This window comes from Leopardus geoffroyi, chromosome B4, assembly GCF_018350155.1.
Source record: "Leopardus geoffroyi isolate Oge1 chromosome B4, O.geoffroyi_Oge1_pat1.0, whole genome shotgun sequence".
In the NCBI taxonomy this organism is placed as follows: Eukaryota; Metazoa; Chordata; class Mammalia; order Carnivora; family Felidae; genus Leopardus; species Leopardus geoffroyi.
Window position 1 is genome coordinate 16,299,491 of NC_059341.1, and position 129,598 is coordinate 16,429,088.

Consider the following 129,598-nt stretch of genomic DNA (forward strand, 5'->3'; position numbering starts at 1 on the left):
GTATAGTTATATTTCTGAAATGTCTATTCAGTTCCATAGATTTGTCTATCCTTACACAAGTACCATATTATCTTGCCTAGCATAGCTTTTTAAAATTATCATAGCTTTATAACAAATCTTAAAGTCAGATAGAGTTAGTGACAGTGTTAGTGATGTTAGTAATCTGTCATGCATGTCTTTAGCATTTAGTGATAAAATCTGACCAGGCTTGGCGTGGTTATTTCAATAGGATAAGGGCAATGATATCATTAATGGGAAGTGATATCCTTAATTCAAGAGAAAAAACAATTTCAAATTTTAACCAGTTTTTCTATTTGTAGGTATCACAATAGGAATAGCTACAAGAGGGAAGAAGTCAGTTGGATTCAAGAGTAGACTATTTGTAAAGCACTACCTAAGTGAGTAATGAATGGAAGGATAGTTAAAAGCAAATACAAAGAAAGAGAATGAGAACTGAAATGTAAAGAATGAGAAATCTCTTCAACACAGAGGTATTAATGTAGAAAATGATAAATTGAGCAATGTAGTTTGGATGGAATATTGGAGTTCATTTGATTTTTTTGATGTGAAAACTGAGGCATCAGTGTTGTTTTTACCTAGAGCTTACCTAGAATCTCCTCAAAAGTAGAATCAATTGTACAAACTTGGTTCTAGGCCATCAGCTGAAAGTCAAATCTTAAGTAAAATCCTTCTGTTCAATAGGTTTACTATTTTACATGAGAACTTCATTCCTGAAGAATTATTTCATACCTGACAAAACTGATCATGAAAATGAAACTAAACACATATGCTATTACAAATATTAATTATGTCAGACTAAACATAATATAAAAATAGTATTTTGATTGTTCCTTTGGGGAACATGTTCTACATATACACAGATATAGTACAGGGAACTTAGGACGAAGATGCCTTTTTTTCTTCCTATCAATATCCCTAGACATTCTAGTTCCCAGAAATGAACTACCTTCAAAATTGGAGTCACTTGTTTTAAAAGTCTGTGCCTGATTTAAAAAAAAAAAAAAAATCTGTGTCTTACTTTAATAGGCATGAAAGCCTCTGAAAATTCTTTGAATGGTAAATGCTGGAGAGGAGCAGATTCCTTAGTGAGATCTTTTCAAAGATCCTTCAGTATACACCAGCTGCAAACAGAGTCAGCAGAATCACCATAAACCCAGACCAGCTGGTGAGTGTTACTAATCTAGTTACCCAGTCTTTGGCAGTTATTTGGTTAAAGAAAATATATGATCTTTGTAATAGGAAATGGGGCAAAAGTGGAAATGACAAGCTGAGGTATAATAAATCAAGGGAGTTTATATTTACTATAAAACTAGGGTTTGTTGTGAAAATGTTATTTATAGACCATGGCATTAGACAGATTGGTCCAATTTGCTCAAAAAGATGTTAAACGAAAAGGCAGCTGTTCCAGAATTATCTATAAGGAGAGACTGGGGCAATCTGGTTGTTGGAGAATGGGTTGAGGCCTTGGTTTTCAAACATTTTTACCTTCACTCATATTTTAAATGATAGTCTGAAACTTTTCATCAAAACTATAAATTGTCATGAAGGATAAATTTCTGGTAATTAAAAAAATATTTTTTAATGTTTATTTGTTTTTTTGAGAGAGACTGAGAGAGAGCACAAGCAGGGGAAGGGCATAGAGGGAGACCCAGAATCTGAAATAGGCTCCAGGCTCTGAGCTGTCAGCACACACTCCGACGCAGGGCTTGAACTCACGAACCACAATATCATGACCTGAGCTGATTAGACACTTAACTCACTGAGGCACCCAGGGGCCCCATTTCTGGTAATCTTCATTGCTTTATTGAGGTCTAATTAACATACAATATCTGTACATATTTAAAATGTGCAATTCAATAAGTATTGACATATATGTGCATCAATGAAACTATTACTACTCTCAAAATAATGAAAATAGCTTATTAACCTCCAACTCCCAATTTCCTCATACTCCTTTGTAATCCACAGTGAATTCATGTAGGCCTGAAATTAATTTTGTTGAAGGTTTTTAACAAGCAATTACCTTTCTTTACTAGAAAAAGATCTATTCAAGTTAACTATTTCTTTTTGAGCTTTAGTAATCTGTGCCTTTGAAGGAATTTGTCATTTCCTCTAAGTTACTCAATTTATAGGTATAAATTCCATTATTATCCTAATATCTGTAGTGTGGTCATTTCCCTCACTCCTGAAATTGGTAATTTGTATCTTTTCATTTTCCTCATCAGTCTGACTATAGTTTTATCAGTTTTATCTCCAAAAAAACCCTAGTTTTTAGTTTTATTTTTCCTATTGTTTTCCTCTTTGATGTTTATTATTTCCTTTCTCTGCTTACTTTAGGTTTCATTTGCTATTTTTACTAGATTCTTAAAATGAAAGTTGAGATAATTGATGAGACCTTTCTTCTTTTCTAGTAAAAATGCTATATTATAAATATCCCTCTAAGTATTGCTTTAAGTGCTTTCCACAAATTTGGATAGGTTTTCATTTTCATGACATTCAAAATACTTTCTAATTTCCAGTTTTATTTCTCCTTTGACCAATGGTTATTTAGAAGGGTGTTATTTTGTTTCCAAATATTTGGTGACTTTTAAGTATTCTAGTATTATTTATTTTTAATTCAATTCCATTGTAGTCAGAGAATATACTTGTTTGACTTGAATGCTTTCAGATTTATTGAGATTTGTTTTTTGTATGTCATGGGCACTTGAAAAGAATATTCAGCTCTCGCTGGATGTGGCGTTTGATCAATTTCAATTAGGTTAAGTTGGTTGATAGTATTGTTCAAGTCTTTACAGCCTTACCCATTTTCTGTCTACTTGTCCTATCACTGTTGGAACAGGAGAGTTGTAATTTCCAACTATAATTGTGGAATTGTCTGTTTTTCCTTGAAGTTCCATCAGTTTTTGTTTTACGTTCTTTGAAATTCTTTTATTATATGCAAAACCATAGAGGGGATGTTCTATTATTAACCCCTTTTTCATTATAAAATGACATTCTGTATCTCTGGTAATATTCTCTGATCTGAAACCTACTTTGTCTGATATTAATATAGATACCTCAGCTCTCTTTTGATTAGTGTTAGCATGGTATATCTTTATATGCCATGATATACTCTTATATTTAAAGGAGTTTTCTTATGGACAGCTAGCTAATTTTGTATTGAATGTTAGACATGGTGTATTTTATCTGGTCCAGTGATGGAATCTTCTGTGTTCCAGCCATGTCTCCAGTACTCTTCCTTGCAAACTTTTTTAGCCTTGGCCCCTCTCAGCTGTTTCCTCATCTCAAGACTAATGCTGTATGTGATGGCCTGAAAAATCAGTCTAGTAAGCTAGGGCAATCATAAGGCTTTCCTCATTTGTGTCCCATCTCCCACTGATCATTGCCCTTTGTTGTTTGATGTCCAGTGTCATAAGAACTGTTGTTCATACATTTTGTCCAGTTGTTCGGTTGTTTCAGGCAGGAAGATAAATCTAGCCTGTGTTACTCCATCTAGACCAAAGGTGAAGTCTGAGATCTATATTCTTTTTATTTTTTTCTTGACTTTAGTACTAATGCCACCATAATATTTACTCTAGTATGAAATGGATATTCTTGTATTGTTTATCATAGAAACACCATTTTCCTTCACCATTGGGTAAGATGTTAGCTCTAAGTTTTTCAAAGATGCCCCTTTGTCAGGTTGAGAAAGGTTTCTTCTATTCTTTGCTGAGTTTTTATCACAAAGGCTTTTGAATTTCCTCAGATATTTTCCTGCGCCTATTATCTCATATGGTTTTTCTCTTACATTCTGTTAAAATGGTGAACCGTGTTGATTTTCAAAAGCTGAAGTCACTTTGTATTCCTTGGATACACTCTGGTAATGATACATTTTTGTTTCTATATATTGCTGTAAATCTCTATTTTTAAAGAATTATTATATTATGTTAATGAAGGATATTGAAGTTTTCTTATAATATGTCGTTTGATTTTGGTATCAGGATAATGTTGGTCTCATAAAATAAGTATGAAACTGTCCTTCATGTGTATTTTCTAAAGATTTTGTATAGATTTGAGATTATTTCTTCCTAACAAGTTTGATGAATTAGGATTAACTACTGAATTCATGGGCCTGAAGATTTTTGTGGAGAGTTTTTAAGAATTTAATTTCTATTATTGATATATATCTTTTCAGGTTTGCTGTTTCTTTTTGACCCAGTTGTGGCCATTTGTATCTCTCAAGGGTTTTTGTTTTGTTTTGTTTTTTTCCATTCAAACTATGTTCTCAAAAGTTTTGGCATAGAGTTTAAGAATATTCCTTTATGGGTGTTTTAATTTAATATCACTTAATTCCTGTGATGTTTTAATTACAGGATATGTAGTCGTGTTGCTTCTTTCAATCCGTATACTGGTAATTTGCATGTTCCCTCTTTATCCTTTGATCTAGGTAGAGTTTTATCCATTTTATTAACCTTTTTAGAGGCTTAAGTTTTGGTTTTATTGATGTTCCCTTTGTGTTTTATTTCATTGGTTCCTGGTTTTATCTTTATTATTTCCTTTTTTCTAATTAGTTTGAATTCTTCTTTACCTTAAGGGATTAATGTTGGATTTTCTATTATATAATGCTTAAAGTATTCCTCTAAACAACATAACTGCATCGCACAATTTTGACATGTTGTGTTTTCAATTTCATCCAGTTCAAAATATTTTCTGATTTTTCTGATTTTCTGATTTTTCTTTATAACTGCATGGGTCAATTTTTACATAAGTTGCAATTTTCCAGGTAACTTTGTCTTATAATCCTAAGTTAATTCTGTTTTAGTCAAGGAACAAAATCTATATGATTTTATCTTTTAAATTATATGGAGTCATTTTAAGGCCCAGCATATTGTTAATGTTCAGTGTCCACTTGACAAAAATGCTTGACTTGCAGGGCCATTATAAAAGTCACTTAGGGGGGCGCCTGGGTGGCGCAGTCGGTTAAGCGTCCGACTTCAGCCAGGTCACGATCTCGCGGTCCGTGAGTTCGAGCCCCGCGTCAGGCTCTGGGCTGATGGCTCAGAGCCTGGAGCCTGTTTCCGATTCTGTGTCTCCCTCTCTCTCTGCCCCTCCCCCGTTCATGCTCTGTCTCTCTCTGTCCCAAAAATAAATAAACGTTGAAAAACAAAATTAAAAAAAAAGAAAAAAAGAAAAAAGAAAAAAGTCACTTAGGTCAAGTTAATTGATAAAGTTGAGTAATTAATGAGTAAGTAATTTCTAATTTTCTATTTGTTCTATCTTTATCTGAGAGGAGTGTTGAAATAGCCAACAGATACTATGGATGTATCTATTTTTCCTTTCAGTTTTGTAAGTTTTGTTTCCTTTTTTTCCCCAAATTCTGTCATTATGTTGATACATATTTAATGCAATTATGTCTTCTTGGTTAACCGATCCCTTCATCCCTATGAAATGTCATTCATTATCCCTGGGAGGTTTCTGGTTTTCAGTTTATTTGGTCAGATACTAATACAACCAGAGATTTCTTTAGTATTTTCAAAATACATCATTTTCCATTCATTTACTTTTAACCTACCTTTGTCTTTATTTTTAAAGCAAGTTTCTTATACATCATATAGTTGGATCTTGCTTTTTTTAAAATCCACTCTGACAATTTCTATATTTTAATTGGAACATTTTGATCTTTTATATTTAGTGTAGTTATTTATATGGTTGGATTTAAACTCTTTGTTTTCTATTTGTCCCATTTGGGTTTTTTCCCTTCCTTTACTGCCTTTTAAAAAATTATTTGAATTAAAAATTTTTCATTTATTTCTATCATTGTCTATCTATATTCTTTTGCTTTATTTTCTCTGGGGGGGGCTATGGCTCTAGGACTTAAGGTATGTTTTAATGTTTTTTATTTATTTTTGAGAGAGAGAAAGAGAGAAGAGTGTGAGCAGGGGAAGGTCAGAGAGAGAGGGAGACACAGAATCTGGGCTGTCTGCACAGACCCCAACGCAGGGTTTGAACTCATGAACTGCAAGATCATGACCTGAGCGAAGTTGGACGCTTAACTGAATGAGCTAGCCAGGTGCTTCCCCCCGCCCCCCAAGGTATGTGTTTTTAACTTTTCACAATCTCTTTTCAAATAATATTTATACTACTTTATATGTAACATAAGGACTCTTTCAACACTACATTTCTATTTTCCTCCTGCCATCCTTTGCGCTATTTTCATTTATTTTATTTCTACCTGTGTTATCGACTTCAAAATATACAGTTGATATTTTTGTTGTCAAAGAAATTTTTAAAAGGTAGAAATATCCTTTATATTTATTCACACATGACCATTCTGATGTTCTATGAAGATTTAGATCATAGATACCATACTCCTTTTGCCTAAAATTATTTTCATTTGTATGTTTTAACACTTTTCATTGTGTAGGTCTGCTGGTGATGAGGGTTTTTTAATGTAAGTATTTATTTCACCTTCATTTTTGAAAAATATTTTTGCTGACAGAATTCTAGGTTGACAATTTTAAATTTCAGGACTTTAAATTTTTTTTTTTTCAACGTTTATTTATTTTTGGGACAGAGAGATACAGAGCATGAACGGGGGAGGGGCAGAGAGAGAGGGAGACACAGAATCGGAAACAGGCTCCAGGCTCTGAGCCATCAGCCCAGAGCCTGACGCGGGGCTCGAACTCACGGACCGCGAGATCGTGACCTGGCTGAAGTCGGACGCTTAACCGACTGCGCCACCCAGGCGCCCCAATTTCAGGACTTTAAAGGTACTGTTCCACTGTATTTTTTTTTTTTATCTTGCATGGTTTGATTAGAGGTCTACTATAATTTTTTTTATTCCTTTTTATGTCTTTTTGTTTTCCACACACTTTTAAGATTTTCTCTTTATCACTGATTTTCACTAATTTGATCATGTTGTACCTTGGTGTCATTTTTTATTATTGTTAGTTATGATTGGGATTCACTCATATTCTCAGATCTGTGGAGATATAATTTTAATTAATTTAGAGGAAAATTGGACATTTGAAAAAATTTCCCCCTTTTTCTTACTTGCTATGAGACTATACACATTGTACTTTCATATAGTACTTTCATATTTTCATATACTTTCATATTGAGGTTCTGTTAATATTTTTTTGTCTTTTTCTTCTATGTACTTCAATTTGTATCTTTTCTGTTGATCTGTCTATAAATTTCTGTATCTTTTCTTCTGCAGTGTCTAATCTGTTAATCCTGAGTTTCATCTTGGTATTATATTTTTGTAGAATTTCCATTTGCTTCTTTTTGATATCTGATAACTTTTATTTTCTCTCATTATGTTCATCTGTTTTTAAATCATTAAGTTTATTGACCATAGTTATAATAGTTCTTTAAACATTTCCTTCTGTTAGTTCAATTGTCTATTTAATTTCTGGATCTGTTTCTGTGGACTGATTGCCCCTACTGGTTATTAGTCACATTGGACTGGGCCTTCATGTGTCCAGTAGGTTTTCTTGGAGTCTAGCCATTTTATATATTTGAATGTTGTATTTTAGAAGGGGGGGGGAGCATTCCTTTTAATTTCATACTTTGTTTTATCCTTCATTTAGGTCATGTCTTGATCTTTTCAAGAAGTACTATTTAAGCTTTTTTGGAGCAGATAAAGAGTAGCCTTTTCTTTCAGGCTACTACCCATTACTAAGACATTACTTTTCTGTGGTTATTTATTAAATACTCAATATATTCAATTGGGTTTCTTCAGACTTTGAGAACCCAAATGCTTCCCATACTTGTACAAACTCTTGGGATTTTTCAGATTTTGGTTTCCTGGAAATAGCTTTTTCCTTGAAAGTTCCAGCATACAGCTAGACTTGTAGAGCTCTACCTGACCCATGACTAGATTAGCATTCAATCATAATCTCAAGGGGACTCCTGTGCAGATTTCTAGAGCTCTTTTTCTACATAGTACCCTCCTAGTATTCTGTCCTCCAAACTCTAGCCCCTTAGCCTACCTAAACTCGGATTTTTCTCTCTTTAATACAATAAGACTATTTGGTTCCTTTTGGGTTCCCCTTCCTATAGCATAGTCCAGAAACTGACTCTAGGCAGAAAGCTGTAGCAATTGCAGGGCTCATGCATGTTCCCTTTCTCCTTGGGATTATAGTCTGTTGTCTCATGTTTGAAATCAATTGTTTCATATATTTTATTCAGTGTTCTGTTTGGTTATGGTAAAAAGATAAGTCCACGTCCTGTTACTCCCTCATGGCTGATGAGTATACCATTGGAAATATGCTACTTTAATCAGGACAAATTTTATTTCTTTAGCATATTTAACATGTATTTATGAGACACCTACCATGGAAATGTGGAGATAAGTAAGTCACAGACGAAAGCTATACAACCAAGTAAAATGTTGCACTATTGTGGTAGCTTTCAAATATAGTCCCTGAATTCTTAAATAGACCTTCCATCAAGAATTGGGTTTCGAGCACCTGGGTGGCTCAGTCGGTTAAGCATCTGACTTCGGCTCAGGTCACGATCTCACTCATGGCTCATGAGTTTGAGCCCTGTGTCAGGCTCTGTGCTGACAGCTCAGAGTCTGGAGCCTGCCCTAGATTCTGCATCTCCCTCTCTCTCTGCCCCTCTCCTGATCATGCTCTGTCTCTCTTTGTCTCCCTCTCAAAAGTAAATAGATATCTTTGAAAAAATGTTAAAAAAAAATTGGGTTTTATTTCCTGTGCCTTTTACTATAGACATTGTGACTGTTTGTCCAATAGAATATGACTGATATGATGCTGTGCCCCTTACCTACCTCAGGTCTTCGTATCTCTTGGAATGCTTGGTCCAATATGTTGGGAGAAAAAGGAGACACATAGGAGGTCCAATGTAGTTCTAGCTGACAGCCCCAGTGACCTAGCCAACTGCCAGCGTCAATTGCCAGACACGTAAGTGCAAAAGCTTTCCAGTGATTGCAACCCCAAGGTGTAGGATCATTCCAGACTTTGAGGCACCCCTGCTGACACTGTGTGGAAGAGAAGGAATCTGTGCCTGCAGAACACTGACTAAATTTCTGATTTGTAATCAAAGAAAGGATTATTGTTGCCTTAACATGACTTTGGAGTGGTTTTTATATAAAGACACCTGGAATAAATATAATACCACTAAGTGCTGTGACAGAGGTCGCCAATAACCAACTAATTAACACGTATTTATCATGTGCCTATTATTGGTCAGGTACTGAGTACAGAAAGCCCAGCAAGGGAAGTGAAATCTGAGAAGAGGTTTAGAGAAGTTATAGAATCAGAGCGGAAAAGGCAGAAAAACTTGCTTGTTTGAAGATAGGGAAACCATGGAACATCAGAAATGTTAGAGGAGAGGCTGTGAAAAAAGACTGAAGAGATGAGATACTCAGGGGCCACTTCAGTAAGGATATGCTTACTAAAGAATCAGAATTTAATCCTGAAGGTAGGAGACTACTCTGCATACCTATAATCATGGAATTATTTAATGACTATTCTCCAAACAGGAGATACTCCAAATAGCAGATACTCCAAAAGAGGTTATCTCATATACAGCATTTATCCTTATGTTATTTCCAGCATACAGAATGGTACCTTGCACACATAAAGTGTTAATAAATATGTACTGAACGACTGAAGAACGGATATGAGAATTCCATAGGAATGACACAATCAGGTTTGTGTGTTAGAAAAAATCATTCCAGCAGGGGTTTGGAGAATGGTTTGGAGATAGGTAGGTGTATCAGTCAACTCTGGTGCTGTAAGAAATGATCATAGATTGGGAAGCTTAAACAACAAATTTGTTTTTGGAGGCTGGAAATCTGAGATCAGGAGGCCAGCATGCTCAGGTTCTGGTGAGAACTCTGCTTCCGGCTTCCCTTCCGTGTCCTCACAAGACAGAGGAAGCTCCCTCTTGCCTATTCTTAAAAAGGGCACTAATCCCTTGGGGCACCTGGGGGCCTTCAGTCGGTTAAGTGTCCAACTTCCGCTCGGGTCATGAGCTCACGGTTCTTGAGTTCAAGCTCCGCGTCCAGCTCTGTGCTGACAGCTCAGAGCCTGGAGCCTGCTTCGGATTCTGTGTCTCCCCCTCTCTCTGCCCCTCCCCCTGCTCGCACTATCTCTCTCCCTCAAAATAAACGAACGTTAAAAAAAATTTTTTTTAAAAAGGGCACTAATCCCATCATGAGGGCCCCACCCTCAGGACCTCATCTAAACCTAATTACTGAATTATCTACCAAAGGCTTCGTCTCCAAATACCATCACATTTCGGGGTAGGGCTTTAACATGAATTTGGGTGGGATGCAAATCAGTCTGTAACAGTAAGAAAGTAGAAAAACATAGGAGGTGGATGTAATAATTCATCTAAGAGATGATGAGGGTGTGAACTAGTGTGAATAATCTTCCTAGGATATTTCTTTTCCTAAACTTTAAAATTATAGATATCCCCTGGAACAACTCCATTTGCACATTGCTATCATTTTTTACTGTAGAAGAATTTTCAATGTCACACCAAAAAGAAAAGGAAGTAATATTTTAAAATTAACCACAGAATTTATTAAACCCATGTATTATAGAAATTATATGTAGTCTCTAGATTTTAAAAATTTTGGTAATCTTAAAAGTGCCAACTCCTGCAGTTTCAATGTTTTAAGGGATAACAACAGAAAGCTAATCTCAAAATACAAACCCATTTAACTTTTGTATTTGACTTTTATGTTAAGCATGACAATATTAAAATTTCTACATTTAAAAATGTCTAGGGGCGCCTGGGTGGCGCAGTCGGTTAAGCGTCCGACTTCAGCCAGGTCACGATCTCGCGGTCCGTGAGTTCGAGCCCCGCGTCGGGCTCTGGGCTGATGGCTCAGAGCCTGGAGCCTGTTTCCGATTCTGTGTCTCCCTGTCTCTCTGCCCCTCCTCCGTTCATGTTCTGTCTCTCTCTGTCCCCCCCAAAAAAATAAATAAAAGTTGAAAAAAATAAAATAAAAATGTCTATTATTTATAGCATATAAATTATAAAGGTCCCAAATAGCTGAAGGAATTCTTTTAGGTCGGAAGACAACGATAATGGCATCAAGACTAACTAATCCCTTCACTATTCCCAGTGCTTTCACACACTGATGATCAAGGCTCGCACAATTTGATCACTAGCTTATTGCCAGCAACACGGCAACTCAGTGTCCTTATTGGAGCACAAAGCACGTCCAAACGCATTTTTATAAATATTTGGCTTTGATGCAGGGCGATTATGATAATGTGCCCCAGACACTGCTCAGGACCTTAAGATGGACAAGCTGTCACTTGATTCTATCAGATTAGTCACCAAGAACCGGTTTTAGAGAGAATGTTCTGCTTTTCCTATCAGTAGTGATGTTTTAGAATAATTTTATACTTGCCATCATGAAACACAAACAAGCTTTCGGTACTGGCTCCTCAAGATGTTAAGAAGTGGTATTACTAATATGCTACATTTTTTACACTGTTTTTTAACTCTTTTTCTGCTTCTGAAAGAAATAGAAGCTCATGGTGAAAATATTTGGAAAATGTAACATGCACAAAGAACAAAATATCATCTCAAATCTTACCACTCAGAGACAGCCCTGTCATAATAGTCTCATGTATTTCAGGCTTTAAAAATTGGGCGTATTCTGTAATTTTACGCGTTTTTGTAACCCGCTTTTAAGAACTTATGTATCTGGATGTCTTTCTACGTAAATACACATCTACATCATCACCTCGCCAGCTGCGGAGTTTCTACATCGTGTGTACTATGATTTGCTTGACCAATATTAATTATAATGATTACTTACATTTATTTAGTGCTTACTACATGCTAGGCACCTAAGGGTTTGGTTTGTATTCATCCATTCCATCCTCACAACCCTATGATTGTTTCTGCTTCTCACAGATGAGAAAATAAAATTGAGGCACCAGGAGGTGATGTAATTTATATTGGGCATTTTAGTGGTGAACGACGCTTTGATATTAGAAGCCACGTTGCCACGAACACCGTTGTTCGTGTTCTTCAAGACTGTCTTTAGGATAAATTCCAAAAAGTAGAATTGCTGGGTCCAAAGGTGTTCCTACTTTTGTAACATCCTTTCAAATAGTTCCTTTAGGAAGACTATATTAATTTAGCCTTCAGTCCCTGTCTGAATGGGCGCAAGGTATCCGGACACTACTTGAATTTGCGTTTTTCACTTTCAGAAGTGAGATTTCGTTCGCCATGGAGTTTTGTAAGCCCGCCTTGAATAGTGATCCCGTCGCCGACAAGTTGGAAATATTTGTTTACACGCTACGTGTGTTAAGTGCTCTAACCGGAGATACGATTCACATAATTCCAATTTATGCGCAAGCTGCTCTGAAGTTGGTTCCAAGTGGGACACAAAACCCCCGGAAGCTGCTTAAAATTTCTACGTGACATAAACGCAATTTGTTAAAGACTTAAAAATAAAGTTACCAAGTCAACATTCTGAGGTGCTAGGACTCCCTCATCAATTTCTAGCTCCATTTCTCAGTTGGTTTTGCTTTGGATTTTTTTTTTTTTTTTGGCTGGGTCTGGGAAGCGGGGCGGGGACGGCTCTCGCAGACATTCCTGGGGCGTGAAACTGATTTTCCAATCGCCACAACTGCTCAGTGACTGCACAGTTCGTCAGGCGCGCCAACGCCCAGCTAGAAGTGCTTTCCACAGAGACTCAGAAGCCAAGCGTCCGGGGACTCTCGGGAAGGTGCCAGCGTTACCTCAGCCTCTCCGAGGGAGCCGCGCGCCCTGACACTCCCCTCTTTGAGGATTCGGGCCAATCGGTTCAGCTCACATGACTTCATCCAAGCAAGTTTCTTGTCACCTCGGGCAGCGAACTGAACTCACGGCTTTTTGACTTAGCTGACCCCCAAAGAAGGAGTTTCCGTCCCCCCTCAAGAGGGACTATAAAATCATGACAACTGACCGAGCCAGGGCCGAGTACGGGGTCTGGCTCAATCCTCACGCGACCCTTTTTCTTTCTCGGTCTCTGATTCACGCCTGGGCTCGGTAGTCGTCTTCGGTGCGCCTGGAGGACCCCGTCCTCCGGAGACTCCTGGCCAAAGCAAAAGCAGCAAACACAGGCATTATTCCTACTCTCGCGCACGACCGATCGAAAGTGGGGGTCCGGGAGAGGGGACTCTTTGGTGGGGCCTGATTTGGCGGGGCAGGTTCCGGGCAGGTCCTGAGTAGGCAGCGCCGAGGTCGCCTAGGTTCCCGACAGGCTCCGCGCGGCGGGGGCCTTACCTGCTCCCCCGCTGTTGCCGCCGCCGCCGCCGCCGCCGCTGCCGCGGTTGCTGGGGGTCGGTGAGAGGTGGAGCTGTCGCCAAGCCCGTGGAGTCCGTCTGTGTTGCTGTTTTTGCCTGAGGAGTCTTCCTTCCGAGGTCGCTCCCCGACTCCCGTGGTGTCGAGGGGGAGTCCCTGCGGACGCCTGGGCACGCAGCGGAGATGCCTCTCTTTGCCACCAATCCCTTCGATCAGGATGTTGGTAAGTGCTTTTGCCGCTCCCTGTCCGCCCCGCGCCGGAGTGCAAGCCCACCCTGCCTGCTGTGTGCGGGTGCCCCTGACCCGCTGGCCGGGGCTGAGTGCTTCTCCTTTCCCGAAGCTCCTTCTTAAGAGTTTGGAGGAGGTTGGGGGCTTGGCTCACCCTCTTTGAAAGAAATGGGACTCTGAGAGCCTGCGAAATGGGCCTCGGACTAGCACTGTGGGTTTCAAAAGAACTGCTTCTGATGTCGAGGGCCTCGGAGGAACAGCTGGTGTAGCATCTGGTGCTGGGACAGTGCTTCTGGAAGAAGAGAGTTTGAGAGCCGAGCAATATGTCACCTAGGGTAGGATGATAAGCCCTCCAATAAAGTGTTTTCCCTGGACAAATGTTAAACGTTTGGAATAGAATGTTTTGGGTTAGTTTCCTTAGGGGATTAAAAAATTTTTGTTGACTGTAGCGAGAGGAGAGAGAGCTTCTGGTGCAGGGTTGATTCTCAAAAATGTTAGGAGAGATGCAAATGGAATGCTTGGAAACGACTGAAACCGAATTTAGGACCGGAACCACTGTGTTGCATTTTTTTAGCCTGGCTCTCAGTACTTTAAGAGGCGTGGAAGAGAACCTTAAATCTGAGAATGTTAATTCGTTTTGATTTTGAAATGCCTTTTTTGTTTTGTTTTTCTGTTTTCTGAATCGTTGGTCTTAGGTCCTCATCGTACCGACTCAACAGGTTAGTTTTTTGTTTGTTTCTGGTCTGAGGGTAATAATTACAGGACTTTGAGTTTCCTGGAGAAGAATTTTGGGGTGATCTGAATGCACTTAGGAACCAGTTTGGCATATAAGTGTGGAATGAAAGCAAGCCGTATACCATGACTAACTACCGTAGTAAAGAAATATAAGGACACCCTTTTAGACTTGCTTTTTATTTTTTAGTATAATTTAGTTACAAAAGGTAGGTGTTGAATTTTGCTTTTTAACTCTTCCTTAGAGTATGTCACTGAGTCTTGGAGGTTTGGGTTAAGACTAGAAAGGAGTTCACTTGGCCACTGCCTAGCTTGTAGTGAAATCATAGGCAAGTCACTTAAGCTCTCTGAGTCCCAGGGTGCTCATCTTTAAAGAGTGGAAAAACACATTATTTTTGTGATCAATGAAATAACATGTGTAGAGGGTCTACTACGGTGCCTTTCTATAGTAGTCACCTACCAAATGATAGCCCTTTTTGGTTCCAGTTTCAATGAATGTCCTAAATCAGCAGTGGGTGGAACTTTAGAGATAGCCAATAATACTTAATAAATAATTGGAAAATCACGTTTAATTCAGTAGGCACTTAGCACACAGTCAGATCCCTGACTCACAGTAGTTCAACTTAACGATTTTCAAATTTAGCATGGTGTGATAGCGATATGCATTCAGTAGAAACTGTACTTTGAATTTTGAATTTGGATCTTTTCCCGGGAGAGCCAGATGCAGTCGGTATGATCCCCTCTCGTGATGCAAGGCAGTGGCTCCCATCTGCAGCTCCCAGTTAGCCGTGCAACCATGAGGGTAAACTCCCCATATACTTAGAACCATTCTGCATCCGTACAACCGTTGTTTTTCACTTTCAGTACAGTATGCAATAAATTACGTGAGATAATCAACATTTTACTATAAAATAGGCTTTGTATTACATGATTTTGCCCAACTGTAGGCTAATGTAAGTTTTCTGAGCACATTTAAGGTAGGCTAAGCTAAGCTGTGATGTTTGGTAGGTTAGGTATATTAAATGCATTTTTGACTTAGGATATTTTCAGCTTACTGTGGGTTGAGAGCTAACCCCTCATAAGTCTAGGAAGATCTGTATTTACAGGACACTGCCTCGGTGACATAAGAGAGTGATGAATAAGACATGGTTGCTGCTCTCAAGCAGTTTTATAACATTACAGTAATTTCTAGGGCAAATGTTCAAAATAATTTTTTTTTAAGTTTATTTATTTTGACAGAGAGAGAGAGATGGGGGAAGGGTAGGGAGGGAGAGAGAGAGAATCCCAAGCAGGTTCCGTGCTGTCAAAGCGGAGCCTGATGGAGGGCTTGAACTCACAAACCTTGAGATCATGACCTGAGCTGAAATCAAGAGTCAGATGCTTAACTCCTGAAACAATTTCTTAATATCTGCTTCTTTGGTTTCCAGAACTTTTATCTAGTTTTCATGGCTGTATATAATCTAGTTTTCAACTACATTCACTTTTATATCCTACTGACTTTTTGAACACACGTTTATATTGGGGTTAAACAAATTTCTTAAAGTCAGACTCTATCCCAGTACCTTTACCACCCAATTCAAACACAGGCTCTGTCAGCCTTTATACTTTCACTTGTATTATTATGGCTTCCAAATTGCTGCACGTGCTCATGATTAAAGGCCAGCTCTGGGTCCAACTCGTTTTTGAATCATTTCCTGATTACTCTAGCCTAAAGTTTCTTAGTGACACTTGACATTTTGGACCAGATAAATGTCTTTCTTTTGCAAGCCTATCCTGTGCAATGTAGGGAAGCCTATCCTGTGCAATGGAGGATGTTTAGCAGCATGCCTGACTTCTACCCAGTAGAGACCAGTGCGCCTACCCACCGTCCCCCCCCCCCCCCCCCATGATTTTAAAAGTTTTCTGACATTACTAAATGTCCCCTGGGGGCACAAAATAGCTCCCAGCTGAGAACCACTCTTTTAGCCTACTGGAATCTTTGCCCTTTTCCAAACTCCTGCAATGCTTTCTGTCTTCACCAAATTATTTAGTATTAAAGATAGTTATATTCTGTACTATGTTTCTTAATTATTTTATTAGTTGCAACATATTAGGCGCCTAATGTTCAATTGAGAATGTCTCACTTGAGCTTACTAGATAGTAAGCTTCTTGAGTGTAGGAACATTCCTTTGCTCCAGGAAAGCTTACTTTTTTTTTTAATTATATTTTACAGAGAGAGAGAGAATGTGTGCGGGGGAGAGGGGTGGGTTGGGGGGGGGGGGGGAGAGAGAGAGAGAGAGAGAGAGAGAGAATCGTAAGCAGTTTCCAGTGTCCTCACGGAGCTCCACTGTGGGACTCCATCGCATAATCATGGGATCGTGAACTGAGCCGAAATCAAGAGTTGGCTGCCCAACCGACCAAACCACCCAGGTACCCCTGGGGAAGCTTACTTTTTAAAGTTAGTCCGGTTCTGTATTTGGATTAATTTGCTCCACATGATCCATATATCAAAATATCATGAAAGGTTACCTAAGGAGACCTGTCAGAGACTCCCAGTAAGTAATTCTTGGAAAGAGTCCTTTAGACTCCCATGTTAACTTTTTTACTAGTATGATATGTAGAATACTGTGTGTAGAATAAATTTAACAACATTCCTTCTTCTTTGTCCATCAATGGTATGTGACATTAAAGTAGTCCTACTAACTCACTTGATTTAATTGTAACTTAATGTTGTATTTGTACTTCTTCAAAATTAACTGTCTTTAGCTTTATTTATAAACTGAAATGGTGAATCAGAAATTCATTATCTGATTTATGTAATGTAACATTTTATACAAAGAGGCAAAATACTGGTCATAGCTTTTTCCTGGAAGAAATGCTGAAATGTGTTGTTAGAATGTGAGCTCTAAGAGGACAGAGATTTTTGGTTTGCTCAGTACTGTATCCCAAGCATGTAGGCCACTGTCTGCACTAATAAAACATTCAGCAAACATTTATTGAATAAATTAATCTTATTTTGGATGTTGTGTTTCTTGCTCAGTTCAACTGTTGAATTACAACGATAACTTATTCTATTGAGCTTTTATTTCAAAGTCCCTAGTGACTTCCATCTTGCCAAATCTAATGGTCAATTCCTAGTCTCTTTGTTGATCTCTTAGTTTTCGTCTTTGATATACTTTATTCAGTTGGTTTCCAGGAAACCAAACTTTTTCTAATTTGCTGCTTAGCTCCATTTTAGTCTTTTTGGCTTTTCCTTTTGTGACCTTCAAATGTTGAACCAAACTTTAGGCTCAGTTCTAGAAATTCTTTTGACATTTTTCTTCTTGCAGTCTTACTAGACAATTTAACTTAGCATTAAGAATTCAGACCTTGGGGGCGCCTGGGTGGCTCAGTCGGTTAAGCATCCGACTTTGGCTCAGGTCATGATCTTGCAGTCCGTGAGTTTGAGCCTTACATCGGGCTGTGTGCTGACAGCTCAGAGCCTGGAGCCTGTTTCAGATTCTGTGTCTCCCTCTCTCTCTGCCCCTCCCCCGTTCATGCTCTGTCTCTCTCTGTCTCAAAAATAAATAAACGTTAAAAAAAAAAAATTTAAGAATTCAGACCTTGGAACTATACTGCTTGAATTCAATTCCTAACTTTGCTGCTTACCAGCAGTGACCTTGGGCTAGTTGCTTAGATGTTCTGTGCATCAGTTTCTTTATCTTTAATATGGGCTATTGAGGTAAATGGTTCTTGGTTTTCTTACCTAAACCTTCTCTTTTCTTCATTCTTGCCTGTTTCAGTAGACGGCACCATCGATATTCCTGTCACTCATCTCTAATGTCTAGCTAGGAGTCATCATTGATTCTTCTTCTTTTTTCACATTCCACATCCATTCTGTCAGTAAGATCTTTGGCTCTACTTTAATCACTTCTCCTTTCCTTACCATTATTATCTTACTAATCCAGTCATTGATATCTCTTTCATAGACTATGGCATGAGCCTTCTAGTTGGGCTGCACAATTGCCCCCTACAGTCAATTCTTATACAGTGATCTTTTAAAAATCTTAGATAATGTCATTTACTTGCTCAGAACCCTCCAGTAGCTTCCCATCAACTTACAGGGAAATGCAAATTCCTTATTGTGGCCTACATTTAGGCTCCTTCCTGTGTCTCTGATATGATTTTGATCTCCAGACTCTATCATTCTAAGCCTCTTGGGTCAGAACACTCTGAGCTCTTCCCTGCCTCTGTCTCTGTATTGTGCTGTCTTTTTTGCTTGCAATGCCTTCCCCCCCAATATTTGAAGATCTTGATGTCCATTACATCCTTTAAGACTGTGTTCAAATGAGTTTCGAAGAGAAGCTTTCCCTAATTACTTTCTATAAAAAAATCCATTTCTACCCTCTCATTCTGTTTCCTTTTTCCATTTTATTTTTCTTTATGGTATTCAACTACTTGACATTAATTGATTGTTCCCTGTATAAAATACAAACTCCACAGAATGAGAAAATTTCATTTCTAATTTTTTTTTAACGTTTATTTATTTTTGAGACAGAGAGAGACAGAGCATGAACGGGGGAGGGGCAGAGAGAGAGGGAGACACAGAATCTGAAACAGGCTCCAGGCTCTGAGCTGTCAGCACACAGCCCGATGTAAGGCTCAAACTCACGGACTGCGAGATCATGACCTGAGCCAAAGTCGGATGCTTAACTGACTGAGCCACCCAGATGCCCTGAGAAAATTTCATTTCTATCCCTAGTATCTTAGGGACAGTATCTGATACATAGTAGGCAGTCAATAAGTATTTATCAAATAATGAATTACTGATTTTTTTTTTTCATCTCCAGTCTTATATTTCTATTGGGTATTTTGTTATCACCTAGAAATCAATCTATCAGAAAACTGAACTTATTTTCCAGTCTGGTTCTACCTTCATTATATGGTAAATATTTTACACTGTATTAGTTGTCTTGATTTGAAACCCTAGAGGCATCTCTGAATTATTACCCTGCCTCTTCTAAACCATATCTTTGTTTTTGTGATAGTACTTTTGCATTCCTAATCAGAGTACTTTGGACCAGTTCATATCCTATAGACTTGGACATGGTTTTAGTCTGTTTTGTTAGTCCATTCAGGATCATAAATCACAGCCAGTTTAATTTTCATAAATGTTAATGCTACATTATTCTCCTGCAGTATGGTGTGATGGAAAGACCTTGGGCTCTGGGTTTAAATGGCAGCTGCAGCATTTGCTGTTAATTAATGGGCACGGTATGGACATGAACAAGTACAGAAGCCCTCTGCGTTCACTTTCCACCTTTGTAAATAGGGATAAAAATATCTACCTCATGGAGTTGTTATTAGGAATATTTATAAAAATACATGATGTTCTGATTCTTTTTTAAAAATTTTTTTTAACATTTATTCATTTTTGAGAATGAGAGAGACAGAGCATAAGCGGGGGAGGGGCCGAAAGAGAGGGAGACATAGAATCTGAAGCAGGCTCCAGGCTCCGAGCTGTCAGCACAGGGCCTGACGTGGGGCTTGAACTCATGGACTGCGAGATCATGACCTGAGCTGAGAGCCGAAGTCGGACGCTTAACCGACTGAGCCACCCAGGTGCCCATGATATTCTGATTCTTTACTGGAAATGAATATGCTTCAAATCTGGCTTGTTCAAAATCATATTTAAACTTTCCTTAAGTATTCTTTTCTTCTGTGCTGATGACTGGTACTTCAGTTTAGTCATGTATGTCTAGATTCTTGGGAGTCATTCTTGACTTCTGTAGTTGTAATTTTCTACGTTCCAGACAACAGACACATATGGTCTACTCTGTGCCAGCACACGGATCATGCCCTTAAGGATTCTGGTGTTGCTGTAATCTCTGAGCTTTATCTTCCTAACAGGTCTTGAATCCACATTCATTTTCCCTCCATTCATTCTTCCCCTCCTTTCTATTCTCATTGCCACTGCTAGGGCAGGTTTGGGTCCCTGAGCTCTTAGATGAGTACATTAGCCTCCAACTGTTATCCCTGCCTCCAGTCTGTCCCCAGGAATTTTCTAGGTGGTTGATCATGATATTTCGAAAATATAATATAATCATATGGCTCCAGTGATTACGGCATTTCAGTAAATCTACAGCTTTCACAGGAATTTGACTTTTCAGCCTAGAATGTAAAACTTGTTAGCATTTAGCTCCTTTCTTACCTCTTCATCCTCACGTTCCACTTTTGTTTCTCAAGGCATGTTTCTTTGTTGGTTTTATACCACTGCTTTTTCAGGTGTGGATCCTCTGGCCTGGCATAGCCTTCTCTTCGTTAGTTTTCATTAGGGTTGTTTTAAGGATATGATACATGTAAAGCACTTAACACAGTACTTGCTATAGTAAGTAATGGACAAATTTTAGCTTCTCTTATGATAAAGTTAGAAATAGCTGTGGAGCCTCTAGAGACTACTCAGATTCTAAGGGATGGGATTAGTTACTGTGAAAACATGCTTGGGGAGAAATGTGAAAATTTAGAATACAGGTCTATTAAAGGTCTGATAACCACTGGGTTAAGAAATTATACTCATTGTTTCTTCTGTTTTAATTTTATTTATCCTGTAAGGTTTTCTTTGTATAGCTTTTTAGGTTTTCATTTCTATTTTGTGCTTTTCTCTGAGATGCTTCCATGCTGTTCTTTTGACGCCTACTGATTCCTTTCTGGTTAGTAGAGCTTCAGATTGCTTTTCTTTGTAAACACAGTTTCTAGTGGTCAGCAGGACTAGGGACATAAGATGAAACATTTTTGAAAAATTGATAACCATAATCTCAAAAAGACAATAATTTCTTTAAGTCTTGCTTTCTCCATTAGCTCTTTTTGATGAACTATTACATCTCCAAACTGATTGACCTTTTTTCCCCCTATAGCCGGAACATGATGGGCAATCATCCTGTCAGCATTTCTTACCTTCCCAAATCTTTTATTAAATTGTAAAAAATGTTTATTTTAGAGAGAGAGAGAGAGAGCAAGCACACACAAGTGGGGAGAGGAAGAGAGAGAGAGAATCTTAAGCAGGCTCCATGCTCAGTGTGGAGCCTGACGTGGGGCTCCATCCCATGGCTCTGGGATCAAGACCTAAGCTGAAATCGGGAGTTGGACGTTCAACTGACTGAGCCACCCAGGCGCCCCGATTTAGCATAGTTCTTAAGGGCCCTAGGATTTCCATAATGATGAACGAGCTTTGGCTTCAATTTAGACACCAGCTGCATTAGCCTCTAACAGGAGGGTCAGCCTGTCTTTCAAAGCTTTGAAGCTAAGCATTGACTTCACTCTAGCTATGAAAGTCAGAATTGGCATCTTCTGCCATAAGGCTGTTTTGTCTACATTGAAAATCTGTTTAGTGTAGCCACCTCCGTTATCTTAGTTACATCTTCTGGATAACTTGCTGCAGCTTATACTTCAGCACTTGCTGTTTCACCTTGCACCTTTGTCTTATGGACATGGCTTCTTTCCTTAAACCTCATGAAAACTCTGCTATCTTCTAACTTCTGCAGCTTCCTTACCTTTATCAGCCTTAATAGAATTTGAAGAGAGGACATTCCTCGGGGTGAGGCTTTGACTTAAGGGAGCTTTGTGGCTGATTTGATACTCTCTCCAGCCACTAAAACTTTCTCCATATCAGCAATAAAGCTGCTTCACTTTCTTATCATTTGTGTGCTGGAGTACTAGAGTAGCATTTTCAATTTCTGTCAAGAACTTTTCCTTTGCATTCACAACTTGGTTAATTGTTTGGTTCAAGACACCTAGCTTTTGACCTTTCTCAGCTTTTGACATACCTTCCTTACTAAGTTGAATCATATCTAGTTTTTTATTTAAAGTAAGAGATGTGGCTCTTCCTGTCACTTGAATACTTAGAGGTGATTGTTGAGTTATTAATTGGCCTAATTTCAATATTTTGTGTCTCAGGGAATAGGGAGGCCCCAGAAGAGAGAGAGAGCGACGGGGGGGGGGGGGGGGGGGGAAGGAGGGAGAGAGATGGGGGAATGGCCATTCAGTGGACAGTCAGAACATACACATTTATGTATTAAATTCATTGTCTTACTATGGACGTGATTTGTGATGATCCAAAACAGTTAACAGTTGCAACATCAAAGATCACTAATCTTTGTATTCAGGCATACCTTGAAGGTATTGTGGGCTGGGTTACAGACCACTGTAATAGAGTGAACATATCAATAAAGTGAGTCAAATGAATTTTTTTTGTTTCCTGGTGCATGTACAAGTTATGTTTATACCATACCGTAGTCTATTAAATGTGCAATAGCATCACTCCTAGAAAGTAGTGCATACATCTTTTTTTTTACAAATTTTTTTTTAATGTTTATTTTTGAGAGAGAGAGAGAGAGAGAGAGAGAGAGAGCAAGCAGGGGAGGGGCAGAGAGAGAGGGAGACACAGAGTCTGAAGCAGGCTCCAGGCTCTGAGCTGTCAGCACAGAGCCTGATGTGGGGCTCGAACTCATGAACTGCGAGATCATGACCCGAGCTGAAGTCGGACACTCAACCGACTGAGTAACCCAGGCACCCCAGTGCACACATTTTAATTAAAAAGTGCTTTATTACTAAAAAATGCTCACCATCATTTAAGCTTTTAGCAAATCATAATCACTAATCACAGATCACTGTAACAAATATAATAATGAAAGAGTTTGAAATATTGCAAGAATTATCAAAATGTGACACATGGAAAAATGGTGCTGATAGACTTGCTCGAAGCTTGGTTGTCACAAACCTTCAATTTGTAGAAAAAGCATTATCTGCAAAGTGCAATAAAGTGAAGTGCAATTAAACAAGCTTTGTATTAGGGTAAGGATAATCTGGGGATAAAGTGAGATCATTATGAAGCTTTGAATTCTTTAGAAGCAAGTCTCTGTTTTTGCTTGTCACTTTTACCTTGCCTACGAACCCTGTTTTTGTCTTAGAAAATAGTTTTGATTTTGCTGTTCACAAAACCATGTTGAATTGTTACTGATAGTTTTTGTTCATCCGATTTAAAAATATTTGCGGTTTTTGTCACTGACAAAGAACTGTGCTATTGCTCTTGTTGATTGTGAGGCAGCATCGATAAAGAATTTGAATAGTTCTAGAGTTCTGAAATGGGTTGCATTTCTGATCTGTAGAAGTTTGAGTCAGATCCTGATCCTGTTTATACGTTGGAAAGTAAGAAGGTAGGTAATTCACGAGTTTTCAGCAAATCTGCTGACGTACTCCTGGGTACAACTTAATTCAGAACTGTAAGATCATACTCTGTTAATGGTTATAAGCAGTTTATATTTGATCAGACATAAAAATATCATTTCTAGTTAACTATTGAAGTTTTAGTAAGTTTTTTTTTTAAGTTTATTTATTTTGAAAGAGAGAAAGAGCACGCTTGCATATGAGAAGGGAAGGGGCAGAGAGAGAGAGAGAGAGAGAGAGAGAAGGAGAGAGAGAGAATCCCAAGTAGGCTCCACACTGATGCAGAGCTTGAACTCACGAACTGTGAGATCATCACCTGAGCCGAAATCAAGAGTCAGATGCTTAACTGAGCCACTCAGGCATCCATAAGTTTTAATAAGCTTAGCTATTATATTTTTAAATAAGATGGTAGAATTTAAGTGTTTTCTTGTTTTTGCACCATGTTTTTAAATGCATAAATGCACTATGCTTTTTAAAAGGCTTGCTTGGCTACCAGTCAGTAAGGATGATGAATAAATTATTTAAATACACTGTCAGATCAAAGTAATGACTTGATTTCCTTTTCTAAGATGAAGTAAATGTTAGAGTGGAGGATATTGATCAGGATGAGTCACTCAGTTTTCTTTGTTTCATAGGGGTTGGGGATCCATAGGGTCTCCTCAATTAGAGGAGGGTCTAATAGAGGTTGGGTCTCGCTGGGTCTCCTCAATTAGAGCAGTTCTACTTGGATTTGGTTTACAACTGAGTTTCTTTGAAGGTAAGATTTTCTTATAAAAGAATATTGAATGAGAGTGTGTGATCTTTGTCTATGTTAATGAGATGACTCAGCATGGAAGCTGGTCACTCTAGCTTAACCTTGTGATTAGATGGTTGAGACTTTGAATCATAGGATATTAGCCAGATCCCCAGGGAGGAGTAGGAGGCCTGGAGATTGAGTTCCAGGAGGTGGCTTCATAACTTCGTAACGAAATGCCAATAAATGCTCTAGACACCAAATCTTGGTTGAGCCTCCTTGTTGGTGTTGCACATTTATGTTCCAGGAGGATGATGTGTCCTGAGGATACAGAGGCGTTGGGTTTGGGATTGTTCCAGACCTTACCCTGTGCAAGAATCTCTTCACTGGCTGGTACAGATTTGTATCTGTTGTAATAAAACTGTAATCATAAGTACTTTTCTGAGTTCTGAGTTGTTGCAGTGAATTAATGAACCTGAGGGGGATAATGGGAACCCTTGAATTTGTAGCCAGTTGATCAGAAGTGCATTTGACCTGGGAACCCCTGCGCTTGTTGCTTTTGTGTGAAGTGCGGGGAAACTTGTGGAGTTCTGTGCCCACAGCTCTGAACAGAACAGAAGGTAGCATCACAGTTACATTGTGGAGGGTTTCCTGTACTGAAAAGTAAAATTTGAAAATTATTGAAGTAGATGCTATTAAAGGTCTCTGTGTTTCTGTGACTTTTATGGATTCATATTGTGATTGCATAAGTTTAGTATTTATTAATTACTTAGGCTGAGAACATGAATATTGAAAAAACTGCCCAAAATAGAAATGGTTGTTGTTTTCAAGGGATTTACAGTATATTATGTAAGCTTGAACAGTGACAGGTAAATTTGACTCAGTTATCCTTTTGGCATACCCGCAGCCCAAATGAAATTAAATAGCATTTCAACATTTGCTTTCTAAATAACCTGTTTAGTTTCCAAAGTACTGTTCATTTCTCATTCTGTTTTCTTCTTTTCCCCTTTCAAACTATTTTCACATATGGGTAGTGTTCATTTTTGTCTGAAAGTCCAGCTCTGGTTAGGTTATTTATTTGCTGGAAACTTTATTGGCTGTTTCTTGAATTAAGACAAACACAACATCTTGTATTTTAGGTTTTTGAGTGATTCCAACCTTTCACAACATAGTCTCTATTGTATCTAGCCTAGATTCTTTGTTATGCTTCTCTTCTGTTTTTATAACTTCACTCTTTACTGTATTTACTGTATATTTACTATACTTAAATAGAAACAAAAGAGTTTGCTATTAATCCTGTTCTCTTCTTAGTTTCTAAGTATATCAAGAAGCCTTTCCGGTTTCTCTTTCTCTCTCCCCCCCAGGTCTTTACCTTTTTTTAAGCTTGCTTGGGCTTTCCATTTTTTTCTGTGACACTTTTTCTGTCATCTATTTAGGTCTCTATCGGCTGGTTTCATTTCTTTTTTTAGAGTCGAAGCTACTTCAGATGGAGCCTGGCATAGATTAGAAACTTATTCCATTTTGTTGAATGTCTGTCCAAATTTTGTAATTTCCTGCAAATAAGTTACCTAACCAAGATCTCAGATGTATTGGACATTTGTATTCTTATACAAGGAATTCATTTGTGTGAATAACCTGCTTTTGTTATTTTCCCTATTCGAAGATGGTAGGATGATTAGGTATAGGTACCCACTACTCGTTGGTGACAACTCACTGCCAGCGTCTGGTGGCAGTGACTGACTAGTAGGTGTTGCTCTATCCCTTGGGGCTGTGCTGTGGATCAGAAGTTGTCAGCCTGCAAAGAATTTGGACAGAGTTGGCTGCTTGCTCTTTTCTGCTTTAAACCAACTCTGATCTCCGGCTCTCAGTAGTAGATCAAAATGGAGGAAATGAGTATCATTGTTGAACCAGGCTGCAGGGCATTGAGGGGATGTGGGGAGCAGGAATTTCACTGTCATCACCAAGACCAACCCTTACAGGTAAGAATCTTGGTGTGGATCAGGCCTCTCACTCCTAACCCATCTTAAGTTAAAAAAAAATGAAAATGTTAGTTGGGATCATGATGATGCTGTCTTTTAAACTATCTGTTCTTAAATTACAGTGCTCCCGTCAAGACAGATTATGTCTACTTCTGTACAGATTTTGTTTCAGATTTCTTTTGAAATTTTTTCCCTCCTACATAGGCTCTTGTTTATTCTAACTTGCCTTATTCTGTTTTTTTCTCTTTTTCTTTTTTCTTTTTTTTTTTTTTTTTTGTTTTCTGTATTTGTTTTGTCTTTTCTTGTATCTTCTATGTTAGAAGATTCTCTCAGATACGTGATAATACTTGGTTGTTTGCCCGTGGTTAATACCAGAGAAATAGAAAACACTTCAGAAGCCGTAATCATGTGGTTAGGCCTTCTAAATTGAACTTCATTATAGGTTGCTGTGGTATGCCATTTACTGTGGAACTTCCCTCTACCCCTTCATATCATGATCTTGAGTGTGTTTAGGTGTTTCCTGTTGGGCTGACCTGGAATCCCCAGAGAGCAGTCCTGTAAGGTGAAGGTACAAATGAAGGTGAGGGGGTAGAATAGAATAATTTCTCAGAGGGCAGATATTTGATGCAGGACGGGGGTAGGATTCAAGACCACCCACTCCCAGCCCCCCAGTTCTAGAATTCACCAGGACTCATAGGACTCAACATAGAACAGCTACGATTTATTACAGTGAAAGGACCCAAAGTTCAGTCAGCAGAGGGAAAGGGCACATGAATGAAGTCCGGGAAAACCAGACACAAGCTTCCTTGGGTCCTCTGCATAGGATATAGTTAATTGCCCCAGCAGTGAGTTGTGACAACATGTATGAAATATTGCATCCAGGGACGTTCATTAGAGACTCAGTGCTTGGGCTTTTATTGGGAGCTGATCTTGTAGGCATACTCTGCTTGGCACGTAACCCAAACTCCCACAAGGAAAGCAGGTATTCAGCAAAAACCATAGTGTTGTACGTTTGTACAACCAGTTTAGACATAAGGAGTCAGTCTTCTCAGTTCTGTGAATGGTGGGAACTTTCCCTAAACCCAAGTTCCTGTACACAGACAATGCTTGTAAGCAGGCCCTTTAAAGGATACCAGTCAGGAAGGCCTCTGTGTTAAACTCTTTTTTTCACAGCAAGTATCAGCATTCATGCAGTTGCTTAATTCATCTATTTATTAATTTTTTAAAAATGGACTTTAGTTTTTAGAGTGGTTTTATTTTTTTTTTTATTTTTTATTTTTTTAACATTTATTTATTTTGAGACAGAGAGAGACAGAGCATGAATGGGGGAGGGTCAGAGAGAGGGAGACACAGAATCCGAAACAGGCTCCAGGCTCTGAGCCGTCAGCACAGAGCCCGACGCGGGGCTCGAACTCACGGACCGCGAGATCGTGACCTGAGCCGAAGTCGGCCGCTTAACCGACTGAGCCACCCAGGCGCCCCTAGAGTGGTTTTAGATTCACAGAAAAATTCAGCAGAAGGTAAAGAAATTTCCTATATCCCTCCTGCCCCCACATACGCACAGCTTCCCCAACTATCAGCATCTTGCAGCAAAGTGGTATATTTGTTGTAGTTTCTTAACCCACATATGCCCGTCATCATCACCCCAATTCCACAGCTTACATTAGCATTCACTTTTGGTGTTGTATCTGCCAAGGGTTTTGACAAATACATAATAACATGTGTCTACCGTTGTATGCAGAGTAGTTCACTGCCCCACACAACCTGTGTGCCCCCCCGTTTCTCTTCCCCTCCCTCCAGCTCCTGGCAACCACTGATTTTTTTTTTTTTCACTGTCTCCATAATTTTGCCTTCTTTCGAACGTCATATAGTTAAAAACATGCAGTATCTGGTTTTTTCACACTGGCTCCTTTCACTTAGTAGTACGCCTTTAAAGTTTGTTGTGTCTTTTAATGGCTCGTTAGTTCATTTTTATTTTTTTAGCACTGAATAATATTTCATTGTTCTAATGTACCTTATTTTATCCATTCATCTACTGAAGGATGTCATGGTTGTTTCCAAGTTTTGGGAATTATGAATAAATCTGCTGTAAATATTCCTGAACATGGAATATCTTTCCATTTATTTAATTCTTTGATTTCTTTCATCATAGTTTTGTAGTTTTTCTCATATAGATCTTACACATATTCTGTAGATTTATACTCATTTTATTATTTTTTTAATGTTTATTTATTTGTGAGAGAGTGAGATAGAGTGTGAAAAGGGGAGGGGCAGAGAGAGAGGGAGACAGGCTCTGAGCTATCAGAAGCAGGCTCCAGGCTCTGAGCTATCAGCCCAGAGCCTGACGCGGGGCTCAAACTCCTGGAATGAGAGATCATAACCTGAGCCGAAGTTAGACACTTAACCAATGACTGAGCCACCTAGGCACCCCAAGTATTTTATTTTTTTGAGTGCTAATATAAATGGTATTGTGTTTTTAATTTAAACTGACACTCGTTTGTTGCTCTTATATAGGAAAGCTATTGACTTTTCTATAATTAACCTTGTATCCTACAGTTTTACCAAAATCATTTATTATTTCTAGGAATTTTTGTTGTTGATGATGTTTTTGGATTTTCTACATAGATGAACATGTCATCTGTGAAGAAAGACAAATTTATTTGTTCCTTCTTAATCTGAGTACTTTATATATATGTGTGTGTGTGTGTGTGTGTGTGTGTGTGTGTGTGTGTATGTATGTGATGTATCTGGTTTTTTTTTTTTTTTTTTTTTTTTTTTGCATCAGCTAGGACTTCCAGTATGGTGGCAAAAAGATATGGTGAGAGAAGACATCCTTGCCTTATTTCTCATCTTAGTGGTAAAGCTACTAGTGTCTCACCATGAAATATATTAACTATAGATGTTTTTGTAGATGTTCTTTATCAAGTTGAGGAAGTACCCTTTATTCCTAGATGGCTGAGAATTTTTATCCTGGGTTGTTAGACTTTGTCAGATGCTTTTTCTGAGTTTATTGATAAGATCATGTGATTTTTTTCTTCTTTAGTTGTCAGTGAGATGGATTACATTTATTGATTTTTGAATACTGACCCAGCTTTGCATACCTCGGATAAATTCCATTTGATTGTGAAGTGTAATTCTTTTTTATATATTGTTGGATTTGATTTGCTAATATCTTGTTAAGAATTTTGCGTCTATGTTCATAAGAGATTCTAGTCTATAGTTCTTTTTCCTAGTAATGTTTTTGTCTGGTTTGGTAGTAGGGTAGTATTGTTTTCATAGAATGATTTCCTGTTTCTGTCTTCCAGATGAGATTGGAGATAATTGGTATAATTTTTTCTTTAAATGTCTGGTAGAATTTAACATTAACTTCTCTGTGCCTGATGCTCTCTGTTTTGTAAGGTTATTAATTATTGGTTCAATTTTTTTTTTTTTTTTTTTTTTTTGGTGAGAGAGAGCGTGCAAGCGGGAGAAGGAGACACAGAATCCAGGCTCCAGGCTCTGAGCTGAGAGCTCTGAGCCTGATGCAGGACTCGAACTCACAAACCATGAGCTCATAACCTGAGCTGAAGTTGGACACTTAACTGACTGAGCCACTCAGGCACCCCTATTGGTTCAGTTTTTTAAATGTGGTATTCAGATTGTCTTTTTTTTTTATGTGTATACTGTGACAGATGTGTCTTTCAAGGAATTGATCCACTTTATCTGAGTTATTAAATTTGTGGGCCTAGAGTTATTCATAATTCTCATTTGTGGTTTTCCAACACTGCTGAGCAGCTCTCTGCTTCTCAGTGGATAACTGACCAGTGTCCCACTAATTTAACTCAATTCTGACACTATCTATCTGCCTGGAAATAATGTCAGATCCTACAGGTTAAGGGCTCGGTCCCACAAGACTGTCCTTACTCTCCACTTCAGATGCCAATCAAAGTCTAGGATATGACCTGTGTTTCTTACTGATTGGCTATAAATTGGAGGTTCCCCTGATCCTCTCAATATTATTGAGCCATAGTAATGTTCGTATTACTTTAATGTTTGCGAGATCTGTAGTAACATCTCCTTCATTTCTGATATTAGTTATTTGTATCTTCTCTTTATTTTTTTCTTTTTCAACTATCAATTTTATCGATCTTTTCAAAGAACCAACTTTTGGTTGTATTGATTTTTCTCTATTTTCTTTTTTCAGTTTCATTGATTTCTGCTCTAATTCTTTTCTTCTGCTTATTTTGGATTTAATTTGCTCTTCTGGTTTTCTAAAGTGGAAGCTTATGTTAGTGATTTTAGATTTTTTTTCTAATGTATGCATTCAAAGCTGTAAACTTTTCCAGTATGCATAGATTTCAACTGTATCATATGAATTTGGTATGTTGTAGTTTCATTTTCATTTAGTTGAAAATATTTTAAAATTCTCTTGAGATTTCTTCCTTGACTGTGTATTACTTCGAAGCATGTTAATCTCCATATATTTTGTGATTTTCTAGCTATTTTTTTGTTAATAATTTTTCATTTAATTCCATTGTGGTCCTTGAGCAGACATTGTAAGATATCTAATCTTTTAACATTTATTAGCGTGTGTTTTATGGCCATGCAGTGTATTTTGGTGAATATTTCATGTAAGCTTAAGAATGTGTATTCTGCTGTTGTTGGATAGTCTGTAGATGCCAATTATGTTCACTTGTCTGATGGTATTGTTGAATTCAACTTTGTCCTTACTGATTTTCTGCCTGTTGGATTTGTCCATTTTTTTTGATAGAGGGCTGTTGAACTCTCCAATTATACTAGTGGCTTCATTTATTTATCTTTGCAGTTCTGTTACTTTTTGACATTGTTATTTTAACATTCTGTAATTAGGCATGTACATAGTAAGGATGTTAGGTCTTTTTTGGAGAATTAATCCCTTTACCTTATGTAATGCCTCTATCCCTGGTAAGTTTACTTGCTCCCAAATCTGCTCTGTCTAAAATTAATGTAGCTACTCCCACTTTCTTTTAATTGATGTTAGCATAGTATCTCTTTCTCCATCTCTTTATTTTTAATGTTTATGTGTCTTTGTATTTAAAGTGGGCTTCCAGTAGACAAAATATGTTGCATCTTGGTTTTTTTTTATCACTTTGATAATATTTGTATTTAGACCATTAACATTTAGACCATTAATGTGGTATTGTTGGATTAATATCTACCATATCTGTTACAGTTTTCTAGTTGTAGCCCTTGTTATTTTTTCCTATTTTTTCTTCCACTTTTTTTTTTTTTTTTTTTTGCCTTTTGTGACTTTAAGGCAACATTTCATATGATTCAGTCTTCTCACTTTTGTAGCATATTAATTAACTTCTATTTTTGCTATTTTTAGTGGTTGCTCTTTCAAATAACATACCACTTCACTGGTAGTGCAGGCAAGTGAAACGAATAATGAAATATTCATAGTTCCTCTCTCCTTTTCCTGATATCCTTGCTGTCATTTATTTCACTTTTATGGAAACACACATACACCCTATCCTATATCATTTTCTTCTCTCTGAAGAGCTCTTTTTTTAAACATTTTTTTTGCAAGGTGAGTTTATTGGCAACAAATTTCTTTAATGATTCTTTGAGAAAGTCTTTATTTCTGCTTTCCTCTTGAAGAATAATTTCACAGGGTACATAATAGGTTGATGGTTATTTTCTCTCATTGCTAACTATTTCACTCCATTTCCTCCTTGTTTGCAGGGTTTCTGAGATGTCAGATGTAATTCTTATGTTTACTCCTGTTTAGACAAGGTATTTTTTTCTGCTGATTTCTTTTTAAAAATTTTTTTTTTCAACGTTTATTTATTTTTGGGACAGAGAGAGACAGAGCATGAACGGGGGAGGGGCAGAGAGACAGGGAGACGCAGAATCGGAAACAGGCTCCAGGCTCCGAACCATCAGCCCAGAGTCTGACGCAGGGCTCGAACTCACGGACCGCGAGATCGTGACCTGGCTGAAGTTGGACGCTCAACCGACTGCGCCACCCAGGCGCCCCTCTGCTGATTTCTTTTTATATTTTTTTCTTTATCATTGATTTTTTGCAGCTTGAAAATGATATAACTAGGTGTAGTTTTTTGATATTTATTGTGCTTGGTGTTCTTGGAGCTTCCTGGACCTGTGGTTTGATGTCTGACATCGGTTTGGGGAAATGTTGAGTTGTTTTTGCTTCAAGTATTCTGTTTCTTTCCTCTCTGCTATTTCTTTATTTCTAGTGTTTATTTTGGGGTGGGGGCTGACATGGGGCTCAAACTCACAAACCTTGAGATCATGACCTGAGCCCAAGTTGGACGTCTAATCAACTGAGCCACCAGGCACCCCTCCTCTCTGCTGTTTCAATTATGTCTACGTTTGACTTTTTGTAGTTTCCTACAGTTCTTGGATGATCTGTTGCAGGTTTTTTTTTTTTTTTTTTTCTTCCAGTCATCTTTTTTTTTTTCTCTTGCTTTTCAGTTTTGGAAGTTCTTCTTGACATATGTGCAAGTCCAGAGATTCATTCTTCAGCCATGTCCAAGTCTGCTAATGAGTCCCATCACAGGCATTCATTTCTATTAGACTGTTTTTGGTCTCTAGCATTTCTTTTTGATTCTTTCTTAGAATTTCCTTTTTTTTTTTTTTTTTTTTTGCTTTTTTTCCATTTCTTTGCTTACAGTATGTTCTTGCATATTGTCTCCTTTTTCCTTTAGAGCTCTTAGCATATTAATCAGAGCTTTTAAAATTCCTTTTCTGATAATTCCAACATTTCCTGTCATGTGTGAATCTGGTTCTAATATTTACTCTTCAAACTGTGATTTTTGTTTTATACTGTGGCTTGCTGAAAGCTAGACAAGTTGTAATGGTAAGATGTTAGGTAAGAAGAAGTGTTCTGTAGTCTGGTGGGTAGGTAGTCTTTTAAAATGAGCCTTTGCCCCTGAGGTGTGAATTTCTCCCATGCTCAGCTTTTTCCTCCCTCTTAGGTGGGAAAGGATTGCCAGATGGGCTGCAATTGGGTAATCCCCTTACAAACATGAAGGCTGGAGCAGACTGGAGTTGGGAATTTCCTTTACCCTAGGTGGGTTAATCTCTGGTAAAACACTAGTTGGTTAGGTGCTAGTTAAAATAATTAACAGGTAGGCCTTGTTAAGAAGAGAATGCTCTGGTGTATCTCACAGTGGTTATCGTCTCCCTTCCTCTGCTGAAAAATAGAAAATTTTCTCTGGTGTTCACCTTGAGATCCTGGGAGAACTTATGGAAGTAAAATTTGCAAAAATGCAGTAACTCTCTTGTGTCCGGGCCCCTTTGGATTTTAACTCAGAATTGTGCACATTTAGCTTCCAGCAATTTGGCTGTTAAAATTTAGATCTATGGTACTGGTTTCTGGTGACGTTTCTGCTCACGGGTTTCTGCTCTGTTGTTTTTCTATGTATCCATCTATCTATGTGTCTCTGATTTTTGGGACAGCATTTGTCCTGTGATCCCACTTCTGAGGGATCTAAGAAGAGTTGTTTTCACTTTATTTAATAGCTTTTTACTTGGTTGGTTGGAGTGGTAACTTCCAAGTTCCTTAAATGCTGTACTGGAAACTAGAAGTAATTCGTTATTTTTGGTGCTTATGTGTCAACTGTGCCTGATGTCTCTTTATCAAGGAAACCTTTCTTTATCTTCAGAAAGCAAATCATTCATTTACTCAGGTGGGTGGGAGAGAAGTGGTTGCAAGAGCTTTCGAATAAGGAAGGCAAAGTAGGTACCTACCTACATTTCCCAGAGCATTAACCCATTCTCCCTAAGTCCTTTCTTCTCCACTGTCAGCTGTAGGCATTACCTTCTGCTACTAGGACATGACTTTTCTGAGAATTTGGTGGTGGAAAACAGGCTGGTTCTTAAGCTCTTTTGTTACTGCCAGTATATGACGCACCTTTTTTGGGTCTTCTAAGTAGGTGCCACATGCTTATATTGTTATATAGTTTTTGAGGAATTGTTGCTCATGTTTTTCTTGTCATTGTGTGTTTGCTTCAAAAATCCTTTTGCTGTAATTAAGGGAGGGAGCTTAGTGAGATGATGGACTCAATGTATGGGGTACCTCTGTTGATGTTTTTAATTTAGTTTGTCAAGTTTTTATTTAATGGAAAATACTCAGTTAAAGCCTGGTTTTCTTTTGTTCATTTTTTCCCCCTTCCCCGTGTCAGACACGAAAATCAACAAAATCATATAATTTAATTACCTGAAACATTTTGGTAGAGATTTGTCATGTTTCTTCACTGGCAAGTAAAGCTAAGAATTATTTGATAATGAAGGTATTTCTTATTTTAGTCTTTCTGTGTGTGGAAAAGGGTAGACCTGTATGTAGTTTTTTTATAAATAAGTATCAGTGGCCTGTTTATTATATTAAGTAACAAGCAACTGAAGTGTTTATCGGGAAAACGGTTGTAATAGACAGTAAAGGTGCTCCTACCCCCTTTTAAAGATGGACTTGAACATTTCATTGAACACACTCCTGGCAGCCATTCCTATTTGTTGCTGATACTTGATTTTATCACAGTTTAGTAATTTGTGATCATTTACCTCTTAAAGATTTTTTAAAATGATATGTCTATGTTTTCTTTCCATAATACACAGAGAAAGCAACCAGTGAGATGAATACTGCTGAGGATTGGGGCCTCATTTTGGATATTTGTGACAAAGTCGGTCAGTCTCGCACTGGGTAAGTGTTGCAGAGTTTCAAAGGAGCTTTATTTATTCTCTTTATTAACGTGAATAAAATGAGAGCCACAAGGTAAAGCATATTACAAATTAGTTTGAGAATTTTTGGCCGGCAAGATTTGAGGAATCATCCCATTTAAGTTACTCTTTATGACCATTTAGGGTAACATGACTGGTAACAATGTTGCTATTTTAATTACCCTTGTCCATAGTTGCTTCCTGAAGTCTAGCTTTTCCCACTGATTTTTAAAACCATTAGTGATTTCTCAGCTATCAAGTTTCATGGTTATTTTTCAGTTCTTTTCTTCTTTGTCGTATCTGCAACATTGCACCTAATTGAAAAGAGTGGCTATGAAAGAGTTTTAGGACAGTATAATCCTAAACTTTTTGGCATAAAGCCTAATACAGAGCTTTCAATACAGCAAATGGATTAACAACTGGTATACAGATTAATAGTTTCCTTAATTCCTGGGCTAATAATGTCAGGTTATTAGTAGCCTCATTTACCCCTTTGTGCCACAAAAATACTGTCTCGTTTATGTACTTGGTTGTGAAAAATGTAAGAGAGCATTGCTGTATTATACTTGATTCTTGTGGTGCTAATCTTAACCCTCTGATGATGCTTTCTTTGCCTCTCCTTCCTTCCCTTCTAAATATATGCTTCCTTAAACTTCCTTTGATCCATTTTTTCCCTAATACTTTTTTCTTTTCTAGTACTTTTTTGTTTTAAATCTTACAACTTCTTTATATCTTTATATGGGTGACATCTCTATTTTCAGTTGTGATTTTTCTCACTCTAGCACTAGTCTTGAGGACACATCATTGTTTCTGGACATGATACTGTATAAGCTTTCATTTCAACATGTAGAAACCTGAAGTCATGTCTCTTTTTGCTTTAAACCTTTTTTCCCCTCGTTTGTTCCCTGTCTCTGTTAATGACAAGATTATTTCATTTGTTCTTAAAACCTCAAAGTCACCTCCACGTTAATATTGTTGAGAAATTCTGTCAGTCTGCCTCCATAGTATCTCTCAAAAGTGTTGATATTTTGAAGTTTCCTCAGTTAACTTCTTGAGCATAGCCAAACCAGGCAGGGGCAGTTTGTCCTCAAGGTCTTTCTACCCCTTCAGTCAAGCCCTTTTTGGCCCATAACATGCAGCCCTTGTCCCCAGAACAGCCAAGTTCCCCAAAGCGTGGCCTCCACATGTGGCCTCATCCATATCCCCTTTGTTGTTGTTACATATTAGCATGCTGAGTCCTTTTCTGACCTGAGTCCTGACCCTGTTAGTTCCTTAATTTAATTGGAATTGGAGTAGCTACTGTTTGCTACGGATCTATTCCTTTTTCTCTATTTCTGTTGGTCCCATTTTACGTGAGACATTTGCTACCGTGCCTGGACTAGTGAATTAACCTTCTGATGTTGCTTTCTATTTCCATTTTTTTCTGTCCGCTTCTTATATCTCGTTACCATATAACAACTCCTCCCATGTTACTCCCCTCCCTTCTGCACTCAGTTAAGTCTGACCTCCCTCTAGGCATCTGACTCTCTTATTTTCCATTTATTTTTCCCCTGAGTACCTTTTTTTTCAACTCAAGCTTTTCAGTTGCCAGTGCTTTTCTACCTTAGTTTAATGCTTTTGGTCATTCTATTCCTTTAGTGTGAAATATTTTATTCTCCCATTTTCTGTCTCTGTGTCTCATATCCTTGCAGGCCCAATGTAGATACCATTTCTCCTAGAAGCTTTCTTTATCCCCTTTGCTGCAGATCATATCACGGTCCTGTGAATCCTCAAAACACTCTATCAAAATCACTCTTATTTTTGTTTTGTTTTGTGTTGTAGTAACTTATATCTATCTGGTAGGCTTAGATTTGTAGAGTAGACAGGTCCATGAATTTTTGTTGTGCAGAGGAAAGAAGCAGCTAGCTGAGTGGTTGAGAGTATGGACTTTGGAGTGACACTGCCTGGGTTCACATCTGAGCTCTGACCACTTTCCTTGTTTGCTATGGAGGATTAAAAATAGCATCTTCTATGTAGGGGGCAAATTGTCAGTGTGAGATTGGTTAACATGTGTAAAATGTTTATAGTCGTACCTGGCATGTGGTTAACTGGGTGCAACTTTACCTCTTTTTGATTCAAGTTCCAGCTTTCTGACAGTTTGTCCCTTAAACACTAGGTATCAACCTAGCTGCATCCCTGTATATTTTGGAGATACAAGTTTTATCTGGCATTTCAGTTACTAAGTCCCTCTTCTCTTCATTCTGTCAGTTTTCTTTTTATGTTGATAAAGGTAAATTTGGTATTCCATTTTGTAGTCACCTTTTATAATGGGTTAGTTGCTTGAAATGCAAAGATTAAACTCCCTGTCATTACTAGAAATATTTCATATTTTTCCAGTTAAATAATTTATAATCTATCTGAAATTCTGTGTAATGTACAATGAAGCTGAAGAGATCAGTTTGTTTTTCTTCATGTTAACATTATTTTCCTAGTAACGTTTATTTGTTATTCTTTCCCCTATTTTTTTCTTGTAGTGAGAACTTTTAAGTCTACTCCCTTTGCAACTTTAAAATTACAATAAAGTATTGTAACTGTACTCTCCATGCTGTAATTACATCCTCAGAACTTACTTGTAACTGGAACTTTGTACCTTTTGACCACCTTCACCTACTTCACCTCACCCCCATTCCCCACCTCTGGAAACCATGAACCTGTTCTCTATTGCTGTGAGTTCAGTTTTATTAGATGTCACATATCGGTGAGATCATATAGTATTTGTCTTTCTCTGACTTATTTCACTTAGCATAATGCCCTCAAGGTCCATCTATGTTGTCCTTATATATTTAATATGTCTTAATTTAATGGCAACCCTCTTGCACTGCTGGTGGGAATGCAAACTGGTGCAGCCGCTCTGGAAAACAGCATGGAGATTCCTCAAAAAATTAAAAATAGATCTACCCTCTGACCCAGCAATAGCACTGCTAGGAATTTACCCAAGGGATTCAGGAGTGTTGATGCATAGGGGCACTTGTATCCCAATGTTTATAGCAGCACTCTCAACAAGAGCCAAATTATGGAAAGAGCCTAAATGTCCATCAACTGATGAATGGATAAAGAAATTGTGGTTTGTTTACACAATGGAATACTACTTGGCAAGGAGAAAGAATGAAATCTGGCCATTTGCAGCAATGTGGATGGAACTGGAAGGTATTATGCTAAGTGAAGTAAGTCAGTCAGAGAAGAACAGATACCATATGTTTTTATTCATATGTGGATCTAGAGAAAGTTAACAGAAGACCATGGGGGAGGGGAAGGGGAAAAAAAGTTACAGAGAGGGAGGGAGGCAAATAATAAGAGACTTGTAAACACTGAGAATAAGGGTTGATGGGGGGCGGGGGAGAGGGGAAAGTGGGTGATGGGCATTGAGAAGGGCACCTGTTGGGATGAGCACTGGGTGTTGTGTGGAAACCAATTTGACAATAAATTATGTTAAAAAATAAATATACAAAAATAATTCATAGAATTCAAAAAAGGTCTTAGTTTGTAACTTTAAAAGCTGTGTTCCATTTGTGTTTTTTAAATATAATATCAATAGTTTAGACACATGCTCATTTTTTTTCGTATTTATTTTAGATAGCTGTCATTATATTCCTTAATATTTCAGCTATCTTTTGGGCATTTAAGAAAAGTGTTTACGTATTTTGAGAGAGAGAGAGTACTAGAGCTAGCGGGAGAGGAGCAGAGAGAGAGAGGGAGACAGAATCCCAAGCAGGCTCTGTGCTGTCAGCACAATGCCTGACGTGGGGCTCGATCCCACAAAGAGATCATGACCTGAGCCACAATCAAGATATGCTTAACTGACTGAGCCACCCACATGCTCCTCTTTTGGGCATTTTAATTGACATTGTGCAATTTTTATGAATTTACTTAGGGAGTATTTTCAACTTTGCTAATTTAAACAATGAAGTGTAGCTCTGTTTGTGCTTTTTATTTTTTTGTTTATTTTTGAGAGAGAGACAGAGCACAAGTTGGGGAGGGGCAGAGAGAGCAAGGGAGACACAGAATCGGAAGCAGGCTCCTGACTCCGAGCTGTCAGCACAGAGCCTGACGCAGGGCTCAAAACCATGAACCTTGAGATTGTGACCTGAGCCGAAGTCAGACAACTGAGTCACCAGCTGAGACCAACTCTGTCAACCAACTGAGCCACCCAGGTGTCCCTAGTCTGTTTGTCCTTTCAAGTAGTCTTTTCTCCTTTCCTCTTCTCTCTTTTCCTTCCACTTGTATTTCCTCCCTTAACATTTATTCCTTTCTGATTCCTTTAAATCCTCATTAAGTTAATTTCCAAGCATTTGTTTATTTATATGAATGTAATATGTCTTCACAGCTCTCATTAATAAAGAATTGTTTGGAAAGGATTAAATAGTAATTGAGATGCTATTCTGATATTATTGAGCTTTAAAAAAAATTTCAAACTCTTAATATTTGTTCATGTGTGATTTCTCTTTAAGAATAATGTTTTATATTTATCCAGGTGCATTTCACTTTTTGTTGTAACTTGGTAATTTCATGATAGGAAGTGGTAACCATTAGGGCCGCCTATTAGGACTTTTCACAGGCCCTGGGCACTTTTGCCTTCATGGGTCCATTTCTCCATGAAAATTAATAAAACTGTTTTATGACTGTGTTGTTATCAAGACAATATATTATTACACATCCAAACGTTTTCTTTGCCTCAGAAGTTCATTTTTTTCCTTTTCTTTTAAAATAAAACATTTTTTTGGGCCCCTGAAATTATTGTGTTGTACCTACATGCCTAAGAAGAATTGTTACAAATTGTGTTAGATAGTCTCAGATCGACTTAGTAGTAGAAAATTATTCAAGTTCTTCTCAGGTGAGTAGTGAACTATGGGATACTTACGGTGGTGTTCATACTTCTTTTGTTTGCTTGTCTGCTTTTATTGTGTGTGGTAAAATACATACAGTATACCATAAAATTTATAAGTTTGACTGTTTTGTGGCATGTTTTGTGACATTCAGTACATTCACATTGTTACGGGGTTAGCGTCACTATCCATCTCCAGTACTCTTTGTCATGCCCAGCTGAAACTGTTTACTAGAAAACTCCTCATATCCCTCTCCCCCAAGCATCTGGTAACCACTTAAAATTTGTTTTTAATCTCTGAAATCATTTTGTAGTTAGTGAATATGAAGAACTTGAGATCTGGTTTACGTTTAGTTTAGTTTAATCATATGTTTAGTTATGATTGCTGATGGTAGCCTAAGAATATTGGACATTACTGTGGGTTGTCAGTGAGGTATTCTAGATACCTGGTTGCGCTTTACAGAAGATTGGTGTGAGAGGGGTGTTCCTGCAACTACACCCATGTGATGTGACATTTCCTGAGACAAATTTAGGTAGGGTAGGCTGAAGTAGAGGGTAGGTATGGATTGGAATGCATTTCATAAGCTTTTTTGTGTACTAGGCAACAGTCTAGATTTTTTAAGAAAGCATTGCCATTTGGTGTTAATCTAAATTTATAAAATATACGGATCTATTTAAGAGGGTGGATTTGGGGATTTGTGCAGGGAACTTTAGGGAAAGTTTTTTTTTTTCTGTAAGCTTTGATATTTTTATCAAAATGATTTATAACCATCAGTATATTATAGAATTATTTAGTGCACAAATAAAATAATTTATATCGTCTTTCTTCCCCCACCTACCCCCCACAAATCCTTTTCTTCTTCTTCTTTTATTTTTAACCAAAAAAATCTATCTATTCAAATAGATTGAATCTATCTATTCAAATAGATGAATAGATAACTTTTCATCTATTTTAAAGTTATGGCAGTTTGGAAAATATTTTCAAGTCTTAAGGGGAAGAAAAAGAGCCGTCATTGTGAAATTGTCTTTAGTCAGAACTGTGACCCAGAAACACAGCTTCCAATGTTTTGAAAAATCTTCCGTAATGATTTCTCTTTTAAAAGTCCTGTTGTTCTATCCTTTAAACCATACGTATATATGTGTGAGTGTATTTATGTGTGTTGGTTTCAGGAAATACATGTGCTTGTATAAAATACATACTGTTTTTTTTTTAAGTTTATTTATTTATTTTGAGGGGAAGAGAGAGAGAGTACACAAGCAGGGGAGGGGCAGAGAGAGAGGGAAAGAATCCCAAGCAGGCTCCAAGCTGTCAGTGTGGAGCCTGATGCGGGGCTCTACCCCATGAACCATGAGATCATGACCTGAGCTGAAATCCAGTGGCGGTTGCTTAGCCGACTGAGCCATGCAGGTGTCCCTGTACTTTTGTCTTTTAAAAATAGATCTATTTTGGCTCAAAAATTAAAACTTAAAAAGATGACATTGATAAGTCTAATGGCCATCCCTGTTTTTCTCCCCATCTTCCATAGGTACCACTTTTGTTTCTTTTGTATCTTTCTGTTGTTTCTTTACTGAAATATGAATTTATTTCCCATTTATATGTAACGAGCATATTGTATATACTATTTGACATTTTTAGTTAATTCATTAACATATCCTGGTAGCCTTAGAAATGTATTTCTTTTAATGTCTGTTAGTAATGCATTGCTTGTTAAATAGACAAATTTAGAAATCATTTTCTAGTTTAACATCAATTTTTGATTAGTGATATGTAGAATATTTAACACACTTTAGTAATTGCTAACTAAAATTATTTAATTAAAGATTGTAAATAATTGTATCAATCTCAGGAAGCCTAGTACATGTTATTACTGTTTGCTTCATATAAGGTTATTGAAGGTTTTTTTAAGCCTGAAATGTTTGAATATGCTGGACTTAAAACCTTAAAGAACATTTTTAAAATTTTTTCTGACTTCCTAAGATATTCACATGATTTTTAGTGTGCGGTTCCAGTGTATGAGTAAGTACTGAAAAATGCCTAGCCATTGAGGTCATACGATGGACTGAAAAGTCATTTTAGAATCAAGAGAACTTGAATGATGGTAGCAGTTTTCCTTAACATGTCTTCACATAATGAATAGCTTTTGTCTATTAGTTTTAATTGATTTGTCTATATTCTCATCTGAAAAATAAATGTGAAGGGTAGGTCTTGATTGCCCACAAAAACAAGTTAAAATTAAAGTTCAGAAATTGACATCCAGTTTGATTTCCGCTATTATTTTATGTCTGAATTGTTTTTGCTTGGCTTTAGACAAAGATACAGTTGACTGAATGTGGAAAACATGATACAAATTTTCTCTTTCCTTGGCTAAGGGGTCTGTTTAGGTAGTAAATCATTGATTTATTCCTATAGAATTAGAAGGATAATGATAGTCATTACTGACGTTTTGTGAAAAATACAAATAGGGGCCTTTGGAAAAGAATTTACTAAAATTTTTATGCTTTTCATTTTGTCTGTATCATCTTGACTTGGGCTGTGACTATTTCTGTTTTTCAACTGGGAATTGATAGAATATTTCCTGATATTTTTAAGGAAAAAATAATCTCTGACTCACACATTTTCAGTCCGGTAGAGAAACAGATGTCTTTCAATACCCTTAATTTTCAAGGTCTTTTAAGTGCTTTTTTTAAGAATGGTAGCCAACTGTTATTGATGGCATCAGTCATTTTTTCTTTTATTTGACAAAACAGCGAGTACTGGCCAGGTATCATGCTTCCAAGTATGCAGTGGTAAATAAAGCAGTATAGCCTTTGTCATCAGCTGTGGTGACAGTCTACTTGTGGAAGGTAGAAATAGATAACAAGTGAAGGAGATAGTGATCAGAGTGCTTTAGTGGAGAATAAAAGGGGAGACCTACTTAGATTTTTTAGGAAAGCTCTAGTGTGAAGGGGTAACATTTACGCTATGACTTTAAAGCTGAGAAGAAGCAAAGAGCTGAAAGCAAGAAGTCCCAGGCAGAGGGAGTAACATCTGCATGAATCCTGCAAGCTTAGTGCTTTTTAAGAACTTGAAAGGTACAGGGTAGCTGGAGAAGAGGTGATTTGCCCTAAATGAGTACAGAGTTGGATGTAAGAGAGTGAGTGAGTTAGAAAAATAGAAGTGCTAGTTGGAATGCTTGAAATTGAGATTATAGAGGGTTTTCATTTATTGGCAATAATATGGTCTAGGATTATGACCATGGTAGTTAATAATAATAAAGTGGGATAGAAGTTGAAAAGACAAGATGTTGGGAACATCACCTGTGTAGTAATTAATTAACATCTCTGAGAATTAAGACAGGAGTGATGTTGGAGAGAGTAGTGGGGAGCCAGGAGTTAAAATCATTGAGGGATGAGGGGGTAATTGAGGTTTTTTTAAATAATTGCATTAAGAAGATAGTCTGACCTGATGAAAACTGGACTGTTTTAGGAAAGAGGGAGGGAGAATGATTTGGAAGTAGTAAAGGGGGCAAAGAAGGCCCATATATAGTAAGAGTAGTGTTGTCCCTAGCCAGATTTCTGTAGAGCAAAAGGCCTGAGGAGCAGGGCTTTTGTTGACAACAGACTGTGAATTCTAGAGGACGGAGTGGAGAAGTTTCAGAAGGTGGAAAGTAATGCATAGGCAGAGCTGTTTAATGATGAAAAGAATAGTCTGGAGCTTCTCTTTAGGCACTGGGAAATAGGAATAATAGACACGTGTTCTCAAATTCTCAATTATTGTTTAGTAGAGAAAGTTGAGTGCCTAAGACTTGCTCTAGACCTTTGCAGATGGAACCTTTGAGACCTGGGAAGGAGTGGTTGGGGCTCTCTTTTGACCCCTGTCCATAAAGGTGAAGAGGCTTCAGATGGGATAGTCTTTTTTTTTTTTTTTTTTTAACTAAATTTCACTTAACATACAGTGTTATATAAATTTCAGGTGTACAATATAGTGATTCATCCCTTCCATATACATTGCTGTGGGCTTATCATGGGATAGTCTTCCATAGAGTTGAAGGTTTCACTCTTATCATTTGCAAAGTTGAACGTCCTTTTCTATGTTTAAGAGCTTTTTATGTTTCCTTTTCTGTGAACTGTCTGTACATATCCTTTCATTTCTTATAGTTTTTGATATATTAGGGACAGACCTTGTCTATAATTTATGTGTATATATGTGTATATGTATGTTACATTGTTCTTTTGACTTTGTTGTTTTTCCATTTAGAAGATTTTAATTTTATATGGTTATTATGGTTTGTAGAATTATGAATTGTATAGGACTTTCCCTCTCTCAGGCTTTACTGGAATTAACTCATTTTTTCTTTGTGGTTTCATTTTTTTTGTTTGTTTGTTTCGTAATTAATAGACTTTGGTTTTTAATGTTTTAATTAAAATTTTAATGTTTATTTTTTTGAGGAAGGGAGAGAGAAAGAGCACAAGCAGGGGAGGGGCAGAGAGAAAGGGAGACACAGAATCTGAACTAAAGTAGGCTCCAGGCTCTGAGCTGTCAGCACAGCCCCAATACAGTTTTAGATTTGCAGAAAAAGTGAGCATACAGAACAAAGAATTCTGTATACCCACCCTATCCCTTACGTGAAGCTACACCTATTATTAACATCTTGCATTGTGTGGGACATATGTTATAAGTAGTGAATCAGTAATGATACATTATTATTAACTAAGGTCCACAGTTTCCATAAAGTCTCATTTTGTGCTGTACACTTTTATGGATTTTGACAAATCTTTAATGATATGTATCTGTCATTACAATATCACACAGAATAGCTTCACCATCTTGAAAAGGTCCTGTGCTCCACCTGTTCATTCCTTTTCTCCCTTTTTCTGAACCTTTGACAACCATTGTTTTGGTTTGGGTTTTTTACTGCTTTTATAATGATGCCTTTACTAAAATGTCATATAATTGAGGTGATATAATATATAGCCTTTCATACTGGCTTCTTTTATTTAGCAAAAGGCATTTAAGTTTCATCTGTGTCTTTTCATGGCTTGATAGCTCACTTCCTTTTATTTCTGAATAATATTCCATTTTATGGGTATACTGTAGTTTTGCTTATCCATTCATCTATTGAAAGACTTCTTGATTCCTTCCAGTTTTTGGTAACTGTGAATAAAGCCAGTGTGAAATATATTCAGGTACAGGTGTTTTGTGTGTGGATGCAGGCTTTCAAATTCAGTTGGGTAAATACCTAGGAGCATGGTTGCTGGATCATTTGGAAGACTGATTGGCTTTGTAAGAAACTGCCAAACTGTCTTCCAAAGTCTCTGTACTGGTGGTTTCGTTTTTTACATTTAAATCTTTGATCTATTTGCAATATCCTCTTATGTAGTATAAGGTATGGCTCTAACTTTATTCTTTTCTGTTTGGGTACCTAAAATTCCAGCGCCATTTTTTTGTATAATCCATCTTTTTCCTGTCTGATTTGAAATACTGCCTTTATATATTATGCTCCTTTACATATATAAACACTGTGTATATTACCCCAACTATTTTAGAACTTTATCTTTTGTTTTATTGGTGCTGCTACCACCTGATTTCAATTGTTAAAGCCTTAGACTACATTTTAGTAATTGACAGGGCTAGATTTCCTTTTCTGCCCCCCCTTGAAATTTTTCTAAATACTCCTTCCCCTTCCTTCTGTCCCCATATAAACCTTGGGATTGGCTTGACTAGTTTAAAAACAAAACTGTTTCTTTTTAAATTGGCTTTGTTTTGAATTAATAAACTGTCTCTATGATACTAAATCTTCCTATCCAAGAACATAGCATATCTTTGTATTTTTTAGTAGTGTTGCAAAGTTTTCCTCTTATAGTCTTGAACATTTTTGGTGAAGTGTCTTATATTTTGTCCTTTTGGCTACTGTTTAAGTGGAGTCTTTCTTTAACTGGCTGTTTGATAGGAATTTTCTCTTTTTAATGGTGGACTGTATTAAATATAACATCTGTTTATCCCGAAGAGAATGACCCATTGTAAGGGGCGAAAGAAGATGATGATTGAGGAAGTGGGGATAGTAGCAGGAGCCAAGTCCTTGACTAGCATAGGGTTCTGATTCAATCTCATTTTTTCATCTTTATTTGTCCTAGACAATGATTTTACTTTTATATTTTACTGCAGTTTTTAAAACACCATATATTTTATAGCTAGGACCTGTAGAATCCTCGTGACTGTAGAGATCGTTTCATAGATGAGGAAGCTGAAGCCCTGAGATTTTATTTTTTATTTATATTAAAAAATTAAAATTTATTTTAGAGAGTAAGCATTGCATGCAAGTGGTGGGGGAGAGGGAGAGGGGGAGAGAGAGAATCTTGGGCTCCATGCTAAGCATGGATCCCACGACCCTGGGATCATGACCTGAGTCAAAATCAAGAGTTGGACACTCAGCTGACTGAGCCACCCAGGCACCCCAAGCACTGAGATTTTTAATGTGACTTTTCCAAAAGTAGTAGCAGAGGCAAAATTCAAAATTGGGTTTTTACTCCCAGTTTTTTTTTTTTCTCACTTCTTTGTGCTGTGTTCTTAGGCACTTAAAATGAAGAGTTATTTGAAAGTTAAAGTCCTGAATCAAGACATGCCAATCTGATATTGAAGTATCAATATGTATTGATATACATGTATTATATATTATAATACATGTATTATATATTGTATTATATAGTATATGTATTATGTATTGCACATATTTTGCATTACATGTATTATATGTCATGGATCTGTGGGTTAACAGCTGGGCACTTCTTGCTTGAGGTCACTCATGAACTTGCAGTCACCTGATGGCTGGGACTGGAGTCATCTGAAGGCCTGAGTGGGATGATGCTCAATATGGCTGGCAATTGATGGCTGGCAGTCAGTTAGGACCTCAGCTGGAGTTGTCACTTGAAACACTAACCAAAACCTGTACATGTGGCTTGAGTTTCTCACTGAATAGTAGCTGGGATCTCAGAGGGAGCATCCTAAGAGCAAATGTTCTAAGATGTAGGTGAAGTCTACACAGCTTTTTATGAACTATTATGTCTCACAGTATCACTTTTACTACATTATGTTGATCAAGCAAGTCACTGAGGTCAGCCCAGATTCAGGAGGAGGGTTAGTAAACTACCTCTTGATAGGAAATGTCATAGTCACTTCATACAAGAGCATGTGGGAAGGGAGTTACTATTGTGGGTATCTTTGGAATACATAATTTGCCATAGAGGCCAGCTCTAAATATTGAATGCGAGCTTTGACCTAGATAACAAAACAATGAATATATCATTAGAGTAAAACAGTGGATTTTAGTAAACAAAATTGTAAATTCCAGTTTTTCATACCTGAGACACACAGTCATTAAGACCGTGAATGACAAATGTGATGTAAGTGTCTCTTACTATTTTTATCTAATATTTATTTATGACTTTTTACATAGAAAGTTGTTCTGTGTTCAGAGTTCTACCCATTTGTAGATATTTGTAAATAAAAACAACATGTGAAAGCTGATTTGGTAGTCATAAAGATTTAGTTTGATGGTGACCTTTTGTGGCTTTGTTTTATATATAAGACTTGGTAAAACTTAGCTTGTGAAAATTCATAAAAGCCAAAGTGAAAATGATGGCATAACATTAGTTAATGAAAACATTATCAGCAGAGTTACTTGCTACCTGTTGAACTTTTTTTCCATAGTGTCATTGTAATATACATGGAGACGGTGATTGAGTCTGACAGTATTGGTGACAGGATTAATCATAAGGGTCAGTATTGTTGAGCACTCCATATGAACATGGCACTGTTGGTAGAGGGCTTTTGCTTTCTGGATACTTTTTCAATAAGATGAATGAGCAAGAATGAAACATTGTATTAATTCACTTAGGTTAGGTTAGGTTGAAGAGTGACTGCTGATACAATGTATTTAAAGAATGTATCCTTTCCAGAATTGCCTTAAGAGCTTCATTTCTGCAGTCTGTGTTTTCTGTGGGAAACTGGAAAAGTCTGAACTGCAAAAGAAAGCACGGTAGCATGGCCCTGTGATATTTGTGTCTGAAGATTAAGGAGATTTCACGCCTTAGTTTTTCATTTACCTTCGAGCCTAAGATAGTTTATTTTTAGCGGTTGTAACTTCACATAGAAACTGAATGGCTGAGAGTGGTATGATGGGAGATGAGTGGGAGTAGAGAGGATTTGATAGAAAAGAGCCCCCTCTTAAAGCTCTGTCTTGCTTTCTTTGAAGCCCACAGTAGTTTGTTGAGGTGGGTTGGAATAATAACTTGTGAATGGTGAAATTGACTTCAATGCTTTAGTTCATCAGAACTAACATTTGCTAAGGCAGCTGTGTACATTCCTGACAAATCTGTCCATTCTGGCTAGTCTGTGATTTGAGAAAAAGTCGTTAGAAGCCCCAGCTACATGAAAGTACAGGTATCCCCTGCGTTTGGAAGGTTTGTTTTATGCCACTTCGCAGTTACAGAAAGACCTGTTTACCTTAACTAAAAGAAATTTGAAGAGGTTTTTCACTTTTACAAAAAAAGGCCCAAAGTGACTTTCTTTCAATTAATATTGATATTCTCTTTTCCTATCTTGTTTCTGTCTTTTAATCTGTCTATATTTAAAGTAGATTTTCCTGTAGATAGTTTATAGCCAGCATATACCTCGTCCTTTTTTATCCAAATTGAGTCTCTGCCTAGTAATTGGAGTGTTTAGGTTATTTATATTTAATGTAGTTATTGATATGGTTGGATTTAAAGCTACCATTTTGCTGTTAGTTTTCAGTATGTTTTATTTGTTCTTTGTTCCTTTTGTTTTCTATTTTTTTTCCTTTTCATTTTTTTATGATCATATTTTATCTCCATTTTGGGCCATAACCTGTGGCTCAAAGAGGAAATCACAACAGCATTTGGAAAATATTTTCAGTGAAATGAAAGTGAAAATGAAATATATCAACACTTGGAGGATGTAGCTATAGCTATCCGTAGAGGTAAATTTATAGAATTAAATGTTTATATTTGAAGAAGAAATGTCCCAAGTCCATGATCTAAATTTTTATCTTAAGAAACAAGAAGAGCAAACGTAAAGGAAGCAGAAGAAAGGAAATGATGAAAATGAGAGCAGAGACCTATGAAACTGGAAAGAGAAAAACAATAGGGAAAATTCAGAAGTAAAGCTGGTTCTTTGAAAAAAATCTTGTGGATTTTATCCCAGGCATGCAAGCCTGGTTCACCCTTGAAAATAAATCAGTGTAATTTACTGTCTCAAAGCCTAAAGAAAAAACATATAATCATCTCAGTAAATGTGGAAAGTTCCTTTGGAAAAAATTCAATTTACATTTGTCACAAAAACTTTAAGAACTAAAGGAAATTTCCTCAACCTGATAAAGGACATCTACAAAAAAATTGTGTATTCAGCACAATAGCAATTATTTGATAGAATTCACTACAGAAGTCATCCGGACTTAGAATTTTCTTTCTTGGAACTCATTTTATAAGCCCTTCAATAGGTCAGTACTAAAAACAAAGAAAAGCACAGACCGGTTATGTACAAAGGTACAAAAATCCTCAACAATATTGTAATCAAACCCAATAACATATAAAAAGGATAAAGTATTATGACCAACTGTGGTCCAATTTTCTTTTTTTTTTTTTAATGTTTTTATTTATATTTGAGAGAGATGGAGAGAGAGACAGACAGACAGAGACAGTACATGAGCAGGGGAGGAATGGAGAGAGATGGAGACAATCTGAGGCAGGCTCTAGACTTTGAGCTGTCAGCACAGAACCCAACGTAGGAATTGAACTCACAAGCTGTCGTATCATGACCTGAGCCAAAATCAGACACTTAACCAACTGAGCCACCCAGGCGCCCCCAATTTTCTTTATGTTATTCATTTATAGTATAATTTTATCGTGGTCTAAAGACATAGCATGTTATCATTTCAATTTTTAAAAAGTTAAGTTTTTTTCAATGGTTCAATATATGGTCTATCTTGGTTAGTATTCTGTGTGCACCAGAAGTAATATCTATCCCGCTATTGTAGAGTGCAATGTTTCTTACCTATTTTTCTGTTTAATTGTTTTATCTATTTCTAAGAAAGGAATGAAGTCTCCAACTAAATTGTGTATTTGTCTCTCTTTTCAGTTTTATCAATTTTTGCTTCATGTATTTCGAAGCTCTGTTTTTGGATAAGAATACACATCTAGATCTTTTATGTCTTCTTGGAGAATTGATCCCCTTATCATTATGTAATTTTCCTCTATATCCCTGGTAATATTACTTAAAGTGCAATTTGTCTGATACTAGTATAGCTACTTCAACTTTCTTGTTTGCAAATCTTTCTTTCCTCCATCCTTTTACTTTTAACTTATGTAAGTCTTTATATTTAAACAGTTTCTTATAGGGAGCATTTAGGTGGGCCCTGCTTTTTTTAATCCATTCTAGCAATCTGTCTTTTATTTGGTGTGCTTAGACCATTTGCATTTAATATAAATGTTGATATGGTTGGATTAAAATGTCAAAATTTGCTATTTTTCTGGATGATATCTGTAAGGTTGAACTTATGCTTTTTTATTGTCTTTATATACCAATTGAATATTTTTATGATTTTCTTTTATTTCCATTTCTCTTTTAAAAATATTTTTAGTGGTGATCTGTATTAAATTTATTTGGTCTTTTTTCCCCTCTGTACTTAAGTTCATGTACCTAAGCGTGTCTTCAAGTTTACTGATCTTTTAGAAAATCAAAATTCAGGGAGGCCAAGGGAGACAGAATTTATAAGACACAGTAGAAGGAGCTATATGAAGAAATAGTTCTGGTCTGAATTTTGATTTCTCTTCCCTCAACTCAGATCACCATTCACTTCTTAGGATCATCTTCTCTGCCCTGAGATCCAGAAATTGCCTTTAGGCAGAAAGCCTGTACCGATATTTGAGAAGTGCCTCTGAGTGGAAAGTTGAGGCAAATGTCTGTCTTAATCTAATTGTATTCCTTCTTAGAGACTATTCAACACTGCCTGTGGCCTGATGTCCCAAACAGTTACCTGAGTATATATTTTAGGTATATTTTTCTACTTTTCTCATTGTTTACAACAGGAATATAAGTCTAGGTCCAGTTATTCCATCATGACCGGAAGTGGAAGTTTTGGTCTACCATTTTATTTCCAGAACTTTTTTTTCATCCAAAAGTAGTACGGAATGCCTAATGTATGATTGCTAAGGAAGAGAGCCTGTTAATTTTGTTTGAAAATTGTGTCATTAAGAAGAATTAAACTTCTCTACCATATTCTGCCTTTTGTATGGTACAGTCTATTACCTATTATGTTAAGGGGGAAAATGGCTGGATGTACTACTAATTGTTACATTTCTCATTTTTTAGACCTAAAGATTGTCTTCGGTCTATTATGAGAAGGGTGAACCATAAAGATCCTCATGTTGCTATGCAGGCTCTGACTGTGAGTGATTTCATTTTAAGTTTTACCACAAAATTTTCTGCTAAAACAGAGCCTTTTTAACTTGCTATTTTATGCTTTTAGCTTCTAGGAGCATGTGTATCAAACTGTGGCAAAATTTTTCATTTAGAAGTATGTTCAAGAGATTTTGCTAGTGAAGTAAGCAACGTATTAAACAAGGTAAGGGACATTATACAGTCTTTTTCTTTCATGTATTTTATTCAGTTCTTTACATTTTAAATCACAAAGGACTGGTCTGTGCTTTCTTTTTTTAAAAACGCTTCCTAGGCTATGTCTATTCAGTATGTCAGTATGTAAGTTATTTTGCTGAAGAGACTATAGATTTTTTTTTTTTTTTTTTAAATTTTTTTTTTTTTTTCAATGTTTATTTATTTTTGGGACAGAGAGAGACAGAGCATGAACAGGGGAGGGGCAGAGAGAGAGGGAGACACAGAATCGGAAACAGGCTCCAGGCTCTGAGCCATCAGCCCAGAGCCCGACGCGGGGCTCGAACTCACAGACCATGAGATCGTGACCTGGCTGAAGTCGGACGCCCAACCGACTGCGCCACCCAGGCGCCCCAAAGAGACTATAGATTTATGTACTTAGATAATTTTTTTTCCCAAACCAGATTAGACTATATTTAACCTGTTTTCTTCATCATTCCTTTCATCTGATAAGAAAATATGTGTATTTTTTTTATCTGATTAAATAATACCAGTGTGTTTTAGGCACAGTTTTTATAACCATTTGTGTAGCCACAGAGGTATTTTCCCAGTGTAGAAGTGTTGAGAAATACTGCCAAAATATGGCACTGTTTTCATTGTGACATGAGTAAGGCTACTACCTGACCATGATAGGATTTTAATACTATACTCTTTATTTAACTGAATGTATCATAAAAAATTCACTTTAAGCGGCTTAAAAAATTTAAGTTAGTAATATGTGAATTTTCCTAGTAAAAATTTGTGCCTTCTAAAGGTAATTATTTTTTATTTTTTTCGGCGGGGGGAGGGGGAGGATGGAGTGTTATATAAGCAAGAAAAATTTTAAGATGTGAAAAGGGAAAATGCCTCATATTTTTTGGGGAAGATGAGTATTTCTCGGTTTTAGTAGAAAACAGTTCAGAAATAAGATAAAAATTTGTTTCCATAATTCTTTACAGAATTTCTGTACCTTGTTTTCAAACATGATCATGTGTTAATTCTTTTCATGTTTTGCTTTATTCTTTATTTATATTTAGGTGTCTTCTAATTAATAACCATTCTTTTAATGTCCTGAGTGTCCCTCAAAATGTATGGTTGTTTATGAATAGATTCTAGTGTATTCTATAATTTAGTTGAAGATGTGATATGCAGATTTGTGTTTAGTAGCAGGAACAACTATTTTGAAAAGCAAACAGCTACATACAGGAAAAAGGACTACTTTATTTTCCAAATACATATTGATTTTATACTTAAGGGGGAGGTGTTATTTTGAAGAAATGAGGTTTCTAGGAATATTGACATGCAGTGGACCTCAAACCAGCCTCTGATAATTAAACAACTTGGGGAAAAGACACAGTCAGGCATATTAAAAGTCAGGGATTAGGAATAAAGGAACTATCATTTTTTTCTCTTCCCAGCTTATTTTTTACTGGTCTGCAAAATTACCAAAACAAAACAGACTACCTTTCTGTGTCTTCCTGATGTACAAAGCTCGCTTAGTTGCGAAATACTCTAAAAAGTTCTGTCTCTCTGACCTCCAGTATAAGTTAGTACACACTGTTTTACTTTGATATGAGGGATGTATGTTGGTATCACCTATTGTTTTTTCACAATGTGAAAAAATATTTGATTATTTCTAGTAACCAACTATATTTTCTTATGTATTATCTATAGCTAGGGATAATTTGTGATTCAAAAAAATGTCTACAGCACTTTTATAATATTTATATATTTTTTTCTTTTTTTTAATTTTTTTTTTAACGTTTATTTATATTTGAGACAGAGACAGAGCATGAACGGGGGAGGGGCAGAGAGAGAGAGGGAGACACAGAATCTGAAGCAGGCTCCAGGCTCTGAGCCATCAGCCCAGAGCCCGACGCGGGGCTCGAACTCACGGACCGCGAGATCGTGACCTGAGCTGAAGTTGGACGCTTAACCGACTGTGCCACCCAGGCGCCCCATATATTTATATTTAATGTATCTGTGTTAAATTACCCAGGCAATTAGTACCTTTTAATTAAATTTTTTCTCTATTTTCAGGGTCATCCTAAAGTCTGTGAAAAATTAAAGGCTCTTATGGTTGAATGGACAGATGAATTTAAGAATGATCCACAGCTTAGTCTAATATCAGCAATGATTAAGAACCTTAAGGAGCAAGGAGTTACATTTCCAGCTATTGGCTCTCAGGTATTTTGTAAAGTTGCATGTGTGCTATAGTTGGTTTCTCTAAAGTAGCCACATTTATATGAAGTTTTCTTTTTTCTTCTAAACCACGTAGTTTTTACTACCCCAAAGGAATTTTTGTTATTAAGTCCTGCGTTCAGTGATACCAGAAAAATTCAGGGGAATATTTATTTGTTCCAACTTCCACTTTCCCACTGTTTCTCCTTCTTTATAAATAAATTAGATTAGCATTTGCAATTAAAAAAATTTTGAGTTTTTAATATACACAAAACTGCTGTATGGTATCAGCTAATACTGACAGTCTTCTTAAATGCTCTTAATGCTTTAATTTTATCTACAAAGAATGACAGCTTAAAAGTTGGGCTGTCCTTAAAATTTAAGGGTGAGTTTAGAGTTTGTTTTGGTAGTGAAATTTATGAATACTTGTATTAAAAGTGAGACGGAGATAAGGGAGTCGATGAGAAGAGAAGCGCATGAAATAGCTTTTCACTTAATTAGAACTGACCAATGCATAAATATGATTGAGTGAAAGGCTGAAATTTCCTTTCTGCCTCTCCCTTCCCCAGTTTATATAATGGGATCAATCTCTAATTTATGTCACGAAGAAAGCATTTTTGAAAGGGTATCTTTTATTTTTTTTCTATTCTGAGTAAGCATCCTTTGAGATGCCCAGCGAATCTAGGGGGCCTTAAAATGTGTGATAATTTATTATACTGTCTTTCCCTACGGCATGGACTGGGGTGAAATATGACAAGTGGTGTGAAAGCATGCACAGAAAACTCTCAAGCTGTGGAGGGCTCAAGTTCGGGGTTTTGAGCACTTCACCGAATTATGAAGTGATTTATCCAGACTTAACTGAACTTTCTTCCCAAAGTACTCTTTTAGTTTGTCTGAATAGTCTTGAGATGTGAAGATGCAGAAATATATTTGGGAGATACGGGAAGGGAAGTATATTTTTCTTCTTACTTGAAATTTGACTTATGAATAGTTTTACAATGATAAATTATGTCTTTAAGAAGTATTTATTCATAATTTGTAGCTGGCTTTTACTACTCTCAGAATGTTTTCTAACATCTGTGTAATTAGGGAATAATTTTATGCAGAGCAACAACAACCTATCTTATAATTAAGTTCCTTGACAAGACAGGCGATGTTTAATTACCAAAGGGTAGACTCCCTATAGAAAACTAGAGTATAGATGCTTACTGAAATTACAGTTTCTGTGGCCCGAGAAGCTATTCTAGAGCTTGTTACTTAAAATGTAGCTTGTTGATCGTCGTCATCACCACATGGAAGCTTGGTAGAAATGAAGTATCTTAGGTGCCACTCCAGACCTATGGATTTATTATCTCTATTTTAACAAGGTCTCCAGATGATTCTGTGTGCGCGTTAAAGTTTGGGAACCACTGCTCTTGATCTTGAGTACGGCTTTCAGTACAAGTGAAAACTATTTTTCAGTCCACGATGGAATTTGTTCCAGTTAGAGAAGGAAGGACTAACGATCTATGTGTCATGTAGCTTTGTTTCGTTAACCTAGAATCTCAGGTAGTTGTGTGAACAACTTTAGGGATTCTCTAATCTAATCCCCTCATTTTACAGATGAGGAAACTGAGACCCAGAATGGTTAAGTGACTTCCCCAGGGCCACAGCTCGTAGTTGACAGAGCTGGAAGTAGAACACAGGCCTCCTGACTCTCAGTCCAGTGTTCTTTCCACTACACGATCCTGCCTTCCGGTTGATATAGAGGTTAGTGGATATGTGTCTGTCCGGACTAGGCTTCACAGGACAGGAAGTGGAGTGAACACTGGCAAGAGCACTTATTTATTGACTGGCACAGAAGTTAGGTTCCTCTCCTGTTCAAGAGGTTCAGGACATACATCAGCAATAGTAAAGTTAAGAGTTACTTTTCTTTTTTTCATCTAGATGTTCTAAAGCATATGAAAGCTAATTTTGTTGTAGTTACTATCTTTAGCCACAAGAAATACATAAAATGCGTATAAAGTAAAATATAATCAGCTAGAATGGTGATTTTATTTAACAATTGTGTCTGATAGCTGATTATTGGAAACCATGTTTGTGCAGAACCTCATATTTAATAAAAATGATCAGGTAGGATCATCTACACAAGTCCCTCGAGATTTTAAACTCACTTAGTTGCCTAATCATTATTACATTTTAATCAGACTAGATCTTTGTCAGCGTACTTAACAAAAGCCTCTGAAAATACTAGGATTTTTAAAGTGTATTTTTTCATCCAAGTACAGAAGAAAATAATCTAAAAATATTAAGAAAAGTCATACTTCAGTCACTTAACTCTTTCCGCTGCAGTTCTTGTAGCACTAACTTTTGACATAGAGATAAAAGTAACGGTTGCCCTGCGACTGTATTCGACAAATGAGTAACAGGAATCATTGCAACACCTAGAACCTGATGATCGGAAAGAACTTTGAAAAGTGTGCAGCCCAGGAGTATAGGGCTTAAATATAGCTTGTTTCTGCACTTCTCTGTTTTCTTTAATTGAAGAATATTTGACATACGATATTGTATTAGCTTCAGGTGTACAACATAATTATTGACTGTTTATATACATTATGAAATGGTCACTTTAATAAGTCTAGTTACCATCTGCCACAATACAGAGTTGTTACGATGTTATTGATTCTCTATGCTGTATATCATATCCCCCCTCTTACTTATTTTATAACCGGAAGATTGTATCTCTTAATCCCCTTTACCTGTTTTGTCCATTCCCCTCACCTGCCTCCTGTTTGGCAGCCACCGGTTTGTTTTCCGTATCTGTGAGTCTGTTTCTGTTTCTGTTTTGTTTGTTAGAGTTCACATATAAGTGAAATCATACCATGTGTCTTTCTCTGGCTAACGTAATTTCACTTAGCATACCCTCTAGGCCCATCCATGTTGTTGCAAATGGCAAGATTTTACTCTTTTATTATGGCTGAGTAATGTGTGTGTGTGTGTGTGCGCGCGCGTGCATGCATGTAGCGTGCACGTGCGCGTGCACATAAACCATATCTTTATCCATTCATCTTTCAGCAGACATTTAGGTTACTTCTAGTCTTGGCTGTTGTACTGCAGTGAACACAAGGGTACATATGTCTTTTTGGAATGAGTGGGTTTTTTGTCCGTTGGATAAAAACCTAGAAGTTTTTCACACAAAAACCAGAACTGCTGGATTTTAATTTGTTAAATTAAACAAATTGCTGGATTTTTAATTTGTTGAGGAGGAATCTCCATAGTGTTTTCAGTAGAGGCTGTACCAGTTTACATTTCCAGCAACAATGTGAGGGTTCTCTTTTCTCCACTTCCTTGCCAATACTTGTAATTTATTTACTTTTGATACTAGTCATTCTGTCAGATGTGAAGTAGTTATCTCATCATGATCCTGATTTTCATTTCCCTGATCGTTAGTAATGTTGAATATCTTTTTATGTACCTGTTAGTCATCTGTATGTCTTCTTTGGAGACATGTCTATTCAGGTTCCCTGCCCATTTTTAAATTGTAGAACTTGTTTTTTAAATATATATTTCATATATTTTTATGTTATATCTTTGTATATATTTTTATATATTTTGGACGTTAACTTCTTAGGGGATATATCACTTATGAATATTTTCTCCCGTTTAGTAGGTTGCCGTTTTGTTTTGTTGATGTTTTCTTTGCCGTGCAAAAACTTCTTAGTTCGATGTAGTCCCGTTTGGGTGTTTTTGCTTTTGTTGTCCTTGCCTGAGGAGTTAGAGTCAAAGAAATATTGCTAAGACAGATGTCAGAGAGCTTACTGCCTGTGTTTTCTTCTATGAATTGTGTGGTTTGGGTTTTACATTTAAGTCTTTAGTCCATTTTGAGTTTATTTTTGTATATGGTGTAAGAAGGTGGTCCGGTTTCATTCTTGTGCATGTGGTTGTCCAGTTTTCTCAACACTATTGAAGACACTCTTCTTCCCATTGTATATTCTTGCTTCCTTTGTCATAGATGAATTGACCAAATAAGTGTTGTTTTATTTCTGAGTTGTCTTTTATGTTCCATTGATCTGTGTGTCTGTTTTTTATGCCAGTTCCATACTGTTTTGATTATATGATAGCTTTATAGTATATTTTGAAATCCAAAAGTGTGATATGCCCAGCTTTGTTTTTCTTTCTCAGGATTGCTTTGGCTATTTGGCATCTTTTATGGTTCCATACAAATTTTAGAACTATTTATTCTAGTTCTGTGAATAATATTCTGTGAAAAATTAATATTTTGATATGGATTGCATTGAATCTGGATCTGTAGATTTAGGTAGTATGGACATCTTAACAATATTAATTCTCCTAGTTCATGATATTGGCCTATCTTTTCATTTATTTGTGTCATCTTCATTTGTTTTCATCAGTGTCTTACAGTTTTCAGGGTACGGGTCTTTCACCTTCTTGATTAAATTTATTCCTAGGTATTTTTTGCATTTTGATGGGATTGTAAATGGGATTGTATTCTTAATTTCTCTCTCTGGTATCTTGTCATTAGTGTATAGAAATGCAAGAGATTTCTGTATATTGATTTTGTGTCCCACAGTTTTACTGGAGGAATGTAGTAGTTCTGATAGTTTTTCAGAGAAGTCTGAGGTTTTCTTTTTAATTTTTTTTTAACATTTATTCATTTTCGAGAGAGACAGAGCATGAGTGGGGGAAGGGCAGAGAGAAAGGGAGACACAGAATCCTAAGCAGGCTTCAGGCTCTAGGCTCTGAGCTGTCAGCACAGAGCCTGACATGAGGCTTGAACCCACAAACTGCGAGATCACGACCTGAGCCAAAGTCGGACACAACCGACTGAGCCACCCAGGTGCCCCAAGTGGTTTTCTATATATAGTATCATGTCGTCTGCAAATAGTGACAGTTTTACTTCTTCCTTTACAATTTGGATGTCTTTTCCTTTTTCTTCCTTTTTTCTTCTTTTTCTTTTTCTTTTTTTTTTTTTTTTTGGCTTGGTACAGTGTACGTTATTGATGGTTCAAGACAAGGTAGGGCTCCTAAAGCCTCTCCTCTTCTTCATGGTGTCTGGGATGGAGACTGTGTCGAGGTTGGGAGGTTCTCAGTGTGTTGGGGATGAGCTGGGGCACGGATTCCCTAGCAGCTCAAGGCTTCTCTCTTCCTCTTGTGCTCTGGCAGGGGCTGGTGGTGCAGGGGGCTCTTACCCAGTTCACCACCCAGTTGCTTTTGGCCAAATTCATTATCATAACAGGAAATGAGCTTGACAAAGTGGTCATTGAGGGCAATGCCAGCCCCAGCATTAAAGGTAGAAGAGTAGGCATCTCCTGTTAAAGTGTCAGGAGACCACCTGCTACTCAGTGTAGTCCAGCATGCCCTTGAGGGGTCCTGCTAATTCCTGCTTCACCACCATCTTGATATCGTCCTATTTGGTACCTTTCTCCAGGTGGCAGACATAATCCACAACTGACACACTCGAGGATGGGCACATGGCAGGCGTGCCAGTGACCTTCCCATTCATTTCAGGGATGACCTTGGTTACAGCCTTGGCAGTGCCAGTAGAAACAGATGCTGTTCTGGGCAGCCTCTTGACCATCATGCCACAGCTTCACAGAGGGCCATCCGTGGTCTTCTGGCTGGCACTGACGGCATGGACTATAGTTATGAGTCCCTTCAGGATGCCAGCGTTGTCATAGATGACGTTGGTCAGAGTGACCACGCAGTTGGTGGTACAGGAGGCATTGTTGACAATCCTGAGGGAGTTGTCATCTTTCTCATGGTTCATGCACATCACGAACATGGGGGAATCAGAAAGGGCACAGGATGATCTTCTTGGCTCTACCCTTCAAGTGAGCCCCAAGCCTTCTCCATAGTAGTGAAGACCCCAGGTGACTCCACAACGTATTCAATACCAGTATCGTCCCATTTGATGTTGGTGGGATCTTGCTCCTAGGAGATGGGCTTTCCATTGATGACAGGTTTCCTGTTCTCAGCCTTGACTGTGCCTTTGAATTTGTCATAGGTGGAATCATGCTGGAACATGTATACCACTTGGTTGAATTCAGTGAAGGGGTCAGTGATGGCAACAGTATCCACTTCGCCAGAGTTAAAAGTAGCTCTGGTGACCAGAAGCCTAATACAGCCAAATTCATTTACTGCAACATTCACCATCATGTCTCAGGGTTGTGGTTGGCAAATCATAAGAAGATGCAACTGTGCCAAATGAGAAGGTGCAGAGCACCCCCCCCCTTTTTTTTCCTTACCTAATTGCTGTGGCTAGGACTTCCAACAATACGTTGAATAATAAAGTGGCAAGAGTGGGCTTCCTTATCTAGTTCTTGATCCTAGAGGAAATATTTTCAGCTTTTCAGCACTAAGTGTGGTGTCAGTCATGGGTTTGTCATATATGATCTTTATTATGTTAGGGTATGTTCCCTCTATACCCACTTTGCTGAAAGTTTTTATCTTAAAAGAATGTTGAATTTTGTCAGATGCTTTCACTGCTACTGTTGAGATGATCATGTGGTTGTTATCCTTTATTGTATTAATGTGGTGTATCATGTTGATTGATTTGCAGATATTGAACTATCCTTGCATCCCTGGAGTAAAGCCCGCATGGTCATGGTGTATGATACTAATAATGTATTGTTGAATTGATTTGCCAATATTTTCTTGAGGATTTTTGCAGGCTTATCGAGGATATTGGCTTTTTTTTTTTTTTTTTTTGGTAGTGTCTTGGTTTTGCTATCGGGGTAATGCTGGCCTTGTGAAATGAGTTTGGAAGCATTCCTTAGTCTTCAGTGTTTTGGAATGGTTTCTGAAGGACGCTGTTAACTCTAAGTGTGTGATAGACATTCAGCTGTGGAAGTCTGGTCCTGGATTTTGTGTGTTGAGAGGCTTTTGATTACTGACTCATTTTCATTACTAGTAATCATTTTTTGAGATTTTGTTTCTTCTTGTACTTTTGAAAGACTGTATGTTTCTTAGAATTTAACCATTTCTTCTGGCTTGTCCACTTTGTTGTCATGTGATTGTTCATAGTAGTCTCTTAGGATCCTTTGTCTTTCTCTGATATGGGTTGTAACTTCTCTTTCATTTCTGATTTTATTTATTTGAGTCCTCTCTTTTTTTCTTGATGATTCTGAATAATGGTTTATCAATTTTGTAATCTTTTCGAAGTACCAGTTCTTAGTTTCTTTGATCATTTTTATTGTTTTAGTGTCTACTTCATTGATTTCTGCTCTGCTCTTTTTTTTCCTTCCTTCTACTGACTTTGGGTTTTATTCTTTTTGTAGTTCCTTTAGATGTAAAGTTAGTTTCTTTGGGATTTTTCTTGTTTCTTGAGGTAGTCCTGTATTATTGCAAACTTTCCTCTTGGTATTGCTTTTGCTGAGTCCCACAGATCTTGGAACATTGTATTTTCATTTTCATTTGTCTCAAGGTGTTTTTTTATTTTCTCTGATATCTTTATTGACTCATTGGTTGTTTAGTAGCATGTTGTATAGTCTTCACTTGTTTGTTTTTTACGGTTTTTTCCTAACAATTGATCTCTAATTTCCAATCATTATGGTTGGAAAAGGTGCTTGAGAAAATTTCATGCGTTTTAAATTTACAGAGACTTATTTTGTGACCTAACATGTGATCTCTCCTGCAGAATGTTTCGTGTGTACTTGAAAGGATCTGTATTCTGCTGTTTGAAGATGGAATGTTCTGTGTATATCTATTTAGTCCATCTGGCCTAATGTGTCGTTTAAGGCCATTGTTTCTTTATTAATTTTCTGTCTGGATGATCTGTCCATTAATGTAAGTGGGTATTTAAAGCCCCCTACTATTACTGTGTTGCTGTCATTTTCTTCCAATTTGCGTGTTAATACTCATTTTATGTATTTAGGTGCATCTGTGTTGGGTGCATAAATATTTATAAGTGTTTTTCTGTTGCATTGATCTCATCATCATTATGTAATGCCTTTTTTTTCCTCTTGTTACAGTCTTTGTTTTAAAGCCTATTTTGTCTGATATAATTAATGCTGCCCCAGGTTTCTTTTCATTTCCATTCACGTGGAAAAAAATTTTTCTGTTCCTTCATTTTCTGTGTATATACCTTTAGTTTTCAAGTGAGTCTATTAATGAGTTTTGGTTTTTTATTCATTTAACCTCCCTTTGTGTTTTGATTGAAGACTTCAATCCATTTACTTTTAAAGTAGTTGTTGATAGGTATGTGTTTATTGCCATTTTGTTCATTGTTTTCTGGTTATTTTTGTGGTTCTCTAGTTTTCTTCTCTTGGTCTCTTCCCTTGTGATTTGATGACTTTATTTAGTGTTGTTTGGACTGCTTTCTCTTTACTTTTTGTGTATCTGTTAATAGGATTTTGGTTTGTGGTTACCATGAGGTTCATTTATGACAACCTGTGTATTTATGGCAGATTATTTTAAGTTGGTGGTTGCTTATGCTCAAACACATTCTAAATGCGCTACATGTTTATTCCTCTCACCTCACATTTTGTTTTTGATGTCATGTTTTGCATCTTTTTATTTGTGTGTCCCTTAAGTAATTATTATGAATATAGTTGACTTTATTACTCTTGTCTTATAATCTTCATACTAGCTTTATTAGCGGTTTGTCAGTAACCCATGCTATGTGTTTCCCTTTATCATTGTAATTTTTCCTTCACATATTTTCTTATTTCTAGTTATGGTCTTTTCCCCATAAAGCAGTCTTTCTAATGTTTCTTTGAAACCCTTGTTTCAAATTATGAAACTCCCATAGCTTTTTGCTTATTTGAGAAACTCATCATTTCTGCAATTCTGAATGATAATCTTGCCAAGTACAGTATACTTAGCTGTATTTTGTTTCCTTTTAGCACTTTGAATCTATTGTCTGCACTTTCTTCTTGATTGATAGAGATTACTTCACAGACAATAAAAGATCAATAGGTCTATTTTGTGAAATTCACCAAACTGAAAAAAATTCATATGCAATTGAAAAGGACATTCTGAGGAAGCATACCTTTAATTTTCAGAGATATGTGTTGATTAAAACCTTAATATCTAAAAAAAATTCCATGGAGAGATGGATCAGAATTGAGAGTGCTTGAAGTTGCATTCAGTGAACTACAAAAAGCTTTTTAGTATCTGCTTTTCTAAAAATAAATGCTTTGTGCATTTGTTTTACATTATAAAATACAGTTATGTACATATGGAACTGTATAACTATATCTATATCTATAACTGTATTTTACCCGTTATGTTGAATATTTTGCCTTTCATTTACTAAACAAATGCTTCTTTATTGTCATCAGTATTTAGGGACATATATTCTCAGGGAATGTATAGCATGGTTATGGAGACAGATATAAGCAGATAATTATAATAGAAGCTGAGATTTACTAACTGTTACTAGTGCCAGGCACTAATCTATGTGCTGTACATGTGTTAATTTGAATACTTATAAGAATTCCATTTTTGTTGGTGGTGGTTGCTTTGGGTATTCTAATATACCTTTGTAACTGTTCACAATGTATTTTGAGTAAACATTGTATTATTTCATGTAAAGTGTAGAAATGTTGCAACTGTTGAGGGTTTATCCTTCATTTCATCATTCTTTATGCAATAATTACCGTACGCGTGACCTAGATTACCTCTATGTACATTATAAATCCCAAGAGAGAATGTTATACTTTTTGTTTTAAACCGTCATTGGTGGCCCTCATCCTATCTGAGTTTGGAAGCTACATGTGAATTTATTCTCTCAAACCTATCTAGTTGCTATTATTACCCTCATTTTGTAGATGAGGAACTTGAGATACAAAGAGTTTAATGTACCCCAGGTCATTCATTAGAACCTCGTGGATTTAGAATTTGAACCCATGTTTCCCTGACTCCAAAATTTACATTCTTAACTACCTATAGCATAGTGCCTTGGTAAAAACACTATCAGAGGAACAGAGAAGAGGATGCTTAATTTAGCGGTTTAGGAATGTTTCATCGAGAAAGGGATTATTTTAGCTGTTTACGGACTGGTAAGTTAAAACTCAATAGGAAAAATGTTGATCAAGTAAAAGGAGCCAGAGGGGAGGACGTTATAAGCAGAAACAAATCTTTGTCAAAGGCATGTAAGTGTGTGTGTGTGTGTGTGTGTGTGTGTGTATGCTGGCAGTTCCTGGTAACTGGAATATGCTGTCAGAATTAACTACTTGTATTTTAGTTTACAAAAAAGTATAATTTTATGAGCATTATATTGTTACATGTAAATTTTTATTCCTAAGGATAACATCCTGCCTTTTAACCTGGCAGGAAGCCATAAAATATAACTGTTAAATAGCTTAAAATTTTAAAAACTACTTGTTTTCAAAATAGACGTCTCCTTCCCTTTCTCAACCCATTTTCTGGTTTCAGAATTTTTCTAAAAAATTTTAAATCTCCTCTGGTCTTTCTTGGCTCGTTTGCATCCTGTCTGCTTTTAGCAGCCCTCAGTATCCCGTTGCTCTCCATTTCTTTCCTCCAGTTCCACATCTTCTCCTTTCAAAGTGGAGGCTGCTTCGGTTTGGATTATTTTCTTCTTTCTTTTTCTTTTTTTTTATTTAAATCTTCTTTAATGTTTGTTCATTTTTTGAGAGAGAGCAGGAGCAGAGGAACGGCAGAGAGAGAGGAGAGAGAAGAGAGAATCCCAAGCAGGCTTTGTGCTGTCGAGCACAGAGCCTGACACAGGGCTCGGATCGCACAAACTGTGAGGTCATGGGCCTGAGCCAAAACCAAAAGTCAGATGCTTAACCGACTAAGCTACCCAGGCGCATCTGGATTATTTTCTTCTTCAGAAGTCTGTGGTAGATTGATAAGAATGGTCTTGCAAATTCTTAGATTAAGTGTAGGTAGGAAAATTCGAGAACATTCTGCAAACATTGTCTTCCTTTTTTTGTGTTAGGCTGCAGAACAAGCAAAAGCAAGCCCAGCCCTGGTTGCCAAAGACCCTGGTACTGTGGCTAACAAAAAAGAAGAAGAAGATTTAGCAAAAGGTATGTTTTTTAAGTCTCTGGTGTTGGAAAGGTGGGAAGAAGATGGGCCCTGAATATTTTTTTCCTGAGATATTTAAAAATAAAATAAATAGGATTTTACAGCTCACACTGAAATCCATTTTTTTCCCCTTTGCAGTATCAACTGATACTCTTTTGAGACAACTACTCTTCATATGTGTCCTTTCAGTCTTTCTTTTTTATTAATATTTTTATCACACCATATATCCATAAACAATGCCAAATACTTTATGTGTCCAACAAATTCTTTACTTTTTGAAGTTTATTTATTTATTTTGAGAGAGAGGAAGAACAAGCATAAGAGGGGCAGAGAGCGAGGGAGAGAAAGAATCCCAAGCAGGCTCCACGCCATTAGCCCAGAGTCCAACATGGGACTCAGTCTCACAACTGTGAGATCATGACTCGAGCTGAACCGAAGAGTTGGATGCTCAACTGACAGAGCCACCCAGGTGCCCCACAAATTGTTTTTTCATAGGGTACATAACATGTACAGTTTGTTTTTTTTCATGAGACAGTACGTCTAAGATCTATTCATAATAAAATATGTAAGTCAAGTTCATTTAACTATTGTGTAATATTTCAGTGTACTAAAAAAATGTATATGGCAATTTTCTGGCCTGCTACTGACGGGCATTTGGGTTTTCTGATTTTTTTTTTTTTTTACTATAATAATAGGCTGCATTGAGAATCTTTGTAATATCTATTGTAGATATCTACTCTTGATTTGTGGCATTTACTTTAACTTTGATACTGGCGTATTTTATCTAACAAGTTTTAAATTTTGATATAGTCAAAATTTTTGCTTTTTTGTTATGATTTTGCATTTTTTATATCTTAAGATATTTTTCCCCCAAATCCTAAAAGGTACTTTCCTGTATTTTCTTAGGATAGTTTTAAAGTTTGCTTTTTCCTGTTAGGTCTTTTATCAATGTAGAACAGAAGTAGCAGGGATGAAGGGGTTATGGTTTGAGTTGAAGCAGGGTTCTCAATCTGTTCAGGTTATATTACAGAGCCTAAGTGACACATGGTGATGACTTCCATTGGGGGAGGAGGGAAGCAATACAAGAGACACATTTGAAATCTCTTTGAGGGAATTTGATAGGTGAGACTTCATTGTAGTTATTTCCTAGTTCTACTTCTTAGACTGATCACAAAGAATTACCTTTGGAGCAGTAAAATGCAGGTTCCCATATACTACCTCTGACATTCTGATTTAGTAAGTCTTCATTGAGATTTGGGACTCTTGCCAAGTGATTGTGATTATCATTTTTGGGAATTGAAGCTATAGAAATATATTGAAAAGATGAAAGAAAATTAAAATATCTGCAGCTAAATAAAAACATTGGATTTGAGAGATAATATCTTTTTATTACCCAGAATAATTTAAATTTTATCCATTCAGTAAAAATAGTCATTAATGGCTGTTCAACTTTTTAATAGTTTATTCTTTAAACTTTCGGTTGTGAATGAATGAATTAAATTGATGAAATGATTTTTATTCAGTATGTAATAATATATCCTAGTTTCCAGCTCCACATTTAAAAGAATGCATTTTTACCTTCAGATATTTTTTTATACTTCGGATTGTTGGATATATTAACATTTGGAGTCTTTTTAACTCATTATTTTCTAGCTATTGAGTTGTCCTTGAAGGAGCAAAGGCAGCAGTCAACCACACTTTCTACTTTGTACCCAAGCACATCCAATCTCTTAACTAACCACCAACATGAAGGCCGAAAAGTTCGTGCTATATATGACTTTGAAGCTGCTGAAGATAATGAACTTACTTTTAAAGCCGGAGAAATTATTACAGTTCTTGATGACAGGTGATGGATAATATCAAATTGATATTAACTTGACATTCATATGAAAACATATATTACTTCTGTGTTTCATATTATTCCTGTTGAATGCCATTACCAAAGGTAATAAGAAAAATATTGATGTAGATATTTTCTGTGTCACATTTGGTTGCTTTGCTTGTGTCATATTGTCTGTATTCTTATTTTGTAGTTTAATTTTTTTCTTATTTCTTGTTTAAATTGTTTTTATTTGATTTGGAAGACTAGTTTATTCATTTTTTTTTCATCTCATAAGATCGATTTTTAAATAAGTTAAAATTTTAGAAATTAAATTAGTAAAGTTAAAATGTTAGAAAATACACCAAATATGTATATGTATTTATGGAATTTGTAAGAAATACATAATATATTGAATTTATTTATTCACAAAAAATAGTATATCCATGTAGGACAAATTCATTTTATGTGCAATTATATACATTTATATTACTATGGGAGATGATTCAATATATCTGGTTTTTGGCTGTAGCTTTATTTTTACTTGAAAATTGTTACTGATGATTGTTATTGATAATGAAGTACTAAAATTTGCAAGCAGTTTTAAAGAATAAATTCAAAAATATTTAGGTTATTCCTATAGTAGCACATTTACATTCTCTTCTCTTGAGTGAAAGAAAATGAATTAAATTTTGGGCTGGTTAGCTGGAAATTGCACAAAACCTTGATCATTGATTCATTCAAAAAATGTTTATTGAGAGCTTGCTAGCTTTCCTCATACTAGGCCACCCAAGATAAAACAGTGAACATGGAGTTGTACCTGGAAGTGTGTTCCTTGTGAATGCTTTGTTCTATAAACAGTGTCATCTGTCACGTTGTCTCTTGTGGGGGGATAAATGTGCATTTTTGTACAAGAAAAATGTGCATTTTGTATGTACAAGAGAGAGCACTAATTTAGGAATGGATCTGAATTAAGTGCCTACCATTTATTTTATCACAAAAGAACCTTATAGACAGTGGAGCTCATGAACTACCTGAAGTTGACAGTCAAATGCAGAGACCTCTGTTTTGGAGAGAGAGTTCACACCTTTTATTAAATCCTCAGAGCATTCGCCAGCCTTCCAAAAGATAAAGAACTGTGTTTAACAGCCCTTTATCTTCTCTGAGGGTTCATCTTCTATTTGTAATAATAATATATTCATTTCTTCCCTCATTGGATTGTTGTGGGATTCAGATCTGATAATAATGCAAGTTAAACACTATTAAGGTAGAGATTTATAGAGATAAAAATATTTTTTGTTTCTCATTAGTGATCCCAACTGGTGGAAAGGTGAAACCCATCAAGGCATGGGGTTATTTCCCTCTAATTTTGTGACTGCTGATCTTACTGCTGAACCAGAAATGAGTAAGTATTTTCCAGTCTGTAAGTGGATGATAATCCATAGTTTTCTTCTTAATAAAAGTTGAGTAAATTCAATTTAATGGAGCTGGGACTCTCAGACATTAGTGCCTCCTAGGTGTTTATTAAAAATGCAGCTTGCTAGTGAGATTATTTACCGAAAATCATCTAATTATCTACAAATTGAAATTATATTTCTACCAAGATAATCCTTAATCAGTTAATTGTGCAGCCTATGGATTTTTCTTTAAAACATTATATATATATATACCATTGTAAAAACGCAGATTAAGAAGTGTTATGAAATTTATGCATTAGGTATTTTCATTATCAGTTCCTGAAGTGTGACAAATGCAGTGTAATCTCATAGGGATTCTTTCTGTTCAAAGATTAAAGCCATTTCTTTAGCATCTAGCCCCAAACTTGGAAGCACTGGCCTGTAAGTAATATAATGAATGGCTTTCCTAAGACCTCATGTCAGATAGTCAGAAGGAGCCATAACTAATCTTACGAAAACTTTCTGTTTACTTTCCAAACCTGTGCTACCAAGGGAAGTAAACTAGAAAGTGGGGCCTAGAAGGAAAAGTGATGTTACGGGCAGGCATGATAGTTGCAGGAGATGTAAGTATTGGTAGCCCGCCAAAATGTTTGTAGGCAGTTCACTATATTTCTACATAATACTATAGTTCACTGAATCTTCATGATGATGAGTTGGGGTCACCAAGATTAGGTCATAAATGAGAAATATATTCTAATGTAAAAAGGTTTCTATTAGTGGTTGAAAGGTTTAGAATTTTAAAAGAGCTTTTGTATATAAGCTGGTAGGCTATAGTTAGCTGGCAAAATATCTCATCTTTCTATAATGTGGGTACGAGGGGTCAAAGAAAGTTACAAATTGCAAGATGCTTAGGTCTTTTTTAGTTTACAAGAATTTAAAGAAGGATCTTTGTCTTAGTCACCTTTTCATTTCCAGCAACTGGAATGAATCTTACCCAAAATATAGACTATATAAATATTTATGCAGTAAATGATACATAAGTATGTGTGTATATACGTACATATATACATATATATGTATACGTAAAACAACACATACACTTTTCTTGAAAAAATACAGGAACACTTTTCTTTCAAGAGAAGGCTTTAACAGCAAATCAGATACTACTTTTATCTGTGATGAAACGATGCTGTCTTCTGATGATTGCCAGGTTACCTTGTGTCATTTCATGACAGATTTACAGCAGAGACAGATTCCTGCTACCCGTTCTAATAATGTCGTTGTTTTTTGTTAGAACCCAAGAAATATGTCGTAGGACCTGTTTAAGATGGCAGTGTATTGTGTGCCGGCTTTTTAACCTGGGTTTATGGTGGTGGTTTTTTTAATTTGTGTTTTGGGTGTTTGGGTTTTTTGTTTTTGTCCTGAATCAGCTGTTGGAAAGGATAGAATGGTCTTGGACTTGTGTTCAATCTGAGATCCAAGATCTTGTATCGATCATGTAGCCGTCTCATCTTGTCCCCCATCGTGTAGAGTGCAGTGTTAAAATGAATACTCTAGCTCTTCTTCCTGTGTTTCTCTCCGGACTTCTGTAAAGAGGAGAACTGGAACAGCAGAGCTTCTGTCATAGAAATGTAGTTATTGAACTTGGGAAAGCAAGGTTAGCATGATCGTCATCATGCTATTCTTTGTGAGGAATCAGAAGCCCACTTTACTTAATGGCAAGGAGAAGTACCCACCCTGCTTAGCTTGTTTTTTCTTTGGAAGTGTGGTAGATACTGTGAAAACAGTTTGTTTCGTGCACATGTGTATGCACGTGCACACACGCTATATGCAGACGTGCACACGTGCGTAGTAATAGTATTGGTGCCTGTGAGAAAAACACTGACAACTTGTACATGGTCGGCTGGCACGATGTTGAGGCCTCCCTGTGTTCTCTTATGGGTAGCAGCCAATGCATGCTTTCCCAGCTTCCTACTTGTTAATAGCTCAAGATATAAAAAGCAAAAATATCTCTAGCACATGTCTCTTTTACCCCCAAGGGAAAATGAAACCAGCTGAAAGTGTTTTGTATAGAATTTTGCTTTATGGTGACTTACGTGGAATGAATGTATTCCTTATGTTGGAGGTTACATTATCTGCGTTTTATACAGAAGCACACAATACAGAATTACATGAGTGATAGGAGCTCCTGTTCTCAGAGTAAAATCATTGGCCAGATTCCAGCATGTGGACTGGTAGAGCCAGATAGGCTGGCATTCAGATCCAGGCTGTGTCATACATTAGCTTTCTCCTGTGCACGAACTTTTAATATTACTGTGCTGCTGTTAACCTCATTTTAAAATGGGCGTATTTCCTAGTATAAGAGAGTCACTGGGGGGAAATGTAATATTCTATTACACACATTAAATAGTTTAATAATATATTTCCTTTCCTTACTTCTGCTCTGTTCCCGATCCCCTTTTTATAGTTTCTTCTTAACATTGTTATGAATACCAATTGACCACATTGACACAAGGATGAAAAATACAGAAAGTTTATTCCTTTAAAGCTGTATGGACCTCTCAGGATTTGTGGGGAGAAGGTTAATTGCTCTATTAATCATAACCTTGTATTTACTAGTTAATGATACATTGAATAGTTTTTAAAGATTGCTTTGTTGAGCAAGAGAAATAATGTGCGTCTGGTCAGTGGTTTGCAGGTCCCTTCATAACCACAGTGTTATTTCAAAGAGTCATGCAACTAAAAAATGTAGGCCGATTTAGTGGAAAATTCAGATCACTGCCAGTGCTACTTGTAAAGTCCTCCACTGACCTGGATGTCATTGATTCTCTTAGTAAAAACACTGAATGGCATGCCAAAAAACATATGCCTAACTTTCCAGTTCACTACAATGTAATAGTGTGGTCTTTCAAATGAGATTTTTCTTTGAAAGGACTGGTAATTTAAAAGAGAGTTTATTTTGATTGCAGAGTTCATTTATGTAAAACTTTACTTGTAAAAGAACTTTACTTCTAAAACTTAACTTTTTGCCCACCAGTTCACTAAATTCTCATATGTAGTAAGTGATTAATCTTTGCTTTGGAAATATCCCTTTTATTTTTAGTGAAGTGTCTTTTCAGGAAAATGTAAAATCTTAGAAGAGAAAATTAAGAAATCGTCACGGAATTCCACAAAATAATGTTCTGTCATTTTTGTCTAAATCTGTTGTCTTAATGATCCCTTAAACTACGTCTCCCAGATCGAAGGGAATATTAAGAAAAATCCAGATTCTCTCATAGAATTTGAAGTGCTTTGAAATAGAATTTTAAATTTCTTATAAGGAAAAGGTGAATATTACATGTTTTGCAGTTAAAACGGAGAAGAAGACGGTACAGTTTAGTGATGATGTTCAGGTAGAAACAATAGAGCCAGAACCGGAACAAGCCTTTATTGATGAAGTAAGTGATTTCTTCTGTGAAAGTGGTTCATACTTGATATTGAAGTTGAAATACTTGTCTTGTTTTAAAAAAAGTGATTACTTGATTAATGCGTGTATTTTATGTTATAAAAATTAAGTCAATATAGACAAAGCAAAGATTCTCCTTGAAACTGTCTCTATAGTCTTATTCTGTACCTCATTATTTAAAATTTCTGCTTAATATTCCATAGAATGGACTTGGCATGATTTAATTATTCTTCTATTGGACGCTTAGGTTGTTTGCAGTTTTTTGAGGTTTTTTGATTATTACAAACACTATTGTAGTGAATTTTTTTTTGGATTGAATATAGTTAATAGAATATATGACTGTTTCATTTACAAAGATCATTATTTAATGCTCTGGAAATTACATCCTTTGTAATATCTTAAACTTATGATGAAAAATTATATGTCATCTTTAAAATAAGTGAAGGGATTTTATAGGTTTTTAGCCTTCTTCTGGAGGGAACCGGAAACAAAGTTTGAAGAGTGCTCTTTTAGAGAAACCGACTGGAGATTGTGCTGAAAGCCAGGGAATTTGACGGGGTCAGGGAAACTTAACATTTGGCCAGTTGCATTACATAAGAAAATGCGTGTAGAGTCAGCCTGGTGGTCCGTATAATAAACCTCATGTCTTGGATTCTAGGTAATTTCAAATAGAGTGTAGTGTTTAAAACAAAAATTATCCACATGTTAGTTGACTGTCACATTACCCCCTTATCCCCCAACTTTTTTTTTTTGCTATAAGCAGTCTTTTCTGTAGCACGCCTTCTGTTTTAGACTATTTAAAATTAAAATTGTGAATCTTTTACATTAAAAACTGGTAACCATTTCAAAATACAAAATTCTTGTGACTTTAGAAGTTTTTTATGTACTTGTGTGACTTTCACCATCCAGTGATTAGTTCATCTCTCAGTCTGTTCTTTGCAGAAACAGCATTTATTTATTTTTAAAAATAATTTACTTATTTTTGAGAGAGAGCACAAACAGGGGAGGAGCAGAGAGAGAGAGAGAGAAACACACACAATCTGAAGCAGGCTCCAGGCTCTGAGCTGTCAGCACAGAGCCCGATGCGAAGCTCAAACCTATGGACTGTGAGGTCGTGACCTGAGCTGAAGTCAGACGTTTAACCGACTGAGCCACCCAGGCGCCCCAGAAATAGCATTTTGGTTTTAGTTTAAATGACTGCTTAGAATTGGTAGTCTTTTACACTGTTTACCTAATGTACCTGTGTTTAGTAATATAACCATGTAGGAACCATGCATGGAGAGAAGTTCGTAATTATTACACTATCATTCTTTGGTACATGAGATCAGTATTTTGATTTTTAAAAATTTAAATTTAAGTACATATGTACTTGTGTAATATATAGATGTGTTTATGTAATGATGGTTTCATTAGGTCCATTGGTTTTTGCAAGGGAATGTTCTGTAATAGATCTGAGTCCTTGCTTTGAGATCCTTCCAGCCTTTCCCTACATAGGAAAGGAGAGAAGCCACAATCTTACTACTTCCTTTATGACAGACTGAAACATTGGTGGGAAGAAAATATAGAATAAGATCTTATGGCCCTACTTAGAAGAAGAGCTGTACTATAGCTGAGCTGTGCCTTGCTAAAGCAGCTGCTGGATTCGCCATGGTGGAGAAGTAATAACTGAGCTGTTAGTCATAGGTAACGCCATCTTGAGAGCGAAGTTACACCTGTCAGCATGGCAAGGGTACCAGCTGCTCCAAAACAAAGTGACACGGAAATCCACAACCATGACATAACAGATCGAAGAACTCACACGTTGTAAGTTGAAATATGGCTCTCCTCTCCTCATATAAGAGAGTCTCCGTGAGCAGTTTGAAAAATAAGTAGGAAGAGCTTTCAAGGCTCTGACTTCACTTGGTACTAAAGAGAATGTGTGGATAGTAAATACATAAAAGCAAAATTGGAGTCTCTGTATGAAATATAAAAGTTTTTCATCCATTATCTAATTAATGAAATGAAAACATATTGTTGCATAATGATTTGTTGCTTTTTGTATTAACTATTTAATTCTTGTAGGACAAAATGGACCAGTTGCTACAGATGTTGCAGAGTACAGATCCCAGTGATGACCAACCAGATCTTCCAGAGTTACTTCATCTTGAAGGTAAACTTTGTTTTCCATTAACCTTGCACGTAAAGAATAATTAGAGCTTGTCTGTAGTGTTCTGTTACAGAATGGTTTTATATTTAAATAAAATTTAAAATGATATAAAAAAATGTGAACACTTCTCATTCTTCTATGACCCAGTCTTGCTTATATGAGTATCTATCAGAGATAAGCTTTTCTTTGCTGTGTTTTCTTATATTTCTTTAAATCTTGTTATCTTAGCAATGTGTCACCAGATGGGACCTCTCATTGATGAAAAGCTGGAAGATATTGATAGGTAAAAGAACATGTGCTATATCTATATTGTGTGTCTTTGCTGAAGTTCTAAGTGTATGCTGGGATAGAGCTGCCTTTTAATTTTATTTATTTTTATTTTAAAAATATGCCAAAGATCTGCCAGAGGTACCAGTTCTCATTCAATTGTTTTCCACTAGATGTGGGAATTAGAATTGGACCCATCTACCTGCGTTTTTTTTTTTTTTTTAAGTGAGAATTTATTTGATCTTAATTATATTAGTCTTTTTAAAAAATAATACTTAGCTGTTCTAATCATTGTAATGCCATAAGTGACATTACCAGAGCCCACAGATGACTCACCCATCTGTTATTTATTAGGGATACCTAGTTATTTCAAGATAAAGTCAAGTACAATAAGCTAGAGTTCTTCCAGCACCGTACCTTAGATAGTTTTGGTTGCCCTGGAGCTAGAATACAGGATATTTTCTGTCCTAAGGTTAAAGTAATGTCTACTTATATTACTTTTTGCTATTTTTGTGTGTGGTCGCATTTAGAACATTGTATCATTTAATTAGCAATTGTATTTGAAATTACTCTGTAATATTTCAGAAAACATTCAGAACTCTCAGAACTTAATGTTAAAGTGATGGAAGCACTTTCATTGTATACCAAGTTAATGAATGAAGATCCAATGTATTCCATGTATGCAAAATTACAGAATCAGCAGTATTATATGCAGTCATCTGGTGTTTCTGGTTCTCAGGTAAGCTTTTAAAAATTCAAGTATATTATTTTAAATTCTCAACTGTGTTTGAGATTATTTGGAATAGCTGTGTTTTGTAAGATTTGAAACTTTCCAAAAGTAATGCTTAGAACAAAGTTTAAAAGAATTTTTTACTTGACAAATACAGTGTATAATATACTAATTATTCCAGTAATTCTTTTCACAATATTATTTTTCTTCAAAGGTGTGCATCAGAGTCAAACATTTAAAAAAAAATACAGGTTGCTTCTCCCCACCCCAGACTACTGAATCAGAATGTTCAAGAGAAAAGCCGAAACATCTGTATATTTTTAAAGCCTCATATATAATTATCTGGTTAAGAACCATGTCTTCTGTCTGAGTAAATTGTCTAATTACTACGAATTTTTTCTGAGAATCTACAGTTTTGGGTTTTATAGTAAGTGGCTTTAATCTGAATGTTTCCATCTTCCTTTACATGAGAAGGCATAGATGCATCTTCCTTATTCACCTTAAGTGACTATTTCAAGAGCCCTTTTCCCACAAACTCAGTATGGTCACTGTATAGGGACCTAGCCAAGCATTCCATTTTATTTATGTGGGTGGCATAAACTTTGTGCAAATTAATTTTTTTCTTATAACATGGCCCACTTTCCTCGAAATGAGGGACCAGATCCCTGGAGTGGACCAGCCACACTTGTCCAGTGTGAGGCTAGATGACGCCTACTCACGGCTCTTGATACCAGTTTTAGCAAAAAAATTCCTCTTCATGTTTCATTTGCAAATACAAAAAAAAATGCTTTTAAGAGGACTGGAATACCTCTGTTTATAGTGAAGACCTTCTGTATTCTGATGTATGTATGGTCAGTCTCTTAGGGCTTAAACGAAGTGCTAAGATGATTGTCTTCTCTCCTGATGACTGTGTTACTATCTTAACAGCTGGCAAAAATCTCACCACATAGACAGTTCTCTTTTCAAACATGTGAAATGGAAAGATTGAATGAATACTACAGAAAATTAGAGTATTTTGTGTGCTTTAGATTTTGGGCATTTAAGAGATCAATCCCATTAGATTAAAATACTCTTTCTGGATGCATAGCCCAAGGGCCAAATCCAACCTCCCACCTGTTTTTTGTGTTTGTTTTTGTTTTTGAATAAACCTTTGCTATAACAGCCATTCTCATTTGTTTTTACATTGTTTCCGGCTACTTTCTATATGGGCGGTTCAGTAGTTGTGACAGAAAGGCCCACAAGGCCTAAAATATTTACTATCTGGACTTTTGCAAAAATGTTTTTGCTCATCCCTGCTTTAGAAAGTTAGCTTGCTCTGTGTTCACTAAACTGTAATTTAGGAAATACAAATTGTATCTATAAGCACATGCAGTCTATTGATATAAAACTGAATTCAAAGAGACTTCTTAAACATTTTTTGAGATTCCGTTTATGAAAGTACTTAAAATATCAGTATGGAAAGAGAGATAATATTAGTTTCAAGATAAGTTCCTTTATTGTTTCTGTATGAAATAAACCTGAGTGTAGCTCATGGTTTGTTTACCTAAGAACAAAAATGATCAGAAAGCCCACTTCACTGGAAAGTATTCTTTAAAATACCTGTCAAAAGAAGTAACTTCTAAAAAGATTTTGGAGCTTTCATTGTTCACTTTGTAACTGAATGCCTCTACAAAGAAATTTTGGCACACCTGTTAAAATCTTAGAAAGTCTAATTTTTTTTTTTTTTTTAATCATGACCTGTTCTAGGTGTACCCAGGGCCTCCTCAGAGTGGTGCTTACCTGGTTGCAGGGAGCGCACAGATGAGCCATCTCAGGAGCTACAGCCTTCCCCCAGAGCAGCTGTCTTCTCTCAGCCAAGGAGCTGTTCCGCCATCTGTAAACCCAGCCCTTCCCAGTCAGCAGACTCAGGCTTCTTACCCTAAGTAATTTGAGTTTTGACTGTTATTTGACTTCTGTTTGGAGTTAGTGCTGTTATAACTCTTAAATGCCTCCACTCATCTGTAACCGTAAGAACTGCATGAGAACAACCTAGGATAGATGGATGCCATCACCAATATCAGATAGTCAGCCCTGTTTACGGTGATGAGTGGGTCCTACAGGACCCCTTGCAGTATTGCATTACTAGCCAGACGGCTATTCCTCTGTCCTACTGACTCATTGAACGGCTGTATTCAGGTCTTGGTTCTGTCCTTTTTAAATTTCCTATCATTTTTCTTTTTATCGAAGTAAAATTGGCCGTATAACATTATGTGAAGTTTCAGATGTACGTTATAATTGTACATCTGTACGCACTGCCAAGTGATCACCACTAAAAGTCCAGTTAACCATCCATCACCCTTCTTCACACATTCCAGCTACCCCGTCACCCCCTTCCTCTCTGGTAAACCACCAGTCTGTTCTCTTTTAAGTTTGGTTTCGTTGTTTGTTTGTTTGTTTTTTAGATTCCACCTGTGGGTGAAATCATATTGTCTATTTGTCTTTTTCTGACTTATTTCACTTAGCATAACATATTTCTAAGGTCCATGCATGTTGTCTCAAATGGCAAGGTTTAATTTTTTTTTTTTAGGGCTGTAGTATATGTACACTGTACATACTACTACTACACAGGCACACGCACCCCACGTACATCTTCTTTATCCATTAATTTATCGGTGGACATTTAGGTTATTTCCATTTCTTAGCTATTATAAATAATCCTGCAGTGAACAAAAGGGGGGCTATACCTTTTCGAATCAATGTTTCTGTATTCTTCAGGTAATTACCACATCCAGAAGTGGAAGAGCCCGATCATAGAGTAGTTCTGTTCTTAATTTTTTGAGGGATCTCCAAATGTTGGCTGCACCACTTTGCGTTCCCACCAACAGTATGTGATGGTTCCCTTCTTTGTACTGCCTCATCGGCACTTGCTATTTCTTGTCTTTTTTGATAATACCCATTTTAATTGGAGTAAGATAATATCTCATTGTAGTTTTGATTTGTATTTCCATGATAATTACTGATGTTGAGCGTCTTTCCTGTGCCTCTTGGCCATCTTGTATGTCTTCTTTGGAAAAATGTTTATTCATATCACCTGCCCACTTTTTAAATTGGATGGTTTGTGTTTTTTGTTGTTGAGTTGTGTGAATTCTTTATATATTTTGGATAAATCCTTGTCAGATACATGATTTGCAAAAACTTTCTCCCATTCAATAGGTTGCTTTTCATTTTGATGATGGTATCTTTTGGTGAGGAGAAGCTTTTTATTTTGATGTAATTTGTTTATTTTTTTCTTTTGTTTCTCTGTCTTTGGAGTCCGAGCCATACAGATATCGCTAAGACTGATGTCAGGGAGCTTATTACCACTTGTGTTTTCTTCTAGGAAATTTATGGCATCAGGTTTTACATTCAAGTCTTTAATCCATTTTGTATATATTTTTGTAGTGTTTATTTTTGAGAGAGAGAGAGAGAGAGAGAGAATGAGCAAGGGAGGGGCAAAGAGAGAGAGGGAGACACAGAATCTGAAGCAGGTTCCAGGCTCCAAGCTGTCAGCACAAACCCTGACGCGGGGCTCAAACTCACGAACTGTGAAATCATGACCTGAACCGAAGTTGGACACTTAACTGACTGAGCCACCCAGGCACCCTCTTTACTCCATTTTGAATTCATTTTTGTGTATGGTGTAGCTGGTAGTCCAGTTGCATTCTTTTCTATTTGGCTGTTCAGTATTTCCAACACCGTTTATTAAAGATACAGTCCTTTCTTCATTGCATGTTCTCGGCTCTTTTGTTGTAAAATAATTGTCCATATAGGTTGGGTGTAACTCTGAGCTCCCAATTCTGTTCCACTGATCAGTGTGTTTCTTTTTATGCTGATACCATACTGTTTTGATTACCGTAGCTTTGTAGTATACTTTGAAATCAGGGAGCATGATACCTCCAACTTTGTCGTTTCTTCTCAAGATTGCTTTTACTATTTGGGTTTTTTTGTTTTTTTGTTTGTTTTTTTTTTTTTTTTTTTGGTTCCATGCAAAATTTAGAACTATTTGTTCTAGTTCTTGGAATTTTGATAGAGATTGCAATGAATCTGTAGATTGATTTGGATAGTATGGAGACTTGAACAGCATTAATTCTTCTATACCATGAGTACAAAATATTTTTCTTTTTTGTGTGCCATCTTCAGTTTTTTTCATTAGTGTCTTACAGTTTTCAGTGTACAGGTCTTTCACTTCCTTCGTTAAATCTATTTCTAGGTGTTATATTCTTTTTGATGCAGCTGTAAATGGGATTATTTTCTTAGTTCCTCTTTCTAATAAGTCATTATGAGTATATAAGAAATGCTACAATTCTATATATTGATTTTGTGTGTTTATAAAATCTTTGTCAAGTATCTTTACCGAATTCATGTATTCTGACAGTTGTTTTGGTGGTGTCTTTTGGCTTATCGCCATGTACTCTCCTGTCATCTGGAAATAGTGACAGTTTTACTTCTTTCTTTCCAGTTTGGATACATTCTCTTCCCCCCTCCTTCCCTCCCTTCCTTCCATCCTTGCTTCTTTTTATTTTTTTGGCCTAATTGCTGTAGCTAGGACTTCTAATACTATGCTTACTAAAAGTGGCAAGAGTGGACATTCTTGTCTTCTTACTGATCTTAGAGGAAAAGCTTTCAGCTCTTTACCATCAAGTATAACGTTAGCTGTGCCTATGTCATTATATCTTTTCTTATGTTGACTAATGGTGCCTCTGTACCCATGGTGCCTCTGTACCTCAACCCTCTGTTGAGGGTTTTTATCAGAAGTAGATGTTAGATTTCGTCAAATGCTTTTTCTATATCTGCTGAAATATGATCTTTGTCCTTAGTTTTGTTAATGTGGTGTATCACATTGATTTGTGGATGTTGAGGCATCCTTGCACCCCTGTAATAAATGTCATTTGATATCATAGTGTTTGATCCTCTTAATGTACTGTTGAATTTGATTTGCTAATGTTTTGTTGATTTTTGAATCAGTGTTCATCAACGCTATGTTTGTAATGACATTTTTTTGTGATTTCCATATTTGGTTTTGGTATCAGGGTAAGGCTGGCCTCATGAAATGATTTTGGAAGTAGTCTCTCCTCTTCATTTTTTGGAAGAGTTTGAAAAAGATAGTTATTAAATCTTTGAATATTTGGTAGAATTCACCAGTGAAGCTGTTTAGTCCTGAATTTTGTTCATTGATAGATTTTTGATTACCGATTCAATCTTATAGTAACTGGTGTATTCAGATTTTCTATTTCTCTATGATTTAGCCTTGGAAGATTATTTCTAGTAATTTTTCCATTGTTTCTACCTTTTCCAATTTGTTGGCATATATTTGTAGTAGTTGCTCCTCATCCTTTGTATTTCTGTGGGGTCAGTTAAAACTTTTTTCATTTCTGATTTTGTTTACTAGAGCCCTCTCTTTCTCATAAAGGTTTGAGTTTCTTTATCTTTTCAAAGAACCAGCTCTTAGTTTTATTTATGTATGTATGTATTTATTTTATGTGTCTCTGTTATTTACTTCTCTCATTTTATTATCTCCTTATTTTTCTTGACTTTGGGCTTCATTTGTTCTTCTTTTTCCAGGTCCTTTATGTGGAAAGTTAGATTGAGATTTTCTGGTTTCTTGAGGTAGGCCTATATTGCTCTGATCTTCCCTCTTAGAACTACATTTGCTGAATCCTATAGATTGTACTATGTTATATTTCTGTTCATTTGTCTCTAGGTGTTTTGTTTTGTTTTTTATTTCTCTTTCTTTCTTGATTCATTGGTGTTCAGTAGCGTAGTATTTAATCTCCAAATATTTGTAGTTTTCCCAGTTTTCTTCTTGTAATTGATTTCTAGTTTTTATAGCATTGTGGCCATAGTGGATGCGTGATATGATTTCAGTTTTCTTGAATTTATTGAGTCTTATTTTGTAGTATAACATATGGTCTGTTCTGGAAAATATTCCATATGCATTTGAGAAGAATGTGTATTCTGTTCCTTTTGCATGGTGCGTTCTATAAATATCTAAGTTCGTCAGGTCTAATGTGTTGTTTAAGGCTGATGTTTTTTATTGATTTTCTGTTGGGATGATCTATCCATTGATGTAAGTAGGGTGTTAAAGTCCCTTACTATTACTGTATTACTGTCCATTCCTGTCTTTTGGTCTGTTAATGTTTACTTTATCTATCTTGTTGCTTCTATGTTAGATGCATATATATTTTTATTTATTTATTTATTTATTTATTTATTTATTTATTTATTTTCAACGTTTATTCATTTTTGGGACAGAGAGAGACAGAGCATGAACGGGGGAGGGGCAGAGAGAGAGGGAGACACAGAATCGGAAACAGGCTCCAGGCTCTGAGCCATCAGCCCAGAGCCTGATGCGGGGCTCAAACTCACGGACCGCGAGATAGTGACCTGGCTGAAGTTGGACGCCCAACCGACTGCGCCACCCAGGCGCCCCTGCATATATATTTTTAAACGTTATGTCTTTTTGGGATTGGACCTTTTTATCATTGTGTAATGCTCTTTGTCTGTTATTACAGTCTTTTAAGGTCTGTTTTGTCTAATGTGAGTACAGCTACTTCAGCTTTATTTTTGTTTCCATTTGCATGGAATATCTTTCTTTAGCCCTTCACTTTCAGTCTGTTTCTGGACTTGCTTCTGAAGTAAGTCTTCTGTAGGCTGCATATAGATGGGTTATTTTTTTAAGTCTATTCATTTATTTCTTCTTTTTTTTTCATTAGAGAGTTTAGTCCATTTACATTTAAAGTAATTATTGATAGATATATATTTACTACTATTTTGTTAATTGTTTTCAAAGCTCTTTTCTGTTCCTTTTCTTTGTCTACTCTCTTGTGGTTTGATGGCTTTCTTCATTGTATGTTTAGATTTTTTTTTACATTTTCTCTTGTGTACTTATTAGAAGTTTTTGCTTTGTGGTTACCATGACATTCACATATAACTTACTATGTATATAACAGTCCGTTTTGAGTTGATAGTAACTTAAATTTGAACACATTCCAAAACTTTACATTTTTCCCACTACCCGCAGTTTTTATATTTTTGATGTGTCATTTTGCACTTTTATTTTAGCATCCCTTAACTAATTATTGCATTTTAATTAATTTTACTCTTTTTGGTTTTTAATCTTCATACTTGCTTTATAAGTGAGTGATCTACCTTTACTATGTTTTTACCTTTCCCAATGAGATTTTTGCTTTTGTATGTTTTCTTATTATTAACTGGTGCCATTTCTTTGCATGTTAAAGTCATCCCTTTAGCATTTCTTGAAAAGCCAGGTTTAGTGGTGATTAACTCCTTTAGCTTTTGTTTATCTGGAACACTCTTAATCTCTCCTTCAATTTTCAGTGATGATCTTGCTTGATGATTCTTTGTTGGAGGTTTTTTCTTTTAGCACTATAAATACTGTCTTCTGACCTTCAGTTTCTACAGAAAAATCTTCTGATAGCCTTATGGGGTTTTTCTTGTATGTTAATAAGTTGTTTTTCTCTTACTGCTTTTAAGATTTTCTCTTTAACTTTCACTGTTGTAGTTATAATGTGTCCTGGTGTAGATCTTTTGGGTTCATGTCTTTTGAAGCTCTCTGAGCTTCCTGGACCTGTATGTTCATTTCATTCTCCAGATAAGGGGAAGTTTTCAGCTATTACTTCTTCAGAGTAAGTTTTTTGGTCTTTTCTTTCTATCTTCTCCCTCTGGGACCCTGTAATGGGAATGCTTTTCTGCTTGATATTTTATTAAAGGTCTTCATTTGTTTTATTTATTTTTTCTTTTTTTTCTTTTCTGTTCCTTCTGGATGAGTGCTGTTGCTTTGAATTCCAGTTTGCTGATCAAACTTTGGATTCATCCAGCCTGCTGTTGTACCTGCCTTGTATATCTTCCAGTTCACTTATTGTATTTTTCAGTTGCATAACTTTTGTTGGGTACTTTCTTATATTTTCTCTCTCTTTGTTCAAGATAAAACTGTTCATCCATTTTTCTTCAAAGTGTGATCAGCTTCTGAGCTTCTTTATGATCATTACTTTGAACTCTATGAGGTTGCTTGTTACAGTTTCATTAATGTCTTTTTCTGATGTTTTTTCTTGTTCTTTCATTGGAACATACTCCTCTGTTTCTTCATTTTGCCTGACTTTCCGTGTTTGTTTCTTTGTGTTAGGTAGATTAACTACCTCTCTGTCTTGAAGGAGTGGCCTTGTGTGGAGCACAAGAAGCATAATCCCTTCTGAGCAGAGCTTGGTGCTCACAGGGTGTCCCCTGTGTGGATTGTGCATGCTTGTCTGCTGTGTCAGGGCCCAGTCTGTGGTGTGGGAGTGGGTAGGGCTGGTACCTGATTGGGCCGTGACTCACAGATGTGCTGCGACGTGGAGGCAGGCATGGCTCTTGCCCTCACCTGACCATTTCTCATGGCTGTGCTGGGTGTGGGCAGAGTTCTTCACTGTGGCTCTAGCTAGCAGTAGGCTAGATAGCTCCAGAATGGTAGTTGCTAACCCTGACATTCTCAGGGTAGGGTGAGGTCAGCGATATGGCTCCTACCAGTTTCTCTGTCCCTGGAGAAAGTCCCAACAGTTTCCTGCCTCTCTGGTGGGCACTTCAAGATTAGTAAATATTTCTTGTTTACATAGAGTCCAGGCGCTTTTCAAACTGTTGTTTTAGTGTTGGGTTTTGAGTGAGTCTCCATCTCTAGCTCTTCCAAGAGCAAGTTCCCTGAAGTCTGTGGCTTTCCTTGATTAAGTCACCATTGTTTTTCCAAAACCCAGCATATTTGGAGCTCTTCTCATGCAGGATCTGAAGGTTGGGGTGCCTGAGCACAGACCCCTCACTATCCAGGGAAAATGTGTGTATATTTGAGATCTCTCTCAATTGTAGATCACAGCGCCTGGGATGGGGTTCTTTGTCCAGACGGTATCTCTGCCTCTCCTGCCTATCTCAGTGGTATCCTTTTTTGTCCTTTGTTGCAGAGGCTTTATCCAGTTTTCTGGTCTTTTTCAGAGTCAGTTATTTCATGGGTTTCATCTTAAACCCAGCCCATAATTTGGTTTTGTTTTTATTTGAGTATGTGATGATACTTGCTAAGGACTTTAATGAAACTTAAATTCGATAACTATAATTTATTATCTTCCACAAATTTCATATGAAATCTAAATGTTTTTATCATTACTGTTATAGAATTTATAGTTCTGGAATGTGTCTTAAGACAAATATTTCCTTCTTTTTGCCCTACATTGGAATTTAGTATATACCACGGCAAGATAAACCATTTGAAAGGAGAGATAGAAGAAGCTATATGCCTCTATGGTTTATGCATCAAGTAGCTGAATATGGAAAAGACAGGCCCATGTTTTGGCTATTTATTCTAATGCCTATTCACGTAGTTAAATGATTATATATGATGAGATTTATAATGATATGTTTTTGCTGCTTCAATGGGAACATAAACTGAAGTCTTTCTTTTAAAGTGAATAAAAGATAGGCAGTAAGAGTTCAACAGTGTCATTCTAGAAGTCACGATATTCTTCTGACACACAGCTGAAGTTTCTTGTTGGCACAGACACAATTTGTAGAAACCTTTCCATTAGTGTTGGAAGTTTCCCAGGAATGCTGCTCTACTAACATTACTGTGTTATTCATTCTCAAGAGTCATATAGGGGATGCTTAGGGATCTTCACATGTCATTTTGTGATCACATCTAGTATTCTGAAGTGACCATAAGAAAAAGGGTAATGGGGAGGCCTATTATAGCCATTAAAAAACAAGGAATTTACTACTGGGTTATATAGGTTAGGAAAAAAATGTTATGTGTAGCTCTTTCTGTTCTAAGACTTTTTTTTTTTTTTTTTTTTAAAGTTGAGATTGGAGGAATATGAATACCCTTAGGGGGGACATAAGCAAATTGGTAGTGAGCAGCTGTTCTTGGAAGAGTAACATCCTTTTTTCTTAAAACTAGATACAAGGTAGGTAGGTATTGTTGAGAATGTACATAAGGTAACTAGGAACTTCTTCGATATTTTACTATGGAGCCAGAAGTGCTGCCTCTTTTCCAGCTAGTCCTCTGTTACTGTGTCACATACTGCTCTAGCAACCTTGTTACTAGAGATTGCTTGGGAACAGTTCTTAGGTCAGGGCCTGGAGAAATTGTCCTTGTAAATGAACTAATCTGTTGGTAGGTGCTTGAACTTACATTGTGCTTTAGAGCTGCAGTGTCTTGTTGACTTTTGTCGTCTGTTGCTGTGTCTGCTTCTGCAGTCAGGTCATGGAAATCCCTGGTGCAGGTGCCTCTCTGTAGTCTGGGGCCTCATCTGCTGATACATTGTGGCTGTTAATATCATCTCTCAAGAGATACATGCACATTTCAGTAGGTGCTTTTTGTAGAACATTTCCTTAAAATATTTAGCCCTTTTTAAAAACCTGGCTAATTCTGTTTATTCTTTAGTTCTTAGAACTTTGTCTTTACTAGACCACCTGTTTTGCCTTCCCTCCTTTCCAGCACTGTTCCTCTTCTGTTGCTGTCACAGGACCCCAGCACACGGTGTACTGTTTTACTGTCACTTTTTAACTTGCTTATATCCCTAAACTATATCCCTAAACTATAAACTTGCCTATATCCCTAAACTAAACTATTGAATATGGAGAGCTGGAGCTAAGTCTCTTTCACCTTTTTTTTTTTTTTTTTTTTTTTTTTTAATGTTTTAATAGGGAGCGGGTGGAGATCGTGGGCAGGGGAGGGGCAGAGAGTGGGAGACAGAGAATCCCAAGTAGGCTCTGCACTGTCAGCACAGAACCCAAATGCAAGTGTTGAACTCATGAACTGTGGAATCATGACCTGAGCCAAAATCAAGAGTAGGACGCTTAACTGACTGAGCCACCCAGGCCCCTCTTTCACCTTTGTATGCATACTGTGCAGCCCAGAGTTTTACACCTGGTAGGAACTTGGTAAATATTTGATAAATAAATATTTAGTGTTGATGGGAATTTCAGGTGCTGTGTTAGGGCCAATGAGATAAATTTTTTAATTTCTTGCAAAGGCTTCACAAAGGCACATACACATATATACACCCATGTATACCATATATTTATAAATATGTAAGAAAATTTGTGGGGTGCCTGGGTGGCTCAGTTGGTTAAGCATCTGACTTCAGCTCAGGTCTTGATCTTGCAGTTTGTGAGTTCAAGCCCTGCGTTGGGCTGTGCGCTGACAGCTTGGAGCCCGAGCCAGCTTCTGATGCTGTGTCTCCCTCTGTCTTTCTGCCCCTCCACCGCTCATGCGCTCTCTCTCTGTCGCTCGCGCTCTCTCTCTCTTTCTCTCTCTCAAAAATAAATAAACATTAAAAAAAAACTTTAAGAAAACTTGTGTTATGTGTTTAAATGAGGTGTTATGTGTTTAAATGAGGAAATTGATGACAAAGTAAATGTAGGATAACAAAATTGGGAAGAGCAAGAATTGGGATTGGAAGTATACCTGATAGAGGTGTACTGCTTTGTAATTACGAATCATGGTCCATGAGCAATTACTTTGTCTTCTTTTTTTTGGTGTACAGGTTTTTAAGTGTCCCTCAGTTCATACCTAGAAGGCAGTTTCTTATTCTTTTACATACACTTTTGGTTCGTGGACCATCACTTGTCCAGATCTCTGTCATCCTAGGACGATCTTACTGGTATTTGGGTAAGGTAGTACTGATGCACTTTCCTAAACCACAGGATTATTAGCTAGAACTACCATGTTGTACATTAGATGACAGCTTGTTCAATCTTACAACCGAAAGTATATACCCTTCATTCGGGATTCCCTCATTTTCCTCAACTCCCAAGCCTTAGTAACCACACCTGTCCTCTGAGATTGACTCTTTTGATTTCTACATATAAGTGAAATAATATGGTATTTGTCTTTCTGTGTTTTATTTCACTTAGCATAATGTCTTCAGGTCTCATCCAAGTTGTTACAAATGGCTGAATTTCCTGCTTTCTTGGGCCTGAATAGTATTCCATTTGTGTGTACGTGTGCGTGTGTGCGTGCACGCACATGCGTGTGTATAAACCCCATATCTGTATCCATTCATCCACTGATGGACACTTAGGTTGTTTCCATACCTTGGCTACTGTGAGTAATGCTGCAGGGTAGGTGGGAGTGCAGATGTCTCTATGAGGTCCCGACTTCAGTTTCTTTACATATATATCCAGAAATGAGATTGCTGGGTCATATGGTAGTTCCATTTTTCATTTTGGGAGGAACCTTCATACTGTTTTCCAGAGTGGCTGCACCAGTTTACATACCCAACAACACTGCACAAGGATTCCCTTTTCTCCACATTCTTGCTAATACTTATCTTCTTTTTAATGATCGCCCTTTTAACATGTGTGAGGCAGTATCTCATTATAGTTTTCATGACCATTTCTCTGATGATTAGTGACATTGAGCACTTTTCATGTATGTATTGATCATTTTATGTTTTCTTTGGAAACTGTATATTCAGTTCCTCTGCCCATTTTTTAATTGGGCTGTTAGGGTTTTTTGTTTTTTCTTTCTTCTTTTTTATGCTGTTGAGTTATAGGAGTTCTTTATATATTGTGGGTATTAACCCCTTATTAGATAGTGATTTAAAACATTTTTTCCCATTCTATATGTTGCCTTTTCATTTTGTTGATTGTTTTTTTTGCTGCACTTTGTAATTTGATGTAGTCCCACTTGTTGATTTTTATTTTTGTTGCCTACACTTTTGTTATCATCCAAGAAATTGCTGCCAAGACCAGTGTCAAAGAGCTTTTTCTCTGTTTTATTCTAGGAGTTTCAAGTCTTTTTTTGTTTGTTTGTTTGTTTGTTTTCAACGTTTATTTATTTTTGGGACAGAGAGAGACAGAGCATGAACGGGGGAGGGGCAGAGAGAGAGGGAGACACAGAATCGGAAACAGGCTCCAGGCTCTGAACCATCAGCCCAGAGCCCGACGCGGGGCTCGAACTCACGGACTGCGAGATCGTGACCTGGCTGAAGTCGGATGCTTAACCGACTGCGCCACCCAGGCGCCCCTGGTTTTTAATGTCTCTTTATTTTTGAGACAGAGAGAGAGACAGAGTGCGAGCAGGGGAAGGGCAGAGACAGAGGGAGATAGAGAATCAGAAGCAGGCTCCCTGCTCTGAGCTGTCAGCACAGAGCCCGATGTGGGGCTCAGACTCACAGACCACGAGATCATGACCTGAGCCAAAGTCAGCTCCTTAGCTGACTGAGCCACACAGGCACCCCTAGGAGTTTCAGGGCTTAAATACAAATCTTTAATCTGTTTCAAGTTCATTTTTATGAATGGTATAAGACAGAGGTGCCATTTCATTTTTCTGCATGTGGTTATCCAACTCTCCCAACACCATTTATGAGGGAGGCTATCCTTTTTTTATTGAACATTCTCGACTCCCTGGTCAAATGTTAGGTGACCATTGATTTTAGTTTCTTAGCCTCAAGGTGCTTACTGGTTATTAGAGGCAAACACATAACAGATTATGTAACGATCACATAAATTACAAATAGAGGTACTTGCAGGGTGCTTTAGGAGCCTTGTGGTTCGGGGAATGTTTACAAGAAAATATGCTCAAGCTTGTTATTCTTAGCCTGGAGGAAAAAAGTAAGAAAGATTTTCTGTCATGAGCAAAGACTTTGGTAGTATGAAATGGCTTGGTATCCATGGAAGGAGTAAACCAAGGAGTTATAAAAACATGTGGTACATATTAAGCATTATCAAATAGTACAGTTTTACTAAAGGATTCAACTCTGGTGGGACAGGGGAGAGATAGGCTTGGAGTTCCTGACAAGGACAATGAATGGTCCTAGATATGTTAAGGAGGTTGGGTCCTGTCTGGGAAAGCTCATTAAAGGGCTTCAAGTGACAATAATATAGATGAATTCTTAGGGGCTAGGTAAGAAGCTGGGTGACTGTATATATTAGACAAAATGATTGTCTAAAGGATAAAATGATAAGAGATGGGGAAAGTTATTTAGGAGATTGACAAATGATTGCATATGGGTGACAAGGTAGGGAGCTAGGGCAGAGCAGTGATATGAAAGGGAAGTATTGGGTGAGTTGCTGGGATCTGCCCTTGGGTGGATGGTGGAACTGTAAATTGAGGTAAAGGATATAATACAAAGCAGGAATGATTACAGTAATAGCTGGCATTTATGGGGAGTTTCAGTAAGTACCAGGCACTGTACTTTATGCTTTACATGTGTTAACTCATTTACTCTAATAACCTATGAAGAACCCCTCTTTTATAGATGAGGAGACTGAGGCATGGTGGGTAAGACTAAGGTCCCACTTAGATAGGATACAAAACCAGGCATTTTGGCTCCAGAGCTTACCACTTAGTCTCAACATTTTATTGTACAGGTATTGTGACCCTTCCTAATATAAGTAATGACATCAGATCTGACTTCTTCCAGTACTTTATATCTCACAACACAACACATAGATGATAAAGGTTAATGCCTTTAATCATTACTTGAGTGGTTACATTAGTTGGTGGAACGTGGCAGTAAGCGGATTATCTATGATCATAATGAATTGGTTTAATTTGTGCCAAGTACAAGAGCATTGAATTTACGTAAACAGTGTAATGATTGAAAAGTTTAGAAATAGGCAACATTTTGAAAATTTTGGGCAATTGCCCAGTGCATAGATTGTTTTACATTTTTCATAGAAAGGGTGGGGGAAGAAATCTCAGTATTAAAGTCCTGAGTATTTCTCTTTGTATAGCTAACCTAGTGCCTTGCACATAGTTGAAACTCAGATAGCAGGTTGGGAACGGGGAGAGAGGAAGCAGAGGCGGCAAACAGTTTGAAGGAATGTTTTGGTGGATTAGGAGCCACGCACAGTGGAGGGTGCCTTGGATGGGAGCACTGACACTGATCATTTTCAGCGAGAGGGAAGGCTGAATCTGACAGTGGCATGGCACCGATACTAACTGTGGTCAGGGTAGATCGAAGGCTTCTTTCAATGCTACTATATTTCCAGGGAAGTAAGGGAAACAAGGGTATTAAGCTTTCATCTCCCCCACTGCACTGGAACTACTCTTGTCAAGGACTGGTGATTTCTGTATTGTCAGATCCAGTGGTCCCGTCCTTTTTGAAATACTGTCTCCACTTGGCCAGGACCATTCTCTCTTCGTTTTCCTTCCACCTTATTGCCACTCCTCAGTCTTCTTTGCCTAGTGCCTCTTTATCTTTCTTGTTTCTAGGTCTAGGGTTCAAATAAGAAGTATTCACTTAAGTGTTGAGTGAATGATTTATTTCTCAGTAGTCACTCCCTAGGGGATCTCATTCAGGCCTGTGATTCTGAACACGCTGTGTATGCCAATAACTGTTTGATGTATTTCTAGTCTGACCTCTCATTGGACTCCAGACCCGTCTGTTACCTTTTGTGAATCTTCTAGGTCTCTCACTTGATGTGTTTACAACTGTACTTTGATTCTCCCTCCCCAAATCTACTGTGATGCTCATCTGTAGTCTTCCTTTCAGTGAACGGCCACTCTACCAGCTACTCCATTCTAAAACCTCAGGCATTCTTGACCACTTCCCATTAGCAAATGTTGATGGCACTACCTTCAAAACCCGCCCTTTCCTCCCCTCTTGACCATGTCCACCGTGGCTCTAGCTGACCGTCATCTCTCACATGGACAGCCTCCTTTCAGGTATCCTTGTATCTATCATTGGCGCAAAGTGAGTCTGTTAAAACCTAAGTCAAATTACATCACTCTTCTGTCCAAACCAACCAGTCCATGTCTTCATCTCAGACAGAATCCTTGTTGTGGTCTCTAAGGCACTATGTATTCAAAGGCTGTCCTCCCCCTTCCTTCTGCCACTTAATGTTATACTGTTCTCCCCTTTGCTCACTCTGCCTCCATCATGGCCTCCTCTCTGTTCCTTGAACATGCCTGGCATTTTTCTCTTCTCTAAGGCTTCTGTATTTGCTCTTCACTTTGCCTGGTACACTTTTCCCCTCCTAGATAATCAGTACGACTCCCTCTCCCACTTTTTTCAGCTCTCTTTTTATTTTTTTTAAATTTATTTTATTTTTATTTATTATTTGTTTTTTTTTTTTTAATTTTTTATATGAAACTTATTGTCAAATTGGTTTCTATACAACACCCAGGGCTCATCCCAACACTCACCCCTCAGTGCCCATCACCCACTTTCCCCTCCCCCCACCCCCCATCAACCCTCAGTTTGTTTTCAGTATTTAAGAGTCTCTTTTGGTTTGCCTCCTTCCCTCTCTGTAACTTTTTTTTTTTTTCCCCCTTCCGCTCCCCACTGGTCTCCTGTTGAGTTTCTCAGGATCCACATATGAGTGAAAACATATGGTATCTGTCTTTCTCTGTATGGCTTATTTCACTTAGCATAACACTCTCCAGTTCCATCCACATTGCTACAAATGGCCAGATTTCATTCTTTCTCATTGCCAAGTAGTATTCCATTGTATACATAAACCGCTTCTTTATCCATTCATCAGTTGATGGACATTTAGGCTCTTTCCATAATTTGGCTGTCTTTTTAAACATTGCCTTCCCCTACCACTGTTCTAGACTGGAATCTCTTGTCCCAGGTACCCTTGGTCCTCCTACTTTGCTTTATTTTTCTTCATACCCATTATTACCACTTGACATATTATAAATTTATTACCTTTTTTCTCCTACTAGAATTTAAGCTTCATGATGAGCTCCAAGCTCTTTTTCCTTCTTTCTTTATGATATCCCAGTGCCTAAAATAACAGTGTTTGGCTCTTAGAGGTGTTTAATAAATATTTATGGAATGGATTGATTGAATGAATGAATGAATGAATGAAAGTTTAATGAATAGCTTTCCTGTTTATCTCTATCTACATGGCTGTGTAAGTCAGTATTGATCTAATCAAGTGTTTTTTCCCCCTCCACAGCACAATGGTCAGTTCTGTTCAAGGAAATACATACCCCAACCAGGCTTCAGTATATAGTCCTCCTCCTGCCGCTGCTGCTGCTACTGCCGATGTCACTATATACCAGAATGCAGGAACTAATATGTCCCAGGTGCCAAACTATAATTTAACATCATCATCGTTGCCTCAACCCGGAGGCAGTCAACAGCCACCTCAGCCACAGCAACCATATTCTCAGAAGGCTCTGCTATAGGACTTGGGATTCCTCTTTGTGGCAAATACCTGCTAAAAGCCGCTGACAATGTTATGAGAATCTTTAATATCTTAAGGTTTGTTTATCCTCAGCTTATAGGAATCTATCTTGGTCTACAAGTTCCAATATTCAAGAAGGTAGAACTCTCTTCAATTTGCACTGACTTTTTAGAGGTTCTCCCTTCCCCTGCCCCCTAGAGGAATGAAGCTACTTACAACATTTAATTCCTTTCATAATATGAAAGAATTGATACAAGATTATTTGTCTCATGAAATTACCTGGTCTGCAAAAAGTCAAACTTAAAAACACTGTTGTGGCAAACGTTATGTACATATACTGCTGTGTGACTTCATTAGTGGCCATTTTGAATCACAATGGTGATCATGTGAATATATTTAACACTGTTAAATTAATTTACATTGCTATTTTATTTTAATCATGAACAACTACCATGTTTCATAATGTTTTGTGTAAATTTAAGATAATTACACTATCCCTTTAAACTGCAAGAGAACAAAGCTGTAGCATATTTACGTGAAGGCATTATGCTGTCCATGTTCCAGTTTCACATTAAACTGAACCTTCCTTTGACTACTTGTGAGCTAAACATACGTATTTTACGTCTTTCTGTAGCCTCTGTGTACTACTAGCTGTCATCACACCAGCGTACAGGAGCTAAATTTTTGGTGCAATTATAGCAAATGATGATGTTCCCTTTTACACTTTGACATTTCGGCATGACATCTCAGGATATTGTGGGACCATGAGACAAAATTAAGTAGGATCACATTCTTTATATCTTATTTTTAAAGGAATAATGTTGGTTTACTTTTTCCTAGTTGAAGATAGAAATTAGATTTCTGAGCTGTATACTGTGTTTCTTGGTGGCAGTGACACCAAAGATAGAGGCAATGGATAGAAATTTTTAAACTGGAAAGAAAACATGAATTACACTACATTTTCAAAGTCTCTTGTAATTATTTAGGATATAAACAAAATTTGACTCATCTGTCTTTTCCCACTAGTAGTCTTTTAAATATGTCTTTAACACATTGTATCCTTTAATTGTTCATTAAAATGGATATAAGTAGATGTTTCAAAGTCTTCTATATTCCTGGTTTTGCTTCATAGTTTGTATATTTATTCTTCTCTTTCAGACTGGACTTTTGGGGCTCTTCTCTCGTAAAGTTCTAATGGGATTATTTTGGCTTCCTATTCAGGAGTATTTGTGAGCAAAGGCTTTCCTTTTGATCTGTATGAAATACGTTTTCCACCGACATTTTAATCTTAAATATTTATCATTTCCGTAGCTGTGCTATACTGTTATTTAACAGTTTAAACAACTGAAAAATTGAGTTCAGGATTATATTAAATGAATTGACCTAACATGCTTCACACCATAAGTGAAAATTTAATGTGTATTTTTTAAGATCGCAGTCAGGTAGCTTGTTCCTTTCCTTTTTGACAAATGATCCCATCTGTGGCAAGTAATCTCAATGGTGACTCATGTTGGAGGTTCACGTTTACAGCATCATCTTCACCTCCAGTATGTCATCCTAGTGGTTTGTTTTCCTCAGTTTATTTGTTTGTTTTATTTTTTGTGTTTTCCTGCGTGTAGAGTATGTTGCCCTCAAATAGTAATTTTAAAACTTGAATTCACATTTTCCATTAAAATTTTTAATATATTGCTTCTTGTTAAACATTATCAAACAGATTATAATCTTTTTCATTCCAACTTGAATATTCTAACTGATAGACCTTTTCCCAAGTCACATTGTATTTTTCTGTCTTTTGATGAATTTCTCTTTACCGAACTGGCACATGTATCATTTTCCCAGTTTATCTTGAGATCCTTCATGCTGTAACATCATTTACATAGTTTCTGGTATACTTTTTGCCCTCTAAAAGTGAATGAATGGTGAAATGAAAAAAAGCTGCCCTTATTGCAGTGTATATACATTTTTCTTACTTATTACATTACTAGGCTTCAAAGAATACTTAAAAACTGATACTATGTTAGTTTGTGCTCTACGTTTATTTGGTATAAAAATACCAGATGGAAAAATTCCAGTGGAGAGGAACCCCAGGATTTGCCATCATTCAGATGACATGGCAAGGATAGAAATAGGAAAGGACCAGTTAGGAGCACAAATAAATGATTTTGTTCTGAAACCAGCGTATGTATCATACTTTCAAAAAGTCTTTTTAAAATATGACTGTCTCCCCCCCTTTTTTTTTTTTTTTAATTTTTTTTTTTCAATGCTTATTTATTTTTGGGACAGAGAGAGACAGAGCATGAACGGGGGAGGGGCAGAGAGAGAGGGAGGCACAGAATCGGAAACAGGCTCCAGGCTCTGAGCCATCAGCCCAGAGCCCGATGCGGGGCTCAAACTCACGGACCGCGAGATCGTGACCTGGCTGAAGTCGGACGCTTAACCGACTGCGCCACCCAGGCGCCCCAGTCTCCCCCTTTTTAAGGAAGAGAATTATTTATACAATGAATTGACTATAATGTTGATTTCTGTGAAGCAAATTTTACTTCTCAGTTTATTGCCTTTATAAAATTTGAGTGTGTATGCATAAACAGTGACATCTAAATGGAAAAATTCAGCCAGTTACTGCCTAGTATAAGTAACTGACAAACCCCACAGCCAGTTGGATGTGATAATGTATCAGTGCCACAAACCTGCTAGGACTCATGTATAGTGTGTACTTACTGTGATTTTATAGTCTTTCCAACTCCAGAATCGTCCCTCTCTGTACCTCTCCTACTCAGCAAGGGACCATATTAGGGATGTAAGAGATTCCCATCATTGTGTTCATAACTTCTGGAACTTTTGTTTCTATACCTTTTAATTTTTGTATTTAAAATGCTTAATAGGCCAGTAACATTATTTTTAGTACAGTTTTCATGTATATATCACATGTATAATTCATCTCAGGATATCTTTAGTCCAAAGCTTTAAGTTTATATAAGACAAATTAGTGTCCTATGTGATAAACTATGCAACTATAAAAACTATATATTATTTTCTAAAATGAGGTCCATTAGTATTGCTGGTCAAATTTTCATCTGTTTAATACTTTAAAATCACTGTTTTCTTTTTCTCATCTTTTTCCTTACCAGTTGTACTAGTAATTATAGCTTTCTGTTACATTACTTTTTAAATATTTAATAACAAAACCGTAAAGTTTTCATTCTTACATCATTTTCTTTTCCTTTTTTTTTTTTAAAATCATTTAACTGCCTGTACCCCTTAGAATAAAATATATAGAAGAAACTTACCTAAATATTTTCTGAGGCCTTTATGTTCAGTTATCTTTTACTTGAGAATCATGTTTCGATTAAATATTCTTGTCAAGTGTCTAGATTACTTTCTATACTATTTATGATGACATCTTCTCCCCCCAGTTTTTAATCATAACTATCTGACTTTTATGTATTCTTTTGTACTGTGATCTTCATTTGAAATTATAAAACTTCAGTAATTTTTTCTGAAGTTTTCCTAGATTCAACATTTTGTTTTCTTATGTTCTAGAGCATTTTGAATCTCAGTATTTAAAATCTTAGATTCCCTTGCTGAACAAAATCTAGCATTTTATTTGTGATAACTTGGGGTCATTCTGTCCTTTGCTGATTTTCTGACTCTAGCGTATCCTAATACTTCTCACTACCACGATTGTCTGTTTGCTGCTGCTTATAGACTCACAGAATTTCTGATGAGGATTACATATTAAATTATTGAGTCAGCATTCTCTCAGATAAAAGCAAAGGGATCGGTTTTAATGATCTTCTGGTGGTCAGAAACTTAAAAAAAAAAAAGTTATGTCTATTTGAAAGAAGAATCGTACCCCAATTTTTTTTTATCTGATAACTCTCATCAGTAACAAATATTTTTAAGTATAAAGCTTCAGGATACATATGTATATATATTTACAAATTGTACAGGTTCTACTGTTGTACCTTATACAGCACTTTGAAAAAATAGACATCTTAGAAAGGTGAGGGAAGAAATATTAATAGAAATTCTACTGGTTTCTTCCTGTATCTCTGGTTCATTTTGTCTGTGTCCTAGGTTGAAGGAAATTTGCGCCTTTACAAAAAATAGCCTCCTTTCCCCCTCATTCAAGCCAAAATAACGACTTTTTTTTTTTTTTTTTAATTTTTTTTTTTTCAACGTTTATTTATTTTTGGGACAGAGAGAGACAGAGCATGAACGGGGGAGGGTCAGAGAAAGAGGGAGACACAGAATCTGAAACAGGCTCCAGGCTCTGAGCTGTCAGCACAGAGCCTGACGCGGGGCTCGAACTCATGGACCGCGAGATCGTGACCTGGCTGAAGTCGGACGCTTAACCGACTGCGCCACCCAGGCTCCCCAATAACGACTTTTTAAGTAGTTTTTAGAAACGTAATCAGTAATTAAAGGACTTTATGTTTCTGGATGCATGCATTTTGGCATGTTTATTTTAAAAGACTTCTCATAACCTTATAGTCATATCTTAAGATATTGAAATCACTGAAGAGAAAGGAAAATCCTTTCTTCTTGAAAGTTCTAATTGTTAATTATTTTTCTCAAGTTGGTTACCAAATTGGAATAAGACCAAATAAAATTGATAACCACAGCCAAGTTAGAAGTATGTGCAAGTTACAATAATGTAACTATCAGATTATTAAATAGCTTGTTTATGGCCTTACATTATTTTGGTTGGTTCATGGCTTTTAAAAAACAGAGTAAATGTAATCCATTGTTTTCTGTGGCAGGATATAGGAAGTTTTTTAAGTGAAAGATCATGACGTATCTTGTTACTTTAAAAAGAGATATGGTATATAAACAGTTGAGAAGGTTTTCAATTAATTATGTGTAATAGCTAGCCAGTTTAGATGCCAGATATGATGAAAGATCCACGTGATAGGGTTGTTTTCCTCAGAATCAGAAGCACACAAAAAATACCCATATACTGTTTTAGTTAGAATTTGTCCCTCTTCCCTCAGAGAATGGAATGCTTAAATAGAAGTATCTTTGATATTCTGTAATTTAAAAATACAGTGATAACACACTTCAAATGCGTTGCTGAAAACGACTGAAGAAGTTGGAATCAAGTGTACAGGTAAATGCACTTACTTTTTACCAAAGAGTCTTCACTGTCAAAGTCCGTTTCTATAAAGGGTGGATGGCACATGATAAAACAGTTCGATTAATTTGCGTTGTGAAATGTCTCCGTCTGTGACCACGTGGATTTCTTGTGAAGAAAGTGGTGGTACTTTTTGATTGAGAAGAGTAAGGATAAGAACTAAATTAGATTGTAGTTTACTGGAGTTCTTTTCTGCTCTCAAGTGGAAATTTCAGTTCATTGCCCTAGGAAATCAGAGGACTGGATTTTAACCCGGATATATATCTTTTGTCAAAAGAAGATCTTCCTAGATAGGTGATCTTGGGCAGTTCCGTGAATCTCTCTGGGCAGCCTTCTTGTTTATAAACTGTAGTGTTCGTGTAACTACAGAAGCCTTTGAAGCTTGCAGAAATCCTGTGCTTTAGGTCCTCTGCCTCTGCCTACCTTAAATATCCCTGCCTTTCAGCCTGAATAACACCTGTGCCAGCGCAGCTACCCTGTCATAGTAGAGAAGGAAACAGGATGGGATGGGGTAGCATACTGTGGTACTGACACTTGGGGACGTGATTTCTGGCATTCGTAATATACTTCCTGAAGGTAATTGGGTATGTTATTTCTATTAGCAAATTCTTGAGGCTTTTGGTTATGTTTGCGTGACCTCACCAGGAACATCTGCATTCCAGGTAGAAGTGCTTTTATTTAATGGTACTTTCGTTTTCACTGGTGCTGATTTGGGGGCTGGGGGATTAATAATTACAGCTCTGAAGCCTATACTGTTTTTGTATATTGCTTCAGCCTGAATGAGATACGGGTATCATCAGACTAAATAAAGTGTTGCTGTTCTCGATGTCCTCATAGACACAGTAGTACCATTGGTCTCGATGACTGAAAATGATGAAGGAGGCCACGTGCTACACTTGCCATCCTTCAGCTGTTTTGTTTACTTAGTAAGCAGATTGCTTGAGATGTTAAAGTGCTTGGCTGAGAGCCTGTTTCTAATATTCCAAGTAAGATGCAGAATCAGCAGTGGCATTTTTTTTGTATCACAAATATTTGGCCTAGAAAAATGCCATTATACATTGTTTTGTTACAAGTTATCATTATAAACAAACATTAGCTGTTAAAGGTTTTTTTTTCCCTAGTCAACCTTTTTCTTGTGTGTCAGTTACATGTGTCCTTTTATGTAGTTCTATAAGACCTTTCTTTTTTAATTTTTTTTTTATTTCAGAGTTTCTTTTTGCAAAGGAATATAAGTACAATAGAATAATATCCCCCAACCAACCCCATCTTCATGCTGGGAAAGATGGCTGTGCCTCCTGACAAATGGACTTACATTAAAGTCACAAACAAAAAAGTTATCTCTGTGGTATAGGAATGTGCAGTTCCTGGCCTCCCCCAAAATCCCCACTGGGACAATTTTTTTTCTGTAGGACATTTCTAAGAATAACGTGTTTTAGCTTTCTTGTACTTTAGAAGACTAGATACCTTGCTAGTATTAGAAAAGTCTGTTTACTAAATTAGTTTATGCTATTTAATGGAATCTGGTAAAGAAGGCCTAAACCATGTATTTAATAAAGTGGAAAAGAAATAAGCATTGTAGAGCTCTTTTTTGTAGAAGGGGAAATATAGTTTTCCAGTTGATTATCACTGATTGTGTCAGAGGGAATAGTCACTGCCCTGTGTAGAGCCTTTTTTGCTGTCTCATGCTAATTTTTTCAAGAATAGTCTCAGAAATGAATACTTCTTGGGATTTACCAAAAAAATGTTCTTCATCTTACATCACAGTAGAGGTTAATTTTGTCTTTGTACAGTTAATATATTTTTCTTCTTTATAAAAGCTTACTTAGATTCTGATTGGTTTTAGTGAAGTGTTTTGAAATCAGAACATCAGGACAATTTCATTTCATTCATGTGGTTGCCAAACATTGATTTACATGGAGGGGGGCATTTAGGCCAATGTACTTGAAATGAGAAGACTCCCAGTGCCTGGAACGGAAATACATCAGGCTGCAGGCTAAATTACTGTGCTTTTGTTTACTCCATTAAACCAGGAGTATTTCTTCCCTGCGTGCCTTTCATGTATTTGAAAGATGATAATTTCCTTCAGGTTTTTAGCATGACAGGAGCAAAAATGTTTTTATTTAACTTTGATCCAGCATTTGTTTGTATGTAACTCTTCTGACTGGTATATTTGAATGGCAGAAAATCCCCCCAGATTTTTATTTGCTGAAGAATACTCACTTGAACATGGTCCTGTTGATGCCTTCGGTAGGGAAAATTTTAAATTAAGCAGTGTCCAGTGTATGCTCAGCTTTGTTTTATGTATGTTATAATTCTGAATGGTCAGAGAAATTGTTTTCAAAAATTAAGCAGAAGAGGGTAATGAGAATAATAGCTAAAGAAGCTGAGTTTAGGTCCTGTTTTTGGCACTTTTGTCAAAAGTAAACATTTTGAGATTAAAAACTTTGAAGTGCTATTTTCCATATTTGACCAAGAGATAAGCATCACTAAATTAAAACTGAGTAGCATGATCTAAATACTATGTTTAATATCTTTTAAAAGTAACATCTCTAAAATTTTTTTCCCACTAATTCATGGCTTATTAATCAAATGTTGTTTATAACTCATTGTTTTCTAGATATTTATTCCAGGAGCTGTGGTTTGAGAAATATAAATTCTCTACAGAATGCTTAAAATCCCCTTAAGAGAAACCTGAACGTGGGCATTTGTTTCTAAGAGTTGACTCTTGTATATTGGACTTTGTTTTAATTAATTTGAACTAGGGTTCGTAATAGCATATAGTGGATTCTGCTGTAATGCAAATATGTTTTCTAAAAATCATGTTTGGCATCATTGGGCAATAAAAAAGCCTTAGCATTTATGCGAAAAACAGGATTAGAGGCACAACACTCCAAAATTTCAGCACTCACACACTTAAGAATAAAGATAGGGATCTGATTAAAAAAAAAAAAAAAAAACACAGTTTTACATGTTAAATGGTTAATAAATATATAAGTATTACAATATGGCACTTTGAAAAAGACCTGGAATGTACCTGTGGAAGTAGGTGTCAGAAGGGTCGTGGCCTGTGGGTTTTGGGAAGGTGGGAGGCAGGGCTGCTGGAATCTGAGGGCACGATGTGACCCCACGTGCTGGGGCGGGGGAGTGAGTCTCAGCCCTGGCAGTGAACCGGGGACACAGCTGCTGGTGGCAGGGGTGTATGTGTCTTCTGTGGATTCCTGCATGGCTCCACTCAAGGGGCGTGGTTTTCTCTGTTTCATTTCATGTTTCTTCTGGATGAAATCCTGCAGGAGCCAACTGAAATTTGCATTTTGCTCATATTGTTTCTTAGCGTACCAGTCTGCAACAAGTAAGTGTTTTCCAAATCATCATTATGTCAGAACTGACTCTGAAAGTGATGTAGAGATGGAAAATGAATGGCTAGTAACCATTTATTTCTAACTTTAGAAATATTCCTTTTAAACTCTGAAGTGATTGGTAAGAATTATGGACATCTAGGATACAAAGCTTTCTTCCTCCTTGGCAGATCAGAAAGTATCCCAGTTGAAGATGTGAGTATGTTTAGATGCAAAGAATTAGGTATTTTGCTTAATAGAATCTGTGAGAAATTGTATGCCCTGCATACATAATCCTGCCCTTTCTTCCCACCCCCTCAAAAGAGGGAAAGAAAAGAAAATTAAGGATTTAATTTTGCATTAACTGGGCCTAGCCATTATATCGTTTTCACTGAATTTTGCTTATTAAGTATTGATTTGCTTTTCATTTAGTTGACTTTTGAGTATATACAAGATTTTCAAGTTTTACTGTTTTTTAAATTTTTACGTGTCAGCACTAAATATGGTAGGTATTTAAACATTTACCTTAAATACTTTAGTACCTTTACAAACCCACAAATGTGGATGCAGGTTATTTACAAATTTATTTTCATATCAACAGATAAACTTACTAAAAAATGAGCAATAAAAAAGCACACTAGTGGTTTCATTCTGTCAGAACTTAATTGTTACACAGTATGTTATGAGGTCTTTTGACCATCATTCCTAACTGTTCCCCTAAAGCTTATTTGTAACCTGGTACTAGGACACATTTGAGGAACAATGTTGAACCTGGTGATTAGGGTGCTGGGCTAGGATCTAAACCCTGTCAAAGCCATGATGTAACCAGAGGATAGCATTGTGTTAATGGTGTTTTGAAGTTCTATACCCCTGATGCTTCCCCAGGAAAACGTACTCAAGAGTCCAAACTTGGATGCCAGAAGCGTATCTCCCAGCTCTGGTGGGTTCAGAGACGTGCAGCTGCCCGTAAACCATGGCACTTACCTCATTTCCACCCTCAAAGTACCCAGTTTGCACCAGTTTTCACCATTTTCACAGCTTGCAGCGTCAGATCTCGTTTTCGCCCTACCCAATCCATTGGAGGACTAAGGACAGTCCCGTGGCTCCTTTCTCTCCCCAGAACAACTTTCTGTGGTTTTCTAATTGCAGGTGTAAGCACCAGGCCTGAACTGAAACAGAGGCCCCAGGCAGGCTGATTTGATGTCTATTCCCATATGATAATTCCAAAATTTGTTTATCTTTATTTCACAGAAAGGCTACAAGTTATATACTCACCCAGGGAATCCAGAGCCCTGTTCCCATCATTGGAGTGGTTTAGCTTCTGTTGTTGGTACTTGGCCCTCTGGGGGGAGGAGGGGAGGAGGGAGGTGGAAAGGGGTGGGCTTTGTCCTCACCCCCAGCACCAGTCTTCCCCTATTAATACCCTGTCTTGTGGGTTTCAAAAGTTAATGCAATATTTTCATTTCCTTGATGACTCCAGCAATTTGAGGGCATTTTCTATCTTAATTCACCTCTAGGGAGCACCGAGGTAAAGTAGTTCCCATTTTTGCCCTTTCTTGCTTTTCATTCATACTTGGGGAAGATAGCAGATGTATGAGAGAATGAAGTAAAATGATCAGAAGAACATACACATTTTCTTCCTGACATTTGAGAGTTGCGGGAAGAGAGTAAAGAAAAAGAGGCAATCTTCCCTGCTTCCTTCTCAGACTGTCCTTTAGTGAGACAAAAGGTGGGCATGGGGTGGGGTTGAAAGGAAAGGCTTGGAGGGGAGATTCTTGGACCCCAAGGAAAGCCTTTTTTCCCTGGTCAGTCCAGAACGTGGTCAGTTCTGAAGAACTACAGTGATGGAGCTCCCGAAAACTTAGAAAGTAAAGGAAATACGATTACCCTTTGTGTTCAAACAGGACAGTTGATACAGAATGAAGCCCAATGGAAGAATAGGCACCTTAAAGCAGAGGTTAAAAACTGACGGCTCAGCCACATCCTGCCAGCATGTTTTATTTGGCCTGCATGGAGTTAGTTTCTTTAAAAATGGATGTTATATTAAGACTAGGTGATTTCCCATGTAAAAGATTTTTGGCTCCTTGGGGAAAAAAAAAAAAAAATGATCTAACCCCATGAGGCCTGTATTATCCCACGGCTGGCCATTCAATCTCTGGTTTGCCACTGAGCCCTCCATCTCTTAAAACTTGTGGCCTTTTAAATGTCAAAGAGAACCAGAGCCAGGTATTTAGTTAATAGGACACAGATTTTAATCAGAAACCTGCAGTCTAGGGCAAGTGACCTCAGTTTAAAACTGGGCTCAATTCAGAATACAATAAGGACAACTAGGGAGTTATAGCTGAGGAGTAGGGGTGGGGGAGACCCATAGATGGAAAATTTCTGGGAAATGACATCAAGGATACGGGGGATTCTTGCCGAGGGCAGGTCCTTGTGATCAGATCTCAAGGAGGAAGAGGTGGATTCTCTCTGAACTGACTTAGCAGAATTCTTGCTAAAATGGGGCTATTGAAGCCTGGCAAGGACAGGGACCACGCCAAGACCTAGTCAAGAAGAGGGCTTAGAGGAGCCTGACTGAGGTTTGATCAAACAGCATCTTGTTGCCACAGAACTCATTTTTGCCTGACACCTGGGGATACTTGAGGCTCTCATTCTTGCTTTCAAGAGAGAATGGATCCAAGGATGCATTGTCCAGGGAGACTCTTGAGCACTTGTAATGGGCTAATGCAATTGAGGAACTGAATTTTAAATCCTGATTCTAATCAATTTAAATTTGAAACCTGAAGCAGTGTAAAAATATTTTTCCCACATAACTTTATCATTTCAGTAGGACTATATTTCACTATAACCATTGGGTCACATTAAAGTGGTGTTGTAGTGCTTGTATCCTTAAAAACACTTTTGAATGCAGGTATTAGAAAGCTTAAATTAAATATGGGGCTCACTGTCTACTGGACAGTGCTGATCTAAGCCTTCTAAGACCTGACCATGTAATTCTGAAGAATATGTCTGATGTGATGAGGCAAATCCACTCTAGAGTGGATTCCCTCGTGATCGTTTCCTGATGATGATCATGCTTTTATTTAATCCCTTCCCTTTAAGAGTGGGTGGGACCTATAACTTTCTAATAACTAGCAGACTATGGAAAGGTGAGGGGATGTTCCTTCTGCAATTATGTTATGTTACATGAGACTCCATGTTGCTTCCTGTCGAGTCTCCAGATGAGAACCGAGCTCTGGCCAGCATCTCATGTGCAGCCTTGATGAGGACTCCAATTAGCCATGCCCAGGATCCTGACCCACAGAAACTGTGAGATCATAAATGTATGTTATCTTAAGCCACTAAATGTGTGGTAATTTGTTGTTCAGTAACGAAACATGTAACCTGGGCAAAGGGGGCGGGGAGTAGACAGTGTAGAACTGTAGTCTAGCAAAAGGGGATCTACAGGGAAGAGTGAATCTTAGCTAGTATACTTTGAGTGTCCTCACCCTTTAGATAAGCAGTTCTCCAGGTGGTAATACATAAGGCTTTTGGTTCAGGTGAGCTTAACTTCCCTGGTTTTTATTTCATGCTCAGGAAACCTTGTTCATTATTATGCGCCCCCTGTGTAGGTCCACTTCAGAGAGAAGAAGTTCAGGTCCATCTGACTTGTGAAGGTGAATTTGGATGCCTTGTGGGATTTGTTTAATTGGCTAGATCCAGGCCACTGGGGCGTGGTTGAAATTGACCTGATCCTGCTGCTTGGAGGCCTGTTGGCTGTAGTTTTAGTGGATTGCTGTGTGAGACAAATTAAACAGTTGATCCCAGCCTCTGTCAGATTGATCAGTGATCAGTGGAATGAATGGTGCATTCATGAAAATTTCTCCAAGACTAAGATGGTGTAGAAACGAAGGGTAGAAATTGTGGAGAGATACTTTTCCAAAGTTCTTTGGTGTTTCTGCACATCGTGAAAGCAGAGGCACTGACTGCCCTTTCTAGACCATCTTTCCAAGGATGTTTGTGCAGTGACCAGCTTTGCTAAAGATAGAGGGGATATCTCCCTTTGGAGCAAAAAGCAGTATTGCTTAAAGCCTTGGAAGATAGACTTAAGTGTCTCCCTTTGGAGCAAGGGACACTAGTAGTATAAAAAATTGGGGTTCCCTAAACTCTGTCCCTCTTTTGTTCTGCAACTTTCTGCATGTGCTGTTATTACCTGACCTGCTTCTCTCCTTGTGTTCGGGGAACTGGCCCAAGAAAATGCTAACATTCTGCCTCTTGCTAGTGTTTTAAATGATGCAGTCCTTTGTCTTAGACCCATGGATCTTGTGTCTTCTTTCAGCATTCATGGAACGGTGCAGATTAACTTGTTAGCTTGCAAGCAAGGTAAAATCTGCGAGCCTTCATAGGTCTTGAAATTTGTGTTGGATAACGTTAATAGAGTCAAGATTTTCTTTCTTATGCAACGGAAGTTAATCTATTCATGATTAAACCTTTTCCAGAATGGATTGGGTGCCCATATGTGTTTCTACTCCCTGGAAAAAAATACTGGTATTTGTTTTGTTGGATAAAACTGCTCCATTTATGTCTGAAGCTTGTATCAATGAGTGGATCTTCCTAGGAGTGAAGTTATCTAAGACCATCACGTCTTTTACGCTAGCTTATTGTATTAACTTTTCCAGGGCTTCAGTTCTGTCACCTACAAATGAGAGAATCATATTTTCTAAGGTCCTTTCCAACTACAGTACTTCTAGGCAATATAAAAAAAACAGCATCACTTTAATTTTATTTATTTGATAAGTCCTTACATTGTTTTTGCTACGGGACAGGTACCAGTCTTAAGTGCTTTTCAAATAACTCATTTAAACAAGGCTAATGTTGTAGGTAAGGAAACTGAGGCAGAGAGTTAAGTAATTTACTCAGGGTCATCCAGCTAGAAAGTGACATAGCTGGGGTTCAAACCCTGGTAAAGTTTGTACGCTTTCCCACAATGCTGTGCTGCTCCCAGCTTTTCATTGAAAAAATGATTCACTTTCTGCCCCGTGAGAACTCAGGAAGCCACAGGAGAGAATGAAACAGGTCCCTGCTCTTCAGAATCTGCACACAAAGTGAGAATTTTATGCTCTGTGTGTTTGTCCCACAGAAGGTCTCCAAGGTAATCATTTGCCTAGAAGAATATCTCTTTAGAATGTAAAAGTGTACATTTTTAGGTTGAGTAGTTGGCTCCAGGTTTTTAAATGCCTTATTTAAGATTGTTCACATAAACCTTACGGTTCTAATCTGTTGGTAGTAAACTAGGTTAGACTTCGGGGAACTATGGAGACATAATTGGCCAAAAGGCTTACCTAGTTAATACCTAAAATAAGATTAATAAAATTATGTATAGAAATTAAAATAGTTACACTGAATCATTTTCTTTGAAAGTTTTTCATCAACCCACATCTCATTTATGTATGCTAATATGAGCTTCTTGAGGATAGTAGTAGAATCTTTCTCATCTTTGTATCTGTATTATACCTAAGACAATATTTCTCACTGTATTCATTTAAGTGTTGAGTGAATGATCATTTCATTTTTATAGTATACAAGATGATTCTACGTATCTGGCAGGGGCCTGGCAGGAAGCAAAGTTACACTCAGGTGGTCCAACCGGACAGGCTTGCATGAAGGAACTACTTACTGAAGACTGAAGGGAACAAACTTACTGAAGGAAACAAACAAGGGATGCGGAGGCACCGTGCTGTCATGACTCCTAGGTCGAAAGGGGCAACTATTATACAGCAACTGCATGGAGCCCAGGGACAGACTGACAGAGCTGTGACTGGCACAGCAGACAGGAAAGAGAGACAAGGAGGATAGATACCCCTGTGTCTCCTGCCACCTTCCAATCTCCTCCCAATAATCCTCTCGTTGGCCGAGCCCGACTGGAATACTGAATGATAAGGAGTGTGTAAAGGAGGGAGGGGGACAAAGGGAAAATAGCATGCTAGAAACATCTGGAGTTGTCTCAGCCCATTCAGGTTGCTATAACAGAATGCCGTAGGCCATGTGGTTTATAAACAACACAAGTTTAGTTCTTAGTTTTGGAGACTGCGGAAGTCAAGAACAAGGTTCTGGCAAGATCCAGTGTCAGGTACAGACTCACTTGCTGGTTCATAGAAGGTTGTCTCCTCCTTATAGGTTCACATGGCCAGAAGAAAGGCGTAGGCAGCTCTCTGGGGTCTCTTGTAAGTACTAACCCATTCACGAGGGCTCTGCTCAGATGACCTACTCACTTCTCAAAGGCCCCACTGCCTCTTACCTTCATGTTACTGGTTAGGATTTCAAGATTAATTTTAGGGGGATGCACATTCATTCTATAGCAGGATTGAAGCATGCATTATCATTTAATGCAATTTGATTCACCACTTGCAAAAATATTAAATCTTCCCTCTATCAGTTATGTTGTCACGCATGTTTTATGAAAAGCCCAATGTGTCCTAGATGTTTTCCAGTTAATTGTTTAATATTCACTTTGCTAAGAATTTACATAAAGTACTGAATCTAAATCATCAGTAGGTGGTGCTGCTGAGATTGAATCCTGAAAAATCTAAAATAGACATTTAACTGAAGATTATCTAGTATTCAGATAGGTTATTTGGGAAAGAATGTTACAAGCCAGTCAGTTTCTGATTCATTGTTTTTTCACAACATCTGTAAAGCATTGGTTTTTACAATTTTGATTTACTAACAGTGTGGAATAATATTCTGGATTTGCCCAACAATCAAAGGAGCAGCACCTAAGTATCTCCACAAAATCTGGAGGATGGGCGTGATCTAGAACATTGATCATGTTCTGACCTGCTGTACTGGCAGTGAGGAAGGTAACTATTGCCTTCTTGTTCTAATTTACTTTTAGAGGCATAAGCGATAAAGCATAATGTGTACCAAGATATTTTAAGTGATTCAGTTAAAATTTTCTGGAGAAGAGAATTACTTGCAAGGAACTTCACAACTTTATCTCTGGCAGTATCATCTTATGAGACAAGTGTGGGCAATGATTTGTTGACCCACTGAGATATCATTTTCCTGTCACCCCTCAGGAAACAGAGTATTACGGGCCTTGACCGATAGCAATAGGCCCGTAAGAACCATGGAGTTGTAAAATGTCTTACCTGCCATGGATTTTTAACATGCTGAAGTCTTTTTTCACTCAAATTAGGTAGTTGGTAAAATATAGATTCTCAGGCCATTTTCCTGGAGATTCTGGTTTAGTGGATCTGAGGTAGGCTGGAAATCTATGGTAAGTGTCCCAAGTGATCCTTATGGCCACACTAGTTCGGAAAGCATGGATATTCTGTAGCTTGCTTTTGACCTAAGTTTTCTTACACACTTGGCCCGAGGCTTCACAAATATTTTAGGGTCACCATCACCTTTGAGAAGTTGAAGAAAGCTCTGGACCTCTCCCAGAAAAATACTCCTACCCAGAGTTTTATGTGTAATTTCAGATGCTTTCAGAGATTTTCACAGTACATCTGTATCACCTATCTTGCAAAACCCCATCATATAGAATCAGCTCAAAATTCCCCAGCCTAGATTCCAAGCTTCCTGTAACCTTGTTCTACCCTACCGGTTGAGCCTTGTGCCACATTATTCCCATCGTACTCAGGAGCTATAAAGATGAGCAGATTTTTTCAGATTATATTCCTGGATACAGGGAAAAATTAAAGGAACCAGTATGGTTTTCTTGAAGTCTATATGAATTTGTCAAAATACAGGATATAATCTATTAAGGAAATGCTCTAGGTAGAATTTTATAGTTTGCAATCATTGGCTTTTTCTGATAAAGTAGACTGTGTTGATCCATCAAGATATATGTATCCATTTATTCTCTTCTCAAAGACCGGCCTCTTGTTTAGAGCATAAGTTGGGCTGGCCATGCCATACCACAGCAAAAATCATTCTGCTTCATTCTAGTGGTGAAGCTCACGAGAGCTTGGAACTCACATTGATTTCTCCCATCTTTTAACCAAAAAAATCTGTCAGTGTGAGCAGACCTGGATTCTACCAACAGTTAGACTTGTGAAGTCACTCAGAGTTTTTAAATTATTGAGACTAATAGGTTTATTATTCATCTGAATCAACTTATTAGCAGTCTGATTCTGACTGTGATATAAATTCATAGTATGACTGTCATTGCAGAGGAAAATCATACAGATTAAATACCTTGGTCACATATCCCAAATAGATGTTTAAAATAGAAATTATATCTGGGCCATTATCTCTGGTGGTGATCTAACCATTACATATTGTTTATTTCTATATTTATTATCATGATTAGCTAGATGTTTACATGAAATTGGTTTATCTAACTCTAGGTAATATAGGAAAAAAACAACTATTATGTAGCAAGACACAGTTTTTAAAAACGCATGCAGACAGTTTTAAGATATAGACGTAGTTCTTTGTATGTATGAGATTTTTATTTCTTTAACTCCCATTGTCTCATTTTATCAATAGCATAAGGTTGAAAATGGAATTCAGATATATGAGCACTAGTGGGATTCAACAACAGTGACCAAGTGGACAGAAAAAAACTGCCTGACTGCCTGACTGCCATCTTTTGAAAGTCCCATTTACAAGGTTGGCCCTCGACTTGCATCTGGGAACTTGTATTTGGGGAGGGTTCCCATCACTCCCAGAATTGATGGGTGGCTCACTGTGCCCAAACTATTTGCACAAATGGTGTGGTTTTGCGGAATACCTGCCTTCCTTTAGGGAGTCTGGAATTTGGGGATATGCCAGGCAGAGGGCATGATCCCCCTCCAGTAAAAAGCCCCAGGCACTAAGCCCAATGAGTTTTCCTAGTTGGCAACATTTCACACATGTCACAACTTGTTGCTGGGGGGAATTAAACTCATCCTGTGTTGCTCTACTGAGAGGAGGCCATTGGAAGCTTGTAGCCAGTATACAAATAATTACACACAATATATACAATTTTGTGAGTTTGAATATATGAATACACTCATATTAACCATCACCATAATCAAGGTAATGAACACATCCATCACTGCCCAAGTCTCCTGGTGTTGTTTTGTTGTTTTTGTAGTAACAACACTTAACATGAGATCTGTCCTCTTAACAAATTTTTAAGCACATTACTTTACTGCTAACTACTGGCACAATGTAGTATAGCAGATCTCTGGCACTTACCTTGTAGAACTGTAACTTTATCCCCATTAAAGAACTCCCCGTATATCCCTCCTTTCCCTGGTAACCACCATTCTATTTTCTACTTGTATAATTTGACTTTTTAAAATTTATTTTTTTCTTTTTTTTTAAATTGAAGTTTAATTAACATACAGTATGATATTAGTTTAAGACATACAACATAATGATTTAACAACTGTATACATTACTCTGCACTCACCACAAGTGTAGTCACCATCTGTCACTGAACGATGTTACAATATTAATGACTGTATTGCCTATGCTGGACTTTCCTGTGTGCTTAGTGAATAGTTTATGACTAGAAGTTTGTACCTCTTAAGCCCCCTTATCTATTTCACCCATCCCCTGCTACACCTACCCTCTGCAATTACCAGTCTAGTTTTTTGTTGTTTGTTTCTGTTTTTTTAGATTCCACATATAAATGAAATTACACAGTCTTTCTCTGATTTATTTCACTTAGCATAATACCCTCTAGGTCTATCCATGTTGTTGCAAATGGCAGGATCCCATCTTTTTTATGGCCGAGTACTATTTGTTGTGTGTATGTATGCACATCTTTATCCACTTATCTATGGATGGATACTTGGGTTGCTTCCATATTTTGGCTATTGTAAATAATCCTGCAACAAATGTTTATAAGGGAATGGTCTAGTTTCATTCTTTTGCATGTAGGTCTCCAGTTTTCCCAACACCATTTGTTGAAGAGACTGTCCTTTCCCCGTTGTATATTCTTGCCTCCTTTGTTGTAGATTAATTGACCATATATGCATAGGTTTATTGCTGGGTTTTCCATTTTGTTCCATTGATCTATGTGTCTGTTTGGGGGGCAGTAGTGTCCTGTTTAGATTACTACAGCTTTGTCATGTGTCTTGAAATCTGGGATCGTGATACCTCCAGTTCTTTTCTTTCTCAAGATTGCTTTGACTGCTTGGAGTCTTTTGTGGCTCCATACAGATTTTAATATTATTTGTCCTAGTTCTGTGAAGAATACTTTTGGTGTTTTGGTGGAGATTGCATTGAATCTGTAGAATGCTTTGGGTAGTGTGGGCATTTCAACAACATTAATGCTTCTAATCCTTGAGCATGGAATATCTTTACATTTGTTTGTGTCATCTCCAGTTTCTTTCATCAGTGTCTTATAGTTTTCAGAGTACAGATCTTTCATTTCCTTGGTTAAGTTTATTCCTATGTATTTTATTCTTTTTGGTGGATTGTTTTCTTAACTTCTCTTTCTGGTAGTTCATTATTAGTGTATACAAATACAACAGATTCCTGCATATTATTTTGTGTCCTACAACCGAATTCATTTTATAAGTGTTTTGGTAGAGTCTTTAGGGTTTTCTATATACATTATCATCTCATCTGCAAATAGTGGCGGTTTTACTTCTTCCTTACCAATTTGGATGCTATCTATCTATCTATCTATCTATCTATCTATCTATCTAATTGCTGCAGCTAGGACTTCCAGTACTCTATTGAATAAAAGTTCAAGAGTGGGCATCCTTGTCTTATTCCTGATCTTAGAGGAAAAGCTCTCAGTTTTTCACCATTGAGTATGATGTTAGCTGTGGGTTTTTCACATACAGCCTTTCTTATGTTGAGGTACGGTCCCTCTGAACCTATTTCGTTGAGAGTTTTTATCATGAGTGAATGTTGTACTTTGTCACATGCTTTTTCCACATCTGTTGAGATCATATGATTTTTCTTCTTCGCTTTGTTTGTGTGGTGTATCACACTGGCTGATTTGCAAATACTGAACCACCCTTGCATCCCAGAAATAAATACTACTTGATCATGGTGAATGATTCTTTTAAATGTATTGGTGGATTTAGTTTGCTGTTATTTTCTTGAGGATTGTGCATCTATGTTCATCAGAGGTATTGGCCTGTAGTTTTTTTGGATTTTGTTTTGTTTTTGTTGTTTGTTTGTTTGTTTGTTTTTTGTAGTGTTTTTATCTGGTTTTGGTATCAGGATAATGCTAGTCTCATAGAATGACTTTGGAAGTTTTTCTTACTCTTCAATTTTTTGTAATAGTTTGAGAATAGGTATTACTTCTTTTTTAAATGTTTGGTAGAATTTACCTATGAAGCCATTTGGTTCTGGACTTCTGCTTGTTCAGAATTTTTTGATTACTCATTTAGTTTCATTGCTAGTAATTGGCTTGTTCAAATTTTCTGTTTCTTCCTGATTCAGTTTTGGAAGATTGTATGTTTCTAGGAATTTATCCATTTCTTCCACATTGTCCAATTTGTGGGTATATAATTCTTCATAATATTCTCTTAAAAGTCTTTGTATTTCTGTGGTGATAGTTATTATTTCTCTTTCCCTTCTGATTTTATTTATTTGAGTCCTCTCTTTTTTCCTGATGAGTCTCTCAAAAGTTTCATCAGTTTTGTTTATCTTTTTGAAGAACCAGCTCTGGTTTCATTGATCTTTTTTATTGTTTGTTTGTTTTTGTCTCTATTTCATTTATTTCTGCCCTAATCTTTGTTATTTCTATCCTTCTATTAGCTTTGGGCCTTATTTTTCTTTTTCTGGCTCCTTTAGGTGTAAGGTTAGGTTGTTTATTTTAGATTTTTCTTGTTTTTTGAGGTAGGTAGACCTGTATTGCTATAAACTTTTCTCTCAAGACTGCTTTTTGTTGCAGATTTTGGACTGTTAGTTTTTGATTTTCATTTATCTCTATGTATTCTTTTCTTTTCTTTTTTATTTCTTGGTTGACTCATTCATTAGTAGCATGTTTTATGCCTTCCATGTATTTCTGTTATTTCGATTTTTTTCTTGTAATTGATTTCTGGTTTCATACCACTGTGGTCAGAAAAAATGCTTGATATGATTTCAGTCTTCTTGAATTTATTGAGACTTTGTTCTAGTTTAGCATGTAATCTGTCATAGAGAATGTTCCATGTGCACTTGAAAGGAATGTATTCTGTTTTCTCTTTTCCCTGGATTGTTTTGTATATATCTGTTAGGTCCATCTGGTCTCTAATGTGTCATTGAGAGCCACTGTTTCCTTGTTGATTTTCTGTCTGGATGATCTGTCCATCAGTGTAAGTGAGCTGTTAAGGCGCCCCACTATTATTATTGCATTATTGTCAATTTCTCCCTTTATGTCTGTTAATAATTGCCTTATTTCGGTGCTTCTCTGTTGAGTGCATAGATATTTACAATTTTATATCCTTTTGTTGGATCGTTCCCTTTATCATAATAGAGTGCCCCACTTTGTGTCTTGCCACAATCTTTGTTTTAAAGCCTGCTTTGTCTGATATAAATATTGCTGCCTCATTTGTTTTTGTTTTGTTTTTGTTTTGCATTCATTTGCATGGTATGTGTTTTTCCATCCCTTCACTTTCAATCTGCATGTATCTTTAGGTCTGAAGTGAGTCTTATAGACAGCACATAGAGGGATCTTGTTTTCTATATCCATTCAGTCACCCTATGTCTTTTGATTGAAGCATTTAGTCCATTTACATTTAAAGTAGTTATTGATAGGTGTGTACTTATTGCCACTTTGTTTCTTGTTTTTTAGTTATTTTTGTAATTCTCTCTTCTTCTCTTGCTCTTTTCCCTTGTGATGTGATGGTTTTCTTTAGTGATATGCTTAGATTCCTTTCTCTTTGTTTTTTATATATCTATTATAGGTTTTTGATTTGTGGTTACCATTAGGTTTCTATATAACATCTTATGCATATGGCAGTCATTGTTAAGTTGATGGTTATGTTCTTAAAGTATTAAATTATAATCCCTCCACATTTTATGTATGTGTTATGATATTGTACATCCTTATTCTGATTTTTGTAGAGGTAATTGATTTTACTACTTTTATGTTTTAACCTCCATGCTGGTTTTGTAAGTGATTGATCTAGTACTTTTATTATATGTTTGCATTCACCTGTGAGTTTTTTCTCTTTCACAATTTTCTTCTAGTTACTGCCTTTTCTTTCCACCCAAGCAAGCCTTTAATATTTCTTGTAATGCTGCTTTATTGGTGATGAACTCCTTTAACTTTTGTTTGTTGGGGAACTCTTTATCTCTTTTTCTATTCTAAATAATAACCTTTCTGGGTAGATTGTTCTTGATTGCAGATTTTTTTCCTTTGAATATATCATGCCACTCCTTTCTGGCTTGTAAAGTTTCTGCTGAAAAATCAACTGATAGCCTTATGGGATTTTCCTTGTAGGTACTTGTTTTATTTTCTCTTGCTGCTTATGAAATTCTCTATCACTATTTTTTTTTTTTTTTTTTTTTTTTTTGCCATTTTAATTAAATCTGTCTCGGTGTGGCTCTCCTTGGGTTAATTTTGTTAGGAGTTTTTCCAGAATCTGGATGTCTATTTCCTTCCCCAGATTAGGGAAGTTTTCAGCTACTATTTCTTTAGAAGAGTTTTTTGCTCCCTTCTCTCTTTCTTCTCCTTCTGGGATCTCTATAATGTCATGCTGTTATGCTTGATGATGTCACTGAGTTCCCTTAACCTATTCTCATTTTTTCATTATTCTTTGTTCTTTTTGTTCTTCAGCTTGGTTGCTTTCCATTACTCTGTCTTCCAGATTGCCCACCTGTTCTTCTGCATCCTCCAGTCTGCTCTTGATTCCCTCTACCATATGTTTTGTTTGTTAATCAGTTCTACATCTCTAACGGGCTCCTTTTTATATTTTTCTATCTCTTTATTAAAGGTCTCCCTGAGATCCTCCACTCTTTTCTCAAGTCTAGTGAGTATCTTTATGATCTTTACTTCAAATTGTTTATCAGGTATTCCTAATCTCCATTTCATTTAGCTCTTTTGCTGTTACTTGACATATTCCTTCATTTAGGACCTATTCCACTGTCTCATTTTTCCTTATTCTCTGTTTTCTATGTATTAGGAAGGTCGGTTGTATTTCCTGGTCTTGAAAGTAGTAGTCTTGTAAACAAGAGGTCCAGTGGTGCCCTATAGCATAATGCCCTCTGGTCATCAGAACCCGGCATCCCAAGTGCATCTCCTCTGTGCACTGCACATGTTCTACTATTGTGGCTGAACCCTATTTGCTCAGTCCAGTCAACTGCAATGACCTACTTTGCCTGCTGTGAGTGCACTGGGCAGGGTTTGATCTCTCACTGTTGAGTAGCCTTTTTGCGGTCACCATGGGCTTGTAGATGGGTGATGTCAGTAGTCAGACCAGCTGTCCACACTCAGTTTGTCTCTGCAGCTTCTTGTGCACTGAACAGCTGGGCCATCTCCCTGCATAGCCAGCTAAAAGCCTCACCTGCTGGAGCTGTGAGAGCACTGGTGTGTGGGGTTATCTCCTTTTCCCTCTAGGGCAGGAATCACTTTCCTGGGGCACTAGTCCCTGCTGGGGCTGCTTGAAGGGTGTGGCAAGGCAGGAGTTGCTTTGGAGGGATATCTGCTAAGATGGGTGGTTTGGATAGGGCAGGACCATAGGGGAATGTGAGGGCAGGACGTGCAGTGCCAGCAAGATAGGCGGAGAGAGTTTGGACTGGTTCCCGCAAACATATGGCTGTCTAAGCTGGGGGGAGGCAAGAGAAAAGGTGCCAAACAGCACTTTTGTTCTTGGAGAAGTCTCCTGAAGATCTCGTCTCCTCGAAAGTATGTTCTGAGATTGGTAAATGAATCTCCTTTATGTAACACCCCATGTGCTTTTCAAATTGCTGTTTCTATGCTGTGTCTCAGCAGAGCTATTTAGTATGTTGGCTCTGTAAGGGTGGAAACTCAGTTTGCTCTTGCCTTCTGGCCCTTCCTGAACTAAGCCCACTGGTTTTTAAAGTACCTGGAATTAAGCTTCGCTAATTCTGAAAGCTCAGGAAGTTAAGCTTCCCTAGTTTTCAAACTAAATGTTATGGGGATTTGTCTTCCCAGCATAGGTCCCCAGTGCCTGGGGTGCCTGGGGTGGGTCTGAACCTCCCCCTTCTCCTAGCTTGTGGATTCCCTCCTATCTGTGGTTAGTCTCACCATGGGTGTGGTTCCCAACCGTATCTCTGCCCCTCTTACTCTTTTACACGTGGCCTCTCTATGATTAACTGTGGAAGTTCTCTTCTGCCAATTTGGTTTTTTTTTTTTTTTTTTTCCAGAGTTAGTTGTACACATGTAGCTGTTATCTTTGTAGGCCCATGAAATGAAGTGAGCTCAGCATCCTCCTCCTCTGCCATCTTTCTCTGAACTCTCATCTGCATTTGATTGTCTTGATGTTTCTTGTAGGAGGAAATTATTTAGTATTGGTCCTCCTGCGATTGAGTTATTTCACTTCGCATGTTTTCCGGGCCCACCCATGTGTTGCAAACAGTAGGGCTTCCTTCCTTCTTCAACACTGAATAATATTCCAGTGTCTGTTATACCATGATTTCTAAACCCATTTCTATATCCATTCATCTGTTAATGAGCACGGGGGTTACTTTCACAACTTGGCTGTTGTGAAATGCTATAATGAACATGGGAATGTAGAAATTTCTTCAAGATCCTGATTTCAGTTCATTTAGATGAATACCCATAAGTGGGTTTGCCCCATCATATGGTAGTTCTATGTTTTAATATTTTGAAGAACCTCCATAGGGTTTTTCATAGTGGCTGCACCATTTTCCATCCCCACTAACTGTATGCAAAGGTTCCAGTTTCTCCATATCCATCGTAACCACCTTATTATTTTGGAGGGTGGGTATGTGGAATAATAGTTATCCTAACAGGTGTTGTCTTATTCCAGATTTTAGGGGAAAAGATTTTGGCTTTTTACCATTGATCGCAATGTGGGCTGTGGGCTTTTCATATATGGCTTTTATTGAGTTGAGGTAAGTTCCTTCCATACTTTTTATTTATTTTTTGAGAGTATCATGAAAAGATGCTGAATTTTGTCAAGTAATTTTTTTTTGCACTTACTTTAAATGGTCATATGATTTTTGTCTTTCATTCTGTCAGTGTGATGTGTTACCTTGTTTGATCATGTGTGTTGGTCCATCCTTGTGTCCGAGGGATAAATCTCACTTGATTAGGGTGTATGATCCATATACCATTACTGTGCTGTCGGGTTAGGTTTGCTAATATTTTGTTGAGGATTTTTACATCCATGTTCATCAAGTATATTGGCCTGTAGTTTTCTTGTGGTGTTTTGTCTGGTGTTAATATCAGGGTGATGCTGGCCTATACAATGAGTTTGGAAGTGTTCCCTCTATTTTGTTGGAAGAATTTAATAAAGATTGCTATTAATTATTTTTAAATGTTTGATCGAATTTGATGGGGTCCTTGAGCAAATGGCTAAGATAGAATTCTTGAGATGTCTTTGGTGTAAAAAGGTAATTTTATTAAAGCACGGGGACAGGACCCGAGGGCAGAAAGAGCTGCATTGGGGTTGTGAGGAGTGACTGATTATATACTTTTATGTTAGTGGGGGTTAGGGATTAAGTCTCTAAGGAGAAAGCCCTAAGGCTTTCAAGACCTTGAGGGGCTAGCTGCTGTTAGGATAAGGTAACTTTTAGTCTTTAGTAAAACAGAAACACTAAGGCAGTGAGGCAGCCATGATTTCCCTGAGCAAGGTCACACTCTGTACGTTTTGGGTGTCTGTCAGTGGGCTGCAAGCTGTAAGGAGATGTAATTTAAGCTACATTTCTCTTGCTTTTGTGTCCCTCATCATTTCCGCCCTGAACAGTTAGACCCTTAAATCTTTAAGGTTGTTGAAGGTGGAAGGTCTCATCTTCTGAATCTTCTTCCTGCCGACTTAGGGGTGTAGAGATGTCCCGTACCTATGGGTCAAGGTTGGTCAGTTGAGAATTTAATAGGAGTTAGAAAAGGCTAAGGCAGCTGTAGCTAGAGTTGATAACATATGGGAGTCTCCTTGAGCAGAAAGGATTATCTGTTGGCTTGAAGTTGTGGCAGCAAAGGAGTCTTGGCACCAGATGGAGAGACATGGGAGAGAACAGCAAAACACGATTAAAATAACACAAAGAAAAAGAAGCCCACATAAGAGTCCTTTGATAGTTGACACAAATCTTTCTTTTGTCCAGGAATTGAACTAATTATTAAAGGAAAGAGAGAGATCATTTAAAGTGCCAATCTGCGTATTTGTCAGTTAGAAACTCGGAAATATTTTTCGGCAATCTGGGACTGTATACACAGCATTCTGTTTTTATGAGATATAAACTCTACCTTGTGCAGCAGCTAAAACATTAATGCCATTTTATTTTGTAGAACTGTCCAATGCATTGGAGTTATTTTCGTGTTTAATAATGCAATGTTATTTTGAGAGTCATTTAAGGCCTTGATTATGTAACAGGTGGTGTTAACTATCATACTGATTTCATTTTGCTTAGTAATTAATCAGGTAATTAATAAGAGGCACTTTTAGAGAAACAAGAAGTCTATAGGTTAATGGTTAGAGCAAATTACCAACCCAATAACTGTCAGAAGACTTTGAGATATCTGGCCTGCGACATCCTCAGATGGAGTGGGGATGGGCAGTGGGAATCAGATGGGTTTTGGTTGGTTCGTTGGTTGGTTCGTTGGTTGGTTTGTAACGCAAATGCCTGTGATGTTCCTTTTGAATGGCCCATTGAGCAGCAGGCACAAAGATGTCTATACATGGGTTTTGTGACAATTTCTCTGAAGTTTACCTCAAGTTGTCTAGTTTAGGCAAACAACAAACATTTAAAGACCATCAGAACTAGAACTTAACATCCGTAAAGGTGTGTTATTGAAACATAATTTTTCTCTCTAATTAACCCTCATTTCCAGAGATAGCCAAATCAAGACTAATTCATTTATAGAACGAGTCCAGTTTTAACAAAGAAGACCTAATTATTTACATAAGCTCAGCAAGAACGGCAATTGGTCATAGAGATCTTTTAAAATTTGCTTGGCTGGAAGTTTTTGTAAGGAATCTCTAGATTGAACTTTTAGTAGCTTCGCCAGTCCAGGAGCCCCAAACCAAGCACTTGCCATCAGACATGCCTGCAAAACCTGTAGCTTTGGGTGAATTTCTTTTCACAAGGTCCCAAAGATATTCTGAGGTTCCTGCACCTGCCAGGAAGTGACGTTCTTTACTCACCTGGTAAGGCTGCTGGGAACTCTGTAAGCAAGGTATCAGGCCATCATTTCCAAGGGGCTCTATGGTTATAAAGTCAACCTTCGTCCCTTAAAACTGGTTATATCTGAGTCTAAGCCTGTCTCTCTCAAATATGACATCCCAGTCAAAGCCTTGGTAAAGTAATCAGTATTTCCAATGGTGACCTGTTACAAGGAGAACAGATTCTTACTGAACTTTTGCAAATACCTGTATTTGCCATGAAAGAAAGAATACTCAACTGAGAGCTTTTGAATTTCAGAGGGTTCAGGTAGAGAGAAAAGTGAAATGTCTCAGTTTGTTTACAAATGAATACTTTATCACATTTCTGTATGTTGTGGGTATCTTAAGAGAAAGTTTCCCTAATCTGGAGAAGCAAAGAGAGAACCAGCAATATTTCCAACAAGAGTCACAAAATCTATATTCCTTCTCAATTTATTTAGTCCCGTGTTACTAATTTTTGTTCAGTTTGAATGCAGGTTTTTAATTCTGGAAATTTTTACCCATTTGTTTTATGATCTTAAAGATGTGAAATACCCGTACTTGTCCTAAAAGTCCTTTTTATAAATCTCCTTAAACATAAAACATATTTTGTAAGTGCATCAGAACAAGAACTATAAATGACAAAAGACTCAAAAATGGACATGGTCAGTAATCTGAGGGGAGCGTTCATTATGATGCAATTGACAAGGAAACTCAGTTATTTCTGTGACACATAGCACTCTGATAATTGGAATATCTGGTGATGACCTTATACCAAAACATATTAAAACTTTAGGAATTATATATATAATTATATTTGAGCAGTTATAGCATTTACCCAAGCAATACGACCTAAGGTTTTCCATTGTTTGTTTGACAGGGTTTTCCAGGTAACACATCAAATAAAGAGGCCCATTTGGTCAAAAAGATTTCATTGACAATTTAAATCCTGGGAAGTTTGTTAAAACCTTAGGAAGTTATAAAGCACATCCTAAATAGGATTATAGATCATTACAAATCTTAATTATTTATTTAACCAAGGTGGCAATAAGAGATTCTCAAGGCAAATATGTAGGGTATATAGTTGTTAGCAAAGCCTAGCTCCTTTAACATTGAGAAGTTTTAACTAAGTGATCAAAGACCTGATAAAGACAAAACATAAAGCTTTGGTTTCTCTGGCAGACAAAAGAGAAAAGACTTTTGTTTACTTTTTTTTTTTTTTAATCAAGAGCAGATCCACAATCCAAGAAAACTGTCCTTTGAACAGAGAGAAAAGCAGACTTTTAATCTTATACCAGTGTATTTTAATTTTTTTTTAACGTTTATTTATTTTTGAGACAGAGAGAGACACGGCATGAACGGGGGAGGGGCAGAGAGAGAGGGAAACACAGAATCGGAAGCAGGCTCCAGGCTCTGAGCCATCAGCCCAGAGCCCGACGCGGGGCTCGATCTCGCGGACCGCGAGATCGTGACCTGAGCTGAAGTCGGACGCTTAACTGACTGAGCCACCCAGGCGCCCCTACCAGTGTATTTTAAAAATCCATTCGTTTCAACCTTAGTCCATCCTAACCACCCAAAATTTTCCTTTCAAAGTATTTCCCGTCACCAACCTTCTACAGTTTTCCTTTGCATTCACATTTTGTCTCAAGCCATGTCTCTCTGAACAACCAGTTTCATTTAGGACAAAACTACTTTCTTTTACCTTCAACAAAAATGTATTTCCATTCCTTATATATTTTTTGACATATATCCTACTTTTCTACATACAGAGTTGTTTTCCTTACTTCCATCAGTCTTAATTACGTTTAAAAGAATTTGAACTCTTAGAAACCTTAGTCTCCAGTGAAAACTAAGTAGTAACCAATTGTGAAGTGTGACACCAGAATATTTTAGATGGAAAATTTATGAATCAACTAAGCACAAAGCAAATTTTCCAACAGCCTCAAATATCCTTAGTTTCTCTGCAATAAGTCAAAAACACAAACCTGTGTTTAATAATATGTCAGCATTTTATCCAATTTGGAAAAGACCTAGATGTCCAATGAATTCAATCCAGTTTATCATCCAAACAAAACCTTAAAGTTTTAGGTTACCAAAGCTCTTGAAAGCTATCTTAACAATTACCCACAAAAACTTTGAGAGAGACAAAAGGAACCATTATTTTCAGCCATCTTTTTTCTGACAAATTGCAACAGAGATATCCACGAGCTTATTTGACCTTAAAGAAGCCTAGGTAGAAAAAGTTTTGTATTTAATGCTGCTAACTCTAAAGACATGGCTATCTTAATTAAGCCAACAAACTTAAATTAGTTCAAATACCAAATATGTTCCATTTGGGTCCACTTAAAAAGTCCATCACTTTGGGGGCGCCTGGGTGGCTCAGTCGGTTGAGCATCTGACTTCGGCTCAGGTCGTGTTCTCGCGGTTGATGAATTCGAGCCCTTCATCCGGCTCTGTGCTGATGGCTCACAGCCTGGAGCCTGTCTCAGATTCTGTGTCTCCCTCTCTCTCTGCCCCTCCCCAGCTTGCACTCTGTCTGTCTCTCTCTCTCAAAAATAAATAAACATTAAAAAAATTAAAAAAAAAAAAAGTCCATCACTTTGTTCACCATGCCACTTTTTACCTGGGGCCCCAGTGAGGAAATCTGAAGTGGGTGGTGTAAGTCCATGAGGGTGCCCTGCACTCTTTGACAGTGAGGGAAGGAGGAGGAGCTGATGGTGCCAGAGGCTTGGAAGATACAGGCTGCATCCAAAATGGTGCAGAAACAGGAGGAAGGGAGGGGAAGGCAGAAGAGGCGAGGTGTCTTCAGGGAAGGCTGGAGGTGGATAAACACCCAGAGGACAGAGAACGTGGTCTCCTAGTCCTAAAACCTGTCAGTTCAGACAGATGAGCAGATGCAGAATTTTTGTCCACCAAATGGAAACGGGCAGTCCGTGTTGGGCCGGAGAAGACAGGGAACTTCCCTGAAACAAAAAGGAGTTTCAGCAGCTGCTTGGGAATATTCCTTACATTCTCCTTCTGGAGGTAGACTAACCAGAGACAACGGACTCCAATTATTATAGTCATTAACCCAGGGAATGAAGGAAGGAGAATCTCCCACGTACAGGTAGAGTAACCTGAGTCTATTAGGAAGGAGGGACAGTGAGTGAGAATGTTAGAGTCCCCTTCATTAGGGATGGCCTTTGTCTCCTCCAGCAACCTGGGTTTATTCAGAAGGGCGTGTTTAGACAACCCTCCAAATATATCGGGAGGGAGTTTATCAGCCTGGTTAGTGGCCAAACACACTCTGCAAGAGGCCCTCCGTTCTGGATCCTGATTTAGGACCATGAAAGCCTGGGCATAGGGTACCTCAGTCCACTTGTCCTGTTCATTGCAGAAGAGATCTGATAGATTGTATTAAGGCTATACAGTGTTACAGAAGATCAGTCCTTTCCTAAATTTTGCAATCCGAATTGATTCCAGTGGATTAAAAGGCATCCCAAGGGAGAGTCCTTGGGGACTGAACAAGAAAATCCATGTTTCTAGAAAAGTTGAGAAGGTCCATTACCAAAAATCACCCGTGACTCCAGGGTGGCGTCCCGCGCGGGATATGTCAGAGGTTCCTGGTGTCAAAGCGACCAGTGGCATCCCTCAAACAAAATCACTCTGATCACCGACCAGCCACTAAGGGCCCCTGGAGAAGGGATGCTAGTCCCTTTGCTTCCCCATTGTATCCTAGGCTACAAATGGGTGCCTGGCGTATGGACCTAAATATCGTGACATGCCATGACTTGAAAGCTATGCCATAAGACGGTGTGCTGTAAAAGGTCGTGCCTTAGTTTACCTTGTCTTGAGGAGCATGCCATGAAGGTCATGCCTTAGTTTCCTTGAAGTCTGTGCCAATTTAACCCATGGAAAACACTAGAAAATTTCTATAAGGGGGAATTACCCAATTCTGTAATTTAAGTAGTTAGTAGAGGACATTGACAGAAAACAGTAGAGAGAAATCCATCATTATCTAAGCAATGTTCCAACACATACAGTCTTTATAGACAACTTCCCTAGGAAATGGTTCCTTGCTGGGTTTTAATTCAATTGGGTACTGGTTTTGGCCGGCTCCCAGTGGAGGTCTCATGGCCAGAAGCGGCTAGTCCAGAGATGTGGAGGGGATCATATTTGACCAATACGGAGGAAACCTCACATGGGAGTCTTAAGATTAGCAGCCATGCTAGTCACTTAGGTGGTTGTCTCCTGCCCAAGACAGACAACTTTGTATAAGGACAGGAATAAAGAGAGGGCATCAAGTTTCTGGGTCTTATTACCATTCTGGCCAGGGTACTAACTTTCAGCCAAAAGGCAGGCTTTCTCCTCCCCCGTAGACTAGCCATGGGCTAGAGGATTGCAGCCTGAGCAGCAACTGAAAAAAATATGCCAATAAGTGTTCCATGAACGTGTTCCAATAAGACCGTACTCCTTGAAAAGCCTCTGAAATGAGAGTAAAGGAAGAAAAGAGAAAATACTTACCAAGTCTGCACCAAGGCTGAGTCCAGATGGAAAGACTCAAAGCCCCATGTAAGCATGCCAAAATGATGGGATTCTTGAGCAAACAGCTAAGAAAGAATTCTTGAGACGTGTTTAGTGCAAGAAGGAGATTTTATTAAAGCATGGGGGCAGGACCCATGGGCAGAAAGAGCCGTACTGGGGTTGTGAGGAGTGACTGATGATACACTTTTAAGTTAGTGGGGGTTAGAGAGAGCATAAGTCTCTAAGGCATTTGAAAGCAAGGCTTTCAGGACCTTGAGGGGCCAGCTGCTATTAACATAAGGTTACTTTTAGTCTTTAATAATTCAAAAACATTAAGGAAGCGTGGCAGCCATGAGTTCATTGACCAAGATCACACTCTGCATGTTTCGGGTGTTTCTCACTGGGCTGTGAGCTGTAAGGAGATTTAATTTAAGCTACATTTCTCTTGCCTTTGTTTCCCTAGAACTCACCTAGGAAGCAGTCAGTCCTTGGCTGTTTGGGGGGAGAGGTTCTCGATGATTGATTCAATCCTAGTATTTGCTATTGATCTGTTTAGTCTTTCTGTTTCATCTTGATTCACTCTTAGGTTTTGTGTTTCTAAAAATGTATCCATTTCTTCTAAGTTGTCCAACTTTTTGGCATTATAATTGTTCATAATAGTTTCCTATGATATTTTCAGTTCTGTGGCACCAATTGTAATGTCTCATCCTGCATTTCTGATTTTATATATTTGAGTCTTCTCTTTTCTTCATAGTTAGTCTAGCTAAGGGTTTGTTGATTTTGTTTGTTTTTTTAAAAAACCAGCTCTTAGGGGGCGCCTGGGTGGCTCAGTCAGTTAAACGTCCGACTTCAGCTCAGGTCATGATCTCGCGGTCCGTGAGTTCGAGCTCCGCGTCAGGGTCTGTGCTGACAGCTTGGAGCCTGGAGCCTGCTTCGGATTCTGCGTCTCCCTCTCTCTCTGCCCCTCCCCGTTCATGCTGTGTCTCTCTCTGTCTCAAAAATAAATAAACGTTAAAAAAATTTTTTTGAATTAAAAATAAAAACCAACTCTTAGTTTTGTTGATTTTTGTACTCTTTATTTCATCTATTTCTCCTCTAACTTTTATTATTTCCTTCTCCCCTAACTTTGGGTTTAGGGTGTTCTTTTTCTGCTTATTTGAGGTCTAAATTTAGATTGTATGTTCGAGATTTTTCTTATCACTACAAACTCTTAATACTTGTTTGTTCTATCCATTAAGCTTTGGTATGTTGTGTTTTTATCTTCATTTGTCTGAAGATATTTTAAAATGTCCCTTTTGATCTTCATATTTGGGTATTGTGTTTCTATATCTAAACTAGTCTCGAGCACAGTATGTGCCTAACTTCTTTTTTTTGTCTGAATCCCCACATAACTCTCCTCTTTGCTTCCTTAATGACTTGGGTGTACATATCTCATTGAGCTTCTGTTGAAATGACTTATGGAAATGTCTGTCCATTCAACTAGACAGTAAGCCTGTAGGGACAAACAGTATGCCTTGGTCAACTTTGTTCCCCAGAATAAGTGCAGAAGCTAGCACAGAGAAGCCACTCAGTTCATCTGTGAATTCATTCCGCAATGCAGTCAACGTATATTTATTGAGATCTTACTATGCGCCAAGCACTAATCTGGGTTTGAGTATATAACAGAGATCAAAATTGGTAAAAGGCTTTGCCCTGAGGAAACTTATGTTCCAGTTTGGAGAGCAGACAGTTAATATTTTAAGTAAGTCAAATAAACATCATTATTGTTGTTAAGTACTAAGAGGAAAAATTAGAGGAGGAAGAAGAATAGGAAATTGCGGAGGGGGATGTGTTGAAATTTTGGATAAGCAGTCTCACATTGAAAGTGTCACTTATGTAAAAACCTCCCGAAAGTGGGGTAGTTGGCTCTTGGGATGTCTTGGGGGAGAATGGACAATGGCTTCATAAAGGGTGAAGCTTCTATGCCTGGTGTGTTTGGAGAACGTAGAAGAAGACAGTGAGAGGGAAAGTAGTGGCAAATTAAGAGAGAAAGGTGGTTGGGGAGACAGTGTGTAAGGCCTTGGAAACTCTGGTAAATTCTTGGACCTTTACTCTAAACAAGATGGGAAGCCAGTGGGTGGCTTTTTGGACAGAGAAGAGGTAAGTGAACTTACTCATTAAATGTTTTTTTTTTTTTTTAGAAATAAATGGGCCAAATATACATAGTACAAGAAGACATATATCTTGCATGCATTTGTAGTCTAAGTTTTAAAAGGAGTAATTTAGGTTAGAAGATTCCAAACCCATGATATCTTTAACAATGCCGATTTAAAAAATCTGCAATTAAAACAAAACAAAACTTGCACCACCCAGTGGAATTAGGGAGCACTACGTTTAGGCAAACCAGTTGGAAATTTTATTTTTTATCTATATTAACCAAAATAACTGGATAGTTGTCGTTTCTGTGTACTTTGCAAAGATATGGCCATGTCTAATAATATTGTTTTCAAGTTATTTTTATCTTAAGTAGGAAAAAATTGGAGAGCCACAACCTTATCAAGTCCTTCGCAGTGAAGATTTGGGAAATATAGGTTAAATAATTTTTGTGAGCTTTGGGCTGAATATACACTAGTTAGGGTTGTGTCTAATTTAAATAGGGGTTTTTTTTTGTTTTGTTTTGTTTTGTTTTTTTTGCCTTAATTTGTTACTTTGGAATATGGAAAGGCCAACCCAGATTGTTGTAGTCCCCTAAAAAATAAATTCTGAGGGGTGCCTGGGTGACTCAGTCTGTTGAGCATCCAACTTCGGCTGAGGTCATGATCTCGCAGTTCGTGAGTTCAAGCCCTGCGTTGGGCTTTGTGCTGACAGCTCAGAACCTGAAGCCTGCTTTGGATTCTGTGTCTCCCTCTCTCTCTGCCCCTCCCCTGCTCATGGTCAGTCTCTCTCTCAAAAATAAATAAACATTAAAAAAAATAAAATGAATAAATAAAATATGAGAATCATTGTAAAGAATGAAGTGACCTCCTTTTTCCTTTAATCTATTTCTGATTATTACCTCCCATTTATATGCCACTGTGCACAATTTGTGTGATGGGAAGTCTTAATCCATCTTTCCTTCTTGAAAATTTTGAGATCTGGACACTTTTAATAGAAACAGTATTTCAGGGAAGCATGATTATTTTAAAAAGTACAGACATTGTCCACATTTTGTTAATTTCAAGACTAGAGTCTCTAAATTCCAGATATTAAAAGGGTCACAAAAGTTGTGTTTGCTCTTACAGAGTTGTTTATTTAGTAGCCCGAGAGATGTAATGATACTTTTTTTCCTACAATGTAAATTGAATGTTGTCTGGACTGTGATAACATAACATGGGTAAAAGGGGTGTAATCAGATGGTGACATGATCTTACTGAATTCACGTCAAGTGATTTGTTTGGTGACGCCTGCCCATGAGGACCAGTACTGTGTTTTGGAAATACTCTTTGGGAATTGTAAATAGTCAGTAAATTAGGCCCAGGGACATGCTTTCACTTCTTCCCTAGGCTCTCTGTAGATCCAGCTTGATCTGTAGAGCAGTTTCACTGCCAGAAGCTCCTGCCTTTCTGAACATCAACACCATACGATCACAGGAAACAAACCACGGATATGCCAGAACATTCCTGGCTGTCGGTCCATTTTGTTTCACAGACCCTACACGGAAAACAATGAACAAACCTTGAGATTACAAATGATCTTACTATAACAATTTAAGAGACTATAACAATTTTTGACTTCCTGCCTGCAGGAAGGAAATGACAGTTGGAAGTGTGGAGAACAGGTGTTACCCTGAACAGCATGATATCTTCTGCTTACTAAAATAAAAAACACTGCATCAACATTCCTACGTGGAAGTGAGTTCTAACCACAAGACTCAGTCTTTCCACCACAGACCCAGCTCCAGAAAACCAGATCTGTTTCCTACCAGGAAGTTGTTAAACCCAGCATTAAAGAGCAGAGTAAGGGACAGAGTTGTCTGAATCAGTCTTGGATGAATCCAAGGAAAGAATGTGGGTGGTGTGTGTGCAAATGTCCCCCCTCCATGTCCTTCCAGTTACTGGCAGTGCAATTGCACGGCGGCCGCGTCAGGGGATTTAGAAGGGAAAGAATCAGGATTGGCATAAACTGCTCTCAGCTGAAGGGTAGGTGACTTCAAACCCTCTCTCATCTCCTTTTGTCTTTGTCTCCAAGTTCGGGGTCTGGCATTATTTCCTCCCAGGAGCTTAATGTTGCCATAATAGTGTTCTTTTTCTTTGCCAAGCTAGCTTGTCGCTCTGTCCCTGGTGAGAGAACCTTCTGTGCCTCCCAATCCGCTATGGAAATTTTAGACAAATAGACACTTTCGAAGGGCTGAGGACTTGGAAATAATTGAAGGCTATGCCTTGGTGCAGAAAAATACCAGCCAGGCATCTCCAGCTTCCATCGTTATTGGTTCAAATCCATTGTGGAATATGCACTTTTGAGGACATATGGATTGGAAAAAGTAGGGAAAATGGCAACACTGGGACCTATCAAGTCTTGTAAATGCACGCAAAGAGGCATGGTCTTTTCCTAACATGCTTCTTGAGATGGAGAAGCTCTGCAGTCCCCAGGGGCTTTGTTTTCTCTTTAATCTAGAGACCTTAAGGAGCTATGGCTACAGAGGAAGGGAACCTGGGGGCTAAAATTGGGACCACACAAGGAAATTGAAGCTCCGTAGGCTGAGTGAGCAGACTGCATTGGGACGGGTAATACATAATTTCTCCTTCTGAAAGGTCAGTGTGGGAACAAGAATCCCCTTGGAATAAAAGATGAGTTGGCCCTTCTCCAAGCCTGGCACATTCCCCTGCTGCCTACCACGTCTCTTAGCCTTCATCTCCATCCATTCCCTCCACAAATGTTTTTCAAGGGCCTATTATGTAATACGCACTGTGCTGAGAAACGATGAGACATAGGTGAAGGAAGGTGTTCTCTGCCTTCAGAGAGCTTCCCGTTGTGTAGGGGACCCAGTGTGCCTACAACATAGGGAGAGAAGTGTTACAGTACAAGAGGGGAGGAATCCAGAAGGATTCAAAAGGGGTTTTGACTCAAAGGAGGAAATGCTTCCTTCTGCTTGGAGAAGGAGAGTAAGGAAGGGTCTCAGAGCAGGGCCTGCAGGATGAAGGCTACTCTCCTCCCGTCCTCATGTGAGATCAGGAGAAGGTGATAAAAGTCAGCCCTGACTCCCCAGCCGGCAAATAGTTATCCAAGGCTCTTCTCGTCTTCTGCTTGCCTCTTGGCTATTTCGCTGCTCTTTTGTGCCGCCATTGAAGGGATAAGCGGAAGTGGAATTTATTTATTTTGCTTCTGCTGAGAAGTGAGGGAAAACAAATTGGTGGAGGAAAGATTTAAAAAATACAGTGTAAACATTTCACTAAGCCAGAATTGCTTTCTTTAATTCATTTCTATTAATCTTAATTTATTTTCTAACTTTTATGCTGGTCAAATATTACAGCTATGCAAATATTAATAAATCAAAAGTAAAATCCCCTCCACCCTACCTCACCCGTTCCCCACAGGAGCTCTGTTAACAGTTAGGTGAGTATATTTCTGGATTTTTAATTTATGCTTAAATCCACAGCTGTGATTTTATTTATTTATTTATTTATTTATTTATTTATTTATTTAAATGTTTATTTATTTTGGGGAGAGAGAGAGAGAGAGAGACCGAGTACAAGCTGGGGAGGAGCATAGAGAGAGGGAGATACAGAATCCAAAGTGGGCTCCAGGCTCTGAGCTGTCAGCACAGAGCCTGACCCAGGGCTCAAACTCACAAACCATGAGATCATGACCTAAGCTGAAGTTGGGCGCCCAACCGACTGAGCCTCCCAGGCACCCCTATTTGTTTATTCACTTATTTGTTTATTTATTTTTGAGAGAAAGAGCATGATCAGGGGAGAGGGGTAAGGGGAGAGGGAGAGAATCTCAAACAGGCTCCACACCCAGCATGGAGCCCCACTCAGGGCTCGATCCCATGACCTGAGTGGAAATCTAGAGCTGGAGACTCAAACGACTGAGTCACCCAGGTGCCCCACAACTATAATATTTTAAAACAAAAATGCGATTGCACCATTCACATCGTCATACACAGCATCTGCAACTTGCTTCACTCTCCTACCCCTCACTGCATCACGAACATTCTTAGAACTATTTTTTTAAGCTTATTTATTTATTTTGAGAGAGGGAGAGAGAGAGAGAGCAAGAGAGAAAGAAAGACAGTATACAAGTGGGGGAGGGGCAGAGAGAAAGGGAGAGAGAGAGAATCCCAAGCAGGCTCCCTACCACCAGCACAGGGCCTGACGCAGGGCTTGAACTTGGGACCGTGAGATCATGACCTGAGCTGAAATCAAGAGTCAGACACTTAATGGACTGAGCCACCCAGGCATCCCCAGAACTATTTTTCAAAGAAAATGTCATTGTATGATACAGAGAAGTTTGCTGTAGTAATATATGGGTATTGCTTTGAGTCAATACAAAAATCAATTTGGCCAAAACTCACCTCCTCTGAGAAGACCTCTCTGATCAACTCTGCTTTGATTTTTTTCAACCCTCTCTTCTGAGTCACCCAGTAATTTTACGTATTGTTTTTGTGTAATATTGGCTCCTACACTCTTTTTGTTTTAATATTTATTTATTTTTGAAAGAGAACACAAGTAGGGGAGGGTCAGAGAGAGAGGGAGACACAGAATCCGAAGCAGGCTCCAGGCTCCGAGCTGTCAGTGCAGAGCCAGACGCGGGGCTCAAACCCACGAACTGTGAGATCATGACCTGAGCCCAAGTCAGACGCTTAATGGACTGAGCCACCCGGGTGCCCCTTGGCCCCTACTCTGAAATCTATTCCTTTGTGTTGTACTCAAGCTCTTTCAGTTGCAAAGAACAAAGAGCCTGTTTTTAAGAATACATGTGAACTGGAATGTTCCACAGCGG

At 37.5% G+C, this 129,598-nt stretch overlaps 1 protein-coding gene across 2 annotated transcripts; it reads left to right on the forward strand.

Annotated features, from left to right (window-relative positions):
- Positions 1-12,621: 12,621 nt before the first annotated feature.
- On the forward strand, positions 12,622-92,550 carry STAM (signal transducing adaptor molecule). 2 transcript variants are annotated; one of them, XM_045466263.1, is made up of 14 exons: positions 12,622-13,507; positions 34,732-34,816; positions 51,060-51,135; positions 51,217-51,312; positions 53,379-53,525; positions 64,423-64,513; positions 66,165-66,357; positions 67,641-67,735; positions 71,076-71,164; positions 73,234-73,321; positions 73,547-73,601; positions 74,171-74,324; positions 76,062-76,237; positions 91,227-92,550. In XM_045466263.1, exons 1-14 carry the CDS (start codon positions 13,468-13,470, stop codon positions 91,456-91,458), a joined length of 1,617 nt encoding a protein of 538 aa, XP_045322219.1. In that variant the 5' UTR covers positions 12,622-13,467; the 3' UTR covers positions 91,459-92,550. The 2 variants fall into 2 exon arrangements, with proteins under 2 accessions (XP_045322219.1, XP_045322218.1); XM_045466262.1 differs by having other exon boundaries at positions 12,625-13,507; positions 53,379-53,528.
- Positions 92,551-129,598: the final 37,048 nt, after the last annotated feature.

What these genes read in the sequence shown, in the direction of transcription:
- STAM (XM_045466262.1), top strand. Translation starts at nt 13,468, where the DNA reads ATGCCTCTCTTTGCCACCAATCCCTTCGATCAGGATGTTG. An exon ending in ATTACAGTTCTTGATGACAG is followed by an intron (nt 66,358 to 67,640) that starts GTGATGGATAAT and finishes GTTTCTCATTAG; the next exon opens with TGATCCCAACTGGTGGAAAG. An exon ending in AGAGTTACTTCATCTTGAAG is followed by an intron (nt 73,322 to 73,546) that starts GTAAACTTTGTT and finishes TTGTTATCTTAG; the next exon opens with CAATGTGTCACCAGATGGGA.